At 29.9% G+C, this 107037-nt stretch overlaps 4 protein-coding genes and 3 pseudogenes across 4 annotated transcripts; 3 read left to right on the top strand and 4 right to left on the bottom strand.

Moving 5' to 3' along the window:
- Window positions 1-11391: 11391 nt before the first annotated feature.
- LOC114375270 (potassium channel KAT3-like) lies at window positions 11392-16078 on the top strand. Its single transcript, XM_028333049.1, has 11 exons — window positions 11392-12086; window positions 12182-12397; window positions 12482-12634; window positions 12739-12796; window positions 12901-13218; window positions 13585-13824; window positions 13990-14088; window positions 14193-14225; window positions 14314-14499; window positions 14625-15339; window positions 15523-16078. The coding sequence occupies exons 1-11, from the start codon at window positions 11905-11907 to the stop codon at window positions 15654-15656; spliced, it is 2334 nt and encodes a 777-aa protein (XP_028188850.1). The 5' UTR covers window positions 11392-11904; the 3' UTR covers window positions 15657-16078.
- LOC114375271 (mannosyl-oligosaccharide 1,2-alpha-mannosidase MNS3-like) lies at window positions 15703-19982 on the bottom strand. Its single transcript, XM_028333050.1, has 6 exons — window positions 19633-19982; window positions 18452-19419; window positions 17980-18241; window positions 16838-17035; window positions 16480-16628; window positions 15703-16331 (listed from the first exon to the last, which is right to left on the bottom strand). The coding sequence occupies exons 1-6, from the start codon at window positions 19708-19710 to the stop codon at window positions 16082-16084; spliced, it is 1905 nt and encodes a 634-aa protein (XP_028188851.1). The 5' UTR covers window positions 19711-19982; the 3' UTR covers window positions 15703-16081.
- Window positions 19983-27148: 7166 nt separating this feature from the next.
- LOC114373826 lies at window positions 27149-31930 on the top strand (annotated as a pseudogene).
- A 7138-nt stretch (window positions 31931-39068) lies between these two features.
- LOC114373294 lies at window positions 39069-44207 on the bottom strand (annotated as a pseudogene).
- Window positions 44208-58549: 14342 nt separating this feature from the next.
- On the top strand, window positions 58550-60586 carry LOC114374466 (gibberellin 2-beta-dioxygenase-like). Its single transcript, XM_028332106.1, has 3 exons — window positions 58550-59131; window positions 59328-59676; window positions 60097-60586. Exons 1-3 carry the CDS (start codon window positions 58731-58733, stop codon window positions 60346-60348), a joined length of 1002 nt encoding a protein of 333 aa, XP_028187907.1. The 5' UTR covers window positions 58550-58730; the 3' UTR covers window positions 60349-60586.
- Window positions 60587-79361: 18775 nt separating this feature from the next.
- On the bottom strand, window positions 79362-81231 carry LOC114375756 (annotated as a pseudogene).
- A 4104-nt stretch (window positions 81232-85335) lies between these two features.
- On the bottom strand, window positions 85336-88007 carry LOC114375148 (glucan endo-1,3-beta-glucosidase 14-like). The gene is made up of 3 exons (XM_028332898.1): window positions 87639-88007; window positions 86417-87477; window positions 85336-85946 (listed from the first exon to the last, which is right to left on the bottom strand). The coding sequence occupies exons 1-3, from the start codon at window positions 87700-87702 to the stop codon at window positions 85872-85874; spliced, it is 1200 nt and encodes a 399-aa protein (XP_028188699.1). The 5' UTR covers window positions 87703-88007; the 3' UTR covers window positions 85336-85871.
- Between the last annotated feature and the right edge of the window lie 19030 nt (window positions 88008-107037).

Raw genomic sequence — 107037 nt, forward strand, 5'->3', positions numbered from 1 at the left:
ATAATCTGTACGAGAAACAAATTTATGTATCATTCATAAACGTGTGGTAAAATTTTCTTATTGGCTATTGTATGCCATAGATAGATCTATCACTCTTTGTCCTTAAAAGTTTAGAAGTCATCATTTTCTTTTAGAAGATCCCATAATCAGGTGATACCAGTATTACTAAACATATTTTCTAACATTCTTTTTATCACATATTTTTACTTTTTACTAAATTTATTAAAAGTACTAATTTTTTAACAACATTTTTTATTTAATAACTCATTTATAATTTCAGTTTTTAATAAATTTTAATAAATAATAATATATAAAAATAAATATATTAAAGAGTATGTTACCAATAGTCTTCGAAATTAAGATAATAACTACTTTGGAGTTTTTATATTTTTTTAAGGCTGCCGATCCAACCGTAAATAAATCATAAAAACTTATTTACTACAAAGATGTCAAAAATATTGAATCTTTTTATTCATATTTGTGACTTTTTTTAATAAATGATTTTTTTTCTCTGTAGAACTTCAAAGTAAATATTTTAATAATGAGTATGAAGCTTAAACTTTAGTTACTTTAGTCTTAGATCTATCCTGTTATTTTGCATAGGATAAACATGTTTGGTGTATGCATATTTGATAAAGCCTCTAAAAAAATATATTTGATAAGTTTCATGTGGGATGGGAATAAATAAATAAGTTGACTAGCAGATTAATAATAATGTCGACATATATGTTCATCAATATCTTAAATTTTTAGATGTGTTATCTATTTGTTTTAATGTTTCTGACGCGGCCTTAATTGGCTTCAATTGTGGTGGACAAATCTATTCACATCTTATCTACACCTGTGTTAGAGACTTGATTTGGAAAGCTCGTGGAATTGGATATTTATTTTAGAAACATCAAGTGCTATATAAAATCATTTGTGTAATTGAGTATGACCTTAATTATATATAAAAAAATTCATAAGGTAGGAACACTTGTAGAAATTAGTGGAATTTAATTTGACAATGGTTTTATACTTTTATTGTACTATGACTCACATGAGAAAAACAAATTTAATCAATGACTATGAGAAAAGAATATTTAAGCTACATAAAATGATATTTTATCCACTCTTTAATTTGCCTAATTAGTGACCTATCACCATATCTTTTATATAATTCATCACTAAATTAATAAACCTACTCCAATAACTCCAAGATTTTTTTTATGGGTAGAAATTAAACACCATATCAAAATAATTTATAACACATCTATCCTACTCAACTAGCTAACTGAACTAGATTTAGATCTCTTGTAGAGTATAAAACTTATTTGGTATATATAGCAAAATTTCTTCAATTCAGAAACTGTCTCTATAGTATATGTAAAATTCTATTTCTTCTGAAACACAGTAAACGAGTTAACCGTTATATATCCATACATGGTTCGGGAAAAACCACGCTATATGATTAAAGCAGCAGAAAACTTTAATGGTGGACGTCTCCAACACTTGTCACGAAATCAAGCAAAGCATTTGGCTACTATCCACATTCTGGATTTCTGGGATATGTAATGCACCACGTACGTTTAATTACCTAATCTATATATATACTGCACGTACCATACCAAAACATCCGAAGCATATTCATTCAGCTAGCTCACAAACCCTTTCTTGGGAAGCAAATTGTAACGTGTCATCACTTTTCAGGGTCATTAGCGGAGTGACGGAGGGCACTAACTAATTAAAGTTGTTGCTATACTCTTAATTACCTTAAAATAGAAAAGTGACGCCACAATGCGCTACTGAATGACTATTAATTCTGGCGTGGGGGATGGTATTCCTTTAGTCATAGAATGAATGATTATTCTATCAAGAATTTTCTGGTTCTTCCGATCACCGTATCATATCGTACGTAAATCATGATTTGTATACTATATACATTTATTTTCAATATAATTTAGTAGTATTATTATCATACATTTTTTTTTTCATTTCTACTACCTCATTTTCAGCTATTTTTCTCTTCATTTATTATCATATTATTTATCATGTATACCCACCATTTTTTCTTTTTTTTTTTCTTTCATTTCTTTCCCTTCTTGCTCAATAATTTGAGTTGTAGTTTATATAATAATTGACTTTATACTAAGCTTCTAAAATGAAAAATTAACTAATTATTCAGTAACGATGTATCTTCATAAATATAACTCAATTCACAACACATGTTAAATTTATAAAAAAATTTCTAGATGCAATTTTCATAAAATAAAATATATTCTTGGAAATGAAGGAAGAAGTTTAATTAAATTCCAAATTGAATGATTACGGTTGTTGTTAATAATAAAAAAAATCTTCTTGAATGCAGAATCCCTTTTTAGCAGCAGGTTATGCCATAGCTAGATCATGCATTGCTTAAAAAGAAAAACTCGATCGAAATTGGTTGATCTTATTGATTTTAAGCTATATACTGGATTGCTAAACTTGACGCGTATGCTTGATTTGGATTTAAGGATAATGTGAAGTAAATAAATGAATAATTATTTTTAGCAAGAAAAAATCACTCTAAGACATTAAAATGTTGTGTGAAGTCGTGTGACCCAAACTAAATAGACTCGATATATAGAATCACAAAATTAAAATAAAAAATAGACTCGATATTTTATTTGCTTATACAAAAAATAAAGACTCAATATCATAATAAAAACAAACTCTATCTAACTAAATTTTAAGCCAACTTAAGAAGAGAAGATTATTCATTCACACACACTGAAAAAAAAGAATTTTTTCAAATTTTATAATTAACCTAAGAATAGTTGGATGTAAGGTTTTAACATAAAAAATTAATGGAAAAATAGTTGGTAAACAGTCACGCATGAAGCCATTATTTTGGAAGACATTTTGGAAACAAAATGTTTCTGCAACAGCTAGAACAAATTAGTAGAAACAAACAATTATACTTATTTTTCTTGTCCTGCGTTGAGAATGACTTTAATTACATGGTTGAAACAAGGGGGCAGCCATAATCAATGTTCAACTAAGTTAGTTGAACTGTCTATCTAAGTTTTGTAATTGTAAAAAAACAAGTTCAATCACAAGATCGGCCAAGCCCAAAGATAAAAAACTAAAACACATTTTAGGTTCACCAACAAAAATAAAATTTCATTTAGAAAAAAATATCAAATTTATTGAAAAAAATTTAATATATAATTTTCTTATTTAAAATAAAATATTTATCTTAAAATTTAGTTTAGATCCTATTTATCATTGAATTGGTCTAACCGATCATATCATATCATAAAACCAAATGTTCTTTCTAAATATTATTAATTATTAGTATTTTCTCCTAAAAATTAAATGTAAATTACTTTACTTTTTTATGAAACTCCCATATATATGAAATCCAATATAAAAATATACATTTAAAGTAATTATCGCATATTGTAATCTCAGTTTTACTTTACTTCAGTAAGTTTGGGAGTTTCATACACTTACTCACATTGATGTAATATATGTATGTTAAATTTTGAATAAATTAAATACTTATAGGCATATAATTTTCTAACCAATATTTACTTATACTTTTAAAACATATTATATGTTAAAATAAAGTTAATTGATGAAATATCAATTCCTTATATTAATTACTTTTTAAAATCATTTAAAATTTGAAATATTTTATTTGATTAATACGACATTGGTTTATCTATCAGTTTGATTGATAACTAATTTTTATTGTATAATTTAACTTATCACTTTTAGTAAAAATTTTGTTTTATATCACATTTTTTTAATCATGAGACTAAACTAGAGATATTGCTTAAGAGATTTGAAGTTAGTTTTATTCCAACTTATAACATGTTAGTAAAATTTTATATATTTGATTTAATTAATGCAACCTTTCAAAGTAACCGATAAATTAATAAAATTTACTCTTGAAATAAGTAAATTTTTCATTTTTATAAATATATATTACTTTATAAACATTCTTATTTGATCAAACTAGGTTATAAGTTTGCTAAAAAAAGCTTGTAAACTTGTAAACTCTTCGAGTGTTTTACAAAACACACTACTTTGTCTCATTATCCCCATCCATGTGTTAAGATAACAATGTTTATTAAAACCTATTCTATTTTATAAATAAGTTTTGTCTCATTACACAAAACTTCTTCTATTTTATAAATATATATTATAAATAAATTTCCCCCGTTACGATAAAAATTTGAAAATATATATTAAAACCTCAAATGACAAAAGCTTTAGAGTAAAATAAAAGAATGAATAATAAAATAAATTATAATTTCACATTCAAAATAAAAAATTACTTTAAATTTTGTAACAAGAAAATATTAAAAAGCATAATAAAAAACAAAAAAGGGAAGACAACCATTTAATTTTAACGAATAAAAACAAATAAGAAGTTTTATATATGTAAACCCAATTAAACTTCATATTTAACAAACAAAGAAGCTTTAAATATTATTCTTCATAATCAAGAGCACGTCTTTGATGTGGAGTGTGGACCAAAAAGGAAAGCATAGTGCAATAAGTGCATATGAATCAGAGTGAAAAAAGAGAGCCAGAGTTGAAGGGTACTAAATGCAACTGGCTTTCAAACCATGCACAGGGCCACAAGAAGCTGTTAGGCATATGGCATCAATCTACCTACGCGGCAATAGAACTCTTCTCGCCACCATTAATTGGTCGTCCCAGATCTCATTCATTATTCCAATGTGTTATCCCTTGTCATCACTTGGACAATAATATCTATCTTCTCCTGTGTCATTTTCTGTAGCTAGCTTAGCATTTCATCTCTCTTAATCAACAATTCATTCATTGAAATTGATTCTTTTTAATAAATTTTACATAATTATAAATAAAAAAATATTAGAAAGAAAGCATTATTGACGTTTATCTTTTATTTTTATTCCTGTTATATTAATGTAATTGATTTTTTAATTTAGTAATTCTATCCCCAGCATCTTACTAATTTTTGTTTTGTATTGATTGTTTAGAGATATGAATAGAGATGTGCATGGGTGTTATATTTATGCTGTTGTTAGAACAACGAAAAAAGTCTTACCCACGGAATCAGGTTTGATGGGGAAAGTAAAGACACTTTGAGAAGGTGTGCTGTGTGAAAAATTATCAGTGATTTAGTATTATTACGTTATCCATGATTTCAATGATTTAAGTAATTATTAAATGTTTAATTTTATGATAATGAGTTCGTCTTAAACCATCTAAATAATTTCTCTAAATTTGAATTGTAACTGTTATTATCTTGCACGAGTGAGTCCAATCCATTTAAGGCGCCACCAACTTCTTCCTCGTTAATTATTTTAAGATTTTTTTTTTCGTTTCTTAAAAAAATGTTATCATCTACTTGAGGGAAAATAGGTACATGATGAGAGGAAATATATATAATAAAATTTAAAATTAATTGCATCTCAATCATTAATTTTTAATTAATAATGATTAGTACACTTTATTCTCTAAAATTCAATCTTCTTACTCTAGGGGGATCAAATTCATAAGTGCACTCCTTTCCCTTTAGTGGGGTCAAATTCATTTAAGCAACTTCTAACTTTTGGCCTTCGAGTAATCATTAAATTAAAAACTATTTTCATTATATGTACTTAGATAAATATATTTTTGAAAATTCTCAAACACCCCTTTCGAGAACGAAAAGACACTTAAAACATATCATGTGCCCAGATCGTGGGGAGAGACAAGCGAAGGAAGGCACTAGTTGAAATTTTTCATGGGGAAAACACAGATATGTTAAGCCATGTTTCTACATAAATGGATTTAGTAGTGGACAAAGATATGAAGCACAGACTTTAAACAGATTATTTATATTTTTTCTATAAAACATTCAAATAACTTTAATGGAACTATTGGGCATATTTTTATATAAAGCAGGGTCCTTAATAAATTAAAAAAAGTTGTTATTAAGATTCTTGAAAGATCAATACGTTGGTCATAAATACCTACATTAATAGACATAGATTAACATTTAAGGGAAATACTGATGTGACATGTTTAATATAATGCACGTGTTTTAAGATGTCACATGCTTTAATTATAATATGATATCATGCAAGATATTGTCACCTAAATCCTTAAAAAAAAAAAAAGAAAGAAAAGGAAGAAGGAGGGAACATGGCCAATTTGAGACTATAAGGTTTGAGAGGTAGAGATGAAGGATACTAGAAAACAACTTGGTTTTCTCTCCTTGTCCATGAATAAACCTAACCTTACCTGCATAATACTGCTAAACAAGTTAACCACACCATGCATGAATCCACCACCAGATAGAACCAAAAAGAGCCACTCACACAACATGTGATCACCAAGTCCAAATTAAATTTCCATTATCAGCAGGGAAACCATCCTTACGTGAAAAACACTCAAAACAATTAACTAAAACCAAAACCCATCCAATTCGATCCATCTCTGTGACATGCAAACTCAAATGAACCAAAGTTGCAAGCATTGCTTCCAGGTATAGCTTTGTCCTTCTTTCATGTCACAACTACCCCACTTCCACCGTATACAAGACCCACAATGTTTTGCTATATATATTAGCCACAAACTACACACTATATATATCTCACAAAAAGTACAAATTAAACCCTTGGCCTTGAAGCGCGGTAACCCCTTAATTTGTTTTAAGAGTAATCATATATGAATTATCTTTTATATTATTTATTTATTTTTAATTTTTTTCCTATCACATCATTAATTTTATTAAATTTATATTTTTTTTTCGTATTTTCTCTCTCTCTTCTTAGATGTCTAATAGTATCATGGGTGTCCATCAAATATTTTCTTTTGTTTCATATCTATTGTCAATGAAAAAAGATTTTTTGACAACCTTAAGAAAGAAAAAAAGATATAAATATACTAGCTATCATGATTTGATACGAAAATAAAAATAAAAATGTTAACTAAATATTTTATATTTGTCGGTGTAAAAAATCAGGACTCATCGACAATTGTCCTACTTAATTCAATTGTGTCTAACTATCATATCATTAATTTCCATACCAAAATCTTGTCATATTAGTTCTTTGCAGGAATTGTAGCCATTCTGAAAGTAAGTGCAGAGTGAAGACAGAGAACAAACGGAAGGGAAGGACGAGAGGGCTTTATTTAAATATTTTGAAATTCAATTTTTTAAATACTTATTCAAAAATTATTTTTTTCTTTTTTTCTTTTTCTATCACTTGTAATATTTTTTTTTCTTTTTTTATACTCTCACCAGGTGTCTGCTAACATATTAGATTTCAAAATTTCTTTTGAGAAACTGATGTTTTTTAATTAGTTACTAAATCTTGAATGAAAAATCATATTTATGAATGGAATACACGTGGTTAAAAAGGGAAAAAAAATACTATATTGAGATGGTTAATCAGTTTTCTTAATAAAAAATTGGTTTATTAATAATACGTTGATGAATCCTTTGTATTAATAATATAATAATCTCATCTAAAAGAATAACCCAAAAATACTTGAGAGAACTTTATGGGTTATTATTTATGATCTTACTCAATTGGAGCAGAAATTTTTTCATTTCAGTGGATAGTAGATGAGGCATGTGACTTTGTACAAAAAAGAATGATTTTTTTTTTTTTTTAAATAACGTGGCATGCTCAGTTTTCAGAAAGATTTACGACGGATTTCGTTTTCGCTTCTAAGTATTGCGATTGATATGGTCACGATACACACGTAGATATCGTCACTACATAGACAGAGATGCCAAAGTTTACATTCTCAAGAAAGTGACACAAAATGCATATTGATCCTTTGCCATGAAAACCTAAATGCAATTTAGTTATCCGGAAGTTCACAATATTTTGATGGAAATCGCATAATTGGGTATTAGAGTAATTAATTAAACAGGACCACTTGATGGTGATGGCTAAATCCTGCAAAAATTTGGGGATATATCCATGATGAATTATGAGCACCCTTTTACAGGACCATCGACCTTGTCTTGTTTGCAATTTGCTTGTGGCCTTTCAATAGCCATAGGACAAATATTCTCTTTTTCTTGGTAGATTCTATTTTATTTTTTAGGTGGCATTAATCAGTATTCAACATTGGATCATAATTAGAAGAGTTGTTCCAGAGTGTTGTTTTGTGTAATTTTAGAATAGCAAGGGCAGAATGGCTTCCTCCATTCTCCAAATTATACCTATACATTTTGACCAAATACCTAAATTAATCTTCCAAAAGCATATGATATGACTCGTTAAAGATTTTAAATATCAATTTATTTCTTAAATATTTAAAATAGACAAGAATTTAGTTTTGATATATTTATGGACATCAATTTAGTCACATGATTTATGTTTAAGGACCATATTGATGTCTAAACCATTTAAATTTTAAAAGACTAACTCAATATCCCATTTATCTATTTTTAAAAAAATTTATTTAAATATTGATTTTCTATTTATTATTTGGTCAATTCTTGACTTTCTTGGATAGTCAATATTTCACTGCCAATTGGATGTCTCGAGTTTTCAGCAAATTGCAATAGGTGCAGTTTTGTAATGATGAGTTATATTGGTTGAAGTATCTTGTCATGTTCTTTAATTATTTGTTATTTATATAATAAAAAATTAAAGGCCAGGATTTGTTTAGTTTTTTCTCAAAAATCTGCAGAGAATCTTGATCCTTTTCAATGGCATCAGGAAGCACCATATGTTGTATCATAAAGCTATCAAACAAATCATGCAGGTGTATTGTGGGTTTTTTTTTTCCAGAGAAATATTAAACAATTAATGAAGTAATCATGTGGATTTGCTGGAGAATCAAATGGGGACACCCTTTATGCATAGCTAGAGAGCAAAATAGTGAGCCCCATTTGATACCCGAGGCCAACACAAACACGCAAGAGTGAGCCCCAATTGATACCAAAGGCAAATGCTCGTTAAGCATGGGATTTGAATCCTATCCTTATATTAAAAAGAGAAGAAAGGCATAAAATAACCTCTACACGTTTCCCTATCATTTGTTTGCACGAGTCCGTTATGTCTTCCGGTTATTTCTGTCTTTCTCTTTCTATTTTTTCTAAAACAAGGATTATCATATGTTCGATAGTTATAAAATCCTATATCGTTCAAGAGGCAATAGTTGTTTATAGACATCATTTTGTCTCAACTTATCGATGTATTCTTTTACTAAAGATAAAATTCTGATGATGGAACACTTATTAAGCGAATAATACCTTAGATATAAATATTTATAAACACTCTCTTCTCTCAAACTATCAATCTAACAATTTAGCGAATAATACCTCGGATATAAGAATTCTAACTATGACAGCACACCTCAAATCCAAACATCATATTTTAAAAAAAGAGAGATTCTACAAATCTATCTTTTTGATTGGGGGAAAAGAAGTTGTTTAGGCTCTATGCATATTTCAAAATCAGTTGAGGACTCTTGAATATTCATGAAATTGATTAAAAAAATGTTTGACTTCATTACCAATAATACAAACCCAAGGAACAGGAACTTGATGTGTACCTCTTTCTTTCTTTCTTTCTTCATTTTTTCTTCCTCAAGTTTCCTTTTCACATAATTTATGCCCCAACGCACTGCACTTTTGTTGCTCTAGTGGAGCTAGCTGTTAATGGAGAAGCTAAACCACATTTTGTGACCGATACAATTCAATATGCTAGAGAGTTGGTTAAAAATTTCAAGGCTTACTATATATATATATATATATATATATATGGGGATAAGAGATTTTTCCAATGCATTGTCAACATCCTTGGAACTTTTTGCAGGGTGTATTTTCATGAGGATCATGATTCATGGTGCAACCTAACAGAACTAAACCACACTCAAAAGTTCTACACAGTAATCCCTTAACCAACAAGATTTTGGGATGATTCGTATTGCTAATCAAAGGAACCCTGAAAACTATTCTTAGTTAGTCCACGTGATGAGAGTGCGAACATTGACATCCTTGTACCTTGTATTTGTGTACCTGGAGAACATGCCTCCCACGAGAGGTGGGGCTTCTCTACAGGCCATAGACGCCACCATAAGAAACAAACAGTTTATCACAACCCCACTTCCATGCTTGCATAATTGCATTAATGATTAAAATAATACTTAATTACTTATCAGCCATTACTTGCATACTGTGGTGGTTGGATAAATGTTGGAGCGTAATTAAGTACATAACTAAGTTTTACATTGGATAGAGATGTACATGTTAAACAACATACATGTCACAATTAATGGTAAACAACATACATGTGACAATTAATGGTATATTTAATGTCTTAAGATTTTGAATTAAATATGATGTTAAGTTCACTTGGTTAATTATTAGTAGAGATCTTGACGTGTTTTACTTCTATTCCTAATAATAATATTATTAGTTAACTTCTTTGCTGAAAACCAAATTGTATACAACGCATTCTTTCTTGATCCATGTGCAGAAAATCCTATTTATGATCTATATTTTGTGAAAATGCTTTCTTCCAAGACTCTGGGGAATTTACCTTATCAGAGCAGAAATTCTATTTGGCTCGCATACTTTTGCCCTTTTAACAAGTTGTTCTTCTCTTTTGCCACATCTTTCGTACAACAGCAAGTGGGTTTATTTATCCCCCCCCCCCCAATTATCTCTTGGGAAAGATTCCTGTAAGATATTCATACGGGACCAGTACTCAAGATAATGACCCTCTTTCTCACATGCTAAATTAACCAAGGATAGCTCTCAAGACTTTTTATATTGCTTTGGAATTTCTCCATTTCAAAAGCCAGAAGTTTTTGGTGCTCAATTCCATTCCATCAAATATTTCAAAACGTCACACAAACTAAGTCGTTTTTGTTGCCTTGCAATGGAGACATCCTACCTAGTGGCTTAAAGACAAGAATGAATGAATGGAGAGCATATAAAGAAAAATCCTTACAATATATATACATTGATCTTAACCTCAAATTTCCAAAATACTTATCAACATAATTATAAAATCCACATGCAGTAGATTATCATCACCTAATTATCATATATGGGCCACAAGGCCACTTAATCAAAGGTGTAAGGTCGGTAGTAATCAGCAGCATTTCAATGTCGGTCGATCCAAAACTACAAAGAAAAAGAAAGGATATGAATTAGCACATGAAGGGATTGTGATAATCAGCAACATTAATTGATAATTGAGATTTTCTGTTAGTGGGTTTTGGACAAGTATTAGTGTGTTACAACCCCCAAGAAAAAAGCCTAACTGGCCCACGTGTCATATTTACATAGAATCCCCACTCATTCTACTGTCTTTCTGGTCTGTCCTCTGAAATGTAAACTAAACACTAACCAATATGTTTTATCCTGAATCTATTCTTCTAAAGCAAAAAAAAAGGCTATATTTTTCATTATATAATTTCCAACCCCTATATGTAGTGATGGAGCTACCACCACATCAACCAAACCCAACCCCACGGCCACCAATAGCACCACCATATACGCAGCAAGAAACACCATATGCACCTTCTTTGTATCCCCTATTAGACATACAAAATTGTCTGCAACTGCATTTTCAGAAAGTCTATACTCTCTTGTCTGCCACTTGCCGGGCTCTATCATTCTTCCACCACTCTTCTTCCATTTTGTCAATCTTATTTGTTGAGACAAGATGAAGGATTTTCCCTACACGTTTTTACCTCTCTCTTTCTATATCTTATATTTAGCATTAGTTGCATAAGCTTCCTGATTATCCCTTTATCATAGGCCACATAAGGAAAAAGTTAGGAAGAAAAAACAAAATAGAAAGTGGTGTAAAGCCGGTGTCAACAACCCGACTATAAATATGGCCAATTCCTGAGGATTCAATTCAACCTCATGAACACTTAACTACCTCTACTGTAGCCTTGAGGATTCAAATTCAAGCACACATGTCGGTTTCTTGTGTTAAAAACTTCTTCCAGAGGTTCTGGCAAGATGAATTTCAAACGGGAAATATTCCCCATGGAAGCTTTTTGGCCAATGATGATCTCCTTCCATCTCTTGGAGCTAGGATAAACCAGGAAACTAGACTTAGAAGATACATAATCTCTCCTTTCCATCCTCGCTATAGGTGATGTGATGAACCTTTACATATTGTCACAGCAAGATACATAACACTTGTGAATATTGTTTGTGCCTGCATCTTCTCATGTACTTTTATTACAGGGCTTGGGAGTTGGTACTGGTTGTTCTAGTCATATACTCAGCTTGGATTTGCCCATTTGAGTTTGCATTTCTTCCTTACAAGGAAAATGCTCTATTCATCGCAGACAACATTGTCAATGGCTTCTTTGCCATTGACATAGTGTTGACATTCTTTGTTGCATACCTTGATCGCCATTCTTATCTTCTTGTTGATGATCCAAAGAAGATTGCGATCAGGTGAATGTCCATCAACTCTTCTTCAAAACTAAGATGATGCTACAACAACTCTGCTTACTTCACAAAGCTCAACCAAACTTGCAGGTACATATCTACCTGGTTTGCTTTTGATGTCTGCTCAACAATACCATTTCAATCCTTCAGCTTCCTCTTCAATCATAGCAGTGAACTTGGCTTCAAAGTTCTTAACATGTTTCGGTTATGGAGGTTGAGACGAGTCAGTTCTCTGTTTGCAAGGTCTACCATCATGTCATATTCAACTTTATGGTTATGGTTTTCATCATAGGCTTCTAATTACAATAATGTGACAGTGCTCACTAGCTCCTTTTCTTTGCTTTCAGACTTGAAAAGGACATTCGCTTCAATTATTTTTGGACTAGGTGCACAAAGCTCATTGCTGTAAGCCACTAGAGTTCATATCATATTTTTGCTTTGTTTTTCTTCCTGTAACAATCTCAAGGTACTTTGTAGAACTAAATTGGCACTTTTCATAAAAATTTCAGGTGACCTTGTTTACGGTGCATTGTGCGGGATGCTTTAACTATCTTATTGCAGATAGGTATCCAGATTCCAAAAGAACATGGATTGGTGCAGTGTACCCAAATTTTAAAGAAGAAAGTCTTTGGGACAGATATGTCACTGCAATATACTGGTCCATTGTCACTCTTACTACCACTGGCTATGGGGATTTACATGCTGAGAACACGAGAGAGATGCTGTTTGATATAGCTTACATGCTCTTCAACTTGGGTTTAACATCATACATCATTGGAAACATGACTAACCTTGTAGTCCACTGGACCAGCCGTACCAGAAATTTTGTATGTACTCTCAAACTTTAGCTTTTTTCTATTCTGCTACTGCTCAATTTGTCAGTGCCAATTATTATACATGTGTTAGACTAAACTAAACTCTGTTTCTCATTTAATAATACTCTTCAAAGTCACTATCCAGAGGACAGTGTTCAAAAAGCTACTTTTAAGTTTTAAATATTCTGTAGGCCCCACATTTTGGTATTATATTTGAAACAGCAAATCTTGCATAGTTTTCCTGTTAGTTTCATGGTATGTTGTGCTTCAGCAATAACTAATCATTTCCTTTCCAATAAAAAAAAAAAAAACTCATTCAGATAAGAGGAATTTTATTTCTTCCCCTAATGAAAGACAGGATTGGTTTTGGTGCCACAGAGGGACACAGTGAAAGCAGCTTCTGAATTTGCTTCAAGAAATCATTTGCCTCATCGCATTCAGGATCAAATGTTGTCACATATATGTTTGAGGTTCAAAACAGAAGGACTGAAGCAGCAAGAAACATTGAATGATCTTCCAAAGGCAATTCGTTCAAGCATTGCACACCATCTGTTTTTCCCTGTCGTGCAAAAGGTCTACCTTTTCCAAGGAGTCTCACATGATTTCCTTTTCCAACTGGTAATACTAATACCCCACATGGCTTGTTTGTTTTTATTAATAAATATTATCGTGACATTTTTTTGTCTTTACTTTCATTCATTTCTCCTTCTGTGTTCTTCTTCTTCGGCTAAGAGCGAAGAACTAATGTTACAATATATGTCAAAAATAACCCTGTAATAATAGGTTTCAGATATGGAAGCTGAGTATTTCCCACCCAAGGAGGATGTGATACTGCAAAACGAGTCTTCCACAGAACTTTATGTGCTGGTTTCTGGGGTAGTGGTGAGTTAGCTTAAATCATGAATCATCTAGTTAGTAACCATTAATTAATCTTGGAGAATGCATACTGACTAAAAAAAATCTTTTCAAATGGTGTTTTGTTGCAGGATCTGGTTCGCTACATCGATGGGCATGATCATGTAAAAAATTCAATCATGGTGTTTTTGTTTATCTTCATAATATGAAATAACTGAATATAACTTTCTGTCTCTACATTAAACAATTCAGGTTCATGGGAAGGCAGCTGCAGTAGATGCATTTGGAGAGATTGGAGTTTTATATCATATACCACAGCCTTTCACAGTTCGGACCACAGAACTTTCTCAGATTTTAAGAATCAACAAAACATCCTTAATGAATGTCTTACACGCAAATCCAGGAGATGCACAAATTATAATGGATAACCTTTTAATGGTAATTAGGATATTAAAGGCCTCTAAACTCAAAACACGGGAAATATATAGTATAATTTTTGTTTATTGTACATCCCTCCACAACAATAATAGGTTCCTAAACCACATGTTATCTTGTATTGACAGAGATTAAAGGGGCGTGAAGGTTTTGGCTTTGAATATCCATGCACAGATTCTGGACGGTTTCCACATGAAGTGCTTCAAGGAGGTAACACGAGAGGAGGCCCTTCTCATGAGTGTACAAATAATTCACTTGAGCATTCATTAATGCATGAAGGAGAGTGCATATATATAGGAAACTCGGAGACCAGTTTGCATAAGGGGACCAATGATGATCATTTAGTCAGCAAACATAACATGATCCCTGAGCATGGTAGAAGAGATATTCATGCCCCTGCAAATAAAGGGAATCTAGACATTGTTGAAATTCTGCTTGAAAGAGATGCATATCCTATCCCAAATTCCTTAGGGATGACACAAAAAGCTCAAGTAAAACGGCCAAAAAACAAGAGCATTTGTGCCCAAAAAATGAGTTGTGAAAATGAGAAGTTAGATGAATTTAGAATACAGATAGCAGAGCCAAAAATCCTTGACCTTGACAGGAATGGCTCGACCAGAAACAGAAGACAAGATGGTATTAGATCTATCAAGTTCCCATTAGAGAAAACAAACACAAACTCCAATTCAAGAAATTCTAACTGTCCAAGTGATAGAGAATCGGCAAGGCTCACCAAGAAGAGAGTAACAATCCATTTGCTACACAGCGGGAGTACCTCACGAGGTCAGCATGGAAAATTAATAATCCTGCCTGATTCATTAGAAGAGCTGCTCCAAATTGCTGGTAAGCTTTAACCTCTGGGAAAAGAAAAAGTTTCTATGATTTATGAACCTATAACAGAGCAATAATAGATTCACACACACAGGATCAACGTTATACAACATTTCTGTGTCCCTCTGAACACATAAGAGTATAACTTTTTACTACTTTTACTTTCTCATTAACTATAAACTTGCAAAACTGCAGGTGACAAATTTGGTGGCTTCAACCCTACAAAAGTAATTAATACAGAGAATGCAGAGATAGATGACATAAATGTCATCCGGGATGGAGATCACCTCTTTCTTCAGTGCAGCAATAATGAAGATTTGAGTTCATGATGTTACGAAGATAGATCGCATCTTTAGGAACGTAATGACAACCGTGTAATCAAGTCACAAAAATGCTAAGCATCCAAAAACATATTGGAAAATCATACAATTCGATTACAAAAGCTGCTCTTTGTCCATGACTTGAAACAAAATTTACAATCCCATTTAGATAGGGCTGGTTATAAATCCAAGAAAATGAGTCATAATCAATTGACGGTCTCTAAAATGTGTTTGCTGATGTATTGGATGATTCAAACAATATTTCAGTTATTTATTATCACTGAGAACCCAGCTAATCTTATACATAACCAGAAGTGCTCTTGGTCAGTGTAAGAGATGCTAGACTGACTTCAAAGAAGCATCTCACTTTGTGAGACCAGGGTGACAGAATCCGTATTTCTAATAACTGTGTTGAATGCCTTTGATGATTATACTCATTTCTTCAAATTGATTGGTATAGGATGTGCTTCTGTGTTAAAAACAAATTTATCCAGAGGAATAAGAGAGCTGTCCGCAAAAAGCAAGTAGAAATACTTAAGTGTTTCTCCTAGAAAGAAAGTCTCCATTTTGTCTCTTCTATGAGGAGGAACACTAGTTACATCGTCCAGAGAGCAATATCCACCAGTATCAACCTTTGTGTGATTTTCAAAAGCTTCAAAGATTTGCCAACCCCATTCCCGATATCTGTAATACAAAATATTCATATCTGATTATTTCAAAGAAAAAAGAATCAGGAAATATAAAATTAAGCTTGTTTTCACTGTTTCTTACACATGGCCAGAAGAAATAGAAGTATAAACTAATCTTATACATAAGAAGGGGAAAAGCATACTTTGGATCTTCTGTGATACGGTACAAAACAAACAATGACTCCACGGTCTCAGGTCTCAAAAGATTATGACGGTCAGCAGGTTTTATTATGATGTCATTAACAAATTCCGAGCTCTTATTTCCTCCATCATGACCTTCTTCAGAAAATTCCTGGGTATGAAAAGCATAAAATTAGAGGCTAGATGTCATGTCTCTATTCTTGCTATGTAAAAATGCAGTACAAAAACAAATGCTTCCCATTAGCAGAATCATAGAACAGAAATGGGAGGACATTAGTAGATAATGAGATGCATTGCTGCATTTTTTTGAAATCTTTTATCAATTGATGAAATCCAAAATGCCATAAAAAATCTACTAACCTCAGTATGAAAGTAAGCAATTTCAGGAGCAAGACCAGTTGAAGTTACTGCATACATTTCAAAGCATGTTTTAGTCAGATCTTCTGCTAGCTTCAAATTTTCTAGGTCTTCAAAGTTAAGCATATTGTTTTCCATTGCCTGTTTCTTTGTAAGGCCTTTAGTGGCACCAATTGCAAGTGTACCAGGTAGGAAACACACCTGAAAGGGCAGCATCAAATTTTACATCAATGTTAGTAGATGCATATCAACATTAACCAGGCACCACCTCTTAATTATGACAAGAAAAGATAGTTTTCTACTAAACTGAACTGCTATTTGATGCTTTATGATCAGTGTCCAATTCACAGCTGAAGGAAATCTATTGAACTCAAGCTTCACCATATGTTTGGGACAAGAACTTTTTATGAACATTAAAGTTGTCATAGAACCCATCTTACTACTCAGAATCAATATTGCTAATGTAAATGTAAATATCCTTCTAGACCAAACACAGAATCACATGGTTAGGCTTCAGAAAATTATGGTAGCGATTTGTCCATCATTCTTTTGTAACATCAGCCATGGAATATAAGCTCAGTGTTTATTCAAATGCCATTGTTGAGTACAGATATAACATCCTCACATGACAAATATGCTTCAGTTGTAAAAAAATCAAAATGGATTCCCATAATGTATAATTGAGTATAAGAGGAAAACCTAGTTTCTGATATGGAATGAATTTTAAACCACAGGATACTAGAGCATGACTTAGCATTGAGCATGCATACAGTTATTACTACAGTACAGTAGACAATGGTAACAGCGCAGCCCTGCAGGAACATCTACAGTTCAATTTTATATAATTTCCTACATATCTGTAGGGTGGGAAACTGGGAATATCATAATTTCACAGGCAATATAAAAATTGAATTTCATATTTCGCATACATCAAATACAAATAGTTTCTAACAACAAACCAATCCAGTAATCCACAATTCAGGATTCTCGGACATTGTACAGCAAGTGCAGCATATTTTATATGGCACATTAACTAGATCAATTCTTTTGCACTATTTCTACTTAATGATATTTTCAAGCAACTACTGTAGCCCTAAATAAATTATCTGCAATGCCAAACTTGAAAATTAGAAAGTACTGCATACCAGGTGATCCATTTTTGGGCTGAAACCACTGTTAGATCCATAAGGCAATTCTCCAACAAAAACTAGTCCATTTGGGATAGATTTCCGAACAAGAAGATGTCTAACACCATTCATTGCTTCCTTATACATTTCATATAGGAATGATGTATTAGTGTTGCTACTAGCTCCACTCTGAAGCCATACTTTGATTAAGTACTCATAGTAACTGTCACCACGAGATCCCAGTCTAATATTTTCTCCACTAAATTCACCAGAATGAGGGCTGCATTTAGTTATTAGAGATATCTAAAAGTCAGTAGAAAATGATGAGAAAAGAAAAGAAGACACAAGCCTAAAGGTGACAAAAAAAAAACAATTGGGGTGGGTGATCAAAGAAGTAATTGAACAAAAACAAATCAAAAGATTATCACGAATTACTACAAGTGAAGATTAATATCCAAATACACTGATCAAATTATATTCAGTTTCATACCTAATGTAGATAGGAACTAGTCCTTCAATCTTTGGAAGAGTCTTCATGTGCTCCATGACTTTCATTGCTTCCAAACTATATTTCTGATCACCAGATATCTGACTGAGATAATTAAACTCAAGCTGTAAAGTGGAAACTTCCGATGTGCTACTCAGTCCACCAGGAGCTGGATGTGCCGACTTGTCATGCAGAATAACATCACTAAACGGAATAGCAGTTGGACTGGCTGTAAAAGCAGATAACAGACGGTCAGCCAAATCCTTAGCAATTTCTAGATAAACTGCTGGTTTAGGTCCTGCATGAGTTAAGTTTGTTCCTTTTTCCCCACCACTTAGATGATACGCACTTAAAAGCCCACCCAAAACCCGAATTGTGGTTTCAAATAAATTCACTTGACCCTTTTTACTGATTCTCTCAGAAAGTTGTTCTTCAACCCAGGATCCAGCTTCAGCCACAACCTCATCAAGACCCATGATCATAGCCGTATCGAGAGCATCCACCACTGTAGCCCCCAACCCACCTAATCCATCAATTCCATGCTGGCTGAGAGGCATAAGTTCATCATAACCCATGGCGAATTTCTTGTATCCAGACCAAGCATGAATAAAAGCTTCCTTGACTTTCTTTTGCCTAGCAATCCACATTGACCTAACAACATCCGGATTTCCCAATACATGTCCATTTCCATTACCAGTTCCTGTTTCATCTGGCGATAATCGAGGAGGGAGCCTCGGTGGCCGTCTCCAGAGCCTCTTTATTTTGCCAGCACCATTAACAATGCTGCTATTTGCATAAAAACTCTTTCTATTCACAATTGCTTGATCATCAGAAACTACACCGCCCGAACTGGCATGTGCCAGCATAAGATAAGCCACACCAAAGATCAATAGCAAAAACAGAAACTTTCCTGTACTACAGCTACCACAATCACGCCTTAGGTTACTGGTGAGTAAGTTCTGAGTAACAACCTGGAAAATCAACACATAGCAAACAACTAAACAAAAGGTTCCTTAATCTGAACTCATACAAATGTTCATTACAAATTCGCAAGGAATATGAAGAGAAATTAATGTGAAGATTATAGAGAATTGCAATTAACATCATCAAGATTCTAGAGGAAGGTAGGTATTGGGCAAAACGAGGCCGTCTGGATCTTAATTGAAAAGCAAAGGAATGAATACCTTGAAGAAAGAGCGGGGGCGAAACTTGGCGTTGTCGTAGTGAACATCTTTGGTGGAGTAGGGCAAAGACTTGGACATGGTGTTGTGTTGTGTTGGATCCGATCACCAATTCAAATTCTAATTGAGACAGAGAGACAATCTAGCTGGGAATTCGATTGCGTAGGATTCTACGCTTATGTAGTATCATCTCATGCGACCAGAGAGAGAGGAGAGGTTTCTCCGCTGTGGGAAAAAGGGATGTTACAATCTATGTCTGAGTCTGATAGGAACTTTCAGATCAATGGCTGCATCTCGCATAATTTTCTTTCTTTCTTTCTTTCTTTCTTTCTTTTAACGCATTGACTTATCACTACGTTTTAACTGTTTCTTTTTAGTTCTTACTTATCGACAAAAAGATAATAAATATATTGATTAATGACAAAGGGTACCAAGAAGAACGCATATACAAAATAAAAGTGTAAAAGCCTTCTATATTAAATTAAGAATGTAATATAAAATATCTAAAACATAATATAAAAAATAAAATAAAATAGGGTAAATTTATGACTACTATTTCATATTAAATAACAATAAAATTTTGATTTATTTTTTAAAAAAATAGACATAAATAAATTAAGGAAGAAAATATAAAAAATTAAAAGTTAAAATTTTTAAAAATATTATCTCAAATAGTATTTTAAAAATTATTAGAAGTTATTAAAAAAATTATATCAAATAATCAAATAAATTTTCAACTAAAAAAAATTAAAAATTAATTAAAATATCTTCAGAGAATATTTTATTAGACAGATTTTTATTTCCTATTTTAGTTGTTACAAATCTTCTTAATGTGTTATTAGGTAACTAGAAGAAAAAAAACGTAACTAATAACAAATAAGAGGATTTAATATTTAATTAATTATTTACCTAAAACCTTAGTCATATCAGATCTCTTGGGATAGAAGCACTGCTGCAATACTTTACGGGGGTGACGCTGAATTCGCGTCTAATTTGTTAATGTATCAAAATTAGTAAATTTAAAAATGCGATAATTACTTAAAAGTGTAACCCCCGGACTGTGGAGATAAACTTCAAGTGTGATTCGTTGTCAACTTGTCATATGTTGACAAAATGACCATTCCCATTGCCAATACTTCTTTTTCTTCTACCTACATGACAGCAATATTAATACACGTACACTTCGTTTGGTAGGGGAAAAAAATAAAGTCAATAAAAAAAACATGCTAGAATTTTTAGTTGTTTAGTTTGAAAGAAATAAAAGAGAAATTAAAAAAACATATTATAAGATTGTTTGATTAAGATAAAAAATAAAAAATAAAAAAGAAAAATTATATTAATTTAAAAAATACTAGTTCAACGGTGATACAGTCAATTCATTTAATCAATTACAACGAGTATATAATCAATTAAATACATAGCACAGGGACTAAAACATAAGTTTGGATACAATTAAATGATTATAATAGATATATAATCTATCGTAGCATTAGCTCACTTGAGGATAAGAGAAATTTATAGTCGTTTTGTTATTATTCTAGTATTGCAGTAGTCTTTTAATTGTTTACACAGTTTGAAAATCTTCGAATGACACTAATGATCCTCTTAAGTTGAATTTGAAGATATTTGAATTCAATGTTGATCTGTCACGTGAAGTTGAAGAGATTTGAATTCAATGCATATTGGTTGTAGGAGCAACAACTCGATTTGTCGGAGGAACAACAACATGAGGGTTCTAGAAAGAAGGATATGTGTGACAAAATAAGGGTAATTTTGGATGTTGAACATATATATTTTTTGAAAATAAATTCAGTTTTTCATGATATTTGATTGCCCTATAAAGTACATTTGCATACTAAAATTTTATTTGAAAACTTAATTTTGAAGAAGCAAACTAGACTTGTGTAGCTAACTGCAAACTTACATTTAAGCTAAATCTATGTTGACAAACTATTTAATTTAGGCTAATTAATTACTCTTTTCATCCCATATATATATTTGTGATTTATTTTCCTATATTAAATTTGCTCTGTTACTTTGAATGATGCAGTAATAGAAATTGCTCATTGACAATATAATATTAATTAATTGATTATCTGCATGGTAATTAATTAACAAAATTGCAAAATAAACCGGATCAAGAGTTTAGAAAGATCAATTATAACTTTAAAACTTTCAATCGCTTGTATTAATTTAATAATTAAGAATCCTATACATCTTATGAAAAATAATGTTATATATAACCCACAAATTGATACCATTTTCAACAGTTTTAAACTTTGACATAGGGAGTGAAGACTAGATCGATCTCCACTCTCCTTTTTTCTCCCTTTATGGTCTCAAAAGCCTCAACCACCCATTGGAATTCCCGTTCATCTTCAATCTCGGCGCTCTCACATACATAATTCTCCTTTACCTAATATGCACTACAAAACTCACTAGCCTCTTCTTTCTCAACACTTCTTTTTCTCATGGGAAATCTCAGTCAAAGCTTCAAGTGCATGTGCACAATAACACTGTTCATTCTCTTCCTTCTCTCTTACACCGCTTCTTCTTCTTCTTCTTCTTCACACTCCTCCACTCAAGAGATCCAAAATCCTTCTTCTTCTTCAACCACCAACCCTACCCATTACCACCAACACCAAGTCTTCTACCTCAAGAACAAAGACTCCACAACTTTGAGCAAACAAGAACAACGCTTCAAGAAGAGAAGAATAAAGAGAAACACTAGCAAGAACATGATGATGATGAAGCATAGAAAGAAGATGGTCAAGAACCTACAACAGACACGAGACTCATCACGAGCTTTCTCCGTTATGCTGCCAAAGGGTTTTGTCCCTCCTTCTGGTTCCTCACCTTGCCACAATGATCAACCCAATTCGGTTTCATCTTTCCACTGCCATCTCAGTACCACCACGGCACAACAACCTTGATGACTTTGCTACATTTAAAGGTTCATAATTTCCCACACATTATTATAACCGTCACTTCTTGATCACTATTTATATATAGGTATATATATATATATATATATATATATATATATATATATATATATATATATATATATATATATATATAATTATATCATCATCATACACGAGGGGCATTGATATTAGAAATTAAGGTGAGGAAAGGGCTAGCTACAATATATTGATCATTGCTTTTGATCCTTATTTCTTGCATTGTATAACTTTCTCCAAGACTATAATTACTCACTGTTTTCGTTTTTTCTTGCCTTATGTTGATGTTGTCATATATAAAAGACAATAAACATTCACAAAATGTATAGTATAATAAATCAGTGAAGCTTAGCTTTTAGTTCTCTTAATTTTCTGGTGACCATCTTTTTCATTGCTATAGTATGTAATAGCGATTGTTTTACAGTATATTTTCCCTTTCTTGGTTTTGGCTTGTTTTTCTAGTTTAATTTCTATACAGTACTGTAAAAATTGAACCAGCAAAGATTCATATATAAAGTAGGTATTACTTTAAATATAATTACTGTAAAAGTGAAAAAAATTATTATTATTCATATAATTATTGTGATAGTAGTCTGATCGTTACAATATATTTTCCGTTTTTGTTGATTATTTTTTTTTAGTTTAATTTCTACGGTGTAAACCTTTAAGTAATCAATAAAAAATTATGATAAGTATAATTTTTAAGATAATTATTATAATTTGAAAAAAAAATATTATAAAAATCAATTAAGCATATTACTTTTAACAGTAATTTCATCGTTACATAATATTTTTCCTTTCTTCGTTTCAGTTAGTTTTCTTATTTTGAGCTTAATTTTTGTATAGCGCAAAAGTTCAATCAATAAGAAATTATCATAAAAGTGAATAACTTATCACTTATGATAAGTTCAACAAATTGTGATTAAACCTCTTTATATAGTCTCTTCTCACTTTAGTATATGAATAATGAATAGAGACTATTTTTTCTCTTCTCTCTTTTTCCTTAGATTTGTGCAATTGAAATAACTTCTAAGCCGTGCGGGCTCATCAATCAGAGTTATAGACAGAGATGTCTGTGATTATTGAAGTATATATGTTGCTTTCTTCCAATAAATGAATTTTGGGGAGAGACAGGGAATGAGAGAAAGGCATGTGAATTTGCATCGTTGGGGAAAGCAAAAGTCCTATATTTGAATCCCCTTCCTTCAAGTTTCGTGGCGTTTACTTTGTTCTTGCATGCAATGTAGGGACGGCTCTCTAGACGATGTGCCACACAAGTCGGATCCATGTCACAATAAATATATGAAAAAATTTATCTTTTCAAGTAACAAAACATTTCGGCAACATCAAAGAGTCAAGATAAAAAGCTGTTTCCTTTCAATTGTGACTACTAAACTAAAGTCGGATTAATTATTTTCTAAAGGGACTTGCATCCCAAAAACAAATTAGCAATGGAACAACATCAAAAGAGGGTAGCACATCAAAGATCTAATGCCTCCAATAGTATCAAATGAAGCGTGTAAAAATAATATAAAGAGAGAGAATGATTTTCTCGAAATAATAATGTTTTAAATTGTAATAACAATTACGGCTATAATAATTAACTGGTAAAATCTTTAGTACTACAAGAAATTATCGCTTATGCGACTGTAATTACAGTCACAACAAAAATTGATATATTGCGGCCGTAGCTAAGACCCTAGATGGGAATTTAAAAGAATGATATATAAATTAATGCTAATCTTTCTTTAATTACTAGAACTAGTATTGTATTGTATTTACTTTTTCTTTTATTGAACGGTAACCATAGTCAATATTGAGTGGGTCCTAATCTTATTGTTGTAGCCACCGAATGTATTTTTGTTTGATATGATTCGAATTATCGTCGTTTGCATGTTAATTCGTCTTATTCTAAAAATTTACAATCAAGATATTCAAAAAATGGCTTCTAATAGTGTTTCAACTTTTAAATACAAAAATTAAAGATCAATAAATGTGTGAATCAATAAATACGTAATTGTTTCAACTTAATCAATGATCTTACGTAGTTGAATTAAATATTTGAAGAAAAAAAATTGTATCTCATAACATTTATGTTTAACTTTTTGTATAATTGTCTTCCATAAAAAAAATACTTTGTGATTTTTTACCAAAAAATATGAAAACTAAACGTACATGCATGTTTAAGTGTTAACATTTTCTTTTTGACAAAAGTGTTAACGTTAAGTTTAAGTTAAAATTGGCAAACTTAATTTTGAGTAGTTTTTATTTTATAAACTGAGTTTGCAAAACATTGGTCTTACTATTATAAATATTTGGTTTCAAACAAACTATAAGTGTGTCATCATATATTTTGAGGCTAAACAAACATGTCAAAAAATTGAGTTTACTCTCCAAATCAAATTTGGAGCACCATAAATTAACAAGACTTTTTTTTACAACGTAAACAAGAACTCAAACATAACCTTATTTGTTGACCCAGCATGTCATAAATTTATTCCTATACTATATTAGAATTTAAACTTGGAGAATATGACCTGACTCTTTTAATTTTATATTCTGAATATTATCTTTCTTCTCTTATTTTGAGATACATTTCACACATTTCTCCCACAACTTCGTCTTACTACTTTCTTTTATATATATTCATTTCTTTTATCTCTATTTCTATGTTAAATTTAAACATTTTTAAAATATAAATAATTAAAAAAAATAATTTTTTATTATAATTTAAATTATTTGTTGTAAAAAAATAAACTTATATATTCAAAATATTTATTAAAATTTTAATTATAATATTTTTTATTTACTCAACATTCTAAAATACAAGTTTTTAGTTTTTACTATTTGGCACGCTAACTTAACGCAAAGGATTAATTATGTTTTCCAAAGAATTGGACGCCACTTTTTTGTGTGTTGAAGGACGCGACTGTTAATTCCACTTATTATCATTTACATAAAGTTAGAGACAGCATAAATAAAAGTTAAGTTGATTAGTGATTGATGTGAGGAAACCAAGCCTTTGATTAAACAATTACCTTTATATATGGTTTAAAGCTGCTTCCCGAATAGTATCAGACTTTATGCTTGAAATTTGCTTTAGATTAGAAAAGACAATAAATTATATACTTATTTTTATAAATTGAAATAAATTAAATTAAAAAAATATTATTTTAATTTATCAAAATAATTTAAGTGCTGATATTTAAAATTTTGAAAATATTAAGATTTGATCAAAACACTAGAAAATTATTTTAACAATAATTTACTGATGTTTTTAAATTCATTGTTCACGCCCGTAAAATATAAATCGTTTGTATAACAAATATGTTGGATATATAGGTTAGTGATTTATGACAAAATCAAAATATACAAGTGGAATGAAACTCTCATATTACAACAAGTTAATTTTAAAAGGTTAAAGTTAGTTTAATAATTGTTAAACTTATTGGACAGTTCCTTATTGGATGTTGTCATTAAATCATCTGAACATATTGAATCTTAAATTTTCATACTTGAAATGTCTGATTTTTTATATAAGAGATGTGTGTATTAAATACCTCATGTCAAGTGATATAATTAAATTAGTAAGGAACAACATGCATGTGGTAAGACATTCCTAATTTTTACTTCCAAATCATTTTTCTTTTTATTTCTTGCTATAATTGCAATGTATATACGTTTTCCTACTCATACTCGAGCAAAAACCCTTTGATTAGGGTGTCTCCAAAGCTGAATTTTAGAGTTAACATTTTCTCTTAATTCCTTAATCAAAACTTCATAATATTAAAAGAAAATATTTATAGAGATAATGTTTTGAATTGGACAATCTTTTGTACATCTCTAATAAACACGTATATATAAGACTAAATTTAGCAAGGAAAGACGTGAGAAGAAACTTTAATATAAATTTATCTTGGTAGAAAAGTTTATTTCCTCGTTTGTAGGAGTTCTTGCATTAATAGATATTTCATCATATATGTCTTGTATAACCTAGATATCAGACACATGAGCAACGGAATAAATAACTTATGTGTTGTAGAGCTTCACCTTCCTTTCATAAATTCAATTTTATTATTAAAAATCCTAAATGCTCTCTTAATCTATGTTAAGTGACTTTTTTCTCATAACTTTCATAATTTGACTGGTAAGTTTATCATTATACATTTATACAATATTTTTACTGTTTTTATATAAAAAGCTAAAGTTTTTTAAGTCTGAGGTGGGTTCTCCGCGGATTTTCCTAAATCTAATATTGTGAATAACTAATGTTAGCTACTAAAAATAAGTCAACTGCAATTTAGCCTATATAACTAAAATTTATAAAAATAAAGGTATGATAAAAGAAAATGAGAAGAAAATAGGACAAAATAATATGTGTAAGACAAATTAAAGTGATTTAATGAAGAAAAAAATATTAAATAATAAATTATAGAATTTATTTGTTAATTTTTTTATTTTGAATTAAATTAAATTCTTTAAATAAATATTTATTTTTTACAAAATTAAAACTATAGATTGGAAGAAGATTTATAAAAATAAAGAATTAAATTGACTGTAGTTAGTTTAGTTCGGTTCCCAGTGAGGGAATGCCAGCCATCTTGCTCCAGAGTGCGAGTATGAGAAAATTCAAAAATGTCATTCAGGAAAATCGTCGAACACTTTCAGTACCGTCGCGGCACACTCTCTTCCTTCTCGCGTCCACTTGCCACCCATTCCCCGCAACCAGCGGAACAAAACCATGACCCTCACTCCCTAATGAAACAAGACCCAATCGAAATCTGCACTTCCCTATGGGTCAAAACCTTCTCCTCCTCCAACCTCACTGGCTTCCTCTCCAACTTCGACCTCTGGCTCCTCGCTTACCAACGCTCCTGCGCCCACGCAACGGGAACCTTCCCTCCCCGTAACGCCGTCCACACCCCCGTTCTCCACTCCCTCCGTAACGCCGTCATCCGCATCCGTTTCGAATGGAACGACAAAACCAACCCTCTCTTCCGCGCCCCCAACGACGCCGCCTTTTCGAAGCCCCTCTCCAAACGCAAGCTCCGCGCCGCTATCCAATCCGACAAGCCCTGCTTCCAGGACCGCGTCGTTCAGGAGATTCTGTTGATGATCCTCGAACCGGTTTTTGAACCCCGCTTCTCCCCCCTAATCGCACGCGTTTCGACCCGGTCCAAACGCCCACACTGTTATTCGAACAATTCGGAGTAACTTCGCAGGGTACCTTTGGTTCCTCAAAGGGGACTTGACCGAGTTTTTGGACCGTGTGGATCCGAATGTTGTAATGCGTTACCTCGAAAAGGGTACCAGGGATAAGAAGATTTTAGGGTTGATAAAATCTGCGCTTGACGGGGAGAATGAGAAATTGCGTGATGTGTCGCTCAAGGAAGAGAATGTTGATGAGTTGAGGAGGTTAAAGAAGAGGAGGGCTACTAAGAAGAGGATTTTGAAAGATAATGAACCGAAACCCGATCCTTATTGGTTGAGAACGTTTTTCAGTTTTTCTCCTGAGGAAGCTGCTAAGGTGCCTGATTATGGCCATTGTGGGATTTTAAGTCCTTTGCTTGCTAATGTTTGTCTTAATGAGTTGGATCATTGGATGGAGGAAAAGATTGTTGAGTTTTTCAGGCCGTGTGCGTTTGATTCCATATGGAAGCATTCGATTCATAACCCTGCATGACCAGAGTTTGTTCCATCCAGTGGGAGAGAAAAGACTAGGAAGATGGGTTATGTTAGGTTTGGAGGGCATTTTTTGATTGGGATCCGAGGGCCTAGGGAGGATGCTGCGGAATTGAGGAAGAAGATTGTTGCATTTTGTGAGAGTGTGTTTGGGGTGAGGTTGGATAATTCGAAGCTGGAGATTGAGCATGTTACCAGGGGGATACAGTTCTTGGATCATATAATATGCCGGAGGGTGATACACCCTACCTACCTTGCGTTACACTGGTTCTGGAGCGAACATAGTGAGTGAAAAGGGTGTGGGGACTTTGCTTTCTGTTACTGCTAGCTTGCAGCAATGCATTCGCGAGTTTAGGCGGCTTCAGCTTGTGAAAGGTGATAAGGACCCCGAGCCACTTCCGTGTAATCCTATGTTGTATTCGGGTCAAGCTCATACGAATTTTCAGATGAATAAGTTCCTTGAGACCATGGCTGATTGGTATGGGTATGCTGATAATCGCAAAAAGGTTGTTGGCTTTTGTGCATATGTTGTTCGGAGCACTTTGGCCAAATTGTATGCTGCTAGGTATAGGCTGAAGTCCCGTGCCAAGGTGTATGGAATAGCTTCAAGAAATCTCAGCCGTCCTCTGAGGGAGAGCAGTAACAATTCTGCACCTGAATATTCAGATCTTTTGAGGATGGGGCTGGTTGATGCAATTGAAGGTGTTCAGTTTTCGCACATGTCTTTAATTCCATCTTGTGATTATACTCCATTCCCAAGAAACTGGATCCCGGATGAGAGGGTGTTGCATGAATATATAAAACTTGAAAATCCCAAGTTTTTCTGTGAGTTGCTTAGATCTGTTGAGCAAAAAGGTTTAAGTCTGCCTCAAGATGAAATATCTCAAATGGTATGCGACTACAAAACTCTTGGGGTTCGTTATTTTCAATCTAACAAGGATAAAGAAATAAAATCTGAATTGGAGGAGATAACTGAGTAAACCTGGCAATGATCTAAAATTAGTGGTATCTTCAATATCAAGGTTCTGCTTCCAAATTGGTGTGATCTGGTATGGTAGAAATATGGTTTTGTGCATTGTTGAGCCATTTTTTATGTTGAACACTTAAGGGTGAAAGACCTTCAAATACTAGTTTCACGAGAAACATTAGTCCATGACTCCATGTTAACATTATCTACATAAAAGTCAGAATACGTCCATTTGATGGGTGCACGGCTCAGATGGCAGCATTGCAATTAACTACCGAGTACTGACAATTTGGAACATGGCAACAGGTACAGACGAATTTTTTAACATTGTTGAATTGCTAGTAATTGGTGAATTTTTTTCGTAAGAGTTTTATAAGAACTGAAGTTGAGATTCCTTGAGGCCATGGTTGAAATTGTTAATTGAAGAGGATGTTTTACAATTACAATATATTAATAAAGATTTGTTTGCTGGTTATGTCACCAGGGAAGCACTGCTTACAAACTTGTATCTGAATCTCTGCTGAATGTTTGCCAACAGATTTCAAGTAATATTAATGAAATATTTAAGAATAACTTTTTGCATGGGATACTAGGATATGGAAGGTATCTTTTGGAATAGAAATTAAAAGAGGCAATTCGGTCTACTAGTAAATTTTAATGGTTGCAGGCTAAATTTTATTGGACATTTGTAGTTGATAATCTTTAGTATTTGTAATAGCTGAAAGTCATATATATTAGGATTCTCCTCCCGGAACCAAAATATGTTACTGGTTATATATTTTCTATAACTTAATAACAAATCTCTGCTTTTTGTTTATATTGTTTTTGCTGTTTTTCTTTAAATTGGGTTTCGTATAACAGTTGTAGACTGAAAGTATCTCATTATGCCTGTCTAGCATTGAAATTTTTAGCACAGTTTAGCTTACCTACAAAAATAACTTGACTCTCAGATACAAATGTTAATTAGGATTTAATAAAACTTAATTATTCCCTTACTTATCACTGAGTAAAGATGGATCCAACATATTTGGTGCTTAAGTTTAGCTTTCAATGTTTGAAATTTTTATGTAATATCAATTATTTATATTAATCAATCATTTTGTATATAAGGTGATTTTGTGCTTAAACATATGCTGATTTTCTTGCGACTGCTTAAACTGTTTCCCAAATTAGATTAATTCAATGAATTTATTCAAAATTCATTCAAGTTAAAATGCAATATAAATACTTAATACATGCTAGGCATTAGTTGTGTAAATATCAATATTTTCTGCCAAAAAGATGCTTTGAAGTTTACCTTGATTTGTATTTTATGCAAATGAATAGTGGTAACTCCATTCGTCTATGGAATTGACTTGGAGATTGCATACAAATGTTTTAAGGCCATATTAGCTGGGACTGTAATTGCTGGGTTGTCTCTATTGTTCTTTGTTTCAATTTTTTTTGTTTGAAGAGTTGTTCTTTGTTTCAATTAGGGGAATAAAAAAACCTTTTAAATTACTTTAGTTAAACCTTTTTTCAAGATTGAAAACAATATACCTGCTGGAGACTATTTCTTCAACGGTGTGTCCTTTAAGTGCCTATGTTTAAAAACAGATCAACTTGTCTGACCGTTATTCCTAGCACATTAATTTGATTCTAAGTTTTAATGTGCTATGCATTATTGAATTAATAACATTAATGCTATTTCAGAAATTTGGTTTCCAGGGAGGTATTTTTTAGTTGGACAGAAACTGCTTTAATTCATGACCTGGAGGAAACCAGATGATTGATGTACAACTTAAAGAGAAGAAAAAATTTCAAGGTATGATTTATCATTCACTGTACCAGTCTTCAAGGAGTTTCCAATTAGATCCATCCCAACTGTGATAGAAACCGTCCTTTCTCACAGACCAATAAACAGAGTGGTGGCCTTTGTCCCTCACGGCATGGTACGCGTCCCAAGTGGTAAACCATGGCAACCACATAGCAGTGCATTCGGAATCTTGATCTGCTGTGAGAGTGTGGTTGTGGCGATGGCCTAGCTTGAGATAAAAGGAAGAACCTTCATCGCAACGAAGTTCCAATTGCACCTTGGGGTTGTTGGGCAGGTCATTTAGTATGTCAACAACTGTGTGTGGCTTGTGACTGTAAGGCCTAGCATTAAGTGTTGATGTGCTCAGACAATATAATGAGAGGAAGAGTAGAAAAAAGGTGAAGAAGGGGTGAGGAAAAACCATTGTTTTGCGTGGATGGGGATGGAAATTTGTCTTTAATAGAGTGAGAGAGGAGCAGGGTGTTATAGCAGTTGAAACGTATGTGGTTGGGGTCTACAGTTTCACGTAATTCCCGGTTGTACCTTTGCCTAAAGATCAAGGAAAATGGTTCCACTTTTGAGGAAAAAGCATTATTATATGCAAGACAAGATTAGAAACCAGCCTGGAGTATCAATCAAATTCAATATATTTAAAGTAGGAAGGACAAGTTTATATTAATCTAAGGCTTAGGTAGTTAAGTTTATTGAATAAGATTTTAATTTTTGTAATGTTTTATGATTATATGATTGTAGTCTCAAATATCCGTCTCTTAACTTAGTTTGACCAATCCGAGATGCACTTCGAGATGGAACACCATAGAGACAGATATATATTTCCATCTGTAAATATCCTCTCTATATTGACAATTGGTTTTTTCGTCTCTACCTGTTTAATTTGGTTACTGTTTCTTGAATTATTGCTCTAAATTTTGTCGGTATATCAAACTTTCCTAGTAGTTATGATTAGAGGTTAAATGATACGTTTACGGACTAAAAATGCTTAAAAATTATGTGTGGAAGGATTAAGAAGATATTTTTAAAATATAGTGATTAAAATGGAATGTTTATGTAACTATAAAAATAAAAAGTAATTATAATTTTTTACACAAATAATACGTTTGAAAAAAAATAGAGACAAGATTAAACAGGTAGAGAAGAAGAAAAAAAATTCATTGCCCCCCTAGATATGTATTCAAATAATATAATTTTCAAATAATTTATCTAAATGATACAAAATATTATTGAAGTGAAAACCTGGCTCCCCTAGATCGGATTTTTCATTGGTATTATTTTTACTTTTTTTTCTATTTTAGGTTGTGAAATCAGTTTCCCTACACCTGATTTTTTTCAACATGTTTTTTTTTAATTTTCAAAAATATATAAAAAATAAAATTTTGATTATTTTAGTTGTTAAATAAAACAATGTGTATTGAAGTTATACAATGAAATTAATTGTAATAAATTTTCCACAATTGACTTCATAGTGAAGGTGTACATGAGATTGCTTGAGAAATTGTGCAACCAAGAATATTGATGAGAATGTAATAGACTGCAAATGTCTAACAATCTAGACATGCGAAAAATTTTCAAAGACCACCCAAGACCTACTCGTATACAAACTAAAATGGTTCTTAGTGATCAACGTCAGAGAAAAAAGTTTAAGTTTTTTCTTATGTTGTATGCTATGCAATTTAAATTTAAATCATTTTAATGATAACTATGACTATCATTTTTGGGGCTAACTTACAATGTATAATTTTAAATCATACTTATTATTTTTCTTAAAAACTTCATACTAATGCTAACAGTGAGGTTTTCAACCAAGTTCCTCATTATATTTCCCCTCTTATTTTTAATGAAATACCGTAATTATCTTCCTATAAAAAACAACAACTTAATACTAATTAACACAAATAATTTAAAAAAATAGATTATATCCTTTTATTTTAGAAACCAGAAGAAGAAAAAACAAAAATTCACATTGAGAAACCCTGAACCCGATATCTCAATGTAAAACAGAAAAGAAAGAAAAAAAACATAAAACCTGTGAGAAATCGGGTAAAGGGGGGTCAAATTCTAACTATGAATAGTTTTTTATATGATTTGGATAAATAATCTAAAGATTGTGTCATTTATGCAGATGTTTTTGTCAAATGTATTATTTTATTCATATAAAAGATTTGGTTTCAATGGGATTGTTCAGTCGGATGAATCAGCTTTATTCATTACATGGAGAAAACCTTGAATAATGATTGATACAAGTACAACTTAAGAATAAAACTTTTCAAGGTATGATTTTTATCATTCAGTGTACCAGGGTTCTACAAGCATCCATTTAGATCCGTCAAAGCTTTGGTAGAAACCATAATTTCTAATCGACCAATAAACGGTGTGATGGCCTTTGTCCCTCTTGGCCTTGTACGCCTCCCATTCGGTGAAATAAGGCAACCAGGTAGCAGAACATTCAAAATCTTGATCCTCTGTGTTGAGATTGTGGATGGTGTAGTGATGGCCTAGTTTGAGGAAAAAGTAAGAACTTTTGTTGCAACCAAGTTGCAATTGCACCTGGGTTTTCGTGGGCAAGTCATTTCGTATTTCGATTGTAACGTTTTGTGACCTACCAAGTGCTGATGTGATCAGAAAATGGAATGAGAGGAAGAGTAGAAAGAAGGTGAAGAAGAAGCAGTGAGGAAAAGGCATGATTGTTTTGCATTCGTTGATGGTGATGGAAATTGGTCTTCAGCGAGTAGTTGTTATTTTTTAACGTTTTAAATTTGATATCAATAGTAAATGTAACTTAACAAAATTTGCTGTTAATATGATTAAAGAGAAACTTAAAACTGATATTTTCCTTAAAAGATAACCCTTTTTATGTATTGTATCTTTTATTGTGCCCACATGCATGATTTTAATAAGATTCTTTAATCAAATTAGCAGCAAATTTTTTTAAGCTACAATTACTATTAAATAATGATTATTTTAGACCGACATATATAATTTCTCAATGACGAGGGGTGCCATATCGATTTTAGATAGTGTTTCTATTAAATGATTTAATTAATTTAGAAAGTATTTAATTAGTTAGGTCCACTGTGGCAAAACTTAAATATAATTGTTTAAGTCATTTTGGTGTCTTCAAATTGGTGTTATAAAGAAACTAAATATATTTAATTTCTTGAAAGTATAAAATAATGCTAAGCAAAACACTCTTTAATACATATTGTTATTATTTAAAATTTATTAAAAATTAATAGATGAAGATCAAAACTCATTAAATATGAAGTAGGAGCTAAAAATATTATCATTTAAATAATTTTTTAATCAATAGTGAAGAATCTATTATAAATAAATAAATTATTATAAATCAACTTACAAATCCACCTATAAATTTAAGTTACACATGTCAAATTTATTGTATTTTTTTAAGACTTGAAATATCCTTGTCACATATAATGATTTAGATAACACATGTTAAATACACAATAATTTCTAGATTAAATTATAATTTTGATTTTCTTATTTTCTCAAATTTATAATTTTAGTCTCCTTAAATTTTAATTGTATTGGTGATTTTGGTCCTCCTAATAAGATATTAATAAATAATTCTGATTAATTAAATTATTAAGTTGATTATAAATTAATTAAAATCATTAATAATAAAAATTATTAATAATCTTAATTCTCTACAAACACCTCTCCCAACTTCACTTGCGTATGCAACTCCACGTAACAACACTACATTAGCTTTAATAGTCTTTTCTTAAATTTTTTTATGATTAATATTTTTATTTTAATTTATAATTAATTTTATATCTCTAATAATTACAATTATTAGTTAATAATATACCAGAAGAACCAAAATTATCAATTTATAAAACTAGGAGATAAAATGTTACAATTAAAAATTAAGGGATCAAAATCATGAATTTAAAAAATTAGGAGACCAAAATTACAATTTAACCTAATTTGTATTTTATAATTGAAATTTTGTAATTAATGAGTTTAAATAGTTTCCTTTTATTATATACATTTGAATTTTGAATTAATTTTTATTCTATAATTAAAATTTTGTAATTAATGAATTTTAAATAGTTATCTTTTATTATATACATTCGAATTTCGAATTTGAAAATTTATTGAGTAAATTTTTAATAAAGGTAACTATTACACGTTTCTTATACATATTATATTATAGTAATCTGAAATTTCTTTTCAAATGAATTTTTAATCTCTTATTATTATTAAAACGAAGAAGTTCGGCTTAGAAATTATTTTGTCTTTTATTATGTGCAAATCACAATAAAAAAATTCACGTAAATCATATGAGATATTGATATTATTTTTAAAACAAACTGTATTGATTACTGCAATTAAGCAATCCTTTATTGCATTATTAATTAATTCCTTTAATTTTCATCATTAATTAGAAAGTAGTCAAATAGAACTAAAGAAAAATTATATTTAATAATCTTCTCTTATTATTAAAGCGAATAAGTTCTACAGAGAATTTATCTTTTTTTTTTCTTTGCATGCAAATTCCACTAAAATTTCTCGTAAATCACATAACATATTGATATTACTATTAAAATAATTTGTATTGATTACTGTAATCAAATTTTCTTTGATTACATAATTAATAATGCATTTTAATTTTCATCATTAATTAGAAAGTATTCAAATAGAAATAAAATAGAAAATTTACATTTAATAACACCCCACTATTTTTAAGCCTAAAAATTTTATAATTTTTAGGATGAAATGTTCTTATAAAATAATTTTACATTAATATGAATTAATTTAATAATTTATTAAAGTGTATAAATAAATTTTTAACTTAATGTAATATAAATATGATTTAATGTCATAATTAAGCTTTGTTTTATATGATATAATTTATTTTAAGTTAAACCTTTTTATAATTATCCCAACAATAAATACATAACAAATGTATAAAGTTAAGAAGTTAATAATTCTTAATAGAATTTTAATATAGAAAATTAGTAATCATTAATTACTTATACATTCAAATATTTATTTAAAGTTATACTACATCTTTAATTCTTAATATTTGTGGTTTGTAAATCCCGAGAGGATAAAAGAAATGTACATGTATAATTGGAGAATAAAAAATGTACAAATCCATAAACTTTAATTCTTAGACTTTAGTTTGTAGATTTCAACGTTACTAAATTTGTTCGTGGAATTAAAAATATCATCGAATATCGTAATTTAAAACAAAGAGTTTGACTTTTTCTGTCTTACAAAGTAGAAGGAATTTTGAAGATGAATGTTATGTATTTGAATTTTGAGAAGGATATTTAGTTACAAAATATAATTTGACTTCTATGTAGAAAATTCAAGTATCTTCAAGAAAGTGTATATTTTTTCATATGTAACTACTATTATATAATGAATATATTTGTTTTATTGGTTAAAATAACTATTTATAAATTGAAACCTCTTCATTCATGTGTTTTTGTTAAGTTTGATCACTGAAATCTGTCATTAATTATTTTTTAAGAGTTATGAGTGATTCACAAATTTAATCAAAATGGTTAGTAATTTTGAAAGAAATGATAAGTGAATCGCCAGAAATGATTAGGTGGTCATAATCACCGCATCATCCATCATCCTAATAAAGATTGGGATTATAGAAAACATTTTAATTCTGAACTATCTAATAATTTCTCCTGTATTGCATTGATAACCAATTAGTTTTTATAAAACAAAATACTTAACATTGCACAAATTTGAGTGGCAAAAGCAATGCATGACTTCCTCTTTTGCTACTTTTTTATAAATTATGAAAAATGTTGCATTCCAAATGCAGTAGGTCTTCATCTACGTTCTCTTTCCCAAAGAATGAGAAACAACATGAAAAATCAAAATTTAGAGCATGTGATTTGAGAATTCGTCTCCTACGGGTTGTCAAAGTTATTACTTTTTCCTGATAATAAACATTGTTTATACACCATTTTCCCCCTTTTTTATAAAAAAAATAGTAATACAAATTTACTCATTGTCTTTCTCCTACCTTTCTTTCATTGAAAATGATTTTTTTTTGCATATTTATTTTTCTTTCTTTCATTGAAAATGATTAATATTTACAGTTTTTTTTTTCAGTCGTCATTTGAATTTTTAGAGCAAGCTATCTTTTTACAAAGAAAGTCACTATTTGTAGCTACTTCATTAATTTAGATTTATACATGTTTTATATTTTATGATTCTTATTTTCTAATTTTCTCCTATTTTATATTTATTGTTTTGTATACGAAGAAATAATTTTAATTTTGTATTGTAGCTGAATGTAACATGTTATTGTAACGTAGCTAAAGTATACATAATTTTTATCACCTATTATTGTAAAAAAAATTATAAAATAAGGATATGCTCCGGATTTGGTGAAAGGATCCTAGCAGAGTCATGGCTATGGGAAGGCCAACGAAGCCATTGCCTAAGACCTCCTCCAAGCTCTTAGTTCATAATAGTTTATTTTTGAAAAATAAATTAAAATAAATATCATATTAATTTTAAAATTTTTAGTAAGCATGAATTTAATATTAATTATCTTAAATTTGTTTGTGAAGCAAACTTATTTAAAGAATACTAACAAAAAAAAATCAATGTTTTATTAGCAATATTAAAGTATATTAAAAAAAATCATTTTTTTACATGCCTCCAATGTTTACATAATATAATATTATTAATAATACTAGTAATTGTTTTCATTCTTAAAAGAAAATCAAAATTAATTTATTTAAATTAGCTTGAGATAAATTATATTACAAAGATATTGGTTAAATGAATGAATATCAAATGAGATGTTTAAATTATTTGATTATTAAATTTTAATTAATAGTTTTTTAAATACAAATTAAAATTTGCCTAAGCCCTAAAGAATTTTAGACATGACCCTGGATCCTAACTAAATTTGCCTAAGCCCTAAAGAATTTGATTTAAATACAAATCAAATTTGAAGAGCTCTTTGGTCTTGACCCGCATGCGGTGCTCCTCCACGAACGCCGTCACCTCCGTTTCGTACGAGACGGTGCGTCCGATGGTGGCGAAGCGGTGCTCCTTCTTGTTCCTCTGCTTGAGCCACACGAACCCCGTGGGGCGGTTGTAACCCATCTCCACGATGTTTTCCAGCGGGAGCAAGCCTCTCGGGAGAAGAATCTCGTCTAGGAGGAGACGTGACTTTTGCATGCACAATGCTTCGCCCTCGTAGATCTCAGCTTCTTCGCGGTGGTGCTCTATTTTTGCGGGAAGGGAACAACAACGTGTGAAAATATATTTAAGGTTTGCTAGAATTAGAAATGAAATGAATTTCCACCAGAATCATCTTTGAAATGAGTTAGTTATTTCGTAGTCAGTGAGAGAGTAAAAGCTAATTAACTTATTCTTAGCACAAAGATTCTTTTATAGTTTCCTTTGTTCTGAATTCAGCTTTTGGGCCTTGATTCATGTGTGTTAGCTTTGTGGGGCGGGGTGCTTTTGGGTTTCTCTTTGCAGTGGATCGGCTCATAGTCCGAGCCTATATCATAACAGTTGTCCCTGAGTTAAGATCTCTTGAATACAAGTGATGCTAGCTTTAGTGGTGAAGTTGAAATATTCCTTATAACAATTGTCAATTGTCCCTAAGTGAGTATCTCTTGACCTCTTAGGTACAAGTGATGTTGACTTAAGTTGTGAAGATGAGATCTTTTCTATAACAGTTACCCTAAATCGATATTGCTGAAATCAACTTAAGTTGTCAAGTTGAGATATTATGATAATGATTACATTAATTCTTTGCACAATCTACAACAGCAAGAGCACAATTCAATGAATAGTTTTTTTTGGCAAAATCAGATAAATCCAAAAGAGAAGAAGGAAGACATATTCTTGCTATCTTGTAATTGGTTGTCAACTTTTCTCTATTAATAAAGAATTGTTCTTCTCTCTCTCTATATAAATCAATTTTAATCTCCTTCACACCTATTTAAAAGACAAATCCATCTACTAGACTCTTATCTTTCTTTGTTTTCTAACCTCTTTTATGGGGTCATTAATCATTTGATGATTCCCCCTACATTATAGAAAGATACTTCTGGCACTTGCTACATCAACTTCCATTCACATACAATAAATCAGGGTGTGCCCTTTTGGTTCTTCCTGAACTGGACAATTTCTTCACAATGGTTCCATCACTGCTCTTGAGATTGTGTCTGTACTCCACTGCCACCTGTTCAAAAACTTCCACCTCAAACATGTTCAACTTCAGGTTGGGCTCCATGTGATCTCTAACAAATGCAAAAGGCAATTGGTCTCTTGGGTTAAATGCCTCCAACTCATTGAATATGAGGCAGGAGAAGAGGTTACTGCCAAGTCCATGTCTCCTTAATATCAAAGCACTATCTGGTACATCTGCCAAAAACAATTAAAAGAGATACCACAATTTTGTAGGTATAAAAGATATGGCATATAGGAGTGTTTATTAATATTGTCCCTCTTATTGTTTATTATTATTTTTATTTAAATAAATTTTATCTGAAATGTCATTCTTTTTTATTAATCAAACCAATAGTAATTTAAAAAAGTTTCATGTAATTGAATTAAACATATCATATGCAAATATTGGATGACAATGAGCACTCCTTTATTTTCTGTATGGGCCTTGTTAGGAACATGGATGATAAACAGCATATGCAAAATGACAACGATGGATGATTAAGCCAAAGGAAAAAGTTAGGTACAAGATGCATGTGAGTCTCACCCATTATTGTTTTAAAGACTGAACTACTATTGTTAGCAAAATATGTAATGTAACAAAAAAAAGGAACTACTTAGATGGCAAGATCCAATACTTTTGGGACATATTTGACGATCTAACAAAAACATGAGCTACTTAGATGGCAAGATCCAATACTTTTAGGACACATTTGACGGTGTAACAACTACAACTTGTGGACCATGATTTTGGTGATCTACTTTGATTATTGAAATTTAATGCAACTATCTTCCTACTCGAATCTGAAATCTTGTGTAATCATAAGAAAACTGAAATCTTAGGATTGCTTCCTTGTAATTGAAAGGAAACATCATCCAGTGGCAACATAACTTTGAATAGGTGTCAGCGTCCTCAACTAAGACCTAGGATAAGTTTCATAGTTCCATGTAACCAAAAAGAATTGGTTAATGACAACTAGGCTGACAGAAATGAACTAAGTACCCCATATGGAAGAAATCTTTTTGTCACAAGCCTTCACCACTAATGACATTGCAAGGCTTTCGGGCCATATTGTATTTATGGTCAATGGCGATGCAAAAGTTCTCACGTTCCCTAAACTTATAAATGTCGTCACGCTCTCCCAGATTGCAACTTAAATTTAAGTGTATATTTTTTCCGTTCCAGGACGTTTAAGGTTATGACACATGTACTAAGAAATGTAATTAATTTTTTGAATTTCATAAAAAATATTATACCACTTCCTAATATACCATTTATCTCTCTAATAACTACTCATTTACTCATATTACTTTAATTTACAGTACTCTGATTAAGTGTAACAGATTCCCATAATAAATAATAAATGTTCATGTTACACCCTTTCATCTTCCGTACTTCAACAAGAAAATATAAACTAAAACAGAGGGAGTATTTGTTAAAGTCAAGAGTACGTGATAACCTTTTCTATGGTTGATGCCATAATATCCTTAAATATGAGTCATGAATTTGTATTGGTTTAAAGTTTAAGTTCACTTTCCGTGACAACAAATTGTCACAAGCTTAAGCTATCTCAATCAACTTTCATGGTGCATTGTTTCAAATATTCCTAAAGATGGACATTTCTTGATGTAACAATTGAAATTTGTAAGTAAACAAAGTTTGCAATTTTGCATAACAAATGAAGGCCCATAATTCATGCTAGAAATTAACATTAAAAAAAGTGTATAGTTACCTGATGCATAGGGCTGTTTGTTGGGACTCCATGGTTGCAATCCATTCTCACAGTAGGTCTCCATTTGCTCCTTCAAGGCGTTGACATCCAACAATTTCTTCCACCTTGCAGATGCCATTGCTTCTTCCATGGTATGAACATAATAAGGGTGTTTTGATATAGCCCATGTCTACATTATCAGATATAACAAGTGAATGAATCAACAACAACGGATCAACCCTTAGTTGCAACTTTGCATCTATCCAAATGCTGAATTGGGAATTTGGGAATAGCCTATGGACTATAAATACTTTGGTATAACCGCATTCATTTCTGGGTTCTGATACAAATTCTCTTTTGTAACCTTTACAATCCTCCATACACCTATCTTGTATTCTCTTGAATTTATTGAACCCAATCCCTGATGTTCAAGACCTTTTAGGGTAACAATCGTCTACAAACATAAAAAAAACACACTTCTTGCAATGTATTGGACCCAAGGCCCTTCGGTTGACGGATTTTGTCATGATCATTTGAAGACTTCTGAAACCACAACCACACTGCCACACTTCTCCATCGCAATTCGATCTACAGCAAGAGAAAAAACATATAACATAAGTGAATTACTATGAAATATTAAACTAAAAAAATGACATGAAAATGAATGATTTATGTCTTTTAATTTGCACTCAACAAATATTGTCGTAAAATCAAATACATAAGTAACAAAATTTAAAATTAATTATAATGTCAACTGTTGATTTTCTTATTATTGTCATAATTGTATCTTATCCTCTAAAATTTATTTCTTTCGCGGGGTCAAATTGGATGATTTCATTGGTACTATGATCTAATTAATGTAAATAATCTCTGTATTTTTTCATATTGACGAATATCAGTGACATGTTATAACCAATCAAAAGTTGATGGTTGGATATTTCTAGGGTGAATTGAGATCTGACTAGTGAATTCACGTGTAACTAACCAGACTCACTAATTGGAAAATTATTCAGAAATCCGCATGGAACTTCCGTGCTATCATTTTGATGATCAAAATAGGAAAACCTCAAAAGGGTGTTGAGATTCCCCCCAAAACTATCAGCATTCCCCTGCATATGCCGCAGAGCGGTAAATTGACCTCAAGGGATTTTATTTAGAAACTAATTCTCAATAAGGATTCATTTTGAAACATTTTCAAGATCTATTTTACACATATTTTGCAAAAAAGGAGCAGCGAAACACATTATATTTCGCAGAGAGGAATAACGAAACACTGTATTTCGCCTGTACGGATAACGAAACACAGCATATGCACAGGCACGCCAGTTAGCTTGGCGAAACACACGGCCCAGGATAATGATTTGGCCCAATTTACGGAACAATTAGGGGAAGTGGAGCTGAAGAATATTTTGATTAAAGAATTATTATTACTGTTGCTGATGCGTTTTTTGAAGGGACACGATTAGAGGAAATTCAATTGCAACCTCGCTCAATTTGCTGCTTTAGGTATTTTTTTTATAAAATCAACCCAGTTCTATCTACTATCTAGCATAGTAAGTTTTTATATGTATTTTTAAATTTAAAATAAATTAACTTAAAAAGTTATAAATAAAAATTAAATCAAATAAATTTTTTTTATCTTTTTTGTAAGTCTTTTATAAAACTTTTTAAAATATTTTTTTAGAACAATTTTTTGAATTCATTAAGGTTAGAGAGATTTCAAATTATATAATAGCTATACCAACTATTATATTATTTAATAATTTTTTTTATAATTTGAAATCAAAATTGACCCTTAGATTGAAAATTCATATCATATACAACATATATACACAAGTTTTTAGAAATTTTGAAAACTTAAGAAAAATTCATATTAAAGTTTAATTTATTATAATGCATAAATTTTCATTTTATTTTAATTTTTCATCTACTACAACATATTGATCAAAGTTTATAATAAAAATGTAATTCCTGCTTGTATCCATGACATTATATCAATGGAAAGTATCTTATTATGATGCATGTAAAAAAATTTATAATAAAATGTTTTTAACATATCACTCTTAATATATAAAATAATAAACTCATTCAATCTATGGATAACATAGTTAATATTAAATAAGATTTAAGTAAATTTAATTTAAAAAATTACTTTAAATAAAAAATTATAAATATTGTCAATAATATTTTAGAAGCTTCCATGTATTTGAAAAAGAATGTTATCTTTTAATTTGTTATAAGTTAACACTTTTATTGGAGGATGAAATTCTTTTTTATTTTCACTTCTTATCATTATTTATAAAAATGAATAAAGATCCTTGATATTATAATACTCACTAGAACTTATATCTTTTAAAAATTGACATACATAACAATTTGTTAATTCATCCTTGTTCAAGGTTTTAGATTTTAAGGATAAAAAAAATCAAACACGATTTGATAAGATGAAAAATATTCTCATATGGCAGAGGCCTTAGTGCATGATTGTGTGCAGCTATCTAAGCTTGGTAGTTTTCACTCTTGTGTTGTGCTAATAGGTTGGTCAATAGCCTTGCTCATCTAAGCTTTTACTGTTAAAGAAGTGTATTGGCTTGAGGATGTTCCTCCCCAACTACACCCCATTGTATCTGATGATGGGGCACTTCTGGTTAATAAAGCATTGAATATAAAGGGAAAATTAACACCAATGACCATATCTGATATTCTTACTAGCTATCTGATCCTGTACAAAGCTTTTTATTTTCAAAATCAGCACAATTAAGTCTCGGTCAAACTGTAAAATCATATTTTATTAAATTATGTATCTCGCGTAAATTTCTTTATATAATTACATAATTATTGTATGCCGGTAGTTTTTTGTTTTTTTTTTTTGTAAGTTTTGAAAACAATGTAATAAAGATATATATAACAATTAAAAAGAAGTTCATATTTCTGCGTTTTGCCTAGCATTAGCTTGTCGAAGTCGTTCCACGTGACGTTTAAACTGTTCAAAATCGATTTCACGACGGAAAGCTGGGTCTCGTACTACGATGAATTCTTGCCAATGTTCTCTAGCTTCATCTATCCCCAGCATTTGGTGTATAATTGCCTGTAAAATGTTTCAAAAACAAGGTAAGCATGAGCCATATTTAATCCTATATACTTATATAATGTAACTTGTTTCTTATACACTAATAAATAGTACATTTCTATACAATAGATGCAGTACGGGCTCAACCATAAGCTATCAAAACCAATGTCCAAGCCCCCATATTTGTTTTTCTTTTTTTTTTAAAAAAAAAAAGCCCCATATTTGTATGGATTTTTTTTTTAAAAAAAAAAGTTATATATATTAATTGTAAATTTTTAGAACTAAACTCTTTAAAAGAATTTATGAGTGTAAGAATTAAACCACACTCGAAATATTAAATATTATAAAAGGATGAATTCTTATCCAAGTGCACGTATAGTTTATAAAATATAAATAATTATTCATGCTATTAAAATTAATAAAAATAAATTTTTAAAATTGAATTGAACTTATTTGAGTGAACTTATTTACATTCAAATATATATTTAGAAGGTTGAATAATTTAACTATTTTATAAATAAAAGAGTTAACTTCTTATCTTAATTATACAAATTTAATAGCACAAACACTTTGATAATTTCTTCTTTCCTTTTCTCATGTCACATCATTATATCATTCAATAACATGTTAAACTTTTTTTTTATAAAAAAATCTCCATTTTTTTGAAAAACAAATCAAATCTATTTAAACAAAGTTTTGCTTTAACTTATTAACTAGAATGTTGATGCGCTGTAGCGGATCAAAATAGTTTCTTAGTGGGAACAAGAAATAGCATAGGACTAATTATGTTTTTTACCCTTAAAATTTTTACAAATTTCATTTTTGTTCCTAAACAAAAAATTTAGTATTTTTGGTCCATATATTTTCTTACTTTTTTAAACTGATTTAGTCATTATAATTGAGTAATAACATTAATTAGTGATAAATATTTACATTAATAGTCCAATGACTTATCGCATCATCAAGAAGTTTGATGGACAAATTGTGTATAATTTTTTTGATAAATTATACATTTATTCTCTTGTAAACTTGTTTGATATAATTAAATATTCTAAATAGATGAGGTATTAAAAATACGATTTGTTGAATTGCATGTAATTACTCAGCATCAAACTCCTTGAAGGCATGACAAGTTATTGAACCACTAACATGATTGTTAATATTATTATTTGACAACACGAACTAAAACTATTAATAAAAGAAAACTATAGGACCAAATAAATGTTAAAAAATTTGTTTAAGGACTACAAGTGAATTTAAAAAAAAAAGTACATGGACCAAAAACATAATTAACTCAATTATTTACAATATTTTTGTAAAAAAAATAAATATCACAAACTCTTACAAAATATATAATATCATGAAAACAAATCTAAAATTGAAGTTTCTCCAAATTATTATTGTGATTTCAGCATTCTTATACTTTAAAAATGTCAATATTGTCAAAATTTAAAAGGATAAAGTAGTGAAATTAGTATTATTTTTTTTATTTCTTATATTTTTTTTACTTTCATTTAAACAAAATTATCTTATGGGAACAAAACCTATTACGGGGACAAATTTTTTATTTATTTTATATATATAAAATCTAATTTTCCCCACCTCCGCATATAACTTATACTTATTTATGAAAAAAATATATGTTAAAATTAAACCTCCATTTTTTAAAACAAACCAAATCTATTTAAACAAAGTTTTGCTTTAACTAGTTAATTTCCACTCTTACATATATTCATTTAGGCTATTTGTGTCACTATGGCGAAAATGACAAAAAAATGTTTTACCTAGAACATATTTTCAAGAATGCCTTACTTAAGAAGACCTATAATTTTATAGTTTGTTAATGTTAGGTAAGAAAGGAGCCCAAGCATGAAGCGAGCATGTACCTCGAACAGTGGGCGTCGGGCATCTTTCAAGCATTTACATTTCAAGGCAGTCTCTAAATCTTTTTTTCCTCCATGCCAATAAAAGATGTAAGGAATCTCACTTTTCATGGATAATAAAGGAATTCATGCGAACAGTACATTAGGGTCAACCTATCTAATAATAAAGGTTTTGGTAGTTTCATTAAGGTCTTAAGCTTAAACAATTCACTGCCACCATTTGAAAGGAATTCATGACAAATGAACATGTGTTCGTATATCTGGATCTCATGGTCGCCTCAAAGATAAAATAATTTAAGTTTATATTTAAGATTTATCAAAAAAATTTATTATTAGTATTTATAAAATAAAAAATATCTCATATATTGAAAAAATGATACATATATTAATAAAAAGGTCTAATATATTTTTTAAAAATATTTTAAGTCTAGCTCATCATTAGACTAACTCTTGGTCAACCTTAATGTAAAATCTCAACATCGACGACAAATGAACATATTAGGTTGAGAATTGAGATTAAGCATGAATATTTCAGTAGATAGCTAGCCAGATTAATTGCCATTCAATATTGAAAAATCGAAATTCGATACCTTGTAGATGAGCACATCTACAAATAACATTTCAATCTCGTAGGCTTCATGTGGTTTATAACTGGCCTTTTTTAACGCCTGTCTAAGTATATTCTCTGCTTCAACTTCCCTTTCACTGTTTTCCAAATCCTCTACATCTTGCTTCAATGCATCATAACAGAGCTCTTAGTTCAAATATAAGAAAAATATATTATATTAAAATTTATTGAAAATTATAATCTTGTTATATCTTCCTTTTCATTTAATAATTATTGTCTAATTTAAAAATAAGACCTACGAAAATAAATTTCAGTCAGTAACATAAAAAATGTTAAATAAAGAAGGTTACTACTTATCAGCATTCCTGTTTATTTGTTTCCTTTCTATTTCTTCTTCCCTATTTTACTCCTAATTCAAACAAATCATAAATCCTATGGTTAATTTGCAATTGAGTATTTATTCCACCGAGTTTCAGAAAATAATGATACCCTGCAAAGCCACTTTGTTAACTAGTCCATAAATCAGGAACATGAAGAAGCATGTAAAAATAATGTGTTAAACCTGAAGAATCATTAAATCAGGAAATTCTTTCTCAAGTTCTTTTTGAAGGAGCAAGTGCGGTGTCTGGTGCTGATGGATATATACTTGAGCTTCAATGTATGTTTCTGTCTCCAATCTATTCCATGCTCGATAGCCACCATGGACTTCTCTAAGAAAAGATGGATAAAGACTTGGGCACTAGCTCCGCGGGCATGGGCTCAAGCTTGGACTTGGGCCCGGCCGTGGGCTCCGTACCGGGCTTGGGCTTGGGCCATCTTTTTAACACATAAATCAAAAGAGAAAGCCGGTACCAAGGATGGTACACGATATTTTTCCATACTTAGAATCGATAAAATCTCTCATATCCTCCCAACAACTTGGAGCAAGAGAAAAATTACAAAACTTTTCTATTCCTTTTCCTCCACGAAGGGAGAAGAGTAATTTTTCAGATGAATGTTCTTCAAGTTGAAAGCAATATAAATATTGTTAGATAGCTTGTGAAATGTCATGAAGTATTATGATTCTATTCTTGGCAGATAGCTAAAGAAATTAATACTTTTCGTCATAATCCCTTGTTCTACTTTTACACCCCCTTCCACTTATTGAAAAATAATAAGAGATAGGAGGTGTGCAAGTAACCGGAGGTCTGTTTAGAAAAAGTCATGCTTTTTGTTAAAGATCGAGAAAAAAACTTGTTTATAAAGGCATGATTCTGGACGAAGAAAAGACCCATATTCGGCCCAATTGACAATAGTATTATCCAAATCAACTTTGCTACACTAACATTAAAGTCTGAAGAAAAAAAACGCCCCAAAATTGTGGTATAACACAACCTAACCTTAATTGGTCATAATAAAAGTTGACCGTCACTTTTTTGTTTATCACCATTAAGAAAACTCTCTACATTACAACCAATTAATGTTTATAAAAGTTGGCATAACACCACCTAACATTAGCCAAGGGGTTTAGCTTATTGGGTTAACAAGCTCCATTTCAAAATATAAGTTATTTTACAAAATTAATATTAACATTAATTTTTTTTTCTAAAATTACTCTCAATCAATATTTTATGTATTAATACAATAATTTTTTTTAATTCTCGTAAATTTTTTTCTTAAGTCACTAGTATTTACTCATATATTTATATTAATTATTCTAAAAATCACTTATTTTTTCACAAGTAACATCAAATATAATGGAATTATGTAAAGTGAAAATGTCTTAGTCTATTAAATTTGTATAGAAATTTTTTATTATTAATCAAATTTTTGTATAGCGGGAGCAAATGAATAAGAACACCATTTAAATAAAGATAAATGGATATATTAAGAAAATCATTGCTATTTTTTTATGAAATTTAATAAATTAATTATTTTTCTTAATACATGTACAATAACTTTAAATGACTTGCATTTTAAAATAAAGGAAGTATTTGAGTTATTATTTTATATATATATATATATTATGATACTCTGATTCTTATGGATAAAAAAATATACAATCTAATATTAATTCATCTTTAGATGTATAATTTGTATTGATCACTGTATATAAAATTTTTAGCAAGTACTCTCTTTTCCATAATATTAGAACTATTGTGTAAAAAGAAAAAAAAAAGTAAAAATAAATGTCCTTTTCCATTTATAATGTTAATGTTAATTTTATAAAATTATTATTTTCTTTTATTTATCTACTAATTTTTTTAGTTTGCATAAAAACTTAGGACAACACATTTAAATATTTTATCTAATACTTCTGTAAAAAAAATATTTATGCAATACTTTAATTTGAAATTTAAATAGATATAAGTTAAAAGAAAAAAATATTTAAACTACAAAAACATACAGACACACTATCAAGCACTTGGACGAATCGACATAAAAATGTTTGAACGACTAATATTTTTATCTGACTTAAATAAAATTATTTTTAATAGAAAATATATGTGGTGTATATCAGAAAAAAAAAATACACACTCGCTGTATGTATCCCTCCACTTATATAACTATGATATTGATTCATCTTATTGATTGTCATAATTAGATAAAAAAAATATTGGAATGATAAATCCAAAATTTTATAACAAACTTTCTTGGTTTAAATTTCATTTCCTTCCAAATCCTCTATAAACCAATCCATGAACAGTCCTTCCAAGTTGAATCATAATTAGGCTAAAATTGTGTTGATAGGGCGTGCTTCTTTCTTTTTAAATAACTTTTTTCTCCTTTTGCGTGTTTTTTTTGTTCTTCATCAAAACTATAAATATCTCTTACAAAACACAATTCTGTTCGAGCCATAGGATTAAGTGGCAGAGTTGGTTTGTTTTAAAGATAAAATATTCTTTTCACATATTTAAGTCAATTATACATGCTTAAATTCAAAAGTATGAATTAAAGTGAAACAATCTCACCTAAGTTAATGTACAAACTCAGTTTTCCCACTTTGTTCCAACCATTTTCAACTCATGGCATATTCCTCTAGACAAAAGCAAATGTGGTATTTCCCTTCCCGTTAACCGCATTTTTATTAATTATTAGTGGGTAATAAGAATTAGATAGATAGATATATAATGCGCGTGATATATGTTTGGGGGATGTGAATGTCAATGTCTGAACACTGGCATGATGTTAGTTCATGACTAGTACACATACTTAAGGCTAATGAATGTTTTTTCTTTTTCAAAAGCGAGAGAGAATCGAATCGGAGTAGAGTGATTCACTAGCATAGTTTTCAAATTTCAACTTTGGAGATGGAGAAGAAAGTGAGAGGGCGTAAAGCACTGCAAACCGTTTATTAAGGATGACATGGCCACCCATGAAAGCAAAAACTAAAAATAAATGTGTTGGCTTTGAAGATTATGTGTCACGGCCACAATGCACGAATCAGTTGGGGCAGGCAGGACCAAAAGCATATATTTAATTTGGTACATATGGCCCGTCAGTTTTATATTTATATTAAAGTTAAAAAAAAAAAAAGAAAAAGGACAGATAGAGATGCAAGACTGAAGTAGTTGAGTGAAGCTACCATGTCCACGTGTCCGCACGTGGGTGAGGGACTGTGTGGAGATAGTTGGGAAATTGGGCACGTGTCGGGGAATTTGTAATTTCTAAAGCAAAGTTGGGTTGAGGGGGAATCTGAAAGTGATTGAGAGGGGAGGGCACCCCCACAGGGAATGGTGTTGTAATAACAACTGCACCTTGCTGTGCTCATCAATAAGGGCCGTCAAATGCCCCAACAATATCTACATACTTTGTCTTCGCCTGTCGGATAAGAGGACCAACACCCTTCTCTAGGGTCAATTTTAAGTCTACCTGTCATATGTGCTACTATCTAACCAAGTATTTATCAACTTTTTTTTATCCCTCCAAGTCATCTTCAACTAAAAAATATAACATTAATTAAGTGATTAAGAAGGAAAGAAAAGGAAAAAAAGAAAATCTCAAATTTGATCTCTTACTAACAAAACTAATAATTAACATTTATTAATAAAAAAATCTTCAACTTCAATGAAGGCATATCAATTTCACATGGAGAAATTGCTAATCATATGCTAATAGTATATATTTTCATTATTGAGTGGAGATTAAGACATTTTGTGAGTCTTTAAGATTTTTATTTAATGAAATTACATTTTTTTATATACAATGATATTGATGTGAAGTATTTATTATTTTTATTAATAATTAATTTTTATCGATAAACCTAATTGGTCATTTAGTGAATTTTTTTTTCAATTATATTTTTTCATTTACAATATTTAAATATGAGACTTTGTTTGGAGGAACTGAGCACAATTACTTGTTAATTTTAAATAATTCAAAACTTGATTAACTTCTCCAATAAAAAAAAAAGCTATTAAATAGTTTTACCATAGCTTATTTTAGTAGCTTATGTGAGTTAGGCTTTAACGAACAACTAGAATTATTGTGATATACCTATTCATAATTTAAAACTTGTTTAACACTCACTTCTATTATTTAAACATAAAAAAATAATATTTTTTATTTCTCCCTTTTGTATTTTTCATGTACATGCATCTTAAAAATATCATCTTCTCCATTTTATTATACACAGGACACTTCCCTCAAAAAGTCCATATGAAACATTTAGTTGATGGTTTTAATTAGTGTGACTTTGATAAATTAATTCAACCAATAATTTGAAAAGACTTATTTATATAAAAAAAATTAATTATGATATCAATACAAAATATTTTAATGATTAATTTTTATTATAAAAAACACAAGCGTATGTAAGGTAAATGTTTCATTTTTGGCATAATTTATTGTATACTTAGATGAGAATTTGAATCATAAATTATTTGAAAAAGAAATATAAGTAGTGGTGGTGGCTTATCCCTAGTTAATATGAAGAAATTATCAAGTGAAATAAAGTAACAAACATGCCTGACTTTGTCATTAAACTGTCATTTTCTCTCCGTTGATTGCACTAGCTAGGAGCAAGTTTGTTGGCCATCAAATCCATCAAATCCATCGTCCTTGGTCAGTTTGTCCACTACTACTTACATTTCTTTGCACTAATTAGAACTTTCTTCCTTCGTGTCAGTCAATGTGGCCGCAGTGCACTTCACTTGTTTTTTATGCTATACCCTTTGCCTAAATTAAACATGACGACTCTCCCCGGCTACAAGAGCCAACATGAACCAGTCACAGCTTTTTCTTTTTCTTTTTTAAGAATAGAGACTGATTTCTTGATAAATATTATTAGATAACAAATGTATTATTAAATGTTTAAGAGACAAAATTATTGATGAATTATGTTACAGTATTCTGTTGATAGGAAGTTGTGTGACACATCTGAGGAGTTTTTTCCTAAATATACATAAAAAAAATTAATTAAATACTAAAACATATATGTTTATTATTCCACATCCAAGACGGCAACAAAGAGAAAAGGCTCTCACACTCGATGAGCATTTTACTGTTACGTTGCCTCTATCTAGGTAGGAACACACGTTTGTCTGCCTAGTAAGTGATGCAGAAACTGTGCTGCGCATATAAAAAATGGTAGTAAAAGTTTGCCATAAAGCTGCACCTCACCGCTCATGATGTGGGAACAGGAACAATTTCTGAATTATTGCTGGTTTCCTCAACTTGCCATTGTAATTTCAAATATTACTACGAATTAGATGAATAGAATCATGGATGCAATCTTAAATGGATTAAGAGGAAGAGACATTTATAAATTATCGATCACTATGACTCTTAAATGATTGAAACTTTATAATTATCATATATTCTTCAGCAACTACTATACTATAGTATCTCTAGTTGTAATAAAATCACTTCAATGGACAACATTATTCTTATCATAAAGAGGATAATGATAAGGGTACTGATTAGCTTGCATATATTTCAGGGCATTAATTGGTACCCATTTTCAATTATCTTTAGTAATAAATATTTTAGGTCAATACAGATGAGAGGCAACCTTCCTTGTTCGTGCGGATTTCCGTACTTTTATTTTTTTGGTACAGGAAAAGAAAATGTTGAGTACGGAAATGAAGGTTCTTTTCATTATTAGTTTATATGTTAACTACTTATATTTCTTGAAATCAAATATCGTACTGCATGGGCAAATTTACAGAAGTGGGATAATTAAAAAAAAAAAAGAATGAATAGATTTTGAAAATATTATAAAATATAAATAAGCCGTGTTTTAAAAAACTTTAGAATGTCTAATTTTCTCAAAAAAAACACTGAAGTCATGTTTTTGGATCAGGACTTCACAATTTCAATATTTTTTAAAATAAATATAAAATACTTGAAGTTATGTTTTGGGTCACGATTTTATAACTTTATTATTTCTTTAAATAAATATAAAATATTTGAAGTCATGAGTCAAAATACAACTTTAATATTTTTTTAATATAAAATACTTGAAGTCGTATTTTAAATCATATTTTAAATCATGACTTCAAGATTTTTTTTTAAAGAAAAAATAGTTTTAAAGTCATGTAAAACAAGATTTCTTTATATGAAATTCTGTTTTAATACACAACTTATTCATATCTTGTAATATTTTTAAAATCTACTCATTTCTATAATTTCTTAGAAAGATTACTCCATTTCTGTAAATCTGCCTACCACAAGCTTTCATGTAGAGCATGTATGGAATGTTAAATTCACTAAAAGAAAATGTATGCAATGTTAATGTTAAAAAAGTTAATAATTATAATTTTGTAACTAACAATTGCATTGTAATTAATACTTCCACATACTTGCAAAACCATTTATAGTATTTATAAGTAGATAGTTTTCTCATTAGAATTATGCTTTTTATATTATATGTTTGGTTAAATTTGTTTAATAATACCTTCTTTTAATACTTTTAATTTAATTTTACCTTACAATAAATGAAAGCTACAAAATTAAATATATTTAATATATTAAAAAAATTAAATAATCAATAGTTTCTTCATTGAGTAGGTAAATCATTACTAAGAAAATTATGCATGTAGAAAAAATTGGAAATATTAAAAAAAAAGTCCTATGAGTGTTTTCTGATTGGATTCATGTAACTCGAATCAAATTGATGGGGCATAACTTTCAAACAATGAAATACTAAAAGTTTAAAAATAAAATAAATTAAATTGTAACTCGTAATTAAAGTACTCCTGAGTTAGGCGTCAAAAGTGGAATTGTGGTCGCCAATGTAGTGGTACTGTTTCTTCAGTTACATCAAACGTAATTAGTTTTGGCATTGATAGAAATGTTTCATAGTTCATACTGAAACTCGAAACTCTAAACTAGAAAGGTCTTAATCTAAGACCGCACGGGGGAAATAGCTATACTGTTCAAATGGGAAAGGAAAACAGTATACAAAACAATGATGCACTCAGAAGTATCATTGTCATTAGATCGAGAAAGTGATTGCCATCTTCGTAAACCTTTGTCCTTACGCCTTTGATTTTAGGCATATTGAAGAATGTTTACTCCCAAGAGTCATTGGTCATCTTTGACCAAGCAAAATTTTCGTTTATTTCCATTTACTTGTCCTTTTTGGGCGTGCATACGTATTCTATAGGGACAAGTAATGAACTAATGAAGCATTGGCCTGCACAAAACAAGATGTTGATCTAACGTTTTGATATAGCTACCCAATGATGTTATGAAATTTTCTATTATTAACGGAATGGACAATGTCAATTGTTATTATTTATATTATTATATATACGGTTGCTATTGTTGACTGGGCTACGTTTAAATGTGGTCACTAAATATTTGTGTGGGACACTATCACATAAATATTTGTTAATCCTAGTCCTGTAATTTGTCCTGATTGGTATACTTTTAAACAACTGTTTCTGATAGTGGTATTCCTTATACCACTATCTTCAAGTAATGATATTTCTTTGGCAGATAAAAAAAAATTGTTACTATTTATGTTCTACACTTCTTGAATTTTTTTATCAATGATAACGGATGACTTACTATGTCGAATAATAATCGTTAAAATAATAAATTTTTTATATAATTCAATCTTACAAAATCATTAGTAAAATAAATATTATTCTTCATTTATATAATCTATTTATGATGAATGACTTATTTAATGGATCTAGTATAAGTGTTAAAATCATTAAAGAATATAGATCTTAAGCCTAATTAAATCATATAAAATTGATTTTTAAAATGAGTTTTACACCACACTTATATATTATACTTAAATCATATCATGAGTTAATATCATTAGTTATTGATATGAGATCTTGAACAAATTTATCAAAAACTCTTATTCCAATCCATTATTCTTTTACTTTATTATATTCAATTTCTCCTTCAAAATTTAACATTTTTCATCCTTTTACTTGTATATTCCATGTAATTCTAACAAAATTTTCATACCCTTTACCTTTCCTCTAACAGTTTAATAAGTGAAATGACTTGGGATTCTAAGCCACTTCCTTTTTCCTCTGGTAAATATGTCTATCCCAACTCCATAATGAATTAATTCATTGAACCTCTATTTCCTCATGTCTATTATTTGTCTCCACTTCATTCCATCCTTTCTTGTGTTGTTATGATCGAATTGAAATCACCTAACACACCCATCTCTCCCCACCTTTCTCCTCCACTGTATTAATTATTTCCTCCCATAACTTTTATACACCTTTTTTTTAAGCAGTATTTTTTACACCTTAGATAACATGAAACACATGCACATTCAACATTGAAAGTTTACAATTGTCCTTCCATATACCCCCTCCACTCACAATAGGTGTTCACCCTTCAATTTTACAAACAAGCTAAATTTCAACCTGTTCTACATAACGATTTCAATTATCTCTCTCATCCCTATCCTTTGTCTATTTTTTTGTGGTTCTTGCCTGTCCCTATTTTCCATCCCCTTAATTCAACCTCGTTATGATTTCATCACTATTTCCTTTGCTTGTTACTCTAATTTTCTTCCCAAACTTCCATACATTCTTAGTTGTTTCTACTCCCTCCTTATTTAGTATAACCAAATTCCTTCATTGAATATTACTATTAGAAATAGAATTGTCCGACAAAGGTCTATACAGTAATGCTTTCATTTTGCAATCTTTATGCCTCGACAAAGGTCTATACAGTAATGCTTTCATTTTTCAAGCTCTTCTTTCCTCCTGTTGCATATCTCCTAACCATGATTGTTGACATATTAACCTTTGCAAGCTCTGTCTCCTCCCCATTTGGTTATTTTTGTGGCCCAAGAAGTTGCAACACATTACTCCCTCTTAATGATTTTTTTCATATAATGTAATGTTATATATATATAGCTTAGTTGTAGTTTTAATTTATATTTTTTTAAAATTTTACAATTTAATTTACACATTATTAAGATTGATATATAAAATATGAACAAATTGATTTGGCCTAGTCTTGGCTTCATATATTATCAAACTCTTAATCGAGTTGAGTTTAAGTCCAAATAAATGTCCTTATCAAATTTTTGAATGTGTTGTAACAAAAATGAATCAATTCTAACTGGTCTCATGGATATTCCTGTTGAAATGGAAAGACTTGGTCTTTAGAGATATATCATTATTTGTCTTACATTGATGGTTTAATTTGTTTTCTTTTTAAAGAAAACGTTTTTAACACAATAGTTTTTTCGTCAAACGTTATTTATTATATATTCGCCTCATAGTGAATTTTTTTAAAGATCTTTGTTGTGCTATTCAGAAAAAAATATCTTTGTTCCAGCCTATTTGTCTCTATGAACAAGGCATTTTCTTGACTTATATATTCGAAGCTAGTTCTTTGAAAGGTCAGCCATGTACGTTGTCGAGTATAATGAACAATGTACTTACGATGTAATAAATCCAAGAAAACTTGTCTTGCTCGATTGTATACTGAGACATCGAGATGAAAAAGGATAAATAAGGACTTTTACATTCTTCCGATAAGTTTACTGCAGGTACGTTGGGGTAAGAAAATTAAGGACAGGTAGAAGAAGCCTCCTTTACTGATTCAAGTTTTTCTCCTCTTTTTTTTGTTTGTTTTTTTTTTTGTCCTTTTAGTTTAGTTTTTATGACTTTTGTTCCTTTCGTCGTTCTTTTGTTCTTCTCACATTTCCTTTCTCATGTTTCTCACATTAGTGGTTGAATGTTTTGTAATTTATTGTATTGACATATTAACAAGTTTTAATGTGTGTCTTATTTATTTTATAAAAACTTAACTAATAATTTTAAATTTTATAAAAGATAAGCTGATTTATGCCATTGAAACCTTATTTTTATTTATAAAAAAAACCTTCTTTTTCAGATGCCATAGAAATCTTTTATTCTTTTTTAATGAATACCATAGAAATCTAAACATACTAAACTTAAGTATTGGCATACTAATGTAATGAAAAATGCATTTAAATAGCGTGAAGAGAGAATTTATTTTATTTTCTATATTTCAAATTTAATGGAGTAAATAAAATGCAATTATATGCTCTAAAATATTTAATTATAATATCAATTTTAGTTGTTAAAATTTAAACATCTGTCTTGTACTTTTTACAAGTTAAAATACTAGAGTGCATAGAGTGTAGATAGATAGAATTGATATTTGTGTCTCTCTCCAAAGTCATTCCTTGTTCTCCCTTCTAGAGAAACCCAAACCCCACCTTGCAACCACCACACACTATCGTGGGAACTCGGAAGGGAGAATCAGAGAAAACTTGAGTGAAACTATTCAGTAATGTAAGAAAAAATAAATCAAGTAAAATGTTTTTTGTACTGTTAGAAAATTAAGACTTTTTTTAATAAAATAAAGATTTAAAAAGTGAGCTTAAGAACCATGTTACCAACTTTACCATTAGAGAGAAAAAATAATGAGTTCTCAAATTAAGTTTCTCCGTTAAAAATGCTATTAAAATATGAATGTATAGTATGAACGTAAACCTGTAAAATATAATTGTTACGGTTCAAGTTGAGTCAGGCCATATAAATTATCATATTTTACTGACGTAGTAAACAATTGATTATAATAAAATAAAATAAAATAATTATCCTGTTAGAACATGACCACCACATAGGTTATAAGGAAATGCATTATTTTCTTAATTAAAAAAATGAATTAACGATATTGCAAATACTTATTTTTTAAAAAAAACTTTGTTCACTTAAATATAAAAGTTTTAATTAAACTTAGGTTTTTAAAAACAAATTTTATGTCGATATGTAACATGAATTCATATTGAAAAACAACACAAAAAGTATATGAAATGTTACATCTAAGTTTTGTCGATAATAATAATAATAATAATAAGATAAATGATACTGGTTCAACATGGTGTACAATTACGTTACAGAAAGAAAGAAAATTTGGAATTTAAAATGTAATAAATGTAGAAACAAAGAAGAGAGATAAATATAAAAAATATATAAGTACATGTTATTGTATGAATTATTGAAGGTGTATTATATATATATTTTTCAATGTATATAAATGGATAACTATGTATTTAAAAAATAAAGTTATTTATCGATTATATTACATTATATTAATATATAAAAACTTCTTTTATGAGAATATAATTGATAATAGATAATTGATTCTAGAAAAACTTACTAGGTTCTCCATATTATTGGTTTTGTGTATCAGCTGCAACCTTGGAAAATATAGCTAGTGGAACGTATGTTTCTTATTCCGAGAGAGAAATCCGTGTGGCTGGCTGACAGAAAATTTTCTATTGGATAACAAGGAAGAAAGCTACCCATTTCTTAGTGCAAAGCGAAGAAGTGTGAACAAATATCCTCGGAAGTTGCCTTTTCCAAAAGTAATACATATCAATTTATAAAAAGGTAGCAGTAGAAACCAAATCCACCAATATTAAAAAGGAAAAGAAAGATCAATAGATAAATATGTAATTCTTGCATATGAAAGAAGAATATATGTTAAAAGATATTAATGTAAGAAGGGAAGTCCTTACTTTCCGCCCAAGCATATCCCGATTAAAAAAAAAAAAAGAAAAATAAAAGATGAAAATCAGACATAGACCCTTTCCTCTCTTGGTACTATAAATGCAAATGCGTAGGGGACAGTGAGAGCCAGATGGATCCTCTATATTGTTCGTAACGCCTCTTTCTTACCTCTCATTCATGCATTAGCAATATTTCTCACCCATTTCCCCCATTTAAAACCCCCTACACCCCCACCACCCTTCACTCCCTCCCTCTCTCTCTCTCTCTCTCTGATAGCAACGTTGTTAGTTGTTACAATGGTTGTTTTGTCTCAGCCAGCATTAAACCAGTTTTTCCTTCTGAAAACATGCAAGCCCACGCCCCTGTTCTCCGGGATTCCCGTGGTCGACCTCACGGACCCCGATGCCAAGACCCACATAGTGAAGGCCTGCAGGGACTTCGGCTTCTTCAAGCTCGTGAACCACGGTGTTCCATTAGAGTTCATGGCCAATTTGGAAAACGAAACCCTCAGGTTCTTCAAAAAACCTCAGTCCGACAAAGACAGGGCTGGTCCCCCTGATCCTTTTGGCTACGGCAGCAAGAGGATTGGCCCTAACGGCGATGTCGGTTGGGTCGAATACCTCCTTCTCAACACCAACCCTGACGTCATCTCCCCCAAGTCACAGTTCATTTTCCGAGAAAGTCCTCAGAATTTCAGGTAAAAAACAGAGTCCCCTGTTTTTCCTCTGTTCAAACAAAAGAAAACACCCCAGTCCCACATTTATTTATTAACTTGATCAGCTATGCCATACTTAAAATTCTGAAATGTGGTACTAGTGTCTATTTTAATAATTGTTGTCAGGCATATATTAAAGTTCTCACATTTTTTTTTTTGTGACATGATTAATTTTCAGGGTGGTCGTTGAGGAGTACATTAGAGCGCTGAAGAACATGTGCTATGAGGTGTTGGAATTAATGGCGGAGGGCTTGGGAATAACTCAGAGGAATGCGTTGAGTAGGTTGCTGAAGGATGAGAAGAGTGATTCTTGCTTCAGACTTAACCACTACCCGCCATGCCCAGAGGTGCAAGCATTGAACGGCAGAAATTTGGTTGGGTTTGGAGAGCACACAGACCCACAGATAATTTCTGTCTTGAGATCTAACAGCACCTCAGGCCTGCAAATCTGTCTCACAGATGGCACTTGGGTTTCAGTCCCACCTGATCAAACTTCCTTTTTCATCAATGTTGGTGACACTCTACAGGTATCATTAATGCCTTCACCCAAATATTTTTATCTAAATATTAAGTAGAGTATTCTATAACTTCATTTATTATCTCATTATTGGTGTAAAAAATTTACTCTCACAGTCTGTATATGATACTCAGTCAGTATTATGTGATTTATAATTGGATGAATTCTTATTTTATAAAATAAGATTAAGTAATTCAATGTAGGAGTAAAAAATAAATAAGATGGTTTATGTCATCATATAGTAAAAGTCAGATTAACTCACTTGAACTGTTACAGTATCTGGGTGACGTGGCGCTAAAAGACTCACTTATCCTGTTTGGAAAGGACATTCCGACAAACATTTTGATATGGGGGCATTTAAAAAATTTGTTTTGGGGTGTGTGTTTTCTTACCAAATCTTGTAATATAATTGTGGACGAAACCGATGCAGGTGATGACTAATGGGAGGTTTAAAAGTGTAAAGCATAGAGTTTTGGCTGACCCAACCAAGTCAAGGTTGTCAATGATCTACTTTGGAGGAGCACCCTTGAGTGAAAAGATATCACCTTTACCTTCTCTCATGTTAAAAGGAGAAGAGAGTTTCTACAAAGAATTCACATGGTGGGAATACAAGAAGGCTGCGTATGCGTCAAGGCTAGCGGATAATAGGCTCGCTCCTTTTGAGAAATCTGCTGCTGATTAAAGAGTCCAAGTGTGTCAAAATTTTACTGCTCAATTTTGGCACGTATTGTTAGGGAACTTTTTCATATATATATATATATATATATATATATATTTTTTGGTTTGTATCTAGGTTTCAAACAGTTGACTTCACATATATAGAAAATGAATAGGTTGTTTATGATGTTCTTCCTTTTATCTCTGTTCTTTTTCTTGTTTGATTGAAATGGAATAGTCACTACTACCCTTCTATTATCAATGGAACGCAACTCCAGTTACAGCTTTTTTATTAAATTTTGCGGCGTATTATATCGAGGAATTAGGATAAACACGGGAAATAAAACACTCCTATTATTTAATGATGATAAAATATAACTTAAAGTATCCAAGTATATATGTTCAAAACATAATAATTTGAAAAAAATGATTAAATAATGTACTATTTAACGATAGTTTATAAATATCTCATTATACTTAATATTGATTAAAAACTAATATTAATTAAAGTAAAATGATTTTTTTAAAAAAAGTAACTAGGTAGTAGTAGTACTACTAGTACATATATAGAGCTTCATCGCTTCATCATAGCCACATTCTCGTACTTTGGACTTTCGACCTTTATCACTTTAACGCATACCTCGTGAAGAGCAAGATCTCGTACTCCATCCAACGCGTATTCGACCAAGCACTCATCTGCCTAGTGTAGATGCACCTTGTTGGCTTGCTTTCGGCCACTATATATTTACTCTCATTATTTAAGATTTATGTTTGAGAGTTCAAGTTCAGAAAGATGTTGAGAAAAGGATGAATACTTTAGTTTAAATTCAATAAATTATATTATAGTAATATCATTACATTAAATATATGTTAATTTACTACTTTAAAAATACTTATTACACCAAAAAATATGTTTTATTTTTTCCCTAAAAATCATACTCTTAAACATGTCTTAAATAATCTTCAATTCTAACACAACTGTCATGGGCGAAGCGGCGAATTTGTAGAACTTTGGAAGAGAGGGGATATAAAAAAATATATGATATATTTTCCGATAATTCAAAAAAGACACATGTGAGGGAATTTGAAGGAAATCAATACACGAATTATTAATTTTTTTAAAGATCAGTTTGAAAAGCAAATCCCTTTTCAAGTAATTAAAGACTCAAACTCAAAATTACTTGCTAAACTAAAATTATTTAGTGTGAATTGATTTATCCACTCGATGATACAAATTACTATATTTTAATAAGTCAAACTTACTTTTACATTGCAAAATATTAAAAAAAAAAAAAACCATTTGCAAAGTTCCTTGAATGGAAGTAGAGTCATATATGTGCACAATGTACTATACCTGACCACAGGCGACAAATTACAATGAAATTCCTTCCAAAGTTTAGTTCAATCTTGAAAGAAAGTAGCTATGTAGTTGATGATTATGTATTGAACATCCGTTTAATTAAATCCATCAAGAGTGTAACTTCTCCATTTGGACACGTTGGAATGTGTGTGAACTGGTATACGTTGTGAATAATAAAATTTAGTTGGTCTTGGCACATGGATGAAGTTGGACGAGAATAGTACGTATGTCTTTATCATCAATTTTTATTTTGAGCTAGGAGACTATCGTGCAAATACTTTTGACTTCTTGTTGGTCTGGTACACCAAAATTAAGAACGTAAATATTAATTAACATTTTCCCCATTGGCTTAATATATAGAGACTCTAGTTTTTTTACCGTAAAAATAAAAATAAAATAAAAAAGAGACTAGTTTCTGATTTATTTTGAAACGCATTGGTGTCCGCGTTTGATTTCTTACAGTTCTCAGTCCTCAACAACCAAATCTCAACCACCATTTTCTCTCAATTCCCCTGCTTTTTTTGTCATTATATATACTTTGTTAGAAAAACAAACAAGGAACATATATGCTTGTGGAAAATGTTGAACCTGTGCTTCAAAACAGAAAAAAGATATCTCTAGACGTAATTCTCATAGGGTATAGAAGTAATGCTTATAAGTTTTTTATGTTAAATTGTGAAATCTATACTAAATTGTATGACAAACATAGTTTTTTTTTTTAAAATACAAATAACTTATTGTCAAATTTAATTTAAATTACTTTTTTTTATAAATTTAAGATTCACCATTTATAATATATATACAGAAAATTATAATTATATGAATTATCACGATAAAATATTTTTTTTTAATTGAAAGAGTTAGAGTATAACTGTAAATGATTATCATTGGTTAACTTCCTTATATCAAAATGAATAAGTATATTACTTTCTGACACAATTTAAATTAACAAGTATATTACTGAAAAATAATTAATATTTTAAGCCTTTTAAAGTCATAAATATTTTGAAACAAATAAAAAATTATGTATGTTTGTATAGGGACTATATTACCAATTTAAAACATACTATTAAGTGATTATGAGAATGAGATAATAAATTCTTATATTGTAAATTTGAATTTTCTTTTTTAAAAATGGGATAATTCTTACATTTACTCTCTTTCTCATGCGTTTAGGTAATTTTCTTATTTTATAATACATGTCTTAACCGGCGATTTTGTACGGAACAGAATGTTGGGCGGTCAAGAGCCAACATGAAACTAAAGTAGGTGTAGCGGAGATGAGGATGTTGCGGTAGATGTGTGGTAAGACTCGACAGGATAAAATTAGAAACGGAGCTATTAGAGAGAGGGTTGGAGTAGCACCTATTGTAGAGAAGATGGTGGAAAATAGACTTAGGTGGTTTGGGCATGTAGAGAGAAGACCAGTAGACTCTGTAGTGAGGAGAGTAGACCAGATGGAGAGAAGGCAAACAATTCGAGGCAGAGGAAGACCCAAAAAGACTATAAGAGAGGTTATCAAGAAGGATCTCGAACTTAATGATTTGGATAGAAGTATGATATTTGATAGAACATTATGGCGGAAGTTGATCTATGTAGCCGATCCCACCTAGTGGGATAAGGCGTTGTTTTTGTTGTTGTTGTTGTATAGTACATGTCTTAGAAGAATTATTATCGAATTAAATAATTTTTTACTCTATTAATTACTTTAATCAATCATCAGCTTTCCTCATTCAATATATTAAATGCAATGGAATGTTTGCAACCATTAAAATAACAATTGTTTAGTTAAAATATATTCTAATATTTTTTTAAAATTAAATTTGTTCCAATGCTTATGTTTTTATATTTTGATTTATTTTTCTTATAAATATTTTGAAATCATATTATGCATATTTGCACTCTTGACTAGAGTTCCTTCCCCACACCCAAATATTCATATGTTATGTACTGCCTTCAAATTCCATTATAAATAAAAAAATTTAATTAAATATTTTTAATTATTTAATAATAATATTCTCAAAATATCATTGATTGAGATGGGACAATTAATGATATATATTATAGCAATATGTCATGCATCATTTAAGACACGGTGACAATGATAATAATAAAGATATATAGTGATGAAGTTTAAACTAAATATAAAAATATGTGGTTGATTTAATGAATGATGTATGGTGTTTTTAGCATAGAGAGAATTGGAAAATTTGAGCATGATTAATTTTTAAAGATTTAAATATATTTTTTATCTTTATATTTTAGTGTTTTTTTCATTTTTTGTTTCTGTAAAAGAAAAAGAAAAAGAAAATTCTTTTTAGTCCTTTCAAAATTTAATTGTTTTATTTTTTACTTAAAGTATTTTAACACTTTCAACAGTAAAAAAAATACTTTAAATATTTAAAAAATTATTTAAAACACTTTAAAAATAAAAAAAACAAAATAATCACATTTTATGAAAATTAAAACGAAAAAAAAATTAAAAAGACAAAAATTAAAAAAACACTCCATTGTAAAGATAAAAAGTTTATTTAAGTGTTTTTCAAATAATAAATCCTATAAAGACCATGACTCGTTCAGTGATATTACGGCGAGGTGTGGTGACCACAGAGATGGAAACAAGGCATATATGATGGCATTTGACTATGCTGCTAGCTACGATGAATATAATGAATTGTCTCACTTAACAGATCGCCGCTGAGAAATTGTATTTGTATATATAAAATAAATTGATTGACATAAAAGAGGGATAAAAACACCTACACGTTTCTTGTTCCCAATATAGGTGAGTTTACATCTCTCACCTTTCGGTTTTATTGATAGAAAAAAATGTGATGGGAGATTGTTTTTTTAATACTCTATGTTTGTAATGAGAGAGATAATACGGAGTAAACAAAAAATTTGAACTTTTAATTAAAAGAAAAGTGAAAAAAATAAAATTTTGAATTTTTATTTTAGAAGATAACTTTTTCCTTTTGTGTTTCCACCTTTTTATGAACCAAACAAAAAAAAATATCTTTATTTGTATTTTTTTCATCTTACTTTTATATCAAACAAACCATAAAAGTAATTAACCAATTGAGACAAATTTTTAGGCAAAGAGTGATCCTCTATAAATCCAATAAACATTTTTTTTTGTTGAAATTCGATCCAATAAATATTTGACATTAATAGTACAGTGATAAAAATAATATTAAAAAAAACAATTATGAGAAACTACTATATTGCATGAATACAATATACTAAAAAAATAATCTGATTAATTTGTCATACTGCTACTGCTGTATAAGGGTGCTCATGACCTGTCCTGTCCCACCAATCTGGTCCGGCTTTTGAAAGGACTTTTGCCGGTTTGACGGGGCTTGAGTTGATCTGAAGTATTTCGAGGATTAATTCGAGTTCTATTTTGGATTGTTCTAACTTCTGACATAGTCAAATGTCATATATTCTCTCAACAATAATTTTTTTAAAATAATTATATATTAATAATACAACTTTTTATTATTATAAAAGAATAATACAACTTTTTTATTTAATAAAATTAATATTTTTTACATAATATTATATTATATTAATATCATTTATCTTAAATATTTCGAAATATACCTAAATTATAACTATATACTTCCTTAAATTTATAATTTAGCTATGTATAATTTTAATATTAATATATTATGTTAATAAATAAGGCTTAACTAACCTGATTTTAGAGTCATTCATCCTTTTCGGTCATTTCTACAAACTTTTTTATTAAAATAAATTTTTTCAAAAATAAATTACTGACATGGATTTATTTTGATCATAGCTTAGGATTAAACTGAATTTGAGGATATGATAGTTCAATAAAAAAACATGAAACAATAATTTTAAATAATTGTTTCAATCTAAATATAGTGTTATAATTTTTAGTGGTTGTTGAAATACTATTAAATCACCCAAGTGAGTGATTTGATGGTGTTTTTTTTATGAACATTGATTTAAGTACAATAATGTGAAAATAACATTATGTTTAGTATCAAAATAACAATTTGCATTAACCTGATTTTGTAACTATAAAAATAATTTCCTTTTGATTTTCTTCACACATTCAAGAAATACATAGAAGGGTTGAATATTTTTCTTATCAATTTATTTTTTATATGTTAAGAGATAGATGCTATGCATTTATATAACTAGATGAATATGTAGTATATATTTTTTCTATTATATGATTATGTCTATTTTGTGAAGATTTATGTTTTATTTTTTTAAAATAATTTTCAGTAAAAGTATATTTTTTTTTAATTTTGATATATTGTATGTGATTTTGTATACTTTATTTTTGTTGAATATTATTAATTATATATTTGCTATTTTAACTCTATTTTATTTTCCAAATATGTTGAGATCTAGAGATATATTTTTCTTGCATTTATAAGATATAATTGTCTATAGGTCCAAAATGGATGTCCCTTAACGAAGATTGTGAAGAATAAGTCACATGACTGTTGTCAATATTATATAATCACAAAAAAATTATCTAGAATAACAAAAAGATTAGACAATTTATAATTTACAAATTGATAATTTAAATACAAAACTTACAAATTAAAATTTAAAATTTTTGTGATTATATAATTTATTCTTACTGTAGATTTTAATTTTTAACTATAATAACATAAAGATTACACAATTTTTAATTTAAAATCTAGAATTAAAATACAAAAGTTAAAAAATTAATCTCGACAGGAACAAAGAATTATGTAATCACAAAAAATTTGAATAGCAATAACAAAAACTACAATTTTTAGTATATGAATTTAATTACTATTCCGTTTAAGTTTTTAAGAAAAAAATTTAGTAGTGAAAATTACAAAAGACCAACTTATCGAAAAAACTATTACATACAAAAAATATTTTAGAAAATAAATTTCAAAATTTAAAAAATAAGCATTCTTAACTATATATACTAAAATCACTTATAACTTAATTACTACAGTAATGTTTCACGTACAATTTTTTTAAAAATAATGTTTTAAATAAAGAGAAGTTAGCAACACTTTAGTATTTGGTGCAAAGAGAGTCTATCAATTTTGAAATGTCCTAAAATATCAAGCACAAAAAAGAAAGTAAAAGAACACAAGTGAAAATAACATAATATAGATTTCATTATTTAACATAGTAAAAATTATTATTTTAATTTGAAAAGTTAACATTTTATATTTATTGGATTAAAGTTATTTTCACATGATCATTTTATATTTGTTGGATTAAAGTTATTTTCACATGATCGGACACAACAAGTGAATTCTTGGTGTGATGAGACAACACATGGTGGGAAAGAATGAATTTATTGTTTTATATCTAGCCAAAACATGTGAGGTGCGTTGCTTGAATTAGCCATTAGCCGTTCAAGGTTATGCTTGTTTATATTTCATCTACTCGATGAGTTTTTGTTGTTTCATGAAGTATCATTAGTCTCAATTAACAAAAAAAATGCAACTAACTTAATAGTCTTGAATCAACAATTATAAATTACTAATATACGTGAAAATATTTCTCAGTTTTGAAGGAAAAAAATACGTGATAGTTGAATAACAAATTAAAATGACTATTTCATTTTTTTGAGTAAAAAATAAACTCATGCTAATAGTTTATTTTAGAGTAAATCTATTTTAATAAAAAATTATAAAAGTAACACAAATGGATCATTCACTCCCTCATTTTATCTCAAATATTGCCAGACATGGCAAATTTGAATTCACGAGAGCAGTCTTTGTCAAAATTTTAGACTGAGTAGGAACATACATAGGTTAACCCATACACCTAACACCCCTAGTGCTTTGTGAGAGTTTCACATGTTGCTAGCCTCTGCCAATTTTTGCAGCCTTTGTAGTTTATACGGTTGACTTATGTTTCTCTTGGTTTTCGCTTCTTGTTATATATATCCTTTGTGGATTGTCATCCTTCGGCCTCGATTTGACGATTGTAATTTTTTTTTTTTTTTTATGTTTATTCTGCAATTCCTTAAGCATTTGACTAACATTCATAGTTTCCATACGTTAAAAAATTGATTCCTTTTATCATTTAAATCTTAAAAAATTGATCATAATAAAATAATTTTGATCCTTTCTTAATATTTAATTTGTATGCAATACTAAGTCAAATCCAGAGCGAATAGAATGTTTATCATAATAAATGATCAAAAGCTTAAGATAAAATTGAAATAACTACTTGATATGGATTTTCTTATATCTTATGTTTCTAATTGATTATATCTACAAGCACTGTGTTCATAGTGAATTGCTCATGATAACAATTTATATAATTGAAATTTTGTTATCATTCTCTTTATTTTGAAGAGATATAAAATCATAATAAGTTGCAAAATACTTTTATTTTATCCAAAGAATGTGTAAGACATAAAGCTAGCTAGCTATATGAAAGAGGTTTTTTTCCGTGTGAAGCAAAGTACTTCCAAATTGGTAGTTAAAGATTAATTCCTCCAAGGTGTAGAACTAGTAAACTTTATTTCCCGTAAAGTGATGAAATTTTGTTGGTTGTATGATTAACTTTTGACAATTCGTGAAGGTTTGATTATGAGATTGAAAATTAAGTCGAAAGGATTAGTTCAATTTTTATTCTTAATTATTTTATGAAGTGTGTTTTGGACGTTTAATAAAAAAAAGTAAAATCATTGAATTAAATGTGTGTAACTTTAAAAAATAACTTTTTGACAAATATTTCAAAAATATTAATATTTGCCATTATTTATTGATAATAATTTTTTAACCATGCTTAAATTTGAAATGAAACAACTGCTGGTCCATGTAAGTTTTAGTACACACAGATATCTTTATTAAGATTATGTGGGGGACTGGGTGAATACCCCCGAGTGCAAGGATGGTATCTTATTAAAGTTATGCTTTACTTTTTGCTTCTTAATTTCTAAGGTTTCCTTCAAGTGGAGCAGGGATTAGTGGTTTCAGATTTCTTTTCCTTGTGTACAGAATATGAAAATGAGATTATGCTTTCCGCAGCCATCCCCACCTTCCACGAATAAACTAGAAAGCTCGATAGAAGCTTCCAACAAATAGAGAAATCAGAGCACGTCACAAAAGATCGAATAAAACAATGTTTGCTATAAAATTCTGAATCTGTAGATTATATTTTGATTTCGATTAAATACTGCAAATGGTTTTATACTTAACCTATTCGCTGTATTGGTAATAATTAAATTCATATTTGATGAATTTACGTGCATGTTTATTGAAAAAAAAGAGAGAAAATAAACAAAAATAAAGAAACCTTAGAAAAGTAGATAGAAAAGTCTTGTTTATTTTCTAAATATTTTATGTTAATTTGGGTGAATTTTGTGGTGGATTATCTTGCAAGTGGTTCACGGGTGGACCATGAAAGAAGACTGTCAAATAAAATAGTTAAATATTGGGCGCATAAGATCAAATACGGGTGATTTATAGAAAAGATAAAGTTAAGAAGCAAGTTTTTATATCAACAACCAGCAGGAGAATATGATCGAACAGATGGTATGGACACACAAGTTTGCAGCTACCATGTGCTTAATTTTTTTGAAGATGATTCGTATCTTAATCGTCACAAACAGAATATACAATAATGGCTTTGATTATATACATTTTCCTGGTACGGGAATTCTTAAAACATTGAATGATTTGAAGTGCAGAAATATGCTAAAATAAGAAGCTTTAAGAGAAGTCTGCACTTCACGTATAGATTTTCTTACGCATTGGCCGATTTCTTTGTTTACTTACTTTTTAAGCTGCAGTTTTTGTACTATGATATTTGTACTCAGGCTTGGTTTATGCACTTCTTATGCTAAAACTGGGTTTTCTTTAATAAATACATTTCTTTTTGCCTTTTTAAAAAAACACGTTGATTTATGGAAATTTTATTGTCGAATGAAATTGTTTATTTAATGTACGAAGACAATAAATGCACAACTTTGATTTCGAAACAACTTTTCAGAAATCGTCATTCATGTTGAACTTGCAGCTCTTCTGGAAGAACAAGGAGGGACTTGAGATCTGATATGCCTTAATTTCATCCTTTGAAGGAGGTCCCAACACAAGCACACGCAACTGTTCACTCAGTTCTACAGACCTTGTTTTGAACCAAACATAAATATTACATATATTTTAAAAATAACCACTTTTAGCAAATTTAAATATATAATTTCAAAATATATGTACTGTTTATTTACCTACTATACCAGGTCAATTTGCTTGTCCATCGCTAAACCATATTCTCAAATGTTCCACCACAGACTTCACCGTTGATTTGTCTTAATTTTGTAGGAAATAATTACAAAACAACTGCATTTGGCCAAAGTGTTTAATTTAAAACATTAGAAGTAGCGTCCCACGCTCAAATGAAAGAAGCCATAATTTTTTTTGAGATCCTATTTATAAAAGCTTCTAAGTAATTAACTACAACTCTACAGTGTCTGGTTCTACTTCCCACCAATTATGTTACAGCTATTCTAGCTCCTGATCAGCACGAGTATTACTGTCTAACATCCTAATAAAAGAAACTAAGGGTTCATGCATGTACCACTACTTTGAAGTTGAGAGAATTACCTAACAGACAGAAAGAAAGAATCAAATACGTTATTGCCGATAATAATAATAATAATAAAAAACAGACAGAAAGAAAGAAACCGAGGTTTAATTAATTTTCAAAAGTAATATTCTTCGCAGGAGAGAAGGATATTCCATGACCAAAGTTTTAAGATTCTTTCAGAAAGTCAAACCTACATTGAAAAAGGAATATTGTAATTAAACTTAAATTATCAGCATTTGCCCCGGTTTGTAATATTTAAACTTTTCTTGAATACTTCATGTTCTAGTTTAATTTGGTTACTAAATTTAAATTTAATTTAAATAGGTTTACGATTTTAAAAATAAAGTGACAAACTTTCCTCTCATACAAAACACAAAAGTTCATTTGCTTTCTCTTTCTCTTTAAAGATTTCAAATATTTAAGTTAATCCACAAATCATTGTAATACGAATTAAATTTAGAAACTCATTCTTAATTATAAAAAAATAGTTACCAATTAAACACATTTTGCACAACTAATACAACTATGAACCCAATTATGAACAGTGGGTCAATCATACATCAGTTCTGTGTTAAAGGTTAAATTACTCATTTGATCTTTATAGTCTCATGATTCATACATTTTTAGTCTCTATAGTTTAATTTTGTAGTCCTTATAATTTATATTTTAATTACCTTTTAGTCTTTACTATAAAAAAATATATAAAAATAATTAGTTACAAATTAGTTATAAATTATCAACTATTTTTTATTATAAATTATCTTGCGATAAATTAGTTACGAACTATTTGTTAATATTTTGTAGTTAATTATAATTAACAATATTACTCATATTTTGATGGTAAGGATTAAAAGAAAATTAAAATATAAAATATAGAAACTAAAAAAACCACTTTTAAACTATAAGGAATTAAAAAAAATTAAAATATAAACTATAAAGACTAAAAATATTACTTTCAAACTATAGGGACTAAAAGAAAATTAAAATATAAACTATAAAAATTAAAAAAAAAAATTAAAATATAAATTATAAAAACTAAAAAAATACAAATGGTGAAAGGAAGGAATGAGTAATTAAATTCAAGTTAAATGATTAGAAACCTTGGCTGTAGGGACACATCTATACTTATATACCTTTGTATGTTTTTTGGGTTGGTACCCCTTATAGTACCAAATTTAATACGTTTTTTTTGTTTTGGCCGTTAAAAAAAAAACAAGAAAAGTAATATCACTCTTGAGAGGCCTCGATCGGGTCCTATGTCATGAAAACCCATTCATATTATACTCTTATAAATACAATCAACGTCACTATATAGTAAATAAACATTTATTACATACTATAACCTTGGTAAAATTATTAATAACTCAGCCTTGAAATGTATTTTGTAAATAATCACCCCTTGCTCACAATGTTTTAGCCTTGTCAAAATATTTTTTTCATTATCTGGATATCTCAACTTTTGATGTACACGAAAACTTATCTTAAACAACTTCAACCTAAATTTGATCAATATCAATTGTACTATTTCGAACGTATCATGAAATTACTAGGATCGACCTAATGGAAAAATGTGGAGTAAATGCATGGAGACTTATATTCGATCTTCATTATCACCATTTATACCAAAAAAACTCAAAGGCGTCATAAGTCACGTTCAATTATTGAATCTATTATGTTTTGATGGATAACAAATATAAGTGGGTTAAGTCTATTAATTTAATGATGTCTAACAAAAATGAGATAAATAAACATTTAAATATGAACTTATTATATTAAACTTAACATGTTGTGTTTTATATAAAACCAATCCATATGATTCAGAATATTTATAGTACTTATCAAATTAAATCATATATTAATTTTGGCCAACCTCACAATTTTTTTCAAGGCTAACCTCACACAAAATTAAGTATATATTTATATTTTTTCACTTTATCCTGCTTTTTTTTTTCTTTTTAAAATTTATGATACGATTCTTATAAAAGACGCAGTGGTGGATATGATCATGAACGAATGTATTAATTTCCAATTCTTTCCCATTGTATACTGTCGAGGGTCAACTATATCATTATTTAAAATAATAAGTTATTTCTACAACTCCATAAAGGTTCTATCCCGACAAGAATGCTATATATCAACTGATAACAGAAACTTGAATTCCATTGCAAGATAGAATATATTCTTCACAAGAGAGAGAGTGGTATTTATTTAATTTTACTTAAGTATTTAATATTCTTATATAAAGTGAGATCATTAAGTTTAATACTCCATTTTAGTAAACCCAAAGGCTATAAGATTAGTTGCATTGTGAGAACTATCTATTTAGTGAGATAAGTCGAATTCAATTCTCAGTGGAAAAAAGTTTAGGTCGATGAAAGTCGCATACCATTAACCATATTAGTCTTTTGCTAAATGAATTGAAAGATGTACCCGTGGTTTTAACTATTGACAAAAAAAAATTCTCAATTTTAGCGGTAGAATGTTGTAAAAGCATCACCTGAATGTTGTAAAGGCATCACCTAATTAATTTTTCACAGTTTAATTTGATTCGATTAAAAGAAGGACACCTCTTTTCTTCTTACCCCGAAATTTCCAAACCATAAATATTAGCAGGTGATCGATCACCTCCGAATTCATCATGAACATTTATACATATCCATCATAAAATAAAATATGTAATCAGTACTGTAAGTCTTATTCGCTAACAAACATTACGTACTCAACAACCTATACGTACATGTTCTTGAGTGATCGGAGTTTTATAAATAGGAAATGATGAAGTCACTATATAGCTTGAAAAAAAAAAACTAACAATACTAAAATTAATATTTCTCCATAAAAAAAAATTATATAGCTCACTAAACCTAACTACCGAAGTTCTTATGATGATAATAACAATGAAGGAAGAAAAAAATTACGGCTGAAGTGACATAACATTTAAAAGGAGAAAAATATATATTAAATAATTTTGACAAAAGAAAGATACAATCTACTTGCCAAACTAACTAGTGATATGTACAATGCTCTTTTTTTTTTTTTTCGTGAATGTATGTACAATGCTCCTTATTAATGTCTTAGTATTTTTCACAATGGATTATTTCGTAATGGTTACATGAAGTATATATGTGGCATAAGATCTAAACAGGTACTGATTTCGCGAGCATGAACATTGGTTTCGTTGATCAAATTGAATGCCTCCAATATCTCCATATATGAATGAATACATTGGATCTGATTCAGATATTGCACCTTTGATGTTTTCTTTTCGACGTTTTTTTGTGGGGTTTTATCTTCACATGTTGATAAAGGCCAACTTGGCAATGCCAATTCAACCAATAGTAGTACGTTCTTCTGCTTCTATGTTTGGTATCTTGCTTGGCTTAATTTGGAATCAATTATAACAACAAAAGCACATATTCTATGGTAAATAAGCATGACAAAACAAAAGAAAATAAGTGTGTATTCCTCGACAAGAGTACATCATGTCCATCACCACAATCAATTATAAGTGGTGTCTCCGAGTGTCTTATCTGTTTCGAATATGAAACAACACAAAATAAATACCACTAATTACCTGCGTGTTTTTTTCTATTTATCTTCTCACAAGGCGACACATGCCCAGGAGCCCAGCGGGTTGGCCCAGGCCCCCCTCCCCCCTCTTTTTTCTATTACAAATCATTGGTTGTTCTGTTATTTGGTACTTCCTTGTGCAAATATCTAACGATCCAACAAATATCTAGTGTGGGTTTATTTTAATTTAAATTACTGTTCTCAAATTCAGAAATAGAGATTTTGTTGTGCATAATCATTCTATTCAGTTAAAGCAAATTATCTATCTTAAAAAATACATTTTTTAATCAAATATTATAATTGGTCCTAAATATAAGGCTAAAATACTCCGTAAAATTTTAAATTATTTGATTTTTTAATTAAATATTTAAACTTGTATTTATTTTTTAATTAGTTCTAACTGTTGTTGAGGAAAGTTAACTTTATGAGTTGGTTTTGTTTGTTTGCAGTAAGATTGATAGTTGTAGGGTAAAACCTGAAGAGGAGTGTAAAAAAATACAGTTGAATGTAATGTAGAGGTGAAAATACTAGTTAAGGAATCTAATTGAAAATATTGGGTTTAGAATATGTAGAAATGAGAATATTGTTTTAAATAGGGGTGTTTAAATTCAAATTGAAATAAATCAATTTTTTTTTGGATTTGTTTGGCTTATCTTTGTCTAAAATCGATTTGATTCAGTTTATGGTTTGTATTTTTAAAATTAAAACAAAGTATAATATTTATACTAATATTTATATTACTTTAGTACTATGTGTTTAATGTATATATCATTTGAGTTTCATAATATTTTATTTTATAATGTTATGCACATAAAATTTATATAATGTTTAGCATATTAATAAGTTTATTTTTTATATTATAATTAATAATTTTTTAATATAATTTAATTTAAAAGATGAAAATAAAGTATATAAATTTTCATAAAATAATATTTTAGTAAAAATTGTAAATATTGAACCAAATCAAACCGAAAAAAACTGACTTTATTTGATTATAATTTTATTTTAAATCAAAATCAGACTCCGTATATTGTTTAAATTTGACTCGGACAAGTTTTTAATAAAAAATTAAATCAAACTGAGTCAAACATCTATAATCCCATAATCCGAGAGAGGTGGAAATACTGACTTGTAGAGTTGAAAATACTCCATGCATATATACATGAATACTGGTTGAGGAACCTGATGGAAAATACTAGGCTTAGAATTTGCAGAATTGAGAATATTGTCCCAAATAGGTCGAAATACGTGCTGATATGCAGAGATGATAATATTCAGTGCAAACATGTAATGGCAACAATACTGAATTTAAGGACTTGATAGGTCAATCTGATTAATTTTTCATAGTTAGACGAAAGACCCAATGTAAAAAATAAATACAAGTTCAAGGTTTTCATTGAAAAGAAAATAATTTAAAGACTTAATTAAAAATTGCTAAATAGTGTTGAGACTTATGGAGAATTTAACCTTTAAAAATCAAATGACTAATTTATCCGGAATGATAAAATTAATTTTTTTAATTTTAATTAATAATGTTGTAAATTTAAGTTTTACTATTTTAGAATACTTATAAAATTAAATAATTTAAGCAGTAGTTATATTTAATGACACTAACTATACGTAATTCAAGGAATATTTTTTCCTATCAACGAGTGTAACTTAAATTATTAATAGACAATCAATATATTTATTTGCATACAAAAAACTGGATGTTTCATTGAAAGATTTCAAAATAAATTAAGTGTATAAAAAAATTAATAATTAATACGTGTAAAAATGGGTTTTTTTTTTTATAATTAAGACAGAAAGTTTGCTCATTTATTTTTATATAAAAATATTTTTTATAACATATAGTCATTTTTTTTTCTTTTAAGCGTAGAGACGTCAATGAGTATCCACCTAACGTTTTCCAATACAAATTTGTCAACCAGATGTTTTAAACCTTGCTTTAGTGTAGTAGTCTAGCCTCTCTTTTTATATATAAATTAGAATTACTGAATAAATTTAATTAATCATTCACTATTTGACAAAATATTTTAATTTTAAATTTGGGATATATATATATATATATATATATATATATATATATATATATATATATATATATATATAAGTTTATTTAACGAATAAATAAGAGTTCATTTCAGCACACGGTTTTACGGAATACAACCTCTCGTTCTTTCAAGAAAAAATTATCTTAAGCATCTATAAACTAAATATTTTTTTAATAAGTTGATTCAAGTCATCTAGCTAGGTTTATTGAACTGTGCATATTTAAATTAAAGACGTAAGACGGCTTGATTAAAACTAAGAAAATATTTTAGACATGCAATTTAATATTGTAAGTTGACGTTTACAATATTAAAACAGTGTTAATTTCCACGAGAATATTTGAAATATTTTACTTTCAACCTTCGAATTGGGAATAAAATGATTAATAATCATCTATTCAATTAAAAGTATAATAAACATAAACATTTTATGTGTAATTATTTTGAATTCGTCTAAGGAATCAGTTTATTTATTTTATATGTAACTTATGATAGAAATCCTACTGAGAGATATGTTTTTAAAATGCTAATAAATTAAGTAAATCAAAATACATTAAATGACCAAACTACTTATGAAATAATAAATATCCCAAACACTAATGGTGATTCATGGAAATTTTTATCCGAAATCTGTTCGTACAAAGTTTGAATCTACAGTTTTTGGAGTTATATAGTATGGAATTAAACTTTAAAATTATGAGCATAATTAAATTAATTTAATACTAAATCATAAAAATATCATCTTTTTTTTTAAGTCAATAAAATACTATCATCTTAATCTTAGAAACTATCGAATAATAGTCACTTCAATACTTGACGACGTTATCAAACAATGAAATTAGATCCTCTCTTACCTTCATGCCGTTGAAGTAGGAAACAAAAATAGAATTAACAGAAAAAAAATGAAGACAAGGAAGATGTAGAGAAGGTAGAAAGTGGAGAGGATTCAAATCCTCAAACAATAGTAATTTTAATTTTTCAAACTTAAAATGGCCATTATTTAATAATTTTTAAACTAAAATATTATTATAATTATGGAATTTAATTTTTTTATCATCATTATAATTGATGTGAAACATTTATTAATAATTAATTTCTGTTTGATTTATCATTTTTAAGTGAGATTTTTGTTTAATTACATATTTTTAATCTACAACTTCAAAGATTAAATATGTAACTTTATTTAAGAGACAAAGTCCCATATCACTCGTATTATTCAACAATCATATTTATTGACTAATATAGAGGTCACACAATCACATAGAATATTTAAGCAACTTTTTGTTAAGAAAAATACATTTGAAATTGGTTTGGATAATGATTCTATGAGCAGCACACAGATCCTTGTGGACAAGTCCGAATAAAAAACCTCAACGTATACATGCAAGAAGAGGTTAGCAAAAAGAATTTTGGAGATCCGAAGTTTCAGTTAACCGAAGCCAACACTTGAAAAGCATTTCAGCCAATTTAGTCTTGAATCTTAATCTTCAAAAAATGGTCGGCAACATCTTCAAGGACAAAATCTTTGCTTCGTTTCACTGAATAGACCGACCAAATCATGCCAGTGGAGAGTACTTGCAACGTGAGGATCGGAATTTCAATTTTCATCGATTCCTTGTCTGCAATTTTATCCACAACAGTAGTAACTGATAAATGTGATCCAAAAACCAAGGTGACAGAAAGACATGTATCTAGTATAAGACTTTGAAAATGTATATTATATATATATATATATAATGCTTGATTATACCTAGCTACTATTCCAGTTCATTGAACACTGCATGCTTTTACTTCTATTGAGTCACTGACACAAGCTTACAGCACTTCAACAATTTATCATATCAAAGGGTTTCACATCTCTTGAAGTGTATGACACTATGCTAAAGATGAGAAAGAAGGTTATCCACGTGAGTGATGATGTAACAAGAGAAAATGTAAGATAGAGATTTAAGTGCTCTAAAGTGATAACTTATTTTAAAAGAAAAGTGTCTTATTATATGGTAACTGCTGAGATTTCAACTTTATAATTTATAATGTATAATCTCAGTTTTTTAACTAACAATTATATTCTCTAAAAAAAAGTAATAATTATAATTATTTTTTTATCCTTTAAAATATTCTATTTTGACTTTAGAATTGTTAAATTTATGAAAAAAAATTATTATATAATGATGGTTTTATGACGGCAAAGTGATAAACCAATAAGGAAGACAATATGATTTTCCAGTTTTCCACAAAATACTCATGATGAGTGTGAACACCGTACTTTGTCAAATTTTTTAATAGAATTTCGAAAAAAATAAAATAGTAATAAGACTATATAAAACAACCTTGTTCCTGTGAATCCTAGCCTCGTGTTTGTGCTTCGCTTTTCATTTTTTATTTTATTTTATATCATATTTGTAATGTTTCCTTAATTTCCCTAATCTTTTGCGTCTATTTTACCGCCACCAATTTCGGTTAAGTTTATTTACTTAAGTACAATTTATTAGCATTAATTTGACTTACTCTGAGTATGATATTTACACTGATTTGGGCCATTTAGTAGTATCATTTAGTATAGGCTTTATAATAATGGGACCAATTTAGTGGGTCGGGCCAATATGTGAGTTTTGTAACATTTTTTTTTAATGTTTTCGGGGCATTTGGTTTTCGGTTATGTCGCGGGCTTTAGTACTTAATTTCTCTGGACTTGGATCTTTGAGGTCAAAAATTCATAACAAAGTAAAATAATAATAAAGAAATGATAATAAAAATTATATTAAATAATTATTCTACATATCAGTATATATGTTTCACTTTAATTTACCTACTACTATCGAACTATCTATATTGTTTGAACTTGTGTTTTAGTTATCTCATTCAATTTTTTAAATTTTTTATTTATTTATCTCTTAATTTAAATTCAGAAGTTGATTTAGCTGAAACAATATGCAAACCTTTCATTTTAAAATAGATAGTAATGGTTGAGACAACATACAAAACAAAGATTTCCTCTATGGAGAGTGCTTAGTTGCTCCTAAGGCGTCTCAGGTAGGTACCTCATGTGGTTTTGGAGCATGACTCTTTGATTTTCATATTTTGTAATAGGAAAATAATATTATAAATTAAAAGGAATGTGGCGGAGAAAATTTGGGCTTTGGCCAAGGGTGTGGGATTACTAAGTGTCAGGAGGTTTCAACTTACAATTGAGTCCTTCTACAGATGGAAGATAGAGACATAATAGAGAAGTCAAACAAGAGGAAAGAATAGTGACCTATGAAGATTGCCACCTACAATGTATGGGTTTGAGGGATCGTGTTAAACGAAGTAGAATTCTATTTTCTGTTAGAGAGTGTGCTTTGGTGGTAAGGATTGTCAGTGGATCATTAAACCTTCCAACAATCATTTTGGAGGTCTTATTTTGTGGAGGTATGGATGTTTGCAATTAAAGGACATGTTTACTAGTGAGGTATATTTAGGGCTATAAATACAGTAGTATAGGATGTTGCATCACTTTAAAGTATCTTCAACTTCATAGTGACACTTTAAAATTCAATATATATGCCTTCTCACAGTAATCACAGAAAATTCAAGCAGAGATGGAACCAACTTAGTGCTCCATACCACCTTCGGATTCAATCAAAATTGTATTACCATGTGTTCCTACATGAGGAACTGGCTGTGTTCAGACATGTCAAATGGAGTTTTGGTGCACCATAGACTCATAGAGGGCCACCACTTAGTGTAATAGAGACACCACTTGTTCGTTAACCTTTAGTATTCTCATGCCTAATTATCAATTTCAACTCTGCTGAGTCCAACCTCCTTGACCATACTTTCTCCCTCGGTTTCATGTACCCCATAATTTGCTACTTTAAAGTTCATTTGCTTCATTTCTTGCATTCTTGTAAAATTGGTGACTTCCAGCAACTGCATAAATGCCAGAAATGAGGAGGGAATCTGTAGCATTCTCTGTATAAATGCTCTTTAGCACATCTTTCACACACTTCCCTAATTTAACATCTCCATAGATTCTGCAAGCAGAAAGCAGTGTTGCCATGCAGTTTTATCACCCTTAATTGGCAAGCTATCAATTAGTTTATGTGCTTCCAGTAGCATTCCTGCTCGACCCAAGAGATCAATAAGACATCCATAATGCTTAACCTGTGGTGAAAACCGATATTCCTGAACCATGTGCTTAAACATTTCCGTCCCCTCAACCACAAGCCCTCCATGACTACACGCAGTCAGAATCGCCAAAAACGTGACTTCATTTGGTCTAAACCCCTCCTTTTCCATCCTATTGAAAAGCCTAATGACATTATTTGGCTGCCCATGAACTCCAAGACCTGAAATCATGGCAGTCCAAGATTTCACATCTTTATCTTCCATCCTCTCGAATATGTCCATAGCCTCATCTAGAAAGCCACATTTAGCATACACATCAACAAGAGCTGTTCCGAGAACCACATCCAGTTTTAGTTTCTGCTCTTCAACAAAACTAGCGACATGATGAACTACTTGTACAGATCCAGACGCAGGGCAAGTAGAGAGCAGCCCTGACAAAATTGAAGAATTAGGCTTCATTCCTTGATTCCATTTCTTGCATAATTCCCTATTAAACAGTTCCACAAGACAACATCTTTCTCAGCAATGCCATCAAAAACTTGAAGTGCCAAATCGATATGACCCGTCTTTGCATACAAATCAATCAATGCAGTAATGACATTCAAATTAGAACAAAATCCAATTTTGAAGCAGTATCCATGGAGAGACTTCCCAACACCAAAGTTCCCTATGTCACCAGCAGCTGACAAAAGACTCAAGACAGTGGCAACACTGGCATCAAGCCCAACCCAACACACCTTTCAGAACAAATCAAAAACCAAACAAGGCTGAGAAACAGAAACACACCCACCCATTAAAGTGTTCCAAGACACCAAATCATTTCCCTCAGGAAATTCATCAAAAAGTTTAAGTGCATCTTCAATTCTCTTGCAAACACAATGGAAATGCAAAAGGGCATTGTTCACAGTTGCGGAAATTGCTTTGTTGGGGAAATTGCTTACAGAATAGCCTCTGAGCATTGTGTTGAACATGAAGAGATTTGGGGTTTGAATGTAACTGAAAATGGAAGCTACGTAGTCCATGTCTAATATTGAAGCTGCGAGGAGCTTGCTCAGAGTGAAAGGAGCGTTGCAGAGACCGGTCTTGACCATGTGGTGTGAATTTGACGGATTTCGGAGGTGGTTTTGCATTATTTCAATGCGAGAATGAGGTTGTGGTGCAATGAGGGTGCGTCCGAAGAGAATGTTTTTGCAGTGTGCCTTAGCCAAAATGAGTTCATGAATAAGCATTAAGCACTCGCTGGAAACTGAAGAGGAACAATTTTGAGCTGAATAAAAAGACCTTTTTGTTTTGGGTTAGAGGAAGATGGCCCCTAGAAAAGCCCACATGTAGCCCACAGGGTTGGATAGGATGAATTGATCAATTGAAGGTTTCACAATCAAGAAATTTTTTAACAACACACTCTCAATTATATTTTTATTAACTAAGATTTGTTAAAAATTATAAAATCATACAACTTGCAGTCCTTATTTAATAAACCTCACTCTGAAATTAATGCATATGAGATTTAATTAGAGTAAAAGGTCAATTTGTTATTTAATGAGATACAAACTCACAAAAGTCATTATATTTGTATCGCATTATCATTTTAGTTCTTAAAATTAAAAAATTTAATTAAGTCTCAAAATTTTGTCAGCATTTTATTGAAATCCCTTATATTTATCTTTTTTTTTTCATTTTGGTCCCTAAACTTATGTTATTATTATCACTTAAGTCCATTAACTAGAGATCAAAATGAGAAAAAGATATAAATTTCATGAATTTAAATGAAACTGTAATAAAATTTAATGAATTGTTTTTTTTTTATTTTTGAAACTGAAATAACAAAAAAATATAAATTCAGATATTAAATTAACTATTTACTCTAATTCTAATTATATAGATAACATTAGATAGGGATAGGTTCAACTTTTTGTAAGGCTAAGAATTTTTTAATTTATTAACATTTTTTATTATAATTTAAAATAAAAAAGTCTCATAGGAATGAGAAAAGTGAGAAGAAAAAAAATTACTCTAAAAAATTGTGAGTAAAAATTCTCGTTCTCAAAGGAGATAAAAAAAACGTAATATAGATAATGAACTAATTAAGAGAATGAAAAAAAAAATCTTTTACTCTAATTTATATAGAGAATAAATATCTTGTAAGATCCACAAAGTCAAGGATTCAAATTAATGTAGTCACCAAAGGCATACATGATTGGCTTATATTAGAAAAAATAATCATAGTGAGACACTGTAATCAACAAAATTTGAAGTCACTTATATAATCATAATTGCTTAAATTAAACAACACTCAAATATTATCATGCGATCCTTGCATGCATAGTGCTACATGCAATTGCGCAATAAAATGATGCGTCCAACAGACTTGTGCAACAACGTGACATCCACACCACAAAAGTAACCTAAATGAGAATTTATATCTATATATCTTATAGCAGGTATCAGTACATGAACTAAGAACATTCAGCATCATGTTATACACTGAAAGCGTGGAAATGTGAAGAGCAACTTATTCTCTACAAAGGGGAATTACTGAGGATGTAAAGTGGTCCAAGACCGTCATAATTTTAATTGATCTCTATATGACATCTAACCAAGTGTTAATAATTATTTCTTCTAAATTTTAAATTTTAAATGCATGTCTCATAAAAATTAATTGGAATTATAATTAGGGACACATGGTAGTCCAAAACTACCTAATCATTTCTCGGATGTGCACTCATTAGTTACAGTCAGGTAGAGGGTTAGCTGTTTTCCAATTAATATCCATGCTTCATGACATCTATAGATCTGCAATATTAATTACTTCATGTTAAAGACTCTTATAAATATAAACAAACATATGCATAAAATTTAAATTAAATAGAGTACTGCGCTGCCAACTAAATATAAAACAGAATGGCCTTGATCGAGTCCATATATATGATTCCTGCCTTTGGGTCTCTTGCTTTATCCAAATTTTGTTTAGGCTGTAACATTAAAGAGAAAATGATTACTTTATAAATCGTATTGATTTAACATAAAAGAAACTGTCATCTTGTAGAATTTCATTAACTTGTCTTAGGTCTTATTTCAATTGGAAATCTAGCCAATTTCCTTTGGAAGCCTTGAAAAATGTGATGATCAATCTTTTAGGCTTGATCAGAATTCATCAGAACCTCACATTTCACTGGCATTATCTCCTTGTGCAGTTTTGGTATTGCAGTATTGCACATCGATCGGTAGTTTTTCCTTTGAAGATCGTGGGACGTAACATAAAAGGATAAAGGGGCATTGACTTGAACTCCTATGTTATTCAATTCTACTTGCGAGAGACACACAAAACTTGCCAGAAGCAAAGTCAAGAAAACAATTTTTCTGGTTCTTACAAAATAGTTGAGATTTATTATCTTTTCCTCTAAATTTAATTATACACTTTAAGGAAGCCTAATCCTGACAAAATTCGTGATACCTTGATATTATATGTATGCTGGAATGGCAACTGGCAAGTACAAGTAAAGAAATTTTATATTGAATAAGAATATGCATAAGGACCCATACACCAAATAGTCTAAAGTCTCGGATTTATGTTTATGTGGGGTTTTTATTCCTCTCATGTTTCCCAGCAATTGCTCTTGAAGAGGAAATTATTTTCTTGAATGATTGTACCAATATTCTTAGAACTAGAAAAACTAAGATTAATCCAAGATATATAAATATGAACTGAACGGCTTGGTATTTATAAGCGTATATTTATTTATCCGTAGAAATTGAACACCAGAAATTTATAACATAAGAAAATTTTCTTATATTCTGAAAAAAATGATAATTTTTTTCTCATTGTGATGTCCCAGTTTTGTTTGCCAAGTGGATGGATTGTATACGTATAAAGGGAAAATATATATAGTAGCACAGTTTAATACTACGCAATTCAGTTTTGTAAAAGGGGCAAATTATGTAACAATTGTGTGTACATTAATTAATACTTAAATGACTTTTGTTTCTGTGAGTACCCATAGTAATCGTATTTGAGACATTGGAGGAGAAAAAATAAAGGTGCTTGAGACGCTGAAAAGTGAAAACATGGTTAATTGCACATTCTCCATAAGGAAAAAAAATGGAAAAGGTTTTAACATTATCCATCTTTTAAGTCAGTGTTTAAAAGCTACTGCACGTTTCAAGTTTTTAAATGATTTTGACATTTGTCACCATTGCTTCTTAAAATTTCAGCAGGACCATGTTGAAGTTCCAAAGGTGATAGATTGATCTGGTGCTGTATAAAACTACAGTTCAATAGAGCACAAATAATAGAAAAACATATCCCGAACATGAGAAAAATAGACAAAATAACTTATGAGTTATTGTTCAGTATAATTGAGCTATGAATGGATGGGTTAGCAACCTGGCAAAAGAAAGAGAATCTGAAATAGTATGGCCTTAAGAATACAAGGGTCACATTTTTTCAGGGTCTAGAATAGACGAGCACTTCACATGGTGAAGATATAAATCATGGGACCCCTGTTTGGGATACGTCTAATTATACTTTTTAATCAAATCACTAGAAGGCCAAAATGTTGCCACATCACATGTCTTCAGGATACAGTTTCAAATAAGAATGTTCAACTCCATGATACGAGAACACAAATATTCTTGGTGGATGCTTTGAAAATTGCCCTTGTATTTTATGCCCCCAAAAGAAAAGAAAGAAATACTAAATTTGAGGGGTTCATGTGCTCCACGTTAGATGATGTCAAAGAGCTAGACCAATCTCCATCACTTTTTAATATGGCTGAGGTTTGATTATACCTCTTTAAGACAGGAAAAATAGAAGGTCTAAAGAGAAAAGAAAATTAATTAAACAAGTAATTAAACAATTGATAAAGGCACCTTTGGAAAAGGGGCGGTAATGACCTTATGCTGATGCTTATTTGGCAGAGGGAATAAAGAAAGACCGCCCCATTGTCTTCTAGACTTCTGGAGGATAATAGAAACAAAGCCTTAAAGAGAGAAGGAATCTTAATCTTAAAAAATGTACCCAAATAAATAGTCTTGGGACATACTATAAGTTTACATACAAAATACTTAATGTGATGGGTTCCACCTTCTATAAGGTGATGCATATTGCATGTGGCAAAGCCACAGAGAAGGCTAGCCTCTATACTTTCTCTTCCAGCTGGGCCAACTAATTATTTTTCTTTACATTGATGAAATTAAAAATCAGGAAGTTTTTTACTTTTGGTTATGTCAATTTTATGCTAAGTTAATAAAAAATAAAAGTTGGAAGCCTATCTACTATTCAATTCTCAAATTTTAAAATTATGATAATCTCTCACTTGTCATTTTTAAGGAATATAGTCGTATCTAGGAAGCAAACAAAAGTGAAATTAATTAACTTTACATAAGCGACATACAACATAATGTATTTCGTATTTGATAATCAAAGCAATTACGCTGAAACTAGAATTTATTCTTCTGCAACATCTTGCATTGAAAGAATGAGATGGCTTTTGTCCCTTGTCTACCTAAAATAAGCTCAGTTTCCCGTCACCGCCACATGCATGCTAGTTGCTAGAATGTGACTACTGACTAATGGTGGGGTAAGTGGACGTAAGCATAGCCACTTGATTAAGACGTTGGGTTATCTTCCATTTTTTTCCACTTGATTTCTATTCTTCCTTTGTTTGTTGTATTGCTGATTTTGCAGCCCAATTGTTTGGAAAGTGTGTTGTTGGTCTCTATCTTCTGCAAAATAGGTTGGTTGCCTTTAATGTTCAAACTTGAGATTCCAGAATGCCTTTGTTTAGGTGGTGGATCTCCTTTTAGACACTTGAAGGAAGTAAAATCCCAACTGTACTTAATGGGAATATTGACATGAATTTCACAGTATAGGGATATTCTTCACCCATAAAGGGTTGAAATCAGCACAAATACAAACATCCAGTTCACCAAGCTTTTGTATTCCCATGGTGTTACCTGTTTTGATTTAAAGGATAAAAAATTATCAAAGAAAATAATTAGATTGAAATTGGTCATATGTACTAATTCTATATAAAAGTTAGAACCTATATTAAAGGTTAGAGTTTAATTTCTATGTAATGTTAAAAAAAAGTCAACCAATCAAAATTAAAGTATATATATAATTTCTAAAATAATTATCGTAAAAATTAATTAACGGAAAATAATTTGTTATTGTTTGACAATGTAGAAATCTTTTACATTATTACATATATTATTCACAATAAAGTTTACAAAATAGAATACTTGAAAATATTTTAATAAAATATATAATTACTTAATTACAAATGGGTCAATCTGTAAATTACACATATATCCCTCTTTACAATGATATGCATACATGTTCGCTCGTTATCATGTAAGTTGTGCATTACAAGCTAAGTAACTAATACAATGATGAAAAAGAACTTTATAATCAATGATTTTACCTTAATCTTAGTGCCAGAGGAAGCAAGAGAAATTGAAGAGGAGGAGGAAGTTGTTGCTGATGAGGTTGCAAGAGCAGACAACCCTACATTGTAAGTCATGGATTCATCAGGCCTAAAGAGACCATAGTTTCTCTCTGAGGTTGGTCCAGGCTTCAAGTCTTCATTGAACAACGCAAACAAGTACACTTCCAACCTCATTCTAGGATTCAAAGGTGTCCCTTCACCGGCCATTTGCCTTCTCAGCAAGTTCCTGTTGTAAGTTGCAGCATTCATTGGTGTGGCGCCAACCTCATTAGCATCTCCCTTTGATGGCCAACCAGTCTCAGAGACCCTAACCTCTATCCCCTTGAACCCCATTTTAGCAATGGCAAATGAAACAGCATCTACCATAGCATAAAGCATGTTGTCATAGTGGAGATTGGTGTAAGGGTCAACCATTCCTGCATTAGGATTGAACATCACATAGTTCAAGGAAATCCCATTAGGTTCATCCTTGTAAGCAAAGTAAGGGTAGGCATTGATCCAAAAGGGGGACTTGGAGCTTGACAAGAAGTTCAAGAACTGGTACATGATCCCAGAGATTTCACTCTTGAAACTACCAGCTGAAGGAGGGTAAGATTGATCGAGCACTGCCAAGGAACTTGGTGTTGAAACTTTTATGTTTGAGTAGCCTAATTGAGCTAGAGCATTGTGAATGTTCACCACTGCTGGCACAAGGTGCTCAATGAGAGTTATGTCATCATCGGTGAAAACTTCATTCCCAACCTGAACACCAGTGATCTTTGTCTCGGGTAGGTATGGTACGATGCGGCTGTTCACCCATTGAAGTGCTTGTTGAGGATCATCTAACTGGCTTAATATTTCATTCTCTACTGTCACAATGATCTCAATGTTTGAGTTGGAAAAAGAAGTCAGAATCTGCGGATTGGTATCGTAGATTCTTGTTTTTGTGAGGTTAAGGGTGCTCAACAATTCAAGGACTTTGTCTGGTTGCGGCAAATTGTTGGCCACTTGGCCATAGTTGATTCCGAAAGATTCAACACCTAGAAAAACTCCAATACCTGTGATTGATTGCACAATCGATGAAATAATGTGTTAGTAAATAGTACAACTACTCAATAATCAATATTTGTTCAAGTTATTATAGCTAAATATTATAACAACATATGCAAAAAAAAAAAAAAAAAAAAAGAGGCATAGAAAAACAGAACAAGCAGGGTACCTGCTGAGAGAAAAATTGCAAGAAAAGCATAGCTGAAAGCCAAATTTCTGAAGAATGTAACCATTGTGAGCTAGGAAGAGAATCTGAGATTGTGGAATAGATATAGAGGTAATTATATTGGAGCAGAATTCCTTTCTTTTCTTGTTTGAAAATTTTGAAGGCAGAGAGACAAGGTAAATGAGAGGATTTGTGTTTGGTTCTTTAGCTTGCCTTAGTAGTATTGCATTTGCTATTACCGTACCTGGGGGTCTTTTTTCGTTTGGCTTGGTTTCCTTATTTATATATTCTTAACGCTGCATTCTTTTGGACTGGGTTGTCTCTTTCCAACCCACGCAACTTCCATTTTCCCTTTGACCTCAACACCCTTTAGCCACTTTCTTCAAACAAAAGCAAAGGGAAATCCCACTGCTTGGTTTAAATATTAGAGCCTTTCAGGCAAGTCATTGTAGGATCCCAAAATTTTAGGTAAGGTAAAATTCAGACCACCTTAATCATCAGAGATTCCGTATTAAACAAATCTATATATAAGTATACAGTTTTTATTTATTTATTTCATGGTAAATGCTAACCAGGGTCCTAAAAATATTAAGTAAAAAATTTAAAAGTAAAAATATTTTTATTAAGAAGCAAAAAAATTGTGATATTCGTGATCTATCTCCTATGATTTACATCATAAATATTTTTTTTATTTATTTTAGTGTCTTTGTGAGAAAAGGAAATAATAGGTCTACTGGAACTGACCCTTTTTTGACTTGGAGATGCCCTCCATGATGAAAATTTTGAGCAATTGGGTCCTTTTCTGCTCGGGATACGCAATTACATATCCATGTAAAATGTACCATTTTCAAACAAAAGCATAGATCATGTACGTCTGACTTCAGAATTCCATTTAGTATTTAGATATTCAGTATTTTAATTAGATGAAATTGATAAAGTTCTGGTTCTGAAAGTCCTCTTGATGTTTTATAGTAGTTTTATTGAAAGTAACGTTTAAGAAATATAGGGGAATTAGTTAAGATTTAGGCGCCAAACTATTGAGTTATTTTAAATTTTATTTTGATTAAATGGATAAAAAAAATGTATTAGTATTTAATTGAGAAAGATATAAAAGTTGTCACAAAATTTAAAATTATCTTGATTTCTTTTTCTTTCAGAAAAAAAAAGAGATATAACTTAAATCGAGATTGAATTAGATTTAGATTATATCTCGTAATTAATGATCAACTTACTTCCTTCAATTTAATTCCAATAATTTCTGGGCATTCAACTTTTTTCTTCTAAATGATGATGAACTTAATTAATTACTATTTTTAACTCTTTTTTTTTAAAGAAAAAAAGCTAGTGAAATTTTTGTGTCTCCTTAATTTAAACAAGCTTTAGGCAAAGGAATTCATAGAATCGCACTATAATGTGTTAAATCTTATTGGGATGCATATCACCCTCCAAGGCTTCCACACTAATTTATTAAAAAAAATTCCTAGGATATTAAAAATTAATTATAGAAAGTTTCTTCAAGTTCTAATCCATAATTTACCAATTTCCAATTGTCAAATGAACTCAAGAGAAGGAACTATCACTCAATTGAAATATAGTAACCTACATTAAGATGCAAGAAATTAAGGGAACTGACCAGTTAAGTTCCCTTAATTAGAGAAATATACAATGATGAGAATCATATCTTTATTCTTCAAGTTACAAAACCGTAACTTCAGATAAGAAATGGATTTCGCAGTCAAAGGTAAGTAAAGCTTTTTATACATTTTCTAAATATAATGTTGATAGCATTTAAACGGTAGTTATTGGACATCAAGACGTTCTACAACCCAAAAGTAACGAAAGTGTTGGGCATTTGCATGTTTACATGCACTAAGAGAGCAATTTTGCATATGGGCATTGCTATGGAACATGTTGGTTCTGCCATATGGGCATTGGGATCCAATCTCTTATCATTGCTATGGTTCGAAGCTAAAAATCTTTGAAAAACATCGGTTAGTCAATCTGTCTGTTTTTCTGTCAACTAATTGTGCAACATATATAATAAATGCCAAAATGAATTAGAATGTGAAAAAGAGAATATTTTTTAAGTAATGCTATATACAAATAAATATTATTTTTCATGAACGTTTCTAAACTTTCTTGTGAGTCACTAAATGATTTTTAATTAGTCTAGATTCTAGAGGTTTGTGGAACGACCATTTTCTAAATAACTCTCAATGAGAATCATGCAATATACTGTAGCTTATATTTGTTATATTTGCATATCAAGCAACACATTATTGACAAAAGGTGACATCTTACGGATCCAATACAATTTGAGAGATGATATGGCAGAAATCTGATAAAGAGAATAAGAGAGAGAATCATCACTGACGTTAAAAGCAATAATGGAAATTAATAGTCTTGGTGAACAGAATATATATATATATATATATATATATATATATATATATATATATATATATATATATATATATATATATATATATTCATGCATCGTTTATTCTTGTTTGTACTTTATATCTAATCACTCATCAATCAATGACATGCAGAAAGATTATACATTTTTGCGATACCGCATATTTAAGTTAGATGCCAGTTTGGAAATTAAAGTTCAAACACTAGCAAAATCTTCTTTTAAAACAATGTGTATTTGATTTATGGCTTTTTATTATCCATAAAAATTGAAGAAATATATTATTTATGATTAATTTAACGTTTGGGAGGATAAGATTTTTTTTTAAAAAAATAAAGGAAATAAACGAGATATATATTTAAATTAATTTTAATTAACTGACGTTATATTGATTTGAGTGGAAGAAATTTGTATCTTTTAAATAAAATTTCAATTTCAAATTTTGTAGATAGAAAAAATAATTGAAAGGAAAATTCCATCCAAGTGTCAATTTGGTAGTAGTGATTTTGAGGAAATAGATGCATATAGAGTTGAGATTAAACGTTTGGTAACAGTAAGTTACGATGAAATTAATTTGAAAAATTCGACAGTTTCCAAGACTGTGTGGTTGGGTGAGTAGAGTGTTTTTTATTTTGTGTCCATTATGCAAAACCGAATAGTATTTTTGTTGGCTAACTAACTGTAGATTTTAGTCGGGTAAAAGGACACTTTTGATCAAACAATCTTAGTTTTTTATTTGTTTACCTATATATTTCTCTTAAACCAAAACTTCTTAGACATACTATACACTATAAGACTATTTTTGTAGGCAACAGCGTTGTATGTATGTAGCACGAGGGAGGGATTTTTACGCATATAGTAAAATTTGGCCTAAAACAAAAACACCAAAAAGCAGTCTTCGTTAGTGGATATATAAGGAATTCTTTTCGGTGTACAATAGACATCAGACCAACTTGTTAATTTGTTGATGGAGAAGCTAAGAAAATTTTGTTTGTTTGTTTTTCTTTTTCTTCATTGATAAGCATATAGCGTATTATTAGGGAATAGCTAGTTTTCTCTAAGGTGATATTTATTTATAGGAAACCTTTCATTTTGAATCAAATTATTAATTTTTGTATTATAAAAAATTATTAATTTTTGTAACAATAAGTTTCCTATAAAATTTAATTAATGTTCAAATTTTATAAAAAAAAATGTATGTTTACTGAAGTTTTATTAATTTAACAATCAATCACCACGAAAAAGTTTTATTCTCATTTATTCAAGAATTTGCATTATTAAGAATCTTCTGAAAAATAATTTTATTCTCTTTTATCAAATATGAAAAACTTCTTTTCTTATGTCACTTTTTCCTAAAAAAAGTTTTAACCTTTTTTTATACCAAACGCCACTTAAATACTTTACTTTTTCAATATTCAAATTAATCTGAAAATTTAAGATAGGATGCATATTTAACTTTTTTTTCAAGAGTTATTATATTATAGGTTTGAAGTTTTGCTGATTTTAATTTATTGATAATTAATTTCTATTGAGAAATCATTTTTAGTGAATTTTTTTAAAATTTTTTATCACATTTTTTTTACAAAATTTAAATTCAAGACTTTAGATATTAAAGTTCAGTTCCACTCATAATAACAAGGTAACCTTGTTATGCATATTTAACCTTTAATCATTATAACCAAGAATAGTCTATACCAATTCCAGCGTCCAAAGTCAAAGAAAAATATATGAATTTTAATAATTTAATTAATAGTTTAAAAAAGTTAAAACGAAAAATATTAATTTATCAAAGAATATAAACATTTCATCATCATAAATAATAATAATAATTATTATTATTATTAATTATTCACAAATTTAGTGACATTATTTGCTACTAGCTGGGATGTTATTCCTACCCCTCGTTCTGTACTGTACTGTATTCATTTTGGGAAAATTCTAACTCCCCCGTTATCCTATATCCTGTATACGGGTAAGTAAAACTGAATTTCGCTCGTTTAAAAAAAAAAAAAAACATGCTTAGAACACCAATATTAATATCCATTTATCCAATGTTTTAGTTTTTTTTGTGCTCTCCAATGTTTTAGTTTGACACATAACCTACATGAAAAGTATATATAAAGTTAAGAAAGCCTTGAAAGACTACTGCAAAAGAAGATTTAGAACCTAATAATTAATAATATCAACTGCTCATTTGTAACGAGAATTCATTATTATAAACAATATACCTCCGAAGTCTTCTTAATTGACTCAAAAGATTCAAGTCAGACAAACAACCTCGGATCTCTAATATATACACAGGATCATAAGTAAATGCATATTTTAATTGAGAAAGGGATTAGATGCTTAATTTCTAAGTGATCACATGCAGAAAATTTGGACTATAGATGTCGATCGACAATGATAATTATTTAGCATTAGTGCTTTCACTGAATTGGTATCATTTATATATGAAATGATGTATAGCTTCCAAAAAACTTTGAGCTGAAAAGCAGGGGACAGAATGAGAAGTCTACCTGTATATATGAGGTGGAACTTTGGAAGGTACATTAATTTCTATTTATATATTTTTTTTTTCTGGTTGAAGTGTCATAATATGTTAAATCTAAATCAACAGAAAAAGTAGTGGGATATGTGCGTGTCATTGCTCAAAAATCTTGCTGCCTGGTCGGCAGGTTGTTTGTAACTTTTCTGGGTTCATCCATAGATTTCTGTAATATTATTATGCTTAATTTGGGGTCATGGTCAGAAAGCCATTCTTCTGTTTTTCATTGAATGAGTTCAGTTTTGGCCAAAATAGGTGGTCAAATTAATGGAATGAAAAACAAGTGTTCATGTTCTCTTCCACAAAAAATCTTGCTCGGATCAGACAACCACCCTAGCAAAAAGTTATTTGCCCCCTCCTATCAGAGATCGCTATCAGCTTCTGGTTGTGATTGATCCATTTCCTATTCCATGCAAATAAAAGGATACACACATACAGTAAACCATATAGAGACATATACTGAGACTCACAGTAATATAGATTATAATATTTTTAGCACAACTGTATAAAATGTTACACAATTATGTATGTACGTGCATGTATATGATATATGAGTTTTGCTCATCACCAACATCCGTAGGCAAAAATAATAACAATTTATATTTTTTTAATCAAGTAATGCTAACAATTTATATTCTTTAATTAATTCAGGATAATTAGGATTTGAATTCTGACTTTGGATAATAAAAAAAATTAAGTCTGAAGCAGGTAAATTCATGTTAAATCTTTTACCAACTGCACGTGCGTGCTAGCTGCATGAGAAATGCCAAAGTAAATATCAAAGGACAATAAACGTGGTTGCGGAAGCCAAAGTTTCGTTTTTGTTAAAGTTAAACGTAAAATTATATTTAAAAAAATTACTGCAGACGTATACGTGTGTGTGTTTACGTGTGTAATAAAATTTCTTGGATTTCTTTTGTATAAAGATAAATATGCACGTCATTATGAACTTAAAATTATTCTCAGCGTTCTCATTACCCTTGTTACATAAAGCAAAGTATATTGATCATTAGACTTATTAACTTATTAAACTTATGTTGAGAAATCATTCAAATAATTTCAGAGTGCAATAAAAGCAAAGGGAAGGAAAGACTATAATATTCCAAAATCAGCCAATTCTAGATGAAGTAGTGATCGATCGCTCCAAGAATGTTTGGAAATAAAATGGATACATATCATTAGCAAACATTTCTTCAAAACATATTATTTGGAGGGTTTTTTTCTTTTACAATATATTAGCAAAATTCTCATTTGGAGGATTTTTCAAAAAAAAAAAAGAAGTTCCACGCTGATGCATATATACCTTCGGACGTCGAATGGTCCATAATTAAATACAATTGTACATAAAACCATGCACAATTTGACATAGGCCAGTTGAAAACATTATTGTTGCACAATCATGCATGCTTTTTTATTTATTTATCTTGAGTTATAAAGATTATCAAAATTTTAATTCGTTTGATTAAAGATAGATCTCATTCATAATGTGTGATTGATGTTGATTTTTACTCATCAAATAAATCATTTTCACATGAATACAATATAATCTTATACCACTATACCAAATGTTTGGATTCAAAATTAGGCATGTGATCAGACATGCATAGAATTTCAATAAAAAAAAAAAACATATTGAGCAACTTCTTGTTAGGCTAATTGCGAAATAATATGCACGACCAGATATGCTCCTAAAACTTACAGATTTTTTCTCAATTATCATAAAAATGAACGCTTTTTGTTGTGTTTCTGTCCTGGTCATCCAAACTACTGGGGAGCCGTTGGTTTTACGGTTCGATCCTTTAAGTCTCGAGAATAAAGGAGGAAAAAAAATAATTTCACATTTATTATTAAATAATTTCATATATTTTTTTTATTTAGATAAACAATAATTTCACCTTCTGTTAATATTTAATCTCCATGATGGAGGGAATAGATAATATTTATTTTCATGGGATAAAATTCTCTTTTGTGAGTAATACATATATATTCTCTTTCTACACACTATCAAACTTCACTATTAATGATTCTTTTATGTATGTTTTTTAATTTTTGTTATTTTCAAATTTTTTGTTCATGTTTCAGTTTTTATTTATAGTTATTCTCATGAATTTTAAAGAAGTAATGAGAGATTTTGTTACGAGAACGTGAGAAATATAACATTTTAAGTATAATTTGTTTTTCATTTGTTCGTTTTATAATAAAGTAGTTTGTTTTATGAAAAAAAAATTGTTAACATAATAATAAAAATATTTTAATAATTATAATATATATTCCCATAAAAAATAATTTAACCAAACATGTGCTTTAATTATTTCCAAGAATATAAAAAATATTTCTAAATAATTTTATAATTAATCATACAATTTTTTTATTAAATGCCCAAAAATAACATTCTCATATTTTATTCCCAAAAATAATATTTTTCAAACTAAAAAATTTATTCGCGAAACAAATGTCCCTTAAATATTTATAATCAAATATTCGTTTCCATCTTTTACATAAGAAATAAATAAATTGAGACCAATTGAAAATGACTAACTTGATTAATTTTAATTAATATTATGATAAACTTATTTTTATTCTGTAATATTCATAAAATTAAATTATCTAAGTTACGGCTATATTTAATTATACATTTATACTACTATAAGTTTAAGGCCTATTTTTTCACCAATGACTTATATTATTAATAGACCAATGAACTCACTTGCATGAAGAATTAATGAGTGAGTGTCTTATTAACAGGTTTCACAATAAATTATGAATATAAAAATTTAGCTATTAATATATCTGAAAATGAGTCGATGTTTCTTATAATTATAACCCAAAAAATATACTCACTTGTTTCTCATATTACTAAAAAAAACTGAAACTACTATAATTTTAGGTAAAATTAAGTTAAGAATTAATTTCGCTAAAAACTAAAATCATGATAAAATTAAGAATTAAAATCTCAAAAATAATCACCTAGAAGTTTATCTTAAATCTAGCTATCAAAATAAGTTTCCTTTTTATGAACTTGCATTATTAATTGTGTTATTAAATTAGTATCATACCTAACGAGCGAACGAAACCTTTGTAATATGCATTTTTATGCTATATCTACTATCTAGAGTTTAATTTCTATCCATCAGTGTAAATCAATAAAAAAATCATGGTAGATAACTATGAAATTTAAATTAATTATTATTTTAACAAACTTATACTATACATGATTATTTGTAATTGATTTTGACAATGTAAAAAAATATATATATCATAACATAGATTATTACTCTATATTTTTATCCATATTTTGTCATACTTATTATTTTATTCAATTTTTATTGTAAATATGATGGTTTCCGCTTGCTTTAATTTAGACTTTCCACGTCCAAAAATCATTTGCTTGTTGACTAATCCGAGTTAAGTGGCAAATATTAAATCTCAAAACTTCCTTTCTGTCTTGTCCAATGGATATTAGGTAGTTTAATTAATCTATCAAATCATATCCTTATCCTTACCGGATGTAATGTTGTGCAAGGTTAAACTTTTGCATTTCATTTGGTTAATTGGTTGAATTATCAAATAATATTTATCACACGGATAATTATAACACATAACCAACCTGTAAATATCTTACTGAGCTTTCTGGATGAATATCTTGTAATTGGGTTGAACTGCTCATTTGATTGATACAGCAGGTCTGCTAATAAACTTGCATGTATATATGCTTGATAGGTAGAAGATACCGACCAAGATAGATTCATTTTTTCTTGTACATGCATTAATTCCAAACTTAATTCTCTCTATTGGTTGACATAGAACATGTCATGATTTTTGTCTTTATACTGGTTTTGATCTAGGATTACTTTTAGAAAAATTATCAGGTATTATCACTTATCAACTAGCTGATGTGAATCGATAAATATGGTGTCATTGGTTTTGCCCACTGGATAAGTGATCTTTCCCCGCACTTTAATTTGTATATATTCGCTTTTGATCCGAACGAAAGAGTGGAAAAGGTTACTGTTGAAAAAAATTTCGCTTTACTTACGAATGGCATCACCCCAGCCAGGCCTTGCATGTGATCTGTTAAAAAAAGTTAAAAAAGAAAGACTTTCGTACTCTAAACCTCTAAAGGTCCTTTGATAATTAAAAGCACCTACATTGTCTTTATCCGTAGAAAACTAATTAAATTATAAAGAAATTACTCGAATGTTTTACTGGATATATACTTGATGTTTCAGGTTCTTTTTTAAAATATAAAAATGTTAGTACTCTTTGAGCTTCAAATTAGTCTTCGTTTAGAATATTGATGTTGTCACTGTTGATATTTGAACTCCCGATACAATATATAGACCTCTGAATATACTAAATAAAAACTTACACTACATACTATTTGATCAGTCATTCTTTACTGGTAAATCTAATTTTGAAAAATGAATATGCTGTGTGTGTAAAATAATGTATTTCGTTATATAGTTTTCTATTATTAAAAAAAATATAAATTAATTGATATAGCAGTAATTTATTATGTCCAATATGGTCTTCTATTTTCCTTCTCCTTCCCCAGGGAAAAGCTATATAAAAGAATATGCATATTTGAGAAAGCTATATCTACAAATTCATTCGTATCAATATTCAAAGGGAGAACAGCATGTGTATCAAATATACTTTGTTTGTTTGCTGATCATGAGTGCTACCTTTTTTCTCGCCTTGATGCATCCAGTGGAATATGAATATGCATGTGTAAGAGAATATTGAAAGAGATTAACAAGCTTTTCAATATGAAAAAAGAAGAAGATTAGCATGCTTTTTAAAATAAAAAAGACAATTTAATATTCGGTTAAAAAGGAAGCATCGATGGAGGGTATGGGAGGTACGCTATACGCATACTAAAAGGGAATTGTAACGCATATCAAATGTTTATGTTTGCTCAAAGACAAGTTAGGGCACGGCCTCTGTTTAACACATATCACATGTTTTATGTTTTCATTTGAATGTTTGATCACCTAATCTACTAAGAACATTTTGGATGCGGAAAAAGGGAAAGACATTCGTTTAATTTTATTCTCTTCTCTCTTTAATCTAAGGATAAAACTTGAGTGCAATGTTTTATGATTTTTTTTGTGTTATTTTTTAATCAAAATTGAAATTTTACCTAATAACCCGTAAGACTTAAAAATTTACTCGATTTTTTCTTATTTTTCCCTTCTCGCTTGCCTCTTTTAACCTAGTTCTTCCTTCTTTTTCTCACATACAATGATGCAAACTTGGCGTTAAAGTCACAAATAGCTTAGAAGAAATTAATACGGTTTCTGGACTCTTGGCCTTGGGCTCAATCGTCAGAGTGTAATGGGATTGCCTGTACATTTGGTTTTGGGCTTATTGATTAGATGAGGGCATTGCTTTGCGCATTAGTCAATTTGCTGATACACCCATCACAAGATGGTCAATTTCAAAATTATCTTTCTGTAGAGCTGATACGGATTATGAATTGGTAATCAGTAATAGGCCCATAAGATTTTTTAAAAAAAAATTCAAAAATATTTTAGGAATTAATTTAAAATTAATGGTTCATGCAGGAATCAAACTTATGATTTTTGCGTTATCAGCATAACGCTTTAACCAATTGAGTTAATAAATTAATTATGTTATAAAATAATTAATATCCTTATATATAATACTAAAATTTCTAATGTATATTTAATACACATATAAATTTACATAATAAATTTTGTGACAATTAATTTTGATCTAATAATTAATTTGTTTACATATATAAATTGCAAATAAAAATTATATATTTAATAAAAATTTATATATATAAAAGAATGCATTATTAACATAAATCTACTAATATATTTTTTGACCTTATTACAATTAATTTTAATCTAATAATGTATTTTTTTACATATATAAATTTTTATGAAACCTATTCAAAAGATAAAAAAATATTCTCAAAAGAGCAGGGATGGATCCAGAAACCTTATAAAGGGGTGGAAAATATTTTTTTTCTTCCTTTATAATTATTTAAATGTCTAACTTTTAATAAATAATACTTTTTTTAAAATAATTACTATTTTTATACATAAATTTAAAATTAATTAATTTTATATTAAATGATGATAATCTTAATTATTATTATAATAATAACAAACACATAATTAATTTTATATTAATATATATATATATATATGAAAAATTTCAAGAGAGGAAGAGCTGGAGGCCCCTGTCGCCTCCTCTACATCTGTCTCTCAAAAAAAGTATTACAGGAAGCAACTTGGGAAGGCCAGTAGGAAGCAATGACCCTCAGTGGAGTTTGACTTTAGCCCTTAGGTCACCACTCACCCGGAGAGTATGACCTTTGATACTTCTCAAAATTAAAATTGCATGGTAGTAAAATTTTAAGTCTGGTTTTAGTCTTTACGAAATTAAAAGTTTTATTTAATTTTCATAAAATTTAAAAGTTCAGTAGTCTTTAATTTAAAATTTCATTTACTAACATTTTCACCTCATTAGTGACATCACAAGAGTACATTTTTTAATGATATTATTAAGGAGGCCTAGAAGCCCCTACAAAAAGCAATACAAGCACATCACAAAAAAGTATATACTGTTAAATTAAGCAGCACTGTTAAGGATTATAGACAGTCAAAATCTTGTGTTGTTTACAAAGATCACAAACACACTGATATTCTGCAATTCCCCATTGGCGCTGATTACAACACAAAATAGTAAAATTTGCAAGCCAAAATACGATTCCATGAAATTGTTATAGAAACCTCATAATTTTCTGTTTCTCGCTTCGACCATGAGAGAGAGAGAGAGAAAAGAGATACTGTAATTAAAATCTGTTGATGTACTGATAGAAATACACTAACCAAACAAATACATTTTCATATTCCAATTCATATTAACAACACTCACAATTTTTTTTATCAAATAACAAAAAAATATTAAAAAAGAAAGTTCGTGGTATATATATGAAGACACTATCATTTCTCATTTGATCAATTATACATCTTTCCTATGCTAAACTAACATCGCCTGTATGTAAAGGATTGAAATAAAATGCCAAATGAATGATGATACACGCAAATATTGTTGTGAAGCTATGAGTATGACCATGGCATCATCTCCATATGAATCCGTCAAAGTTTTTGAAGGACGACACGTTGTTCATTTGCATGGAATAAGAAGAAGGCAAGAGAGTAGTAGCTTCCTTTGTTCCATTAGAGGCAGTAGCAGTAGCACCCACTAATTTCTTTGGCTCATGAGAAAATCCTCTTTTTGATGAATATGATGATTCAGCATTTTGTCCTATCCAATCCGTGGAAGAGTTCTTCCCCGTGAGGCTCTGAACAACGTCTCTGAAGTTCGCAGCATCGGTTTGCACGTACCTCGTTTCGATTTGCACTATCTTCGGAGCTTCCATATCTGAAGACTTTTCTTAATTATAAATGCAGTACTATGTATGTGTGTGTTGTTTGAGTGTTGAGAGTTAATGGATGTGGATGTGAGGGTTATATAGTTGCGATAAGAAAGGTGTGGCCAAGAAAGAACGGAGCACGTAGGGTTTGACACTGACAAAAATGTAAGTTTGACATTTACGAGGGAGAGAAGAAGACAGAAATGCAGTCTAAAGAGACTAGTCGGTTTGAAACTTTGGAGTCTAAGTCAAATATATAGAAGCACGCAGTTTGGAATATGGCCTTCAAGTTGATTATTATTAATTATTAAGGAGATTTGTCTAAACACAACATGCATGCATGCAGGAACCGGGAAAGAAACCAAGATGCAAATAATTGGTGTTTCCTTGCTTAGTCTCTCTCGTTACTTTAGGATCACATTGCTTATCTATTATTGGTTAGAACTATAAATAACTTATGGATCCACTTGATAATTTCTCTTCTCTCAAGTGCAACTAAAATTTGGTTTCTTTTTCTTGAGATTCAAGTCTATCATCATATGTATTGTGTAATATAGTTGAAAAATAATTTTATAATTTATCCATAAAAAACATATCTTTTTTCTGCGGTTTTAATTATTAGAAAAAAGCATATTTTATAATTGTTAAAAAAATTAACTAATGACATTAATTTGTGTCATTTTTAATTAAAATTAAATATTTTCCTTAAACTATCATTCATTCTTTGAAACTTGATATAAACATAGAAAAGTATTTTGATCTTATTAAATTAAATATATTTTAGAAATAATTTTATTAAATAAAATATAGATAATTAAGATTTTATTTATATTTAAGATAAAAATGAATTTTTATTATTTATATTCGAGATAGAATGAGATATGTGATTAAAAATTTGATATCATGTTCATGAACATTAAAAAAAATGTTCGGGGAAGTTTGTCATTTTAATATTATTATATCTTATTATCTAAAAAAAATAGTCTTTTAACTCTCCGAAAAAGGGAAAAAAAACTTAGATTCACACACAAAATAGTTTGGTCATGTGTGTAAACGGAATTTGCTCCTTTACTTACTTTTCTTTTTGTCTTTTTGGGTGTTATTATTTGGTTAATTAATTGGACTAAGGATGCAAATCTAGAAGCTCGTTCGATCATTCCTATATAATCCTAGCTAGCTGGTGAAAGCATTTGTCGTTTATAAAACTAACTAATAATTGTTGGATTTTTGTGATGACGGAAGGTCAACTGCAGACATGTTTGCACCACAAGAAAAAATTAACGAAAAAGATTAAAATAATAGAATAACGAATGAAAAATATTGACGAAATTGAATACTTGGTATACGTATCCATTGACAAAAAGTTCTTTAATAGAACTTTATTGACGTAGGAAGTAGGAACGTGATTATTTAATCAAAGAATAATATAGTAAGAAAATAACTACAATTTTAGTTTACAATATTTTATATATAATTAAGTTATAAAAAAATTCAACTGAATAAGATAAATTTTAAAAGCAGGGATTTGATGTATATATTCGTTATCTTGCTGAGAAAAAAAAATCGTTATCTTTGCGCGCGCACACAATTTTTTCTGTCATATTAATTACGTTAAGTAGATATGAGTAATGAGTATTGAATAATGAGAATGATCAAACTGCAAGAAATGAATAAGATCAATAGATCCAACTTCTCATCCTAGCTTTCTAGTTCTCCATTGAGCAGGAAATTGGAATGTTAAACGTTGAGCTTTTACCGCGTTTCTTAACTTCTAAGCTATGATTTTACAATGTGTGGTATTTTTGACAGAACTAAACTACTACACGGCTCGAGATTATTACAGTCTTGCCCTTGATTTATTCCATGTTTCTAGACTCATGACATTGTTTAAGATTACTATAAATTAATTTAATTATCGTCATTGTCTTTGTTCCCTTCCATGTTTGTAGTGAAATTCTATTGCACGTCGACGATATCTTGTCTTCCACAAGAAAACTGACTTTTCAAAGAGCTAACAGGGCCTGATAATAAACCAATTAAATAAATTGTAATCTTTTCTCATTGAGTACAACTATTTCAGACTTTTAATTCAGTCTTGCACATTCAACGTATAGCCCCTCCACTCCGACGCCATCTCCGTGCGTGATCGATGGGTTATGAAGCTTCTTCCACGACCACCGTGTTTTTCTCGCCGACGAGTCGCCTAAGATCTGCCATGCTCGACCGCGAACTGGTGGTCCAGGATGACGACGACGCAACCCAATGCAACACGTACACCCACCGCAGATCCGAGGGCACATGATTGTGTAAGAGATGACGAAAGTTTCTCTCATTGTTCGCATGCAGGACCAGAACGCAAATTAAAGCCTCCTATAGCCGTTGACAACGAAGATCATGTTGAATGCTAGATCCGAAACAACCCAACCATGCTCACCCGAAGATGATTCAACCCGAATCCAAGCCGATGATTCAAACGGACGGTGACAGGCCATATTTCTCAGTGGCTAGTTTTGATCGGATTGGAAATATTTGACCCGAATCCAACCAGACTCAACCCATGCTCTCCCCTAAGAGATACTAGAGGAATTAGGGTTAAGACAACATTTTAAAGTGAAGCTGTTTACCAGAACAAGTCATCTTAAATTGAAGCATGCTAAGGTAATTTCGTAAGACTATTTTGGATAGGGGTGAAAGGAAATTGGACCCATTGCATTGATTTTATTTGGCATTTGTTATATTCATTTTTTTTTGTTAGTACCCTCCCCCTTACTATTTATTATTTATAAATAGCCGCTGTACTCAAAATATGGTTATATCATAATTTGAGAAAGTACATTCCAAAATACATAATTATAAGTTTTGAAAAGTAATACAATTTTAATTTTGTATTCTTGTAAGTCAAAAAAATTCTAAAATGTATTTTACAAAATTTAATGAAAAAAAAAACATGTTACATCTATTTCAAAATCCAAAAAGATGATCTTTTCAGGACAAAGAAAACAGTCAAGCATGTTTATTTCCCACCACTTGAATCTCTATCCAAATTACACAACATATATATGCAAATTATGTATGGAGATTCAAAGCTTGTAAGTATTTTTCCTAGTTTGTAACAAGAGGATAAAGCTACTTGATTAGTAAAATCAAGAAAGTGGGGAAGAAAATAATGTTTTGTTACCATGGAAGTAAAATACATAATAAAAGAAAGGAAGAATTATAATGAAAGAGAGGGGAAATGTTTTATTGTCATGGAAGGAGTGCATTCTTAGGCGGGGAGTGTATGATCATGTGAGGAAAAGAAGAGGATTTAAGATAAAGAAGGTTATTTGAGCCATTTGAATTTAAAAAAGAAGAATGAGAGCATACTTAGAAACAAAAAAAAAATGAATATAGCAAATGTCTTTCATTTTTATGAACCCAATTGTAATTCAATTGGGTGATGAGTTTGAAATTTTTTACCCTATCAAAACCTAACCCAACCCGCATATACTAAAACAAACATAACAAAATACTAGTTATATATTATATACTAAAACTAAATAAAACTAAATAGTAAATTACTAATATAAAAATTAGAAAACTCTAAAGGCTAAAGTCACTCATTCTCGCAAGCTGCAATAGAGTTTCTCCCTAAAATCTTAGCATTGTCTTAATTGTTTGTCGTTGCTGCCATAATTGTAAAACCATAATTGAAGGAGGCATGAAGTAAATAAACAAAAGAATGGAATTGATTGGCTTATCTTTTGTAAAACAATGTTATATTTTGAGTTGTAAAACAATATATTTATGTTTTATCTTTTTCTATTTATCATATGAGTAGTATAATGTTTTATGAACATTGAATTTTAAAATTATCCCTTACTTTCTTTTCTTTAGCTTGAGGATTTTCTTTAAAAAATTCAAAACTCAGGTGACAATTTTAATGGCCCAAACTGATAACCTACTCAATTCAATCCAAATAAAATTGAATTGGGTTTGATTGGGTTGTAAAAAAAAAGGTAAACCCATCCCAATCAAGTTTAATTAGATTAGGTTGAAAAGCAAACAAAACTGAATTCAACTCGGACAACTTAGACCCCTAATTTTAGATTTATGTTAACATGCTTTTGGAAAAAGCTATTTTGGAAGTAAGATAGTATTTTTTTGGAATAGCCTTTTCGGAATGGGGTCACATTTCCCACCTCCTTTTGTCATCCCAAATCCATCATGCCTTCTTCCATACACCATGGTCATCGACGATGGTGTTGGCTACTAGTGTTTGCATGTAGCAATGGTGTTGGGTGGAGGTGAGACACAATTGTGTTGGGTGGTTGAGTGGAGGGATAGTTTGGTTTGTTTGGATTTTTTGAGGTGCAAGAAGCAAAATGGAGTACAGGAAGTAAAAACCCTAATCTGGACCCAATTACTTTTGGTAGAAGTCTTTTCTGGAAATAGGATGTTGGTGTCCTACGGTTGGGCCTTGGTCCACTATCAGTCTCATCCATAATTTCCCCTGAATAATACGTTTGTTTCTGGACATTTGAACTTTCAAATAAAGGATTTAATTTTGCCTATAGTTTTTTGAGTTTAATGGTCATTGTTGATATGGTTTTGTAGATGATAATTATAAAAGTGAACAAATATGATGATGAGTTGTAATTAAATGATGATGTAAAATTAATTTATAGCAGTCAATGCATAGCTCATTTTTTTTTCTTTTTATCTAAAACGATGAAATTAAGGAAGTATTTTGCCCAATTTAATTTATTCTTAGATGTGACTGTAATGAAGAGAACTTAATCCATGTGATCCGAGACTGCCTTTTCTCTCGCCAGCTGTGGCTTTTCCTGGGTGTGCAGCAACCAGATTTCTAGCTATTAGATTGATGGAAATGTAACTAGCTAGTCTCGGTGGTGTTTTATTAGGCATGATTCTGGAGCTTGGATTGTTGGTTTTTCTGCGTTTCTGGTGATTCAAATCATACCCATACAGTTGAGTGACCCCTTCCATGGTTTGTAACTATAGTAGGAATTGGGGTAAATTCATTTTTTCTTTTAAAAAACGAACCGTGTATGGTTTTAGGTTCTTAAACCAAAAATGTAAGCTGCTTTAGAGAATCAGTTTGGAATTGAACTATTTTTGTTAGAATCCGTTTTGAAGTGAACTGGTTTCAAATCAATTTTAAGAATCAACTTGGATTTTAAAACCAGTCAACTGTCATAAAATTGGTTTTCAAGCTATTTCTTTTTATAAAACTGATAACAGCCACTTGATAACAAAATTAAGTAAGCAAAACTTTTATTAATTTTACCAACATCGAATCTTTTAAAGCTTCTTCAATGGGGTTTCTTGAATGATTTTTTAAGTGAAGAAACATTTTATTTCTCATTGAAACAAATCCATGTGACAACGAGAATTTCTCAAAAAATAAGATTTATATCTTCAATAAGAAATTGTTTTTTTATCAATAAAAAATAATATTTATCAAATATATAACAATAACATAATTAAATTATAATTAAGTGAAACTAAAATAAATATAAAAGTGCAAATTTCTTACCATTGAAGTAAAATTATTCATAATTTTTTTAGAATGATATGATACTATGGAAATCATAAAAATAACTTAAAGAAACTCACTTAATGATTTTTATTAGAGATGCTCTTATCATCTTTTATATATTTACACTTAAAAAGAAATCCATCGGTTATGTTTGGGAGCTTGGTTAGTATATCCTGCCCTAAGGGCCACCGGCACAATAAGATAAATCTGAATGTGGTGATCTTAAGGCTCTCATTGTCTTTATCTTATAGAGCATCACTACTTGGAACTGACACGTTAGTATCAAGTAATAAGAACAGCTAGGAAACTGATATTTTATTGAATTACCTATAGAAGCTGTAGGGAATATATGTGATTGTGGCACAAAGCATATATAAGGGACTAAAGTATTTAACGGCAACATAAGATACAACCAACAAATGTTGATTTAATTGGTGAGAAACAAACTCATATTTCATATAAATATGGATTCTATTTCCATTAACGATATGAAAATCTTACTCATGAATAATCAATAAGTACTTTTAAAAGTGTTCATTAAAGCTTGAGAAATTATCATGCTCGTAAGCTTTCACAATCCAATTTACCTAAAATTTTAGTAAGAAAAAAAAAGTAGAAAGATTGAGCAACAAAGGACGTAAGACACAAAGATAAAGTATCAATGTGTTTATGTTGGTAGTTGTCTCCAATCTACAAAATCTCAATTTTCATATTTCCATTATTGGAGTTTGGGGAATCAGAGTGGGGTGAGAAAAAAAGGAAGGGGTTGGAGTTGGACCAGTATTTTAAACCAGCTAGCTCTGCAACTGTAAGTGTTTTGGATGGAAGGGAATGCAGACAATTAGGAATTTAGAATACATTATTTCCTTGCTTATAAGAATCTTCTGATAGCCGAGAGAAGAAAACCTGAGCAAAAAATGTCAAGAGAATTTAAACTGTGCAGTTTGGACAAAAAAATGTCAATGGTTACAATTAATCATGCCTTCTTGTAACTTTTCAATCAACTTCAATTTTCAACAAGTGGTCTTATTATACATTATTTCTTAAACTTAATGCAACTAAAGGAAAAAGGAGTTACATTTACAAATGGTAAAAGACAAGAAAGATGGAGAGAGAATTGAAGACGTAGTTAAAGAATTATATAAAGGGATAAACATAATTTAAGAAAGTAGACAACAAATTAGTGCCAGGTATGTATAATACTCCTAACATACTATTTTTTATGTTACTTATTTTCAATCAATTAGTTTTAACTCTAGAAGTTCGGATCCAATTGAAAAAAATATATATAAGAAAATAAATTAAAAATTATCAAATAGTTTAGAAACTTGTATATTAATTTAACCTTTTTTTAAGACATATTAAAAATAAATACCAAACAACTTTAGTTTTCTTTATCTCAAAAATTGTTTTCAAACTAATACTTACATATTTTTTTCTTATTCTAAAAAATAGTTTTTTAAAACTATTTTATAGAATACTTTT

The sequence above is a fragment of the Glycine soja genome, chromosome 11 (genome assembly GCF_004193775.1).
Source record: "Glycine soja cultivar W05 chromosome 11, ASM419377v2, whole genome shotgun sequence".
Lineage (NCBI taxonomy): Eukaryota > Viridiplantae > Streptophyta > Magnoliopsida > Fabales > Fabaceae > Glycine > Glycine soja.

Bases quoted from the DNA above. Each gene is read 5' to 3' on its own strand.
- LOC114375270 (XM_028333049.1), top strand. From the start codon at position 11,905: ATGTCGGTTTCTTGTGTTAAAAACTTCTTCCAGAGGTTCTGGCAAGAT. The intron at 12,797-12,900 runs GTAAGCCACTAG...TAAAAATTTCAG, and splicing joins GGTGCACAAAGCTCATTGCT to GTGACCTTGTTTACGGTGCA. The intron at 14,500-14,624 runs GTAATTAGGATA...TTGTATTGACAG, and splicing joins TAATGGATAACCTTTTAATG to AGATTAAAGGGGCGTGAAGG.
- LOC114375271 (XM_028333050.1), bottom strand. From the start codon at position 19,710: ATGTCCAAGTCTTTGCCCTACTCCACCAAAGATGTTCACTACGACAAC. The intron at 18,242-18,451 runs GTATGAAACTGA...AACTAAATGCAG, and splicing joins CTAGTTCCTATCTACATTAG to CCCTCATTCTGGTGAATTTA. The intron at 17,036-17,979 runs GTATGCAGTACT...CTGCCCTTTCAG, and splicing joins GCCCAAAAATGGATCACCTG to GTGTGTTTCCTACCTGGTAC.
- LOC114374466 (XM_028332106.1), top strand. From the start codon at position 58,731: ATGGTTGTTTTGTCTCAGCCAGCATTAAACCAGTTTTTCCTTCTGAAA. The intron at 59,132-59,327 runs GTAAAAAACAGA...ATTAATTTTCAG, and splicing joins GAAAGTCCTCAGAATTTCAG to GGTGGTCGTTGAGGAGTACA. The intron at 59,677-60,096 runs GTATCATTAATG...AAACCGATGCAG, and splicing joins ATGTTGGTGACACTCTACAG to GTGATGACTAATGGGAGGTT.
- LOC114375148 (XM_028332898.1), bottom strand. From the start codon at position 87,702: ATGGTTACATTCTTCAGAAATTTGGCTTTCAGCTATGCTTTTCTTGCA. The intron at 87,478-87,638 runs GTACCCTGCTTG...AATCAATCACAG, and splicing joins TGCAATTTTTCTCTCAGCAG to GTATTGGAGTTTTTCTAGGT. The intron at 85,947-86,416 runs GTAAAATCATTG...AAATCAAAACAG, and splicing joins CCTCTGGCACTAAGATTAAG to GTAACACCATGGGAATACAA.